Source organism: Molossus molossus, unplaced genomic scaffold (genome assembly GCF_014108415.1).
Source record: "Molossus molossus isolate mMolMol1 unplaced genomic scaffold, mMolMol1.p scaffold_m16_p_12, whole genome shotgun sequence".
NCBI classification, from domain to species: Eukaryota; Metazoa; Chordata; class Mammalia; order Chiroptera; family Molossidae; genus Molossus; species Molossus molossus.
Window position 1 is genome coordinate 56,858,262 of NW_023425347.1, and position 137,109 is coordinate 56,995,370.

Here is a 137,109-nt window from a genome sequence, read left to right on the forward strand (position 1 = left end):
ATGATTGAAACAACGCCCATTGGAAGTCTTAAAACCTTAACCACCAGTTTTACTTCCAAAATAAAGTAAACTGCCAAAAGTTCTGATAAAAGTGACAATTTATATTTTTAAGTAGTACAACTGAAATTTTCCTATAGCTGTAGACAAAGGAATTCTTACTCAGATAAGTAGAAGAGCACCAATAAATTTAAGGTAGCTTATGCAAGTTAGGCACTAATGAATGTCATCTTCTGTTTTGTCATGAAAAAAGATCTTTCTGCTGCTAAAGGAGACTGATTTAGATTATGAATAGCTGTAGTGATTTGCAAAAATGGCTCCAGAGAGATAGAATGAGACTCCATATACTCATGGCACTTGAGGTTTCTGCCCTTTTTGTTGAAAATTAATTTGTCCTGTGGGTTATTGGATTCTAGCTCAGCCAATGTATATTGCTCAGTCATCACAAATTTACTTAAAATTTAGTGTAGCTGAAGTTCATTCAACAAGACAAAAGTCTACAGTTGAAAGCTTCTAAAAATCTTTTTTAAAAACTGGCTAACAGTGTAATTGAAAGTGCTGGCGTCTAAGTGGATTCACATAATGTTTTGCAGGTATCAATATAGACTATATTACTATGTTAGAAATAGATTTTTCACTTGTTTCCCAAGAAAAAGCAGATCAAGAGGATTTATCATCCTTTGGTAAGAGGACATTTTGGTTGAACGTTCTACATTTCAAAAATATATAGAAAGCCCTACATTCAGATTAGATTCTGTAATACATACCATATATCCCATTCATTCACATCTTTTATTAATTTCGAAGCAAATATTTTTAAAAAGAAAACAGATTATACAACTCAGTAATTCCAAATCCCAAACACATCACACTAGGTAGAAATTAAAAGTACACAAATTCCATCTCCCTGTTTCAGCAACTCTTCCACGGGCAACTCACTTCCGACTTAGGAAGCTACCGCGTGGAGGCGGGAGGGTCCGGTACAGAAAGTCATGCTCCAGACACGACATCGGGATACAAACCACTTGCTTTTGACAAAAGGAGCACTCGCTTAGTGGCCATGCTCCTTTACCCAACAATGAGAGGAAAAGAAAAGAAAGCGTTCTTCAAAAGGGGCTATTGTAAGAAGATACAAAGAAGAAATTTTAAAAGAAGAATGAACAGCTAATTGTGAGAAACAGAGTAGTTCTTAGTTCATCCTTAAAGTGATTTTCCTTAATATGATCTGTAGTTTTTCATTTTCATACATTTAAATATGTATATTGAATACATGAAACACATTTAAATATGTGTGTTTGATAGTCTTTTCCCTTTGAAAATCTAGATGGATCTGGAAACTTATTTAACAGTTAAAATCACACCGGAGAAGCTCATCTGTGATTAGGGCCGCTGGGATAGCTCCTAATTAAATTGATACACAGGAGGCAACAAACATTATTTATTCATTTCATTTACAGTTGAAAGATTACTAGATAAATAAGACTGTTTTCTACTGAAATGTTATATGACAAAGTAATTAAGAGATAAACCTAAATGGTAAAAACATTAGAATATGTCATCTCATTAAGAAAAGAAAGCAAATACATCCGGGGTGACCCAAACCATCATTTTGGACTTTTTTGGGTAGAGGCTTTTGTTTTATTCCTTGCACTTAAGATCACAAAAGATAAAGTTCAAACCGAAGCGATCAGATCTTTGCTTGAAGAACAATCGCACACAATGAGATACAGCGTGCTAACCAAATCATGACACAATGGACTGGAAATTTTAGATTAATAAACCGCTTTCAGTGGAGAACTAAATAACTTTTACAGTTTTATCTATGGTTATTTGTTTCTCTGAAGATTTATGGGCCTCGCAACAGATATGCATCTTATCTTTCACTTTCCAGATTAAAGAGAGATGATTTTAAACAGGCTTCTGACTGGCATAATCTGGAATTGCAGATGATCTCAATTTTTTTTTTTTTTAATGCTAAAGAGAACTTGCAAGTCAAAGGAAAATGACTCTGCGCATGTCAGGTGCACAGGGGGGGAATCTGCATACAGCTAAACAAGGCTGATCTTCTATGACCAACACTGATCCCCTCGCCCTGCCCGGAACCAGCCAGGTGCAATCTATACATGCTTAAGCAGGAATTAAAACTCTTCATGCTGCTGCTGCTTTAATTGATTGATGCTAAAAGTTTAGAAAATAAAACCTAACCAGCTATATTACAAAGCGCCTTTAACCAAGCCTTCTCCTTTGAAAGCAGGATCCTCGATTGAAACTGGCAGACCACATTTTTAGGTTTCAAGCAGCTCTGTCATTCTACAAGGAATGTGTCTGCCACTTCACACGATAGCTTGAGCTGAGAGACATGTACTTTGAATCAGAGAATCAATAGAACACTTAATGGACAATTAGGAGAACAGCTGTAGGACTGTCAGAGACCCATCTGTACACAGCTCGAACAGCAAGCCTGGACAGGGCCCGGAAAACAAAGTACACTGCTCCAGGGCACTGGCCCCAGTACAAAACCTTCCTTTCATTTCTCATTTAATGTTAATATAGTGTTCTTTTTCATTACAAATTTTAACACGTGTAGAAAATTATGGAAATTGCTTAAGCCATTTGTCAACTTATATCATGTGAATTGATCAATAAATTTCACTACTTTGTTGTTAATGTAGATAAATTTTGGCATTTAATTAAGCTCCCGTGGAAATGTGGCCACTTTTAATTTCAGCAGATGCTGTCGTTCCATTTGTAATCCATAACTACAGGGGTAAATACAACCCAATCATGAATTATCACTAAATATTTATAGACAACGCAGCAATTCAGAAAATAGACACAAAAGATTTTTACAATGAGACTATTACTATGTGCAAAATCTGAAATAGGTGGCGATGAACTCTAATAGGAGCTGTGAACGGAATCTTAATATTGTAGCTCCACAGAAGAATTACATATGTATATTCTTCTCTCATGATCCTGCTTCCATAGACTGCGTCTCTATTAGGCAGAAATAATTTCAAATTCTTTTCACAGAATGGCTCCAAATGTTCAGATAGTTTCCTAAGTTTGTAGAAGCATATTAAAATGTATAAATTAAAACAATCCATTCATTTATATATTCCTTTTAGTTACATTGATTTGGATACAACTGGGAGGCTTCTCTTACTGGATAAGAGCAAAATCTAGTGATACTTATTTTACACACAGGAGTTAGATTTGGGCTGTGAGGTTGGTCAAGAGAACGCTGGGGTGGGGAAGGAGACAGACTGCCAGACAATGGGAGACGCAGAATGAACTTCTTCGGCGTCCTCCATATGGCCTGAGGGGCCCCAAGATGAAATCCTGCTCCTGAGAGCCAGAAGCCCGATAGCCCTAATCCTCCCCTGCTAGTCTGACATGATAAACTGCTGTATCTCATTTGAGAAGAAATAGGCTGCCTCTTGGTGATTCTGCGGGTACCTTCAGGGAAAAGGGATGTGAAATCACATTGCTGTCTTTACAGCGAAATCCACTCAAGAGCCCATTCCCACCACTGTGGGACTGCGGGCAGGAGGCTGTGGAGTCCCTGCGGGTTCAGCACAGAAGCAGCCCCGCGCTGTGTGTGGCGTCTTTGTGAGTGTTAAACAAATAAAGTTTAGGGAAATCAAAGCTGATCTCTCCCTCCCATTTTTGCAAGGTCTCCATGTCAAATTGGCCATCACTGCCGAGGCAGTTTGGCACTTTCTGTTGGTCAGAGATGACTCTCCAAATCCAGACTCTATTAGAGCAGCCAATGGGAAAACAGATTGGGTCTTCTTGCTGACCCGAATTACACATCTAGGTTTCCAGCCAGAATTCTCTCTGGCTCACCCTCACATGTTCATATTTCTTTTTATTTCAAAATTTAAATTTCCTGGGACAGGAGGCTTTATTTTTATATCCCTAAAAAAGTAGAAGGGGCTGAAAAATCTGCCTCAGCTCCAGTCCAGATCATTAGAAATCTTTTCATAATCTCTTAAATCTAGGATGTCACAAAGTCATTATTTTAGTATTTTCCCGAGTCATGTATGCCTGAGAATTTTTTTGTCTTTGGGGAAAACTGAGAAAAAATATAGGTTATTGCATGGGCTAAGGAAATACAGCATTTGTTGAATATTTGCTGTGAACATTTAGAAATTGAGATTCTAACAATTCGAGATTGCAGGGGATTGAACATGCACTACAAACTCGGTCACACACTTTTTTGCCATTGCTCCCATCAGTAAATGAGGTCTACCTATGCGTCTGGGCTGGTCTTAGGAGTTGTTTTGTCCAGTAGAATTTGGTGGGAGTTCCGGGGCAAATTCCCAGCTCCAGCCTTAAGAAGCCCTGGAAACTACTACTTTTGCGCTCTCTTTGGAGTTAGCTGCCTTGCTGCAAAAAAAAAAAAAAAAAGGCTTAGATTACATAATAATGCAAGTTCCCTTAGAGAGTGGTCTTGGAAGTGAAGAGACCACCCTGGATGTTCCAGCCCCAGGCAAACGCCCCCTGAGAGCACAGCCTGAGTGACTGACTGCCGCTTCACCACGTGGAGCAGAAGAACCGCATAGCTGAGCTCAATCAACACGCTGAATCATCAGGAGTAACAAGTCCTTGTGAGGTTAAGGCATGATGCTTTCAGGTAATATGTTACATGGCAATAGATAACAGGAACATATTTTTATCATAAAAATCTCCATTCTTTTTCTTCTCATATCCTACCCTCCTTTTAAGGTTATGCCAACTGGCAATCAAAACCGATTTTACCAGGCCTCTTGCAGGGGTCACCCAAAAACAATAGAACAAGAAGTCAAGATATAAACTGGGTGGGGGAGAAGTAGAATTATTTTTAAAAGGGAGCTCAGATGGATTACCTCTGTAATTCGTGTTCTATTTTCTCTCTTTAGTTCCACTAATTATCCCAAGTCTACATCCATGCTCGAATTGGACACCAAAGGAAAGGTATTTTCTATTGTGGGAACTCCATCCAATTCCAGGATTGTACTTTCTTTTCTTTTCTTTTTTTTCTTCTCTCTATTGATTTTAGAGAGAGAGGAAGGGAGAGAAAGAGAGATAGAAACATCAATGAGAGAGAACATCGATTGGCCCCCTCCTGCCTGTCCCCCACTGGGGATTTGGCCCACAACCTGGGCATGTGCCCAGACTGGAAATCAAACTGGCAACCTCTTGGTGCATGGGTCAATGCACAACCACTGAGCCACACTGGCCAGGCCTGGATTCTACTCTTAAAAGTCAATGGAATGACCCAATTTACTTAAATCTGAATAGATTTTAAAAGACATCAGTAGATGTTCTGCTACTTACACTAAAGTTGCCAAACATTAACCCCTTAAATTAAATTTTCTCTCAATTAAAAGAATAAACTAGACTGTAATCATAGCTGTGTCATGTGTGTAATTTGGGCAAGTCATTGTATCTTTTGGGGCCTCAGTTTCCTCATCTGTAAAAAGAAGACAATGGTGTATAATCTTTAAGGTCCCTTAAAACCCTGCCACCTTTCGGAGGTATATGTCATTTTTCAAGTGATGCCAGCTCACTCTTAATCCCTTATTGTGATCACATCAGTGTCCCCTGAAAAGTCCTTCTCTGTTGCCGAAGGCAGGAATGAATATATCCTTAATCTAATATTCTACCCCTGAATAATTGAGGTGATTGTGTAATTAACTTTCTCTCAGCAAGTGTAATCCTAATTTTTTTTACTCCATCATTTTATAAGAACAAAGAAGTATGACAATTTGTCTTTACCATGCAGGTCTCTAAATGGATACCCATTCTTCATAAAGTTCATAAGAAGTTGGTACATATTTAGCTTGTGGCAAAAATGAGAGAGGAACTGAGAGAGGGTAACAGCTTTAGCATGGAAAGTAAGAGCTTTGAAACTCACTGATTTCTGCATTATGTCTGACATCGTAAATGCTGGCACTGAAAATTCTGTTGTATTTTGGAAGGTCGTCATGAAACCTTGCTAACTTCTGGGTTTAGTAAGACATAGATATTAATGTGTCGTATAAGTCTAATTAAAAAACAAACAAGCGAGCCTGGCCAGTGTGGCTCAGTGGATTGAGCGTTGTCCTATGGACTAAGAGGTCCTGGTTCGATTCCTGGTCAGGGCACATGCCCGGGTTGCAGGCTCAATCCCCAGTAGGGGGCATACAGGAGGCAGCCAATTGATGTTTCTCTCTCACATCAATGTTTCTATCTCTCTTTCTCTTCCTCTCTCTTTAAGAACAAATCAATAAAAACATTTTAAAAAGCAAATATAGAAACTTAGCTCATTGCATTATTATAGTAAAATATGATAAATATTTGGTATGGTAAATATGGCAAAGTTAGCTTTCACTTATAATATTTAGGAAAGAAATAATATGGTTCATTAATTCCACAGACAATCCCCAAATTAAGTGGTTTCAATCATTTATGGAATCGAACAGATCCGCAGTAGAAGACCAGCTGGTCAGCCCTGGGCAATTTGATTAATCTCTCTGAGTCTCAAGTTTCTTCCCTGTGGAGCACAGATTTCTGTTTATGGCATAAAAGTTAGATGATGCAAATAACGTGCCTGGAATAGTAAGCACTCGGTGAATAGAAGGTAGAGTTAAATGCGAGCTCCATGAGAGCAGCAACCTTGCCTGTTTTGTTCACCTTGCTATCTCAGGTGCCTAGACAAGCTGTGGAAGTAACAGGGTATCACTCCGGCCAACGGCTCCGACTTCTTCCCGTGGCTTTGTTACATTGCTTATCAAGTCCAAATCACTGGGTTTGGGCTTTGTGGCCTTTAGCCTCCTCTGTTCATCACTAAGGAAGAATGAACCATTTTAAAAACAAAAGTCAGAGGGATAAACCCTACAGAGATCACTGCTCCCTGGTAAATTAAAAGTCACGAGCATAAACTAACAAGACCACAGCTCACATGGAATAGTAGAACCCCTGGTCACAAAACAGGGACTTTTGGAAGTTGTGCTAATTATCTTTACAAAGACCACTACTTTGGTGAGCTTCTGCTGTTGTGAAAGTTTTCTCACAGACAAACAAGTGAATGGGGTCCTGTAGAATTCCTGTGGTCATTGTCATTCAGTCTGGTAGAGGAGTGAAACAGGAAGTGGTTCCAGACAATTTGCCCCGGGTCCATCAGTGACCAAATCAAAATGAGAACTCACATTGTTTAATTTCCCTAATCCTTCTTCAATTATTGACGATACTTATTTGCTTCCTATATTGAGAGAGAATTTGGTTAGTGGTATGAAACCACCTTAGAAAACAGGGTATATAATGTGTGTTCTCAATCTTCCTTCAGAGAATTCAGGCTGAATTTGCAACACACCAGAATAAATCCTAAGAAGATCAATGATATGCCCCGGGGTCCTGCTGCCCGGATGGAGAATCAATTCTGGTTCACTTCCATATGAGCATTCTTTTAGTGTGGCAAACATTGGTTGAGATTGTTCCAACCTCAAATTGTACCAAATCTATGCTTCATCAATCATCTCCTGTGAATTGAGTCAGCTCATTGGGTCACTGTGTCTCTGTATGGCAAACACAAAACCATACAAAAAGGTGCACACCAAAACAAAACTACCTCAGTCCAAGCTGTCTGTAATTACAGAGTTCCCATGGTTCTTGGTAAAGCTAAAGCCAATGAAGATACAAGTATAAAACTTAAAAGCAGAAAAGAGAGTTTGGGAAATCTGCCTAAGAGGGGCCAAACCATAAATAAGAAACCTGAGATTAAATGTTCTGGGTCCCTGTTGCCTCACGGACTCGGCAAAACCACACTGGTACTTCCATCCTTGTCCACCCCACTCCCGTGGAAAGGGAGCTCGCCGGCAGCAGGACATGGGAGGGGACAGCATATGAGAAACATTACCACAGACGGAACTTGGGTATCTTGTTCTTTGTGTCCAGGGTTAGCTATACCAAATCATATAAAAGCTCTCAGATGAGTCTAAACCTTCACCTTCATATCAACTTGCAGCTTTTGATGAGATTTCAATAGAAGACCTATTCTATTTAAATATAAACAATGATAATATTTTTGGCATGTCTTTCCTTTGCATGCTAATGTTAAGAAAGTATCCTTCTTTATGCTGTGGAAGTCAGGTAACCCACCATCAAGGTCTATGTGTGTCTTGAGGAGAAGCTGACTGGAATCAGAAATGTGGGTTTGGTTCAATTTCCAGAGCATACCAATAACTTTAATGGATCACAGCAAGCCCAATCCTTGTTCTTCTTGAGAAGTTTGATGAGTGCATGTGCATAACATGTATATTCGAAGTATATTAATACAATTCTATCTCAACAGATTTAATTCTTAAATGCTACATATACTTGTTTAATCTCCCATTTTAAAAGTAGAAAAGGTTAGATTATAACATCAGGTTAGCTCTCTTTGAAGCAGGTAATAATTAAGTTGATTCACTGTTGCAATTACTGTCAAATCCCCCTTAATTACCAGAGATTTTATAGCAGCTTCATTATACGTCTGCTGTAATGCATTGTGGCCCTAAGGAGAAGTGTTGCAGGAAATTCTGCATAGCGTGGATAATTCTCACCTGCAGTTACAGCTTCCAGCAAAACTCCTGCACTAAATTTATCTTTTTTTGACATTTCTCCCTGTTACTCAAGCAGTTAAAAGAGGTAACATTACGGAAATACCTACCTAACTTTGAAAGTTAGAATTGATTTCTCCATAGATATGAAAAACAAAACAAAACAAAAAAAAAATAGATGAAGTGATAAATTAGCCTTCAATAATTCCTGAAAATTAAATTATATTTAATAATGAATTTAGATGATGGCATTCAAATAGATGTGAAATCGAAATCACAAATATAGCTCATATTTCTTGTGGATATTTCATATTCGATAAGACAAAAATTATTAGTGAGTCCCTAACAGAAAATCTTGACGAGGATAATCAACTGCTTTTTATTTACCAATGATTTTTCAACTAATTTCTGGGGAAAGTAATCATTTTTTTAAAAATCATTTTTAAGTTTTCCATATCATCGCTTGTTTTCACTGAAAAAAGATCTTGATAGATCAGAGCCTCTAAACTGAGTCAAGTTCAAAACAGACAACTGAATAATGTCTCTCACGGATCCCTTCTGAGCAAGGAATTGACTCCATAGAATCTATTAGATTGAGAAAGGGCTGCAGTGTCCGTGACACTATTGGCAGCTGTGCTAACAGTCAAGGGCCTGGCTTTGTACGGCAATACAGTTATTACATTTCTCCAGAGACCATGACTCATTAATCAAATATTCATACATCTCTGTAAATACACACTGAACACAGAATACCCTCAGAGCTGGGCATCCCGGGACAAGCGCCCTTTCATGGCAGAATCCTGAGGACAAGCGGTCATGTTGTGCATTTCTAATGCACTATGTACTCTTTAATACTCCGTCTCCTAAAAACAGAACACAAATGATCTTACTGATCGCAAGTGTTAGAAGGTTACAATTAAAATTATTCCACTATTGCTTCATACCATCTTTTTTTTAAAAAACGAGGACAGTGAATCAATTCTTCTGTTCTTTGTTTACCATCAAACAAGTAATTTTTTCCCAGGCGGATGAAGAAACCCAGGGCCATGCTCCTATTAATACAAGAATTTGTATTAGCATGAAAACAACAAATCACTACTTACACTAGGGAGGCCAAATAACTTAACATATTAGCAGACATGAACTTGCTATATTTTGCAAAGTCCTCGGTCTGTTTTATAGCACTGGGAGTTTCCCCCCTATTGTACAGCAACAAAGGGTCTTTCTCAATTGCAGTCTCTGGAAAATGGGGGTCTGAAGGCCAGGCATAGAAGAGAAAGCTCGAAATGTTGCCTCATGAGGCTGCTAAGATCAGACTCTTCACCCCAGTGGGGGCAGGATGTACTCTGCAGAGGGAAGAGAGAAAAGGAGCGTCTTACATAAACTTCCCATCTATCCAGAACTTTCCGAAACAAAGGGAACCTGATTCTCAACGCCAGTAAAACAGAAGTAAATCTGTGCCATCTCATCCCTTCTTCAGCCTCTCCAGCCTACCACCCAAACTGCCTGTGTCTTTAAGCCTGGCTTTCCAAAATGTGGCCACATTGTCACAGACGTCCCTTCCACGGTCTCCCTGCCTTCATCCCCACACAGCCCAGTCCTCCTCCACTCCAGGTGCTGTTAGAACCTTCAAGGCAACATGACGCAGGAAGGGCCTCAACAGGCTTTGGGGTCAGGAGAGGTTTAGATCCCAGATCTGCAAATTACCAACTGTGCTAACTCCACAAGTTATCTTACCATATCTGACCCTCAGTTTCTTCATCTGTAAGATGGAAACAATAAAAATACCTATTTCCCCAAGAGCTTTCATGAAGCTTAAACTAAATAATACGTATTTGTTAAATACTTAGTAAGTGCCCAATAAATAGCAGTTGTTGTCATTGGTATTATCATTGCAATCACTAATCCTCTCTCTCTTCACGTTGACTCAAACTTTTCCTTTTCCTGACAATACTAATTTTCTCCTAAACTCAATCAGCAAAGAGACCCCTTCCACTGGCCCCTCTGATTCGGAGGGATAGCTTTGCAAGCCCACTTCCACGTGCTGGCTTTATCGTTTTACACCCTGTCCTACTGATGCTCATACCATCTACTTCCAACACTCAAAATGCTGCAACTCCTAATGTCAGCCTGAACATCTGTCTTGCCTATCCTCCTCACAACCTTCAATCATGCTCTTTCCCCCACTTCCTCATTTTAAATCCTCTGGTGGTCTGGTAAGGTCTATAGGCCCATTCCCAGTAAAATATATTTAAATGTAAGTAAAATGCCTATGGTTACAAAGAGAACCATTATTTACATGTTTTTAAGTGTGTAATATATAGTAATCTATTTGCCTCTGTATGAGTACATTAATAAGTGCTAGCAGCAAGTTCCATAATTTCAAAGCAGTGTACATATTTTAAGATAACTGCATTAACTATGATATAAAAGTATATATGATTTCTATTAATGACAAAATCCTAGGTACTGCTGGTAGTACTATGTTGTTTGCATTATTTGTGGAAGGAAATACCTTGTTTCAGTTAGATATTAGTGAAAATAAAGATGTGATTTTTTTCGCATTCAAGTTCACGCACCCTTGAATTCTATTCATTGGTTCACCAGGGTAAGAAACCTCTCCATTAAATGACCATTCCTCAGTCCCATCTAAATTCACTAAGTTCATCCATAGACTCCATACAATTCCATACATCTATGTAAATCAGACTCTAAGGGTAGGGCTTGAGAAATCATCTTCCAATTTTAAATCTTCATATTTTAAAATGTTATCACTAAAGCCCAGTTCTTCTGACTCCGATGCCGTTTCTTCCGTCATAGCATCATTCCTCCTGTGTCTCTCTCCCAGGCTTCTATCTACCTAAAAGTATAAATTTCAGCCTGACACCCAGGCCTTCAGTAATAAATGACATACGTTTCATCCTTATTACTCATTCTTCTATCCACATTATTGCAGGGTGTTTATCATCACCCCCTTATTCAATGCCAGCGGTGCTCCCTAGCCAGTCGGGAGAACCACCAGAGCAAGCACGTGCACTTCCAAGACACCCTGCGGGGCAGCCCTCCACCCCTACCCCACTTTCGTTTGGAAAACATGTGCATGGACCCTGTCTCTGGGTCTCTGTACTATTTCCTTATTAGCCCAAATACTTCCCTCATCCCTGCCTACATATAAATTATACCGTACTTGTAGGATTCATCTCAAATGCCACCCCCTCCATGAAGACTACCCTAACCCCCATTAACAGATGGGAACTCTCTTTGGAAACAAAATAGAATTTTATTTTGTAGAACATATACTGGAGTAAGTTTTCTCTTCCCCTCCCAAGCACGACAGGGTGTGTATTTTTCCGCCCTTAAGTAAATTTCTCTGCTCACCGAGAGCGGTGTCAGTTTTTTATCTCAATGTATTTTATAGAGCCTTACAGACATTCAGTATTGAAATGGAATTAAGAGATTCTGGGGGGTTTGTTTCTTCCTTTTCTTTTCTAATTCTTGTTCTCTAATACCAGTTTAAAACAAAGCAAACATACCCTTAAAGTCTTTTCAAATCTTAAGACAGAGATGAATGAAATCTTGACAACAGTGTTAAAGGCTACCACTTACCGAATACTCACAATGTGCCCGGCATTTTTCTAAGTGTTTTTACATGTTTTCTCACTAAACCCTCACAATAGCTCAATGCGATGGTTGCAATTATCTGTATTTTATAGATGAGGTTAAGTGACTCTTTCAAAGCCATGTAACTAGTAAGTGCTCAAGTCACTGTCTGAACAGAGCCAGTCTGACTCTACATTCAGCCAGTGCATGAATGCCACCTCCGACGTGTAACAACGGAGCTTCACAGAGAAATACTGCTTTTTCTCTATATATAAAGACTCATATTTTTTTCCAAACTGGTCCTATTAAGTGACTATGTAAAGTCTTACTTTTGAAGTACTTGTTCTAGTTGATGCTATGGTACAATGTAATGTACTAATTTGATATGTTCTTATAGACTATGACCATTGCTGTAAGACCTATGGTTGGCATGTTTTATACCTTTCCACACGTTTCTTTGGTGTTTGGGACCAGTTTTACACTATATAAAAATTCAATAACACTTTATGTTTTAAAAATAAGGACGGACTGGCCCCGGATCAAGGCCAGCAGTGTGCTGAAGCTGCCGGTCTCACGCAGGCACCTAAAGAAATGTCCTCCTGCGGCCTGCTGGCTCTGCGGAACGTAGGAATGTAACTGTCAACTCACTAGAAAGAAATACCCCAAAATAAAAAAAATTTTTAATGAAAAATTTTGCAGAAATTGACAAGCTGAACCTAAAATTCATATTAAAATACAAGAGATTTGGAATTAGTCAAAATTATTTTGATAAAGAACAAAGTTGGATGACACACACTTCCTAATTTCAAAATTTACTGTAAATCTGTAGTAATCAAGATAGTGTGGTCCTGGCATAAGGATAGACATATAAATGGAATAGAATTGAGAGTCAGAAATAAAGCCTTACATTTATGGTCGATTGATTTTTGACAAGAAGGCCAAAACCATTCAATGTGGAAAAAAATCATCCTTTCAACAAGTGGTGATGGAGCAAATGGACATCCACAGGCAGAATAAGGAATTTGGACACCTATCCCAGACCATATGCAAAAAGTAAATCAAAACAAATTTTAAAAACCTGAAATGTAAGAGCTAAAATTATAAAATTCTTAGGAGGAAGTTTAGGTATAAATCTTGGAGACCTTGGATTAAGCAATGGCTTCTTAAATGTAATACCAAAACACAAGCAAACAAAGAAAAAATAGTAAGTAGGTAAATTGGACTTTATCAAAATTAAAACCATTTGTGTTTCAAAGGACACCATCAAGAAAGCAAAAAAGACAAACCACAGAATGGGAGAAAATGTCTGTGAATCATATAACTGATAAAGGTCTTGTATCCTGAACATGCAGAACTCTTACAACTCACTGATATAAAGACAAACAACCCAATTCAAAATGAGGGAAGCATTTGAATACATTTTTCTCCAGTGAAGATATACAAATAGCCAACAAGCACATGAAAAGATGTTCACCATCAGCTTTTCGGCCGGAACCTCCATCTTCCAGTAATTCGCCAAAATGACGAACACAAAGGGAAAGAGGAGAGGCACCCGCTATATGTTCTCTAGGCCTTTTAGAAAACATGGAGTTGTTCCTTTGGCTACGTACATGCGAATCTATAAGAAAGGTGATATTGTGGACATAAAGGGAATGGGCACTGTTCAAAAAGGAATGCCCCACAAATGTTACCATGGCAAAACTGGAAGAGTCTACAATGTCACCCAGCATGCAGTGGGCATTGTTGTGAACAAACAAGTCAAGGGCAAGATTCTTGCCAAGAGAATTAATGTGCGTATTGAGCATATTAAGCATTCTAAGAGCCGAGATAGCTTCCTGAAACGTGTGAAGGAAAATGATCAGAAAAAGAAGGAAGCCAAAGAGAAGGGGACCTGGGTTCAGCTGAAGCGTCAGCCTGCTCCACCCAGAGAAGCACATTTTGTGAGAACCAATGGAAAGGAGCCAGAGCTGCTGGAACCCATCCCCTATGAATTCATGGCATGATAAGTGTAAAAAGAAGGCCTCTGTACTGATGAAAAAATTTTCTCATAATTGAGCCGAAGTATGATGTCCCTTCCCCCAAAAAAATAATTAAAGAAAACTTGGTGTCCTAACAAAAAAAAAAAAAAAAAAAAAAAAAAAAAAAGAAAAGATGTTCACCATCATTAGTCAGTAGGAAAATGCAAATCAAAACCACAATAAGGTATCACTTTACACATACTAGATGGCTAAAATAAAAAAGACAACAGTAAGAGTTGGGGAGAAAGTAGAAAAGTGTCACCCTCATACATGGTTGGGATTGTAACATGGTGCAGCCATATGGAAAACAACAATTTGGCAGTTCCTTAAATGACTAAACACAGAGCTACCATATGACCAACAATTCCACTCCTAAGCATATACACAGGAGAAATGAAAACAATGTTTGTTACAGAATTATTCATAATAGCCAAAAAGTGAGAATAGCCCATGTGTCTAACAACTGATGACTAAACAATATGTGGTATGTCCATCTAATGGCATATTAGTCGATAAGAAAAAAGAATCAAGTGCTGGCAATACATGCTACAAATCTTGAAAACATTATGCTAAGTGAAAAGAATCAGACACAAAAGACCACATATTGTATGATTCCATTTATATGAAATATCTGGAATAGGACATTCCATGCAAACAAAAAGTAGATTAGTTAATAGGTATAGGGTCTTTTTTTTGGGGGGGGAGTAATGAAAATGTTCTCCAAACATTTGTGGTGATCATTGCTCATCTCTGTGAAAATATTTAAAAACCACTGAAACTGTGTACTACAAAAGGATAAATCACAACTCAATAATGCTTTTACTTAAAAAAACAAAAACAGATACCACCTCACACCCACTAGGATGGCTATAATAAAAAATACATTAGACATTCATATGTAATCTGATTTCCTTTAAATCACATTATAGAGTTGGGACTTTTGAACATCAGCTGACAAACACCTTGAGCTCTGAACTGATGCTGCCTGCCAGCCAATATCACAATCTTTGTTTAGCAGCTTATACACCATTGTATTTTACACTTCATTTCCCCTTATTTTGTAAACATGACAGGAAAATAAAAAAATAACAGTGCTAAAACTCATAAGAAATGTAGGTCTCATAAATTTATTTAATTGGTATAAAGATAGAAACAATCATTAGCCTCAAAGAAATGTTCACTGGACTTTAAGTCAATCAGTTGTATGTCTGACTACGAAAGAACAAAAATAAAGACGACTATGAAATATTAAAACTGTATCATCCAAGATCATGTCAAGTCTATATGATTTAAAATAATTTTATACTTTAAAACTTATTTTTATAATAATTTTATACACTCTGGGACATTGAAAACATGTATGGTTCAGTTCCTTCACATTCAAGTGTTCTGAGTATTTACAAGAATATATTGTGTACAAAAATAAGTCTCTTTAGGTACAGACATGGGCTGGTAGCCACAAAACTGGCCAAGCACAAGGGGTCAGGATTAGGAACCAGTCATAAGACACAGGAAAAACCACTATGTAAGTCAGAGGCTTCAGACAATGTCAATATATAAACCAAAATATGAAAGACTTCTTCATCAAAGTTAAATTTTAAAAATTAGAATAAAAATTCAACCTATCAAACATGCTTAGAGTAATGTGAACATGAACAAAAAATAGAAGGGAAGATAGGCAAGTAAAAATAATATGTTGAGCCCTGGCCGGTTTGGCTCAGCGGTTAGAGCGTCGGCCTGCGGTCCTGAGAGACCCGGGTTCGGTTCCCGCTAAGGGCATGTACCTCGGTTGCAGTTTGTCCCCGGCCCTGGTCGGTTGTGCGGGTGGCAGCCACTCGATGTGTTCCTTTCACATCGACGTTTCTCTCTCTCTCTCTGTTCCTCTCTCTCCCTCCCACTCTACCTGAACAAAAAACGGAAAAATGTCCTCGGGTGAGAATAAAAAATAATAATAATAATAATATGTTGATATAGCAGAAATGTGGGGTGGATTTTTTTCTACACTATTTAAAATATTTTGGAATTAGCCCTGGCCAGTTTGGCTCAGCGGTTAGAGCGTCGGCCTGCGGTCCAGAGAGACCTGGGTTCGGTTCCCACTAGGGGCACGTATCTCGGTTGCAATTTGTCCCTGGCCCTGGTTGGTCGTGTGGGTGGCAGCCACGCAATGTGTTCCTTTCACGTCAATGTTTCTCTCTCTCTCTTTCTCCTTCCCACTCTATCTGAACAAAAAATGGAAAATGTCTTCAGGTGAGGATAAAAAAATATATATATGTGTGTATATATATGTGTATATATATTTTTTTGGAATTAATTAAATATATATACACACATATATATATGTACGTATCTCCATTAAAACCCTCTGATTACTAACTAGAATGCTGACCATAGACACTCCTGACTTGTTCCATTATGTGATCATCCAAATCCCAGGACTTATATTGTCTCCTTAATTCCAGCTCCAATTCCCCATCTTAGATTCATCAGCTATAAATTAATACAAGTTAATTGATCAGAACAGTGCTAGGTAAATAGTAAGTAGCATGCAAACATTAGCCACAGGGATGCCACACTGCACAGCTCCAGGGAGGGACATTCACATTACATACACTAAAAATTGTGTTCCCTGGCTCTGCGCAACACAGTATCCACTGTCTAGTTAGTACCAGTCAGTATTTACTTTTTTCCAATGCCTACATCAAATTTTAAATCATCCCAGACTGCAAGCCTTTTTAGTTCATATATTTTTATCTGTGTCAGTTTACTAGGGTTATTTGCCTAGACACAGTCAAAACTTGTCAATAATTCTCTCATCCTTTTATCAGACACATATTGAATTTCTAATTTTCCTTTCTTTACCCTTTCTGCTTATAAAATAACTCATTAATTCCTAATTCTTTATATAATTTCTATTATAATAATTTATATTATCTTAGTATAAAATATAATATGTATTATATTTAAAGTTATCAATGTAACTTTCAATAATTTAAATGAAAAATAATTCTCTGCAGAATTCTTTTATGATTCACTCTTAGAAAACATCCAGTATCTGGACTGTTGTCTGAAAATAGGAAAAGACTGAGTTTCTAAATTTCTGCAGGAATTGATTAGAGGGTAGCACAGTAATTTTCTACCTAATAACAAACATGTATTCTCCACTTTTAACATAGTTTTCTTATTGGGAGAGAATAAGTGAAATTTTGTAGCTGTAGTTGTGAATGTTTTGGGCCATTGCTTGCCACCAATTGTTGAGGACTGTAAAAAGGAAAGGAAAATGCTAATTCAGAAATGTGTCTTCAATAGTGACTCTAAGTATAGTATTTTTCAACGTTTATAGGCAAGAAGAAAGTCTTTATACAACCTTGAAAACCACACAAAAATGCTTAAGATTTCTAAATTGATTGAAGATTCATACTATAAAATGATATAAAATTTATATATTAGAATCAATAGGATGTTTCCAATTTTTCCTGGTCTGATGTTTCACGTTTTCTTCTCAAGATATTTGGTCTAAAACCTCAATTGAGTAGAGTACTATTGAATTGGGGTTGACTGACAATACTGAGGCTATCATAAATATTACGTGATAAATATTCTCCTAAAATTTTTTAAAAGACATTTGCTCTTTTTATAGAAACTAATAATCCCTTACCCCTTCCAGGAAATTGTCTCTATTGATATATTCTGGATATCTTGCTTCTATTTTACTATTATTTTAAATTCTCAGTTTCCTCTTTATGTCAGTTTCAATATTTAATATTTTTAAATGTGTTTTCATTTTCTGTTCTTCTTGAGTCTTCCTGTTTTTGGAAAATCCTTTATGTTTTTATGGTTGTATAGTCAATAAGACTTAGATATACAATGTAAGCTACAAAGGTGATCTCTGATAAACCATGAAAATGGAACTTGGTCCTAGTAGCCAAGAAATTAGCAGATTAAAATAAAAGGAATGGTTTGGCAGAAATACAGTGCTTTTTGTCACTGAATAACAGAAAATAGAGATCTCTAAAAAAGTAGAGATTTCTGACCTAAAATTGAATACATTAAAATCATTTTTGCTGTTTTGTTCCTTTATTTCTTCTCAAAACAAGATAAAATTAACTTTTATACTTTTAGATATGTTTGCCCTTGGACAATGTTAAATCCTACAGTTAGCAGAACACAAAAGTAACCTAAAATTTTAATCCACTAAAGTTATCTTCTCACTAATACAGATTTAATGGGATTAGTTTAATGTAAAAACAGGGAAAAAAAAGATACTTCAGGGAAATTCTTTTGGACATACTTACACTATAAAGGATCTTTTCATGCCCTCATTCAGCAAATGATGAGTCTCAGGATTGCCTGCTGGTGGTTAATACATTGACAAAAGGGAATTCAAAGTGTCAAGTTTTAGGAAGAAGAGAGAAAAGAAACCTTCACCATCAAAAGTCACATCAAGCATTTAAAAAATTCATTTCTGAAATGTCAATGGCAAAATCTAGTAACTTAATATTGATGTCCAAAAGAAGGATCCTGCTATCCTAATTCTAACAGAACACCCATTTTAGAATCCTGTTCTTTTTGACTTTCCTTCATTCCAGGCCGAAAGAGATCATCCATAAGCTTTATTGACTGAGTTTACTGGCTGTCAGAATTTGAAATGAAATCTGTGTTCAAAACAAAGTCTGAATCCAGAATATACAGTACCCCTATTCTACTCAGAATGAGGTAGTTTTGTTGCTGCCCCTCCAGTAGACGATGACAACTTTTTGTCTGGTCCTCAGTTGAAGTTGAATTAACAGGCAAGATAAATCCATCAGCCTATCTCTCAACTTGCATGAAGGTATGCCTTCTTTCATACATTATTATTAAATACTTTTAATAATAATTTCTAATTCTAAACATGTATTCTCAGTTGTGCGGATGATTGTATGGTTAAGATTTGTTTTGTCTATACGATATTCTGAATATTTTCAATATAATTCAATGGAAAGGAAGTTTCTGCCTCCTCTCACCTCCACCCCATCCAGGTGTAATTTTATCTCATTCCAATCCTGTTTAAAAACAATCCCCAAATATGCCGAGAACAGAGTGTTATCGTATAACTTGAAGCTTTTACAGAGTTCTTGTAAGAGACACTTATAATTAGTTCTGATTCACTGGAAGGTATGGGTGCTCTTATTCCACATGCTTGCAGAATCTTGTGAATTCTGCAGGTGTACAGGAACAAACTGCAATAATTTAGATGAGAGGACCACAGTGTATAAAATCAGGCCTACCACTGGCTTCTTGTTACTATACTGCTTTGACCTTATAGAAAATTAGTACTGGACTTAATTTGTCCAAATCTTATCTAGGAAAAAGAAAAATTTTAGACCTCAGACTATTTATTTAAATTCAATAAACTATCCTCACTGGGAAATGCCAAACCTCATTTCTCTCATCAGGCATACTAACAATCTGCCCACCCTCTGTTTCCGTTTGCATGCAACTCAAACCTAACAAATAGGCTCTCTAATGGAAGAGATCCATGACTTTAAATGATACACAATTTCATGTCTTTGTAGTCACCTCTCCACACTGAAACATGGAAGCTTCATAAAATAAGTTAATATTTTGCTTTCAGAGCAACAATATTATTTGCCTTCATTATAAATAAAGAGAATTCATTGGAGACAATGATTTTGCAAATGAAAGGATTAAAATAATCCCATTAAAGCCAAGACAACGGCATTTTATATTCTCACATCTTTATTAAAATATTTTTTTATCCTGGCTCAATAACTTGTACTTTTATATCACAAATTTGCCTTTAAATAACACATATCACACTTAAGGCAGATTTACCTTATAGACAGCCTCAGCTTCTAAACACCACTACACTGATTTATACAAATAACAAAAATCACATAGAGGAGCATCTGTTGATATCTTTCTTGGTACTTTAGATTTCAAAACCGCATAGTAAATAGAGTTCCCATAAAATTTAATTTTTGAGATAAGAAATAAATACTATTCCTATCTTAAAATTGCCTTTATCTGATTTGATTGGATGCCATTATTGTTAGTAACATAACCTTAAAATTTGTGGAGAAAACCAATACTTTATATTCACTCCTCAGGAAAGCACAACAGCAAGAAAAATGAGAAGCCATTATAAAATCATACTGCTGTCACCTAAACTCACAATTCTGTTTATATAATTTTATACATATAACAGCTAACAATTACTATTTAACACATCAAGATACATCCAAAAGTATCCCTTGGTTGTATTACTATCAGGAGGCCAGGCAGCACGAAAGATTCATTCTCTGTTTTCTGGTCATTCGAATAAACTGAAGCTTCTGAGACTATCTGGTAATCCCAGCTGGGGGGCCTTATCACAAACCCTTCGGAAACGAGTGGCCTCAAGCAGAAGTCAAAGACTGGCAGGCTGGCAGGTCAGGTCGCATTAGAAGATCTTAGCAAAATAGTAATGCAGCCAGAAACACTTGTTATTTATTGGAAGTCAACACTCATTAAATCATTTCTCTCTCAGAAAAATATTTTAAAACTTGTACATTTTCAAATGTTCTTTTTTAAAAGAACATATAAAATTAAGATATTTGTGAAAATAAACCAGTTTAATGTACACTTATTTCTCTTCATTTTCCCCTTCAAAGAGTTCTCACCAAGCACAAATGTGCTTATCTTTTAAAGCAAGACAAACTCTTCTGTGCTAAATCTTTTTAATCTTTTCTTTTCATCCTCTGAGAAAACGTCTTCTTTGTTGGTTGTAGTAGATGTAAAGTCATAGTCTCTGGAATGACCATTTACAAAAGTAAACAAGGGATATTTCTCTTTAGAAGAAAATTTCAGCATCTGTAACAGAAAGTACAGAAGAATCCTTTATCCAACAGTACACAGTAGGACCATATGACAAAATCTAATGTTTCAGCCCTGAATCTCTCGTTAGCTTTTCTCATTTATATTTACTCCATGCTATCGCTTTAATGTTCTGGCTAAAAGACAAAATTGATCAGCATTGTATAGTTTATAGCTAAATACCTACTTCTCCATTAGGACTAGCCATCAAAAATTAAGTATCATCCTCCTAACCCCACCCCCAGTACGTCTTCTGGTCACATTAGTTTGAAGGCTTACTCTCAAGAGTTAATATTTATGTCTTTTCAGTAGTAGCAGACAATGAAACAAAATGGCATCATGGACTACAGTAAAATATTGTGCAAGGTTGCTTGGTACCAGTAAAAGCAGCATCAACTTGAGTCAGAAGGTCTATTCTAATCTCAGTTCTGCAACTCACCTTGATGTGATCTTTGACAAATCACTCCACCTGAGTATTATCTATAAAACAGGGCAGCAGGTATCCAATCTCCTTACCTCAGAGAATTGTTAAGATGACCAAAATCAATAATAATAAGTTATTTTTAAACATGAAGTTTGGTCTTTCTAAAGATCACTGTATTTGAAAAAATATTTCTGCAAAAGTCTAGTCAACATAAAAAACAGTAATCTTATACATAGTAGTAATCTACACTTTACACAGTATTACCTTCTAGAGTTATGTTAGACAATTCGGAAGTGAAAAGAGCAATGCCTAGAATTTTGTGAGGACAATAGCAACCTTTATAACCACTGTCCATTTGGTATTCATCAACAAGCCAACAACCCATTCTAAACTATTTTAAATCTTTCTGTTAAACAAGTTCTATTAAAACAAAGAAAAACAATTTTCATTAAAAAATAAATCCAGAGGACTTCCAGTCAAGATGGGGGCGTAGGTAAACACGTTATCACGTCCTCCCACAATCCCATCAAAGTTACAACTAAACTACAGAACAACCATCATTCATAACCGCCTGAAATCAAGCTGAATAGAAGTCCTACAACTACGGAATGAAAGCAGCAGCCACATCCAGACTGGTAGGAGGGGCGGCACGAGGGGCAGGGGTGGTGCGACGGGCTGGTCCCACACCCACGTGTGGCAGATAAAAATCAGGAAGATACCTCGGCTGGGAAGGTCCTTCCTGAGGACTGAGGAGTCCCCCGTCCCACACCAGGTGCCCCGCTCAGGGTTCCAGTGCCAGGAAGAGAATCCCCATAACTTCTGGCTGGAAAAACCAGCAGGAACTGAGGCTCAGGGAAGCTGACACGGCTGGAGCCCCAGGCAGCTCCTTAAAGGGCCCGCGCACGGACTTATCGGACTCTCTCCCTCTATGCTCCGAGGGGAGGCAGCTTGAGGGGCGCCAGAGACACACAGGGAAGAACTGAGCTGTTTGGCACTGGAGCGAGGGCTGGAGAGGGGGCTTTCTCCGGGACAAAGGTGCTGTCAGACGCCTTTGTTCCTTTGGTGAGCCCTTCCCGGGGGGCAGCAGACAGAAGCCATATCTGGGACTCCAGCAACCTGGCTCACACTGGTAGCCCCGCCCTGGTGACTTCCTGGGGCCCCGCCCCACCCCACCCAACTATCAGGCCCACCCAAGCTGTTGCCAGTTGCTTAACCATAGGATTGGCCTGTCTTGGATCCTGCTTCAGGTTTTTCCTAAATTCTTTCAAACAAGCAGCATCTGGTCTCAGCTAGCCCCATACTGCTTGTTAAGTAATACACTGAAACAAACACAGGAAGGCAGCCAAAATGAGGAGACAAAGAAACAGGTCCCAAATGAAAGAACAGAACAAAACCCCAAGAAAAGAACTAAGCGAAATGGAGATAAGCAACCTAACAGATGCTGAGTTCAAAATACTGCTTATAAGGATGCTCAATGAACTTAGTGAGAACCTCAGTAAACTTAGTGAGGGCCTCAAGAGCATAAAAAAGGACCAGTCAGAAATCATGGATGCAGTTAGAAGGAGGCATTAACTGAAATAAAGAATAATTTACACAGCTTCAATAACAGAGAACGTAAATCCAAGGAGCAAATCATCGATTTGGAATATAAGGAAGCAAAAAATGCCCAATCAGAACAGCAAAAAGAAAAAAGAATCCAAAAAATGAGGATAGTGTAAGGAGCCTCTGGGACAACTTCAAGCGTACCAACATTCACATCTTGGGGGTGCCGGAAGGAGAAGAGCGAGAACAAGAAATCGAAAACCTGTTTGAAATAATAATGGCAGAAAACTTTCCTAACTTGGTGAAGGAAACAGACATACAAGTCCAGGAAGCAGAGAGTCCCAAACAAGATGAACCCCAAGAGGCCCACACCAAGACACGTCATCATCAAAATGCAAAAGGTTCAAGACAAAGAGAGAATCTTAGAAGCAGCAAGAGAAAGGCAGCTAGTTACCTACAAGGGAGTTCCCATAAGGCTGTCAGCTGATTTCTCAAAAGAAACTTTGCAGGCCAGAAGGGAGTGGCAAGAAATATTCAGAGTGATGAAAAGCAAGAACCTACAACCAAGATTACTCTATCCTGCAAAGCTGTCATTTAGAATCGATGGCCATATAAAGACTTTCCCAGACAAGAAAACGTTAAAGGAGTTCATCACCACCAAACCGTTATTATATGAAATGATGAACAAACAAAATGGCAATGAATACATATCTATCAACAATGGAATCTACAAACAAAATGAACAGGTAGAACAGAAACATTCTCATAGATACAGAGAACATTTTGTTGGCTGCCAGTTGGGAGGGGGCTTGGGGGAATGGGTGAAAAAGTTGAAGAGATTAAAAAGTATAAATTCATTGCTAGACTGACAAACCTCAAAGGAAAAGGGGTTGGGGGGGGGAGAAATAAACCAAAGAACTTATATGTATAACCAATAGACACAGACAATAGTGTGGGAAAAGGTGGGAGGGGGGTGGGAGTAGGGAGGAGGGGGTCAATGAGGGAAAAATGTGGAACATCTGTAGTATATTTTATATTCAACAATAAAGATTAGAAAAAATAAATAAATAAATAAATAAATCCAAAATTTTGAATGAAGGATGTTTTGACAGAAACCAACTTTTCTATAGGTAACCCGGAACTATAAGAAAGATTTTGAAAAGTTTGTGTGAATTACAGAGAATGCTGGAAATAATACCAAGAGCCCTTATACAGGGTGAGGCAAAAGTAGGTTTACAGTTGTTCATATGAGAAAATAATACAACAACTAATAAATAATAATACAAGAATAAACTGTTTCACCTATTCACAACTGTAAACCTACTTTTGCCTCACTGTGTACATCATTCATCATGATCAATTATATAATTTGTTCTTAAAGGATAATTTCTGGGGAAAAACCAAAATCTATCAAATGTCAATATTCAACTGAAGGGTAATCAAATTCTTATATATTACATTTATAGATTCTCTTGAAACATGGCTAAAATAAATATGTATCCCTGGTCTACAGACAGAATCAATGTTAAACTAAAAATATTTCAATGAAAGAATATGAAATACATTTTAATAATATAGCAAAAGAAAAAATAATAATAATATAGCCAAAGATACAAGAAACAGATTTGATATCCAAAAGGCAAATCAAAGATTTCTGTTCTAGAAAGTCAAATATTTTATCACATTTTTCCTATGTACTAACTTGACAAGTTTCAGAATTTACAAAGAAAAAAGCTGAAGGACAGAAATTATGCAATTTCTTCCATCATAATGCTGGTAGTTGTAAGAACAGAAATAGACCAGGAGATGACCAATTGTCCCAGGCCAAAACCTTTTCCACTAGTCTCTGCCAGCACACAGATAAACGTATACCCAGTAAAGAGCAGTCTGTACCTGTGTGGTCTATATTCGCCACAGTGGAGCTACACTTAATGTAGGGGTTAGGTTCCAAAGTCAGCCCATAATATAAAAATCAAATATAGTCAAAATCCTTATAGTTAAAATTAGCTTCAAAAAGCCCTTAAATTGTTTAAAAGGGGTGTTCAGTACCATCTGCAAATGTGCAATAGGGTACATAGTAATGTATAGTATGTATATAATAAATAGTATACATGGAAAATTACATACCTGTTTTATTACAAGTTCATGTACTTGAGGTGAAGTAAGTTAAATGTGCACATGATGTTAACCCCACACTATCTCCTTACTACTCATTCTAAATTACTGTAAACCAACTTTTATCCGCCACTGTTCTGAAAATTCTCTTCTGGTCTACAACTAAAAAGGCATCTTATTAGTTCCTGTTCTCTTGATATTTCTACAGCAATCAACACTTCTGAATATTTCTTTCTTAAAATATTTACTTCCCATAATTTCTATAGTATTTCTTCACTTTCCTGTTTCTCCTATTTTCTGAAGTATTTCTTCTATTTCTCCTTCATTGACTCCACTTAATCCTACATTCCAAAATGTAGATATTAGTTAATTATTGATCCTTTATCGTCTCCATATATTTTATCTTCTCTCTTAAAAATATTATTTACTCTGCCCTAGCCAGTTTGGCTCAGAGGTTGGAGCACTGGCCCACAGACCAAAGAGTCACAGGTTCAATTCTGGTCAAGGGCACGTACCTCAGTTGTAGTTCAGTCCCCAGCCTTGGTTGGGGTCATGTGGGAGACAACCAATCAATGTGTGTCTTTCACATTTATGTTTTTCTCTCTCTCTCTTTCTGAAAATAAATGGGAAAAAAATAATATATATATTATATATAAAATATGTTATATATAAAAATATATATATTAAAAATTATATATACACACACAAACATACACACACCATTTACTCTGAATTTTAACCATTTCACTATTAGCCTTTATTAGCATCCATGTTTTACAGATAAGGGAACTGTAATATTGAGGGGTTAAGTGACTTGTGTAAGTTCATACAGCTAGAAAATGACAGCGCCAGGATTTAAGCATAAGCATTCTGGTTCTATCATAACCACTACAGTAAGTGGAGGCATGTTGCAAAATCAACTCAAACTGATCATACCAAAATAAAATGATTATTTCTTCCTTCCAAAATCAGCTACCTTCCAGTTTTCTCTATTCCTGTCATTGGTATCATAATTTATATTAATTAGGAATGGTTTTTGTTGCAAGTGACAAACAAAAACAAAATAAAAAACAACAAATAACGGCTTTGAGTAATGGGAATTGTTTTTATCACATAACGCAAGTCTGACATTGTACTTTAGTTAATTAATGTCAAACAGCTTCTACAATTCTCTTGGCCTTTCCCTCATGATCACAGAAGACTGCTGAAATGCCAGGTGTTGCGTAAGCATCCAATGCAGGGGGTGGGTGGGTGTAAGCAGAGCGACAGCATTGCAGCTATATCTACTATTCCATCAGAAGAGCAAAAGCATTCCCAAAGCTTCCAGCACACATCCACTTACATTTCGCTAGGCAAACTGTGTTTAAATACAAGGCAGACCAAGAAAACTGAGTATTCGGGTGGACACACTGTTACCCCAAATAAAATCAGGATTCTCTTAGCAAAACAGGGAGGTGGATATCAAACAGGTAACTAATGGTGCTTACACACCATTCAGAAAGAACCACGATAAAAGTGAAACAGGGCAATGTGGTAAGCAAGGGCTGAAAGGTTTCTGTAGGTCGTGGGCTCAGAAAGGCCAAGCTAAGACCTGAATGACAATGAGTCAGACATCAATGTTCTAAGACAGGAGCACTCCAGGCAACAAACTCCGCCAGTACAAAGGCCTAGGACGCCAGCACACGCAGCACACAGAGCATGCATCCTCCAAGAACAGAAAGAGGGCCAGGGGGGCTCAGGGCTGGAGGAAAAGAAAAAGAGTGGAAGACAAAAGCTATTTGACACAGGCCCTTGTCAGCTACATTAACAAGTGATTTAAGTTTCATTGTTTCCTTAAACAGTCTACCTCATAAGTTTCTACCATAAACATCTCATAACATTCTACCCTAGTGTTTCTGCTCATGATGCCTTTATCATCTAGCCATCCCTCTTACTAGCTTTTTGATGTAGAAACTCTATCAGTCCGTAAAGTTTCAGCCCAAGTCCCACTGGTAAGTATCCTGATCCACATTGAATACTCCATCTGCAAGCCCTATAGATTTGTCTAGTATAGGGTAAGGATTACAAACATGGACCACAGACCTTAGACAATCTCAGTCAAAACTTGGCTGATCTTTATAATTGTGTGACCCTGGACAAGTTACTTAACCAGACTGTCTCATTTTTTTTATTGCAAAATGTCAGTATTACAACATCCATTTGACAGAGTTGTTGTGAGGACTGATGGGTAATATACATAAATAATTACAAGATTGCCTGGGATCGTACGGTATTGGCCATTACCATTATTATTGCCATTATTATCATAATATTAGCCTTCTGGCATTAAATATACTCTTATACAGTCATTTTATTATCCATTTCATGTCTTCCCAACTAAATCATAAGCCTCTGAAGATTTTTTTTTTTTTTATCCTCACCTGAGGATATTTTTCCATTTTTTTTGTACAGATAGAATGGGAGGGAGAGAGAGTGAGAAACATCGACGTGAAGGGACACATCGAGTGGTTGCCACCCGCACGACCAACCAGGGCCGGGGACAAACTCAACCGAAGTACGTGCCCTTAGCGGGAACCGAACCCGGGTCTCCCCAGACCGCAGGCCGATGCTCTAACCGCTGAGCCAAACTGGCCAGGACAGGCCTCTGAAGATTTTTAAAGAAATCAGAGTTCCTATTATTAAATCCCAGAGGTTAAAAAAAAAAAAAAACTATAAAAAGATATATCATTCATATTTCACTTGGAAAATACAGAACTATAAGGAGGGAAAATATAATCATAAACATAATAAACCTGAAACTAAACTGTTTTGAAAAGACATTTTAGTAAAATAGTGAGGGGTATGGGAAATTGTGTACCACTGCAGAAAATGGGACTGTTTGCCCTAGAAGAGAAAGCAAACTTATTCTCTTACTTCATGGGACAAAGGAGTAAAAATTATATGTGTACTGATTCCAACTGAATATAAGAAATGCTTCTTTAACAATAAGGATCTGTCCAAAATGGAAAAGACTTCCATGGAAAATAACTAGTTCACTATCACCTGAAACAAAGATTAGATAGTCAACTGTCTAGACTACGGACTGATATATAAATGAGAGACTGTACAGAATAGTGCTTATAAGCACATGTTTTCAAGTTGAACTGTCTGAGATCTGAATCTCAGCACTACCGTTTATGAGTTGTGACCTTTGTGAAAGTTACTGAACCTCCGTAAGTGTGAGATTATCTGTAAAATGGAGTTACCTCTTTACCTCAGAAGGTTGTGTAGATTAAATGAGAACATGTATATAATGTGCTTAGTTAGCGCAGTGTGTGACATATAGCAAGGATTCAACAAATGTTGGCTTTGGATTGGAAGAAGCTCTAAGATCTCGTGGGTCTCTAAAATTCAATGGCTGCATTAGAAATTTTGTTCTATAGCTAGAGGACAACTGGCCATATTTATTTGCCAACTGGAAAATATTTTTCCCTGTGTTGATATTCATTCTATAATCAAGTGATTAATTTCCTAATATTCACATTTTTATTTGAGATGTTCTGGCCTTAAATACCAGCACTACTAGGTAATAAGTTGATCACTGAACAAGAGTATTTTATTTGATAATGATCTTTAGTCTGGGAACAAGTAAAAAGATGAGGAAGAAAAGGGGGCTTGAAATAAGACTAAAATAATCAACATCAGGCCCTTGACCAGACAGCAAAGCAGAGGACATACTCTAAATTCAGGGGCTGGGAGAGATATGTGCTGGAAGGATACCTATGAAAGGTAAGCAAGTCCACCTTGCAGAACTTGGAGAGAAATCATATATAAAGGCACAAAAACAGGGCGAGACACGAAACTGAGAGGGGAAGTGATGGACGCCTGCACATAGACTCCATCCCCAGGTCCTTTCTCACAACAGCGATCCCTCTTAGCCTCCCACCAGCCATCCCACACACAGGAAAATAAAGATTTATTCTTTGGGAAAAACAAATAAAGCTATAAACTCTAGTACAGCAGGCAGAATGATGACTACAGAAGCTGAGGAATTAAGTGACAGCCTGAAACACTAAACGGTAGGGACCTAGCATCCTTCACTTCCTGCCCCTGGAGCACCAGCAGGCAACATACATTCTACAGGCAGATGGCAAAACTTTTCTCCAAAAAAAAAATAAAACAACTAGAGAAAGGACAGTCACTTACTAACATATGCAGGTCACCCAATAAAAAGGCAGGCTCATCACCCAATTACCCTAGCATGAAGGTCACGAGGTAAAAAGCCATGCTCAAACACACAGAACTCCTCCCAGCTTGTCAGTGCTTCACAGAACCTCCACTCGGCCTTTTAGTCCCTTACCCAAATATAAACAGACACTGAGGATCACCAGTCACTTGGGGGAAAAGTATCTGGTGGAAAACCGGAAGATTAAAATAAAACAAAACAAAAAGAGATCATAATAAAACATAAACAGCAAAAGAAGGAGAACAAAACTTCAAAATTATTGTAATTAATTTCCTTGAGGAGAAAAGAAAACTGCATTAATATGCTAAAAAGATGCTAAAAAGGAATAATAGAAAAATAACTCCTAGAAATTTAAATATCATAATTGAAATTTAAGAATAGAAGACTTAGAAGATGAAATGATAAAGACATGGAAAACAGAAAAAAAAAGATAGGAAAATCAGAGGAACGATTCAAAAGGCCCAACAACTGTATAAGAGTTCCAGAAAGAAAATGAAGAAAACGAAGGAGAGAATATGTTTTTGTTTTGTTTTTAATTTCAAGAAATTTCCCACGCCCTGGCCGGTTTGGCTCAGCGGTTGGAGCGTCCGCCTGCGGTCTGGAGAGACCCAGGTTCGATTCCCGCTAAGGGCACGTACCTCGGTTGCAGTTTGTCCCCGGCCCTGGTTGGTCGTGCAGGTGGCAGCCACTCGATGTGTCCCTTTCACATCGATGTTTCCCTCTCTCTCTCTTCCTCTCTCTCCCTCCCATTCTATCTGTACAAAAAATGGAAAAAAGTCCTCAGGTGAGGATTAAAAAAAAAGAAATTTCCCAGAAAAGAAGGAAACAGGACAATTGATAAAAAAGAATGTAAACCAAGACACATAATAAAGTTTCAGAATACAAGCTACAAATAATAATAGCTAACACTTTATATAGTACCTACTATAAATCAGGCATTCATTTAGTAAATTGTTTAACCTTTATAATGATGTCACAGAAAGAGGGAGCCATTATTATTTTCATTTCATGAGAAAACATAGAGAGGTTAAGCAATGTGGCCAAAGGTACTCAGGAATGGGGTAGTGGTGCTAGGTTTCAAACTCAAAAACTTTTAGAAAAAAGTTTACATTTACATTTAGAGGAAAAGAACTGAGTGATGTCAAACTTCTCAATAGCCACACTGGATGCTAGAAGGAAGCAGAGCAATGTCTCCAAAGTTTGGGGTGGGGGTAGAGGGGAATTATTGTCACTCTAGAATTCTATACCAAATCAAATTATCAATGAATTAAAGATAGAATAGAGATGGTCAAACATGTAAGAATTCAAAAACCTTACTATCGCCCTGGCCGGTTTGGCTCAGCGGTTAGAGCGTCGGCCTGCGGTCTGGAGAGACCCGGGTTTGGTTCCCGCTAAGGGCATGTACTTCGGTTGCAGTTTGTCCCCGGCCCTGGTCGGTCGTGCGGGTGGCAGCCACTCGATGTGTCCCTTTCACGTCGATGTTTCTCTCTCTCTCTCTCTTCCTCTCTCACCCTCCCACTCTATCTGTACAAAAAATGGAAAAATGTCCTCAGGTGAGGATAAAAAAAAAAAAAAAAACCTTACTATCTAGGCATCCTTTTTTTAGGAAGATACTAGAATCTATACATCAGCAAAACAAGAAAATAAACTAAGGAAAGATTCAGAAGACACAGAGCCAATTCTGGGAAAGTACCATTAGGAAGTTCCAAATGAACAGCTCTGCATCAGGTCTAGAGAATAGTTACTACGGGAGGGAACAGAAAACTGAAAGAAGAAAGTCTCCAGAAAAGGAACGAAAGGAGAAAAAAATAATAGATTTTCTAACATTTGTACTTACAAAAAATTTGCTGCTAGGTATCTGACAGATATGAGTCAACATTTAGGGAAAAAAGCAATAGGTACAAAGCAAACCAAGGAAATGAAAACGGGGTGGAGGTTAAGGGGAATATTAACTCCAAGAAAACAAAGACAAGAAATAAAAAGAAATGTAATCACCCTAATCAGTGTGGCTCAGTTGGTTGGGTGTCATCCTATGCACTGAAAGGTCACCAGTTGGATTCCTGGTCAGGGCACATGTCCAGGTTGTGGATTCAGTCCCCAGTTAGGGTATGTGCCGGAGGCAACTGATCACTGTTTCTCTCTCTCTAAAGTCAATAAAAACATATTTTAAAAAGAGAAATGCAATCATAGCACACTATGTGACTAGTAAACAATATTATGGAGGCATAATAATGTGAACACTGAATAGTGATTTAATCAAAATCTGAGAGAGTATGGCTGGGAGAAGGAGAAACGGGGTGAAGGTGATACCATTGTATGAACCTAGTTATGAATAAATGGAAAGGACAAAGGGGAAGGCCAAATAGTATAGGCATGCCATTTGTGCAGCTTTGCCAGGAAGCTGCAGTTTAACACTCCCCAGGAAGCCACTGGTCCATTCCTCACGGATCGCTGGGGGAAGGGACTAGACAGGGGAAGAATAGACACATGCCCAGTAAAGTCTTGGTGACATGGGGAAGGTACACCAGGGAACAGGTCATCAACCAGAGTAGGCTCAGCCACTGCAAGCACAGGAAGATTTGAGATATTTAATCTCCTAAACAAAGGAGTTTGCTCTCTTGCTCGCTCTTGATTCCTGGCCTGCAGGGCTCTCATGCTCCTGCTCTCTTGCATTTCCACAGACGCACAGCCATGTGGACCCCACACAATGGACTAATGGGCTGCAAATAGCCTGATGCTACACCAGACCCAGCTCCACATGGAACAGAAACTTCAGACGCTAGTTTTGCTTCTAGCTCTACGGAATCACCAGCTGCACATCTTCCAGGACTGGATTAAGGGAAATGGGACTTTGGAAACACAGAGAAGTAATTCCATGAAAATAAAGCTTTCTACCACATTTAATTCTGCCATGGGGACCTCTGGAAATGCTTACTCCAGCGATACCCCAAGAACCCCACTCCCACTAGCAATAGAGAAAGACCATCCATGCATTTCTTCAATAATGAAAGGATATGAAAAGAGAGCTAAATCCTCAAGTACTATTAACAAGAAACTAATAGATAATGTCTAAAATGGATTATCAAGAAATGGTAGAATAAACACATTACTTAGAAATGTAGAGGTGAAAACCTAAATGGCTAGAAGAGGTAAAAATGACTCTCTCTGAGAAGGTACTCTGTGGAGTGGGGAGTAACATGGCAAGGGATTCCTGTTTTTCAGCATAAACCTTTTTTTGCAATTTCACTTTTAAAAATATGTGCATATTTTACATTGATTAAAATGAAAATAGTTTTTTGGTCCAGATACTGAGTTATATATTAAGTAAATGCACTATTATAAAACCTCAGCAATTTAAGAAAATTACAATAACAGGAATAGGTGAAAATACACTGGATCCGCTATAATTCAATTCACGGAGCTCCTTGATAATTTATAAGACAAATTTATAATAAAGTCTCTTTAATCCATGCTTCATTCAACAAATATTTATTGAACTTCCATAATGTGACAGGCAGCTCTAGGCACTGGAGACACAATAATAAACAAAACCAACAAATATCCCCGCCCTTGTTGAGATTACATTTCAGTGGAGTGGACAGGTAATAAATAAATTAAATAAGCATAACGACATATATATGACATAGCAGACTATATATATGTATGTGTGTGTGCAGGCGTGCACTTAAATAAATGTGCTAAAGAGAAAAATAACACATGGGGGGATAATAAGTGGGGGGCAGGGAAGGCCTAAGAAGGTGACACCTGAGTCAAGACCTGAGAGCAGCAAAGGAGGGGAGAGAACCGGGGTGTGCCTCAGGAAGAGACTGCGGGCCCAGGAGACAGGCAGAGGCCTCGCACAGAAGGTGCCTAGCATTTTGGAAGAGGCTAGCAACAACCCCAAGGAAGCTATGAGGGTAGATGAAGGGTGACAATGGTAGTGGTGAGAAGTTACCAAGTCCTAAACATATTCCAAAGGGCAGATTATAGGATTTGCTGCTGGATTGGAGATGAAGTGTGAGACTGAGCAAGGTATCCAAAATAACTCCAAGTTTTTAGACTGAGCACCCAGAAAAAACAAAATTGTATTTATAGAGTAAATAAATTCTTCTTATTTGGTTTACTTTAGTTTTGTAATTAACTTTTGTAACAAAATTTCTTTAAATAGATGTAAGATAAAACTGTAACCCTGTGTTCCTTTCTCATGTGGTAAAAAAATAAAACTATTTTTTAATGTTAGGATTTTAAAAGTAGATCTCAATTATATAGTTACATCTTACAACTTAAAAAATATTTAAGCAAATATTTTATAAATATAATTATTTAGAGGGTCATGATGAGATTAATCCTGCCACAAAGAGCAATGATAAGAAATGGATCGGGCCCAGCCAATGTGGCTCAGTGGACTGAGCGTCGTCCCATGGACTGGAAGGTCCCGGTTCTGTTCCTGGTCAGGGCACATGCCCAGGTTGTGGGGTCGATCCCCGGTGGGGGTGTGCAGGAGCCAGCCAATGTTTCTCTCTCACATCGATGTTTCTATCTCTCTGTCCCTCTCCCTTCCTCTCTCTCTAAAATCAATAATAAAGGGGAAAAATTTTTTTAAAAAGAACCTGGCAGATATCACCTAATCAAGTGATCAAAGTTAACATTTCCAATAAAAGAACAAATTGAAATCATGCGCCAACCACCACCTGACAGAGATACATGACCTGAAAAAACCATGAGGAAAAATCAGACAAACCCAAACTACAAAGTTCTCAAAAAGCATCTTATAAAAAACAATTAACAAAGAAAACATGAAAGCATCCTGTAATCTTGGAAAATATCAAAGTCATGTGAAAGTCAAGGAAAGATTAACTGTTTTAGACTAGAAGAGATTAAAGATACATAAATACAACAAATTCTGAAATGGATCCTTTTGCTATACAGAGTATTACTGGGACAATTAGCAAACAGAATAGTTTCTGATGATTACATGGTGATGATATACAGAGTCACCTTCCTGATTTTAACAGTTGTATTACAGTTAGGTAGGAAAATGTCTTTGTAAGAATTGCATACTCGCCCTGGCCGGTTTGGCTCAGCGGTTAGAGCGTCGGCCTGCGGTCCTGAGAGACCGGGGTTCGGTCCCCGCTGGGGGCGCGTACCTCGGTTGCAGTTTGTCCCCGGCCCTGGTCGGTTGTGCGGGTGGCAGCCACTCGATGTGTTCCTTTCACATCGATGTTTCTCTCTCTCTCTCTCTCTGTTCCTCTCTCTCCCTCCCTCTCTACCTGAACAAAAAATGGAAAAATGTCCTCGGGTGAGGATAAAAAAAAAAAAAAAAAAGAATTGCATACTCAATTGTTCAAGGGTGATGGGCATCAGCTTGGCAACATACTCTCAAAGGGATCAGGAAAAAGAAATATTTGTACTTTATTTACGACTTTTCAGTAAGGCTACAATTTAATTTTTTAAAATTTATCTTTATTGTTGAAAGTATTACAGATGTCTCTCCTTTATTCCTCCTATTGACCCCCTCCTCCATGCTCCCACACTATTTTAATTTTTTAATGAAGGCAAAATAAAGATGTATTCAAACAAACAAAAACTGAGAATTTATCACCAGCAAACAGTAATAAAAGAAATAGTTGCCCTGGCTGGTTTGGCTCAGCGGTTAGAGTGTCAGCCCGTGGACCAGAGAGACCCAGGTTCAGTTCCCACTAAGGGCATGTGCCTCGGTTGCAGTTTGTCCCTGGCCCCAGTTGGGGTCGTGTGGGTGGCAACCAGTCAATGTGTTTCTCTCACATCGATGTTTCTCTCTCTCTTCCTCCTTCTCTCCCTCCCGCTCTGTCTGAAGTTAAATGCAGGAATGTCTGCAGGTGAGGATAGAAAAATAAAAAAATAGTATAGAAAGATCTTCAGAGAGAAGCAAAATAATCCCAGAAGGAAACAGTACTATAGGAAAGAATGAAGAGCATCAGAAAGAGTAATATTGACTGTTTAAAACACAATGCTTTGTGGAATTTAAAATATATGTGGATTAAAATATATGACAACCAAGCATAAAAACAGACTTTAAGAAAAGAAATATTACTAGAGATAGAGGGTCATATAATTATAAAAGAATCAATTCAATAAGAAGACCCAACAATCCTAAATTTGTATGTAACTAATAACATAGCCTCAAAATATATAAAACAAAAAGAAAACTTAAAGGAGAAATGGACAAACCCACAATCACAATGGAAATTTTTATCATGTATTTTATCTACCATGCAGAAACCAAAAAAGAACATAAAAGATTTTAACATCATGATTTAACTAACTACTTAGAGACATGAGGGAGGCAGAGAAGGAAAGAGGGAAGGAAGAAGGAAGAAGACTGTTAATAAAAAGATAAGAGAAGAATTAAATAGAACTACTCCACACAGATGTTGACATCTGAAGATGAGGTAGAGGGACAGTGGTTGTTTTAGATGCACGCCCAGTAAACCTGACTTCATCATATTGATCTGACCTTCAAATTTCCCACCTCTCTCCATTCTACCTGACCATTTGCCTCCCTATCCACAGGGATTCCATGATTGACCATTTCAATGAAATCAAAGACACTCCTAAATATACTTGAAATTCTACTATCCCTGGTATACCAAACTCTATTGTTCACTTTATCTGCTTCCAACTCAAGGCTTTCAAGCATTCCTTCTTAAAGCAAGTCATGAAACTGTAAATGAAGTCCATTATATTAGGAGGACCCTCGCTATTTTCTTGCTGATTTCTTACTAGTTTGGGGTATGTTTAAACAGGGCAGGTTTCATGGACCAGTGAAGACTTTATAGGGACCTTAAGGAAAATGCAGTGAATGTACCTTATAAAATGATTTTGCATCCCAAAATTAAATTGTCTCCCCTATTTTTCTTTCCCATTTTTTTCTTTTGAGAAATTTTAGTTTTTATTATGCCTTATGTGTTTAAAGTCCATCTTATTCACTACAGCAGCAATTTTCAACCAGTGTGCCGCAAGAATTTTTAAAACATGCAATACCTGACTAATATTCAATCAGGGGCACTGACCTCTTTTTCCTTAGACTGTCAAAAAAAAAAAGACAGTAGCCAATACAACAATAGCCATCCGATGTGAATGAATCAAAAATTGTACTTTTTTGTGTGTGTGTCAGATCGATAGAAAATATATTTTTTGGTGTGCTGCAGAATTTTAGTAATCAGTTTGTATACCATGAAATGAAAAAGGTTGAAAATCACTGCAGTAGACTGTAAGTTCATGACGCCAGGAGTCATAACTCTCTTGTTCACCATTGCAAACCCAGCTCCAGTCACTCAACAAGTATTCTGAACACTTACTATGGACCAGCCTTGTTCTAGGTGCTCTGAGATACATTAATGCCCCAAACTGGCAAAACAGTCCTGTCCTGTGTAGTTTATATTTCACTGGGGAAGGCAGGTAATAATAAAGGTAATAGATAAGTAAATTGTGTAGTGTATTAGAAAGTAGTAAGTGCTAAGGAAAAAGACAAAGGAAGAGGAAATGGGGGGAGAAGAGTGCATTTTTAAACAAAGTGGTCTGATTAGGCCTCATTAGGAAGGAGACATCTAAACCAAGAATTAAAGGAGGTGAAGCATTTCTGTCTAGTGCAAAGGCTCTAAGAAAGGAGCCTGCCTATTAGGTTAGATGATCTGCAAGGAGGCCAACACGGCCAAAGCACAATGAGAAAGAGGCAAAACAGGAGATGAGACTCTGAGGCGAGGGAAGGGCACGGAGACACTATCATCTGGGGCCTTGGAGAGTAGGATAAGAACTTTTTTACTTTAAAATAAACTGGTAAGTCAATGCAGGTTTTTGAGGAGAGGAGTGGTATGATCCGACTTATGTTTTTAAAGGATTGTCCAGGCTGCTGAATTGAGAACAGGAGGGAGGGAGGGGCTTGGGAACTCATTAGGAGGCCATTGCAGTAAGGACTTTGGCTCAGACCAGGATAGTAGCAGTGGAAATATGAAAAGTGGTCAGCTTTGAGCTGTACTTTGGGATATTAGAGACAGAAAGTAAGGATAACTCCAAGGCTTTTGGCCTGAGCACACAGAAGGATGAATCTGCCCTCAAATGAGACCAAGAAAACTATTAGTGGAACAGGCTGAAAAGGAAAATCAGAAATTTTATTTTGGATATGCACATCACACACACAAGAGACGATAAGTAGCAGTTGGACATATATCATCTAAAATTTGAAAGGGAGGTTTGGGCTAATGATGGGATCTTGGTTTTAGTTGACTTACAATTGATATTTAAAGCTATACGACTAGCTGAGCTCATCAAGACAAAGAAGATATGAAAAAGAAAGACTGGGCCTTGGGGTACTCCAACATTAAGAGGTGTGGAAAAGAACAGGCAAAGAGGACTTGAGAAGGAACAACTGGTAAAGGATGAGGTGAACCGAAAGAGACTGGCTCCTGGAAGCCAAAGAAGGTGTTTGAAAGACACAGAGGGTGTGCAGCCATGTCAAATGCTCACGTTAGGATGAATAAGATGAAGACTAAGATACGGCCAACAGACTTAGCATTGTGAGGTCAAGTGACCCAGAAAATGAGTTTTGGCAGAGTGGTAGGGGTAAGAGCACTCAAATACTTGTTGACTAAATGAATGACCACACTAATGAACGATTCATTTTTCTCCTAGACACCCAGACACAAAACAGACTTGTCTTGGAGTTCTCTCTTTCACTTGCCCTGGAGTCCTCGTGGCTGCTTGGTCTTATTGATCCCATTTTCACACACTCCTTAAAAACAGTTCCTTCCTCTCCAGTCACATAGCTCTGTCCTCATCTAGGTCTTTGAAGAAGGCATTATAAATCAATGAAGAAAGGTTAGACTTTTTAATGAATGATGCTGAAACAATGTTGAAAAAAAAAGTATACCTACTTTAAGACATATACAAGTTCTAAATATAAAAGTAAGACTTTGGTAGAAATGTAGGAGAATAACATAGGTCATTGTTTATTAAAGATTTCTTTGACATAAAAGTTAAAACTCATAAAGAATAAAATTTACTAATTTGACTAAAATTAAAGATACCATTAACAAGTGAAAATAATAGTCTAGGAGAATATATATGTAACACACAAAGCCAACAAGGGATAATATTCAGAATTATAAATCTGATTTGATTTTCTTCAAATCAAATATCCCTAAAGAAAAATAAAGAAAATGAACAAGAAATTTACAAAAGAAGAACCAAATGGGTCAATAAACCTTGATAAGAAGTGCAGTCTCACTAGCAATCAGGAAAATACAAATTAAAACTATAAAGAGATTCTACTCATATCCATAAGCTTGGTTAAAACTTTAAAAGTCTGACAATATCAAGTGTTGAAAAGGATTTGAAGCATTGGAAATTCTACTTGGTATGATCACTCTGGAGAATATTTGACAATTCTAGCAAAACTGAAAATATGTATACCCTAAGACCTAAGACCCAAAGACCTAGCAATTCCACTCTAACACATCTAGCGTACCTAATATAATCCTAATTACAGTGCACAAAGAGCATGTATAAGAATATTCTTATACATATTGTTTGTAATTAGAAAATAAAATCAGCTAGATGACCATCAATGAAAGGAAGTTTAAGTTAAAAGGTAGTATATTGTAGAATGTACTACTCATTATTCTGCAGTTTAAATGAATAAACTAGACCAACATGTATAGAAACAGATAATCTCCAGGTCACCATTAAACAAAAACACTAATTGCAGTAGGGTATATACATTTTTATATAAATATATCATTGATGAAAAGTTTTATAACATCCCCAAAATATATACTGTTTGTGGTTATATATAAAGCACAAATATATTCAAATTTAGGATAGCTGTTACGACTGGGAAGAAAGGAAGGAAATAAGATTAGGGGTGGGTAACATTTCAATTATACATGTAATTTTTTTTCTTAAGCTCAGTGGTAGCACGTAGGCAGTATTATGTTATTCTCTGTATCTCAGTATGCTTGAAATTAACACAGTCAACATATGGCAAAGTGGGAACTTCTCCAGTATGGCATTCTAGACTCTCGAACAGTCCAACCTCCTTTTCTAGCCTCATCTTTCACTGTTTCCTCTGGCAGTGTTCTTCAAGTCTGGGACATTTATATACCTTTATTTTTGCTATGTATTTCATCTCTGTTATAATTAATATTTATTTCTCTTTCCATCATTTTTAAAGAGCCTTATAAAATCAATAATAAACATGAAATCACGTTTGACATTCCAGATGAATTTTTCCAATATGAATATAAATAAATATATACATACTAAAAAGTTTATCCTGGTATCAAAATATGTGTTCCAGAGCTCCCTAACTATAATCTACATCTATTCCCCTCCTGAACTATAAATGCTACTTGAGGGCAGAAGCCTATACTTTGTTCAAAAGCAGGGATTATGTCTTGGTCAATTTATGCTTTCAATATAGTAAGTTACTCAGATACTTGCTGAACTGAACTCTGCTAAACATAGAATTCATTTAACAATTTTTATAACATTTTAAAAATCATGTAGTTAAGGCTTTAAAATATTCATACAGCATCACAAATTAACTATTATAATCTAGGCTACCTAGTTTCATTTTCAAAATTAGAAAATTAAAAATACTTCCTATTTAGAAAAAATAATTTTAAGTTGTTTTCATTTTTAAAGAGGAAAAAAAACTGTTTTACTAAAAATGCCAAAATCAGTTTTTAGAAGAAAAGGAAAACTGCTTAACTTATAACCTTCCAAGCAAAAGTAAATAATCAAGTTATTAATTGACAAAGTGAGTTTTTGATACTGCTACAAAAAGCTATTAACTCAAGAATAATAGTATTATTAAAGCAAAGTTAATTGACTCTAGCAAAATTCTCACTACTTCCAAATGATATTTCAATATGGTTTCTCTTTGCCTCAATATTGTATATTACTCTGATGCATTAAGAACAATGATTTCTAAGTATTTTTCCAATGTAAAGAAACCTAATAACTATCAGTATTAAAAACAAAAAAATCTGTTGTTAATGAGAACGTATCAACATACAACTCATTTGTGAATCTTGTTTTTCAACTTGGCAATAATAATTTGGTTTGTTTCTAATCCAGAAGTAGACTGCTTTACTGATATAAATTGACTTATTTTAACTATGGTTGAAAATAAATTAACAGAAAAAAGAAATGGAACTTTTTAATGAAGTATGCTCATTAGTACCAATCTGTATTATAATATCGTCTGGATTTGTACATTTTAGCACATACATTATACTTTATTAATATAGGGAAATATCAAACTGAAATATAGGAATATTACTAATTTCAAGTAATGGAAGAGGGGAAAGTGTAGAATACGTATTTTGTTATGTGCACTTGGCCTTCCAGGTTGAACGGGAATGAAAAGATGACAACTGTGAGAAATGAAGAATAAGGAAAGGTTCTCACATATCTCATTTTCTCCTCTCCTCATTCATTTTTCTGTCATGGTTTTGTTAAATTTCCTCTTTTACATGGCAGGTCAAGTAAAGTAAACCTAGCTTATGTGAAACCTTTTAGTTAATGTTTTCATTTTGTTTTTACATTATAAAAATGAACTTCCAACCCACTATGTCCATTTTCCTTTTAAAATGAACTGTAGAGCAGTAAAAGGGTACTATCATATCTGAGCTCAAGTTAGGAATTCCCAAGTTATTCTAGTATTGGTTTTACTTACTCATAAAATGATAACCTATAGCTATTGATACTAATAAAGAGGTCTATCTAGTATGCTTACTTCCTCAATAAGTAATCTTCTTTTATTTTCTCAAGTACTACATATGACACTTCATGAGGCTCTATTAATGTTTAGCAGTACTGTACTCAAGGACCAGAAAAATGCAGAAGTTTAAAGGTAATGAGAAGGAGTTAAATAAACCTATTTCAAAGATCCTATAAGTTGAATACATCAGATTAGACAAGCTTATTGGAAGGTAGCAACACAGCTCATTCTGAGAAATCCAAAAATACCATTTCTCTTTTTAAAAAAACCAAAGAAGCACTTGGACTAACAAGAAATAATGCACAATTTGGCTTGATCAAATACTTCATTAATTTTTTTCTACCCCCTAAGGTATTGCCCTTTTAAAATCCTCTTCAAATAAAATATAACCTAATTGCTTGCACATATAACCTAATCCATTTGCAAAGGGATTTTTACTTCAACAGTGCCACCTAGTGGAGCAATCAACACTGTGGCCTCTTCACTAGGTTTCATTAGTATCAAAGGCTAGGAATCCCCAAATAGTTTTATTTTCTGGTTCAATATTCCTAATAACATTAACATTCTTGAGAGGTAATTTTACAAAGTATCATAATTTAAAAATTTTTGTCTTTTCACAGGTTATCTCAAATAAAAATTAGGTCATTTACAAATATTATAATATTTTAAATCAAAGTACCTTAGTGATTTCTTCAGAAGCTCGTTTGAAGTCCTGAACGTTTCGACAGTAAAATCCTATTGTACAGCTAGGATCCATCTTTCGAAAGGACATCTTTTTGGGAGAAGGGCAGTGGAATGTCTGTAATTTTAAAAGTTCTTTAGAATTAATTTACTTTAATCTGATGGACTTACGTACATATAAGAATATTACTAATTTAAAACTTGCTGTCTAGCTTGTCTCAAAACTTAAATATTCTTTGCAAATGTTGTTTTAGTCTATCCAATGCAAACAGTTCTCCTATTCTCCAAAACTTTAAAATATGACAACCAACACTGTGTACATTCAATTCACCAAATCTCCACCTTAAGTGACATTAGTGCCATTCTGCAAAAGAAAGATTGTCAAAGTGGTATGCATAACTAACACCTGCAGAGGGAAGAAAAATGTGCCACTGAAAAAGATATAGATAAGCTAATACAAGGTTTAGAATCTAGTTAGCCATTTCTATGAAAGTGCAATTAAATTTGTTTCATTAGTTTTTGGGGTTTTTTTTTTTTTTGTTTTTTTTCTAATGTTCAGAAGCCTTTTAATAAGGATATCATGACTTTTTCAACAAATACAGATTCATGTAAATGTTCCATTGTGGTGGGCACACAATGCAATACAGAGATATATCATAGAATTGTACACTTGAAACCCATATAATCTTATTAACCAATGTCACCCAATAAATTTAATTTTAAAAAATGTTCCAGTGATTAAAAAAAAAAAAGAGTTCAATTCAGAGTTTTAGCAATCGACACAATTAGTACGTAATTATATATATTCTTCCATCCCACTCTTCTACTTGGCTCTAAGTTCTTGGTTATTGCCATACAAGACCCAGGTGAAAACTGTCCGCTATGTTCTTGGCCTCCTTCTTACCAGTCCTCCTGTCCCTCTAGTTCACTTTTCTCAAGCAGTCACTGTGCCGCAGATGTCAATGGGCTGGGGAGGCTGCTCTAGACCCTCTACCCTTGCTAATGGGATGTGGCTATTAGTACAATCGGGACCTTGAGAGAATACAAAAGTAGGAAAGAGGTAGAATATAAAGCTAATCATTCCAATCTTCTTTTTCTTCACCACCACATTCTGGTACTTGGTTTTAAAGATTTAAAAAAGAAAAAAAAACTGCTTAAATGCTTTTGTCCTTAAAAATCACTAATGCCACCAAGTCTTTTTCTGTATATATTGAAAAAATGTTTATGGACAAAAGGAGGGCCATAAAAATATATATTCATGTTTATTTATATGTGCATAAATAAACTTTATAAGGATATACAAAAATTAACAAGCTTAAGGGAGAGGAAGAAAACTGGAAAGATGGGAGACAGGAGTGAAAATTCTTGGTTGTGTATTTTATATTTTTTATTTAAAGAACAAGCTCAATTAAGAAACAATCTATGCTGAATTTGAACTCAAAAATTAAAATTTCCCTACAGTTAAGGCCTAAAACTAAGGGATTTTTACCTTGAAACCGTATACGAAAGTGTGGGCATACATAGGCTTTCCTATTTGCTCTGTTCCTTGTGAGGCCATCAGAATCACTCTCCTCTCCCCTTCATCCTAGTGACCCGATCAGTGCCCACACTGTCACCAGAGGAGAGGCCAAAGGCATCCACTCAAGCTGTTTTATTTTCCTTAGGAATGGTTCAATCATATATAAGATTCAAGTACCATATCAAGGCAGTAAATACAGACCAAACAAATGTGTTTTCAAACTATGATTTTTACAAAATGCTTAGCTTACACTTACTTTAAATAGTGAGATCCAAACTAGCTAAACTGGAACATCCAGGGTACTAGTGAACACAAGTATTGTCTTAGTTGGACTTTTTCTAACATTGTTTCATGTGTTTTATTTATAAGGAGATATTAAAAACAGATCTGAAAAGGCATAGAAGAGCTAAGTAAGCTTGTAAGTTAACCATATACAGTAGTATACTGGTATGTGAGGCACAGAAAGTTCTAGGTCATATTTACAAAAAGTGATTTTACATACAAGGTATCTAAAAATAGTCATTTTCCCAACTCCAAAACCAATAATAAGCAAGATTTATTTTATTTATTTATTTACTTACTTACTTACTTATTGCTACTAGGGAATAAGGAAGAAGAATCAAAGTTCGTACAAGGTCCACAAAAATATTTTTTCACTCATGTATAAAGGTATCCTACATTATACTAAAGCATTGATTAAAGTTTTGTTTGTTTGTTTGATTGATTTTTTTTTATCCTCACCCAAGGACATTTTTCCATTTTTTTGTTCAGACAGAGTGGGAGGGAGAGAGAGGAAGAGAGAGAGAGAGAGAAACATCGACGTGAAAGGGACATATCGAGTGGCTACCACCCGCACAACCCAACCAGGGCCTGGGACAAACTATAACTGAGGTACGTGCCCTTAGCGGGAACCGAACCCAGGTCTCTCTGGACCGCAGGCTGACACTCTAACTACTGAGCCAAACCGGCCAGGGCTGATTAAAGTTTTTATGTAAGAACCAGTAAGACTGCCTGGCTTGTGTGGCTCAGTGGTTGAGCACAGATCCATACACCGAGAGGTCACCAGTTCGATTCCTGGTCAGGGCACATGCCCAGGTTGTGGGCCAAATCCCCAGTGCGGGGCATGCAGGAGGCAGCCAATCAATGTTCTCTCTCATCGATGTTTCTATCTCTCTCTCCCTCTCTCTCTAAAAAAATCAAAGAAGAAAAAAAAAAATCAATAAGACTAAACCAGAATAGACTTGGTGCTATTTCAGTGTTGCTTCAGTCATCATAGATAGTTAACACTAAATTGCTATTCATGGTTGTTTTGACATCTGCAAAAAACACTAATTATCCACAAAAACACTGACACAGATCTCTGATCAATGAAAACTGAAATTGCTATAGGGTGTTACTACATGAATACAAGGACTCTTATTACAGAGAGGCATTTTATATCAGTTAAACTTAAAATTATATTCTTTTGTTGACCCAAGAAGATCCTGAAGTCAAACCAACATTAATTTATAATTCAGAATTATTTCTGTTTATTGCAAAACAAGTTATATTTTAAAATATTTTCCCAAGTGGTATTACAAGGTTATGTTTATTTTGCAATAATTCTTTTAACTATGCACTTATTCCTTTTTTAATTTTTAAAATTCTGACAAAATTTAGGGAGCGTTCACCTGATACAATTCTGTGACAATGAAATGTTTCTGAAAAAAACTAGCCAAGGTGAGTCATTTCTTGTTTTATTTAATTTTTTAAATACACTATTTATTCATGCTTCAACAAGAGTTAGTAGGCATCTACTAAATGCCAGGCACTGTTCTAGGCTTATTATTTGGACAAGTGGTTTATATTACCTAAACATGTACAAACAATAATGAAACAAATGCTTTTAGGGGTAGCTATGCTATTTTGGTGATTTAGATGAAGCTTCCTCAGTTAACTAGAGAATACACGTACTAAAAAGCACCTCCCACTAACTACAGTCCACATGTGTAATTCCTACAGGATACATCTTTCACTGGTGAATTCACTTATCCACCTCTCTAATCATATCACATCATTCTAATAGCTAGGATTCTCTGAATTTACCTGGATAAATTAAAGCAGTCACCACTATATGAGCCTAAAACCTGAAACCTGAAGTTGTGGGCCCAGGAATTAGAACAGACTAACATGTGTACTAATAAGGCTTTTCTTACCTTAATAATAAAATGTTAAAATTAAGGTAATGTTACCTTAATAGCATAAGAGTTAGAACTGGTCATTCCAAAAGTATAACACGAAGCAATAGTCTGGGGTTTAGGAAATCTTAACTTACACACACGCACACGCACACGCACACGCACACACACATGCATGCACATGCACGTCCTCTCATCCCAACAGCTGACAGTGGAAGCCCACAGTTAAGCATACCCTGCTAAGGCCTATTAGAGTTCTCATTCCCTCTACTTTCAAGTTATCTTTTCATGACTTTTCCTTTAAGGTTGTTCATGCTGCATCTTTGAATCCCATTCTCTACACGAAAATGAGAGTATGAGTTTACACATTATGATATGCCCCAGCAGGAAACCATGAGATCTAGTCCTCAGTCCAAACCAAGGACTGCCCTGGCACATCCCCACAATCAAACTTGGGATCTAAATATGACCACTTACCTTCACTTTACAATGTTAAAACTAAATGAAGATTAAAAATCCAATTGTGTATAATAATATATTTTAGAAGAAAGTGTCACAAGAATTAAACATTAATATAAATATATATAATCAAAGTATTTGGAGCTACTGAAAAGTTCAACAAAAGACTCTAATTGCAGTGCATAGAATGGTGCCTTGTACATGGAAAAAGCTCGATAAATGATAGTTTAAAAAGAAAGAAGTAACTTGGTCAGATTTGGTCTCAAAATTTTAGAAGTTCAACTTGAACTATAGGAATTCCACACCACAAGAACAATAACAAAAATATATGATCTGCTAAATCTCTCCTTCAATCTCTTATATTCTGATATATTACTACTTTCTTAAATGTTCATAATCCTATTGAATTCAGGGCACTCCCTTATTTAACAATTATTTACCTAGAACTGAATTTAAAAATCCAAGATTTTAATTTTTCCATCTATTTACCAAAAGAAGTATTGATTAAAAAAAACAAAGTTGCTTTCAAAAATAAATTTAGCCCTGACCAGTTTTGCTCAGCGGTTAGAGCATCAGCCCACGGACCAATAAGACCTGGGTTTGATTCCGGCCAAGGGCACATTCCTGGGTTGCAGTTCATCCCCGGCCCTGCTCAGGGTCCCACAGGAGGCAACTAGTCGATGTGTCTCTCTCGCACTGATATTTCTCTCTCTCCTCTGTCTCTCTCTCTCTCTCTCCCTCTCTACTACTCTGTCTAAAGATAAATGGAGTCCTGGCCAGTTTTGCTCAGCGGTTAGAGCGTCAGCCTGCGGTCCAGAGAGACCCAGGTTCAGTTCCCGCTAAGGGTATATACTTCGGTTGCAGTTTGTCCCTGGCCCTGGTTGGGTTGTGCGGGTGGCAGCCACTCGATGTGTCCCTTTCACGTCGATGTTTCTCTCTCTTCCTTTCTCTCCCTCCCATTCTGTTTGAATAAAAAAATGGAAAAATGTCCTCGGGTGAGGATAAAATAAATAAATAAATAAATAAAGATAAATGGAAAAATATCCTTGAGGGAGAATAAAAAGATAAATAAAATAATTTTAATAATTGAGGCACAAAGGGTGGTTTAGAACATGCATATAATTTATGTATGTCATCAATCCACTGCAAAATTTCATAGCATATAGACACACAACCAACATAGCAAGGCAAGGATGGGTAATAAGATAGGGTCGTTAAAATATCTCCATTTGGAGCACATTAAGCTTTAAATATGATAAAAAGCAAAAAGTATGTCCGGCCAGTGTGGCTCAATGGTTGAGCCTCCATCCATGCACCAAGAGGTCTCCTGTTTGATTCCCAGTCAGGGCACATGCCCAGGTTGAGGACCAAATCCCCCAGTTGGGGGCATGCAGGAGGCGACCAATCGATGTTTTCTCTCATCGATGTTTCTATCTCTCCCTCTCTAAAATCAATAAAGGGGAAAAGAGTCTCTTAAAAAAAAAAAGCAAAATGTTATTTCTGTATATAGATGAACAACTTGCTATAATTCTTACATTATACTCTCATAGGGAAATAAATGTGCTATTCAAAAATATCTAAGATAGATCCCTGAGTTGAAAAAAATGAAAAATTGTCCAGAGGAATTACCCAGACAGGTTGAGATCCTCTAGCAGCATTTCAAAAATATAACACCTAAACCTAATTTCTTGGAGTCCCAATGTATAAGAAATAAATGCTTCTGTGCATTTAAGAAGCTACCTAATTTCACCAAATTTTACTTTAAAAAGTCTCTTAAAATCAGCCCGGCTGGTGTGCTCAGAGGATTGAGCGTCGGTCGGCCCATGGACTGGTCCTGGTTCGATTCCCAGAGAGGCCACATGCCTGGATTTTGGGCTCGATCCCCAGTGAGGGGTATGCAGGAGGCAGCCGATCCATGTTTCTCTCTCATGGATGTTTCTCTCTCTCTAAAAAATCAATACAAACATAGTTTTAAAAGTCTCTTAAAATCAATTCATCTTTTCCATTCTCACTACTATCACCCTACTTAAAGTTTTTATTGACTCACTTGTGAAGTGTTGCATCACTCTCCTAATAATGAGCTGCAACCTTTCTAACACTGATTGTGTAGACAGACCCAGGATGTTCATTCACTTGGCATCTTTGCAGAGTCTCTCAAAATATCAGAGGACTAGTCTCTCTCTACTGGCCAAAATATGAACACCAATAATCTTTTATTTATTCTTATTTATTTATTTACTTTTATCTTTATTGTTGAAAGTATTACAGATGTCCCCCCCTTTTCCCTCTTTGACCCCCTCTCTTCCCTGCTCCTACCCCACTCCTGCTTTCCTCAAACTATTGTCTGTGTCCATTGGTTGTGCATATATGTATATAAGTTCTTTGGTTTATCTCTTCCCAACCCTCCCAATCCCCTTCCCTCTCAGGTTTGTTAGTCTGTTCCCTACTTCCATGTATCTGGATCTAGTTTGATTGACAGCTTATTTTGCTCATGATATTCCATAAATAAGTGAGATCATGTGGTACTTGTCTTTCTCTGACTGGCTTATTTCACTCGGCAAAATACACCAATAATCTTTTAATTTGCCTATTTTAGATAATACTAGAACTTTATGAACAAATTTCTATCTGAATCTCAAGTATCTCCTTTGTTAAGGAGTCATACTGGCACACATACGTACACTAGAAATGTAACTTAGACACAGGAATCAGTGTCACAAGACCACAATGCAGCAGAAACAATTACCACATGCTTCATATAGCATAATTCTCAAGTGCCTCCCCCAGTATCAATTAGTCAACTAGAAATACTTATTAAGGTTTACATTCAAGATACTATGAAGGAAGACAGCAGAAAGCAAACCTGATCTTTGGCCTCAACATGCTTGGACTTTAGTTGAGGTAACAGTTTACAAAGGGTGCTAGAATGTTTTATAATGTATTTTTCTGAATCATATTTTAATCTTGAAGTTGATCCATTTTCGTAATCTTTTCATTAAATATTTTTAGGTAATACTATTAGCTAGCAAGCTATTACTAAAACAAAGTGCTGAGCCACATTTCTAACTTGTCAAGCCCTTGTGAATTAGTGATCCATGCCACTCAAATGATTATTTTAAAAGTTTATAAAAGCATCAACTGGGAAAACAAGATCCAAAACAATGTCATAATTACATGTCTCACCTATGCACTCTCAGATTTTCTGAATTAAAATACTGGATCATAAAATGGCCAACATAAAGGAAAAGAAGTTGTTATGAAATCAAAGCTAAAACAAAAATTTAAATCTAATTAAGCTCTTGAAAACTTAGAGGCTAAGATTTGCATATTAGACTTGCAGCAAAATAATTAGCAGTCTCCTTAAATCACCTTGTCATTCTAACCCTACTCTGTCATCTATTTTTCCCCCTTTTTCTTTCTTTCTTTGTTTTAAACATGCCTAACATTTTTATTCCTCAATACTGTTCAGTTGTACATCTACAAAATTACTTGGAGGCTTGCAGAATTATTTTGGTAGGGCTAGGGTGTCAAACAAGTTAGAGACAAAGATAAATGGAAAAGAAAGTATATCATAAATTAATATTCAGCATGAAATTATTTAACCTTTGACCATGGTGTGTGGGATATGGTTTTATAAATCAGTAAAATATTGATTATTAAGCTATAAGTGTAATACCATAAAAGCCTAGCTGCCTAGCACATCTCTAAATAATTAGAGTTTGCTTCATATGGTAAGAAAACAGCTCTTAATCCATAGTACCTCAAGAGAGAAATCCTTTATGCTGACATCTACAAAAGACTGGCAGTAATGAGGATCCATGTAAATCAAACTGTCATCTGCAAGGACAAAACAGAAGACAAGTAATTCAAAAAACACCTTATTATTACACTGCTTACAATCCAATTTCTATGTAGAATAGCTGAAAAAAAATCTGGGAGTAACAGCTTGCCAGACTGATATTCATTGACTGAAACATAGGTTTGCACAGGACAGATTAACTTTTGCATAATCAAATATGCTTGTATAAGCAGAATTTTTATAAAGTGATGAGATTGTCATTTAATTTTTGGTGATAAAATTACTTTCACAAACACACAATTATATTCTACAGTTTGCACATGAAAAATGTATTGCACTACTTTATTCTGACAGGAAGAACATATTGCTTGTCATTTTATCATCAACTAGCACCACTAAACCTGGTAAAAAGTAAATATGTAAATAGCAACTGCCAGAATGTGAAAGCAATGTCTTCTGAAGTTTAGTGAAACCAATAAATTATGCCTTGTTTATGCAATAACAGAAATTAAACATACATTTTGCAGAATCCAATTATGTTGTGGCTCAAATGACAAATGAGTGGCTATGGTAGGACTGATGAACTTATAAGGTACTCATTTTGCTCTGTTAATCATCCTGCTTCCAGATGATCCCACATTAACTTACCGACTTTTCAAAGAAAACAATGAGGGAATACACTTTACCAAATCACTAACCTTGAAATCCAGCAAAGTAATATGACTGTTTTGGTTTGCCACCAATAATTCCCACACAATATTCAAGGCTTAAAATACCCTGCCAAAAGAAATTAATTCAGATTTAGAGTCAAGAGACAAATGGTAATTATTTAAAGCAATCAAATTTGTATTTTCAATATTAGTAGTTCTCACATTTTTCACCACCAGTTTCATTTTTATTACATCTGTCCCCATGTTCTGAAATCATTCTACCAGACTATCTTCCTAAATCACTCAATGTTAACATGACTAAATCAATTATTCTGACCAGCATGTCACTCAGGAACATCAAGAAACTACTGCGTGCCAAATATAGAGACAATGTCACCACATAAAGACAATAAAATGTTCTGCCAAAGCCAAAACACCGAGACTTTCGTTGCTGGTACAGCCTTATTTTCATGAGAGTTTTTGAAAAGATAGAAATATCTCTTAGACCTTGTTACTGTTTTCATTGAACCTTGAATCTCAGAATCCCAAACTAAAAACCATTTTCTAATTAATGGTATTTACTTGACAGATTTATTTTTTTTATGCTACTTCATTTGGAATAAATATAAAGACTAGTGAAAACATTTTAATCCAAGGAAAATAATAATTACTATTGTATTTAAAGCTGATTTATTTTACTAATTATAAAATATCAGAGATACCGCAATAAATTATTTAGTATGCCCCTCAGCATCATTCTAAGCAGAACTCTATTTAAACTGGGCCAAATAATTTTCTATACCTTAAAAAAAAAAAAAAAAAAAAAAACCAGTGAGGTCAATTAAACACACGTCCAGTGGGATCAATTAATGTCTTGTCAATAGCTCCTGCATTAATTTTAGCATATATTATGTTAGAAAACACTAATAGTGATAAAGCATGTTATTTTTTTTTTTAAAGTATTAAACAACAGTAAACCTTTCCTTCTCGTAAATGAGAGGATGTTTTGAAATCTAGAAGATATAAAAATAAAGAATATATAAACAAATGCTTTTTCCCCTTTAACAAGTAATTAAAACATAGTGGTTTTTTTCCAGCTTAATTATTTTCTTAAAAATACGTGGTCGTTGAAATAAAAACACACACAGTAAAAATTTCCCCAAATTCCAACAGCCAGAGCTCATCATAATTAACATTTGGGGGGAAACCTTCCTGACATCTATATTACCTATATTCACACATAGATTTACAAATACAATTTGATATATGTGGCATCATACAATGCATACTGTTGCAACTCTTGTCATTCTATATATCATAAACAGTATTTCCTATCAATAAATATAGACCTACATTACATTTAATGACTATAAAATATTCTATTTTATGACGATAACAAAATGTGCTTTAAAACCCCCATTATGAATATTTAAATTGTTTTCAGGTTCTCAGTTATAAATAACCCTCTCGGTCTTGTGGAAATACAGAGGGTTTTTTTGGAAAGGAGAACTGTAACTGAAAAAGATGAAATAAAATAGTGAAGGCATACTAGGTTGAAATTTTAGCACTAACTAAAATATAAGTTAAGATGAAATTATATAAAAATACCTCACTTGACAATAATAGTTATTTATCATTAACAAGTTTACTGCTTTCCCCCTAAATAAAAATCCTAACACAATTAGGCAGTGTCTTACTTTACCTTGAGATAACCTGATCAACTGAAACACAACGCTTATGACTTAGGGGCCCATGAGGGAGTGAACATTCTAAGTCCCTCAAAGCCAAGAAAAATATACAGCAAGAATCATTACTGGTTCTCAGAAGGAGTCCAAGTAATGGAGGAAAGACTTTGGGTCTCTATTTCCCTTTACAACAGACTAGAGCAGACTCGGCAACAAACACTCAGAAGCAGACCAGGAGCTAGAATGCCAGTCCATATAGGAGGCTGTGTTTCTGGAAACTCAAACACTTCTCAGTTCCTAAAAAACCTCTTCACAGTTATCCCGAGGTGAGAATCTCCTGAGCTATGTCCACAAAGCGATAAATAAGACTGAAGTAATCAGTCAAAAAGTAAAGTCCTAATTTGTCTTGCTGAAGAAAGAGAACATATTAGATTTTCCTCATTCCAGGTCCCTTGAAAATAAACAAACTTCCTCTGGTAAGGGCTGATTAAGCACCACACCAAATTTCTTTCTCCTCCCAGAATGATAAAGGAGAAGGTACCACCTCTGAAATACTGTGGAATTACCTTGATTAATAAATTTGAAAAACATAACTGAAAGGTGAATTTTAGAGAGCATAATGTACAATGGTTTGGCAGGAAAAAATACAACTGCTGATGAAGGAGGAAGAGAGGAGGGGAGATGGAGGATGTGGGGTGGGTAGAGTTGGAGGTGGAAGAGGAGGAGGAGGAGGAGGAGGACAAAAGAGGAGAGGAAATGGAAGATAAATTTTCTTTGAGGTCGATTAGACAGTTTTTACACTTCTAAGTGAATGCCTCTTTATGTGCTTTCATTTTGGCTTTTGACCCAACCACATACCCCCACCCCCACCCCACCAAGCATAACACCTATCATATAATCTACTTCAGTCAGCCATTTCAGCCATTTTAACCTGATAATTGAAAAAATTAAAATGTTCAAATAGTCACTGCTCTCTCATTTTAATGTACTACAGTATAAATTAATTTAGCAAAAGCAAAAAAAAAGGTTACATTCTGAAAATTCCGTATTTTAAGTAATATGAAAAACAACCAAAAGTTCTAGTCTCTATTACCAATTTGCTATCTGAACTTGAACATATCACATAACTTCTGTCATTCTTGTTTTATAAAGGCAATCCAGTTCCTAGCTATTGTGAGGGCAAAATGAGATAAATCTGTATTGAATGTGTTATACAAAAATGAGAGTTAACGAACATTTGTTGAGCAACTCCTGTATGCTAACCAGGGTTCGTTTCACCACAGTTCAGGCGCCAGTGAATCTCAGGAGCATTAGGCAGACCCACCCCGATAGATACTATAAATACCACCAAAGAGCAAAGCCCTCAGCCAGATATAACATCTGCAGCCCACTGCACCAGCAATGGGGTTTTGATGAAAGGAGTCAGTTTCAAAATTGGCTCCGTTTCTAATCTTTTCAAGGTAGCAGAAAAAGGGGAGGAGATCCAGTTCACATTTGGTTAGAACCTACTGAGACATGACAAGATGCCCCAAGTCTCAAAACCCTCAATGGACTCTCCAGATGAAATGGTTCATAACTTCACACGTTCTACCGAAAGCTCCACTAAAAGTTTAGAAATCAAAACCCCATTTCTATCTAAAGGATTCATATGTTATCAATATATTATATTATTGGTATTATTAGTAACAAATGTACCTACAAAATGTTAGTAACTATTAGGAAAAGCCAATAAACCAGCTAGAAGATTTGTATATATCATATAATGAAAAGAACTACTCTAGACTTTTAGAATAAATACAGTTTGGCCTGAGGATATATTTTCCACCATATAGATAGGGACCACAATATGGGATTAATGCTTCATCGGGGGGGAAAAACTGTTACTGAATCATAAAACACAAATCTAGACTTTATTTCAAGATTACTATATCCCATAACACTCCATTCAAAATGAATTTCCATCTCTGCCCTTGATCAAAAGAAACATTTTATAAAAACTATGAAAATAATATAAATACTATAATATTAACCATAAACTAAGTATTTCAAAAATTAAAAGTTTTATGACAACTGAATACCTTGGTGTTCAAAACAAGATAACATAATTAGGTTCTTTAAGGGAAAAAAACTGTTTCTGAAACAGAACAGATTCATAACTGATTGATACGAAGAAAACAAAGTTAGAACCTCCCCCCATACTGTCTTCATCATTTCTGTCTATATAAAAAATCATCCTAACTTCTTATTGACCTCATGGTGACACAGGAAACAAATTAACAGATGATGTGGCCATAAGAGTAAAGTCAGTTTTTTCCAATAATTATTCAACATAGTTTAATGTGGGTTTTAATGTGGGTACATACTTTAAAAAATTATAAATAACGATAATAGGAACTGTAGACATATTACAGATTATGACTTTTGCTGCATCTGTGTCTCCTTGATTAGTTACACAAATCAAAAGGCTTTTCATTTTGTCATAGAACACTGCACTCTTCAAATCACAACTGATCTTGTAACACGGAAATTTATAATTCCTAATGTCAGCCCTGGCTGGTGTGGCTAAGTTGGTTGGGAATCATCCCATGCACCAAAAGGTTGCTGGTTCGATTCCCGGTTAGGGCACATGCCCAGGTTTCGGCTCGATTCCCGATAGGGGGCATGCACGAGGCAGCCAACCAATGTTTCATTCTCACATCAATGTTTCTCTTTCTCTCTCCCTCTCCCTTCCTCTCTCAAAAAGTCTTTAATGTCAAACTTTATAATCTACAACGATAAAATTACCATCAACCACTTAATAAAAAAAATATTACAAATCTGTATTTTTCATATGAGCTAGCATTGCCTTAAAAAAAATGAGCTCTCATCTCCTACCTTTATAAACTCTAGGTAGTCGGTATTGGTTCTTTCTCCACCAAGTCTAACAGGTACTAGAATAATAACAGCTTTGTCATCTGTATTATCAGAGGCCATGGATGTACACTGTTTATCAATCACATCTGAACTGTAAACTGAAAGAAAAAAAAACATAATAAATATGTATTAAGTGTTTTCAGAAACATTTTTATCCTAATATCCCCACATTGACCACTCGTTGGATCTCTCTCATCACTATCAAGGTCTCAATGAGCTAAAAATACCTACCTCATTTATGCAGTTAATAGATACTTATTGAGTAGCTACTATATAGCACTGGGGCTTCAGGAGTGAGCACAACAAAGAAAAACCCTGTCTTCAGAGAGCATACACTCTAATATAAGGAAATGGGCAATAAATAAATAAAATGTATGTCAGATGGTGATGGGTGCTTCAAGGAAAAACAAAGGGAGAAAGATGATAGGAAATGCTGGGGGCAGGGACAATTTAAAATCAGATGGTAGGCATGGTCCTATGAGAAACTAATATTTAAGTCAAGACTTCAAGTAAGAAACCGAGTAATGCCGACACCTGGGAGAAGAACATTCTAGGTCAAAGATCACCGCGTGCAAATGCCTCAGGGCAGAAGCACAGCTAGTATATTGCAGGAATAAGATGCCAATGCCTGAAGGGAAATGAGCAAAGCGTACAGGAGCAGAAATAAGGTAAGGAGATGAAGTTACAGGTTAGGAGAGAGTGAAAGACAGATTGAGTGAACTCCTAAACGCCATTGTGAAAACTTCAGCTTTTACTTTAAGTGAGATGGGAAGCCATTGAAGAGTTTTTTTAGGAAAGGAATGTCCTGCTCTGACTTACACTTCACCAGTTTGGTTCATGTGTTGACAACAGACTGTAGGGGCAAGAGGTGAAGCAGAGAAAGGTTAGAAAACCATTGCGGGGCCCTGGCCGGTTTGGCTCAGCGGTTAGAGCATCGGCCTGCGGTCTGGAGAGACCCGGGTTTGGTTCCCGCTAAGAGCATGTACCTCGGTTGCAGTTGGTCGTGCGGGTGGCAGCCACTCGATGTGTCCCTTTCACGTCGATGTTTCTCTCTCTCTCTCTTCCTCTCTCTCCCTCCCACTCTATCTGTGCAAAAAAATGGAAAAATGTCCTCGGGTGAGGATAAAAAAAAAAAAAAAAGAAAACCATTGCGGGGATTCAGCGATGGATGACAACGGCTTGAACAAAGGCAGTAATTATGAAGACAGGGAATTATGAAGACAGGATGGTCATGTGGAGGTGGTGAGAATGATCAGTTTGAGGATAAAGAACTCCATAATATGTTAAATGTAAGGTGTGAGAAGCCAAAAGAAAAGAGTCATGAGAGATTTGAAGGGTTTTGCTATAAGCAAGCAGAGTAAGAGCTGCCATTTACAAAGACAGAGGAGACTGTAGGAGGGACAAATATAACAGGGAGGATCGGTAACTCAGTTTTAGACATACTAAGATTGCGATGTCTATTAGACATCCAAACAGAGAGGATGCATAGGCAGTTATGGAAATAAAAGCCTGTTCTGGGGAGAGGCCCAGGATGGACCTATAAATTTGGGGTACTGACAGCATACAGATGGTACCATAAAGCCATGAGGCTGGGACGAAGTCTAATGGCTGAGCACCACACAAACAATTTCAGAGATCAGGGAGACATGGAAACACCAGCAAAGGAGACTGGAGGCATGGACAAGGAGTTAGAGGGAATCTGAGTAGTGTTCTGGAAACTAAGTGAACAAAAAGTTTCAAAGAAAAGGAGGAAGTGGTGGGCTGTATCAGCTGCTACTGACAGACTGTGTGATGTGAGGACTGGGAAGTGACCACTGGATTTAGCAAGTTCAAATTATTGATAAGGGCAGTTTTAGTGAAATGAGGGGTGGAATGATTCAAGAGAAAATGAGAGAATTTGGTGGAAACAAATACAGACAAAACTTTATTTTGTTTTGTTCAACATAAAATAGTTTTACTCAAAATTTGCTTTACACTCACACACCGTCAGTTTACCCAAACTCTTCTGCTCTTCCAGTTAACTGATTAACGAATTCTGTCTCTTGTGCCCCAGTTCTTCCCTTTAAATTCCAAATTTAAACTATGAGCTATCAGATTCTCTGTACACAGGCTTCCCCTTTTCCCACAGGCAGTCCAAACCAGTGGTTTTCAACCTTTTTCATCTCATGGCACACGTAAACTAATTACTAAAAGTCTGTGGTACATAAAAAAAAAATATATATATATATATATATATATATATATATATATATATATATAATGCTGATCTGACTTAAAAAAATAGGTATAATTTTAATTAATTGACACAGAACAGCTATTATTATGTTGGCTGTTGTCATTTTTTATTTGACAATCGAAGGAAAAAGAGATCAGTGCCCTCTTTTAGGCTAAAATAGTCAGGTATTACATGTTTTAAAAAGTCTTGCGGCACGTGGGTTGAAAATCACTGGTCTAAACCAAAGCTACAAAAATGCCACAATAGTTATTTCCATTTGTTTCAATTCTATCTCTCACTTTCTCTAAACTACTCAGTAGTGGTTTCTGATGACAGACCTTTAAATTCTTTCACTTTTCTAAGGCAGTGTACACATGACCATCTCCTATCTTTGACTTCTCTGAACTAATACAGATGCCAATCAAATAAAGTTTCCCTTCAGAGAAATTTACTCCCTCCAGAAACAAATACTGCCAAAATTAAGACAAAGTAATAATATTTCCAATGGCATGTAAAACAATTTCTCCCTTATCAAATGCCTCTTACACTTCTTCATTCAGCACACACTTATTGAGGGCCTCCTATTTACTGAGGTGTTCTATGCTAGGGGGGTATGATAGCAAATAAGATCCCGATTTCAGAGTGTCTAGTTTAATCATTTTGGTGTTTTCCCACTACTTCTAACATATGTAAGGACCTTGAAATAGTCCAATTCCATAACAGGCTCACTCCAGCAGATTCCCAACCAAATGCTTCTGATGCTTTTCCCCTCCCCCTGCTACCTTAACAATCATTGATCTACAGGGAGAAACGTAATCATGAGGTGATATTGCTAGTGATTTCAAGTGCAACATTTAATGGAGGTATTTCTGAAATGTTACAGAACACAGAAAAATAAACTAATTCTGCCTGATGGGAGTAGGGAATGGCTTTACCAAAGGTGCAAACCTTGAGAGTGTTCTTAAAAAATAAGTTAAGAGCAAACAAGAGACATTTTAATAATAAGGGGCATTCTAAGCAGAGGCAATAGGTGCAAAGGCATGAAAAAACATAATAACAGTATGTGCAAGGAATGGCCTGAAGGCTGATAGTACTTTAGTGTATTAACATGGAAGGCAGTGATGCTGGAAATGCAGGTCGGAACAAATGATAAAGGACATCAGGAGCTTTATGTGCTAAAATGACAAGGCTAGAGTTAACTGACAGTCACAGGTTTTTAAATTAAGGGTCTTGATCAGTTTCTGTTGATCAGGTAGATCAAAAAGAGAAGAGAGAGACAAAGAAATCAAGTTCAAGTCCAGCCCAGCCAGTGTGGCTCAGTGGCTGAGCATCAACCCATGCACCAAGAGGTCACCGGTTCGATTCCTGGTCAGGGCACATGCCCAGGTTGTGGGCCACATCCCCAGAGTGGGGCATGCAAGAGGCAGCCAATCGATGTTCTCTCTCAACGATGTTTTTACCACTCTCTCCTTTTCCCTTTCTCTCTCTCTAAAATCAATAAAGAAAAAAATTAAAAAAAAAAAAAGAGGAGGAGGAAATGAATGGAGAATGGAACCTTTAAATATACTAATGACAGCAGAGGCAAGGGGGAATTAATAGAATCTGGCTTCACCTAATTCCTAACCCTATAATTTATCAATATAAATTAATAATATAATTTAATATAAACTAATATAAACTCTTCCTTTAGGATTCTTAAACATATGTGTTAAAGATTTTAAGAACTACTTCAAATTAAACAAATCACTATGTCATAAGGAACTTTGTGTTGTTTAATTAACAATATGTAACGCTTAAAGACCAAGGCTGACTGTTAGCAATACGAGCACAAAAGGCAAATTCATAAATTTACTTAATGATTAATTACTTAAGCATATCCTTTGGTTTAATTATCACTCTTAGCTAATTTGTAAAACTTCCTATGTGAAAAATAAATATGGGACCTACAAAAATCACACTCATCTGAAAATTAACAATTTTCATTTTCATATTGCTATCAGCCTTTCTTAAAAAATATAATTAATTGCCCTGGCCTAGTAGTTCAGTTGGTTAGAGTGTTGTCCCACTAAGCCAAGGTTGTGGGTTCTATTCCTGGTCAGGGCACACACAAGAAGCAACCAATTAATGCGTAAATAAGTGGAACAACAAATCGATGTTGATGTTTCTCTCTCACTCTTTCTGTCTCTACCTCTCTTCTTCTCTCTAAAAATAAATAAATAAATTTTAAAAATTAATCTTAACAAGATCAAACAAAATGCATGCATATTTGGTTACCATTCCTTCCACATTATAAACACTAGTTAATTATCAGGGTAACCTTTATAAAATAAAACATTTTGTAAATACCTTTATATTAAATATGATTGAAGTATATTTAACTTTCCCAAAACATTAACATATTTTATCCTGTTAACAGCATTTCTTTAAAAAGTAAACTTAACAGCATGAGGTGGCTTATTTAAAGGCATTTTTTTTTCTTTACTGAATTTAGAGAGAGATGAAGGGAGAGGGAGAGAGAGATAGAAACATCGATGAGAGAGAACATGACTGGCCGCTTCCTGCATGTCCCCCACTGGGGATCTAGCCCACAACCTGGGCATGTGCCCTGACCAGGAATCAAACCAGCAAACCTCTTGGTGCATGGGTCAATGCTCAACCACTGAACCACACCAACCAGGCTTTAAAAGTGTTTTTATTTTATTAGGAAATTAAATTTTATTATGGATAAAACTGTATTAGGGATAAATATTTTATCCCTAACAAAGTTTCACATTACTATAAATATTGGTCATTAAGCAGAAGACCCAAAACAATAAAACAAGGCAAAATTCTGGACAATAGCTGCATCATTATCACATGTACTGAAGCACTACTGCAAAACATATCCAGATGAAGAATTTTCCGTCCTTGAAACATACTCACCAGTGAAATGGTACCTGGCACACATGCAGCCCGAGGATAAACCTATGTTAAACTTTCCCATTTGGCTTTTTTTTAAGTAGTCATTTTAAATATTGGAAATTTCTTTAATAGGTTATTTTAATATTGCAACTAAGAAGTTATAGTTTATTAAGGGATATTTAATAAGTAGGCACTTATACAGGAAGAAAAATGTGTAAAACATGGTCCCTACCTTCATAATCATTTAGAATATAATTGGGATAAGCTAAACACATATGAAAAAGTCTGACCAAATGAGCAAATGAAATTTAAATTCTATACATCCTTACCTGTACAATCTTGTGCAACATAAACAGTTATTCCTTGTAAATCAGGGTGTCTTGCTTCTTCAACTGCTTTTCTAAGAAATAACAAGTATCATTCTTTAAAATCCTAACTATGATTTCCAGTTGATAACTAAAGATTTAATTTAAAGGAAAGACAGCCATTATTTTCCTGATACAGTTAGCCCTCATTTATCGTGGTTAATCAGTTCCAGACTCTACTATGCGATAAATGAATTTCCGCGAAGTAGGGTTCTTTATTTATACAGTCATCCCTCATCACATTGCACGTCGACTTTCGTGGCTTCACTCCATCGTGGTTACCATTTAACCGATAGTGTCTGCTTTCAAAACTATGGTTTGAATGGTATCCAAAATCAGATCAATTTTTTTCATTGTTGAATATTATACCAACTTACTCAAAGGACATTAAACATTTGCTAACTAATGGTATTACAATGTGCTTCAAGGTTTGCTTCATTTTAACTTACTGACTAGAAGTGAATTACTGTTCGGTTGTCCTCTGGTACATTTACGAAAGTCTTTTTTCTTTTCTTTAAACAATAGCATGACATTTTTCCCTTCATTCAAAAACCTGTATGACCTGAAAAATGAATTTCCTAATTTCAAGTCTTAGAATTCCATATGTAAAACTGCAAATTAAAAAAAATATTTCTAAATGAGTATAATGTTCTCAAAGGTACACAATATTTTTTTTAAATCACAATATCTTGTAAAAGGAAATAATACAAGTTGTAGAAATATAAATATTTTTAGTTAGCTGTATGTACCCTTATAATTTTTAACTGAACATGCCTTATTGTGTGTGTTTGTATGTGTTAACAGAGAAGAAGGATCAACAAACTATGGCTCACAGGCCAAGTATGACCTGTGGACTGTTCTTTTGGTAAGAATGGTTTTTATAGTTTAAAGACGTGCTTTGGAAAAAAAACAAAAAACAAGAGCCCAGATGATGTGGCTCAGTGGTTGAGTGTCAACCTGTGAGAGGTCACCGGTTCGATTCCTGGTCAGGGCACATGCCTAGGTTGTGGGCCAAATTCCCAGTTGGGGCATGCAGGAGGCAGTCAATCTATGTTCTCTCTCATCGATGTTTCTCTCTCTCTCTCCCCTCTCCCTTCCTCTCTCTCTAAAAACAATAAAGAAAAAAAAAAATTAAAAAGAAAACAAGAAAGAAAAAATAAATAAAAGAAAAGTGGGCAATAGAGCCCTTATAAGGCCTGCAAAGACTAAAATATTTACTATCAGGACTTTTATAGAAAAAGTTTTCTGATCCCTGGGATATAGAACATAACATCTTGAAGACTAGAAATTATGTTTTTATGATTATGCTTTTATTAATGTCATACCAAGATGGACTTGATAATACTGACAACAATCTACTTAATAAAATTATGTAAATTATTTTTCAATTGTAAGTATCATGCCTATAAAATATACGAGCAACTTAATATAGTATGCAAAAACTTGGTAATAATTTCAAATTTATGTATTATTCTAAATGAAATAAATTTACTATAACATATTATACTTGGATGATATATTAATACATCAGTCTATACTAATAATGGAATATATAAGAAATACCTTTTTTTTTTTTTATCTTAAGTAGTATCCAAATAAATGGCACACTAAAATAGTGAAATTTGGCTTTCAACATTTCTGACTGTCACAGACTCTTTACTTTTACTATGATATAATTATAATATAGTCCCATATATTCACACTTCATAAGAATTTGATTTGTGCAAAGAAATGCTGAAAACATCAGTTTTCATTCTTGACATTTCATTAGACTATCAGTACATTACAAACCCCAGGTTATACTATTTTTTTCAAAAAACTGTAATGTTATGCATGTTCCAAAGTTGAAAGAGTTGTTCAATACTACCTTATCGAACAATTCAATAAGGTAGTCTAATGAAAACCTGGTTAGAAAGAAACTTAAGACATCTATACCTGTGAATAAAAGAAGAAAACTTTGTCAGTAGATAAATTAAATGTAACAAGAGTTGCAAAATGTTGCAAATAAAAGCTCCTTTATGAATATTCTCACAGACTTTAAAAGTTCCAATTACATTTATACACTGTAAAAATGAATATCTCTGAGCCTGAGGACCTCTGTCATAAGATGAAAGATTGTAAAACATTTTACCTTAAAATGTGAGCAACCACAGCTGGTCCATACCAATCTCCAGCTTTTTTCCCAGACTTTTTTCCATATTCTATTAGCTGATGCAAGCCAAAGAGAGCCAAGGGGGAATCGCCAAACCAAGAGATGATTTTCCTGTGATAAATTTCATTTCGTATTTCGTGATCATCAGAGTACCTCCCAATTGTTTCCTTCAGAGAAATTGTTGGGGTTTTGAGTTCTCTTTCGCCTGACAGCGATGCTTCAAATGATGCAGTAAATTTTTTTACAGTGTGGGAAGTCCATGATTCAGAGTCTGAATTTTCAATGTTCAAAGCATCAGGCCAGGTCCAAGCTATAGCAGTTCCAAAGCAAGGTGTTCAGATCTTTTAAATAGTTAGACTTTAACAATTCTACTAAAATAAGTATGTAACATTTAAATTCATATGGGTTACTAAACTAAAATAGTAAACTCAGATAGAGGCAAATTTATAGAGACAGAAAGTAAATTAATTGCATATAGAACAGAATGTGTTGGGAGTAAATACTAATGGGCATGAGGTTTCTTTTGGGGATGATAAAATTGTCCTAAAATTAGATTATGGTGACAGTTGCAGAACTCTGTAAATATACTAAAAACCACTGAATTGTTCACTTTAAATGAGTGCGTTTATGATATGTAGATTATACCTCAATAAAGCTGCTTGAAAAAGCAGATATGAGCAGAGGAAATATGTCAATGTATCAATAATGTTTACTTGTGAGTGGTAATGTTATTCTCCGGACTCTTCTATAGTTTCTGTAATTTCTAAAATTGAACTATATTATATAAAAACAAGGGAAAACTCCCCAAAATGAAAGACAGAGAGAGAGAAAGAGAGAGAAATAGCAAACTCAGGCACACATAGACAATTCTTGATAGGCTTTTTTTTTCTTTTCTTTGACAGCGCTAGACTAGAATAAAGACTTTTATATTCCATTACCAGTACTGCTTTGTCAGACATCCAGTCTTGACCACCCAAAGGCACAATAAACATATTCACTAACATTCAGAGAATTAATGAGAGAGTAACTTCAGAATGCAAATTTTGTTTTGATTATGTTAAAATGGAAGTCTGACCACAGAAATGTTTTTAAAATTTCAGTATGTTTTTTTCTCATACAGTCTTTTAAGAATAACATAATCATTGTTTAAGGTATAATATCAATTCTATAGTAAATGAAAAGTTATAATAAATGAAGTCATTAAAATTCAGAGATCTCAAAAAGTTAACTATTCCACAACTTCACTATTTTTAATAAAAAGACTGTCCCCAAACATAGATGCAATTTCAAGTTAACAAAATGGGTCATAGATTCAGAGACCTAGTCAAGACTATGAAAAATATTCCAATTCTTGCCCCTGATTTCACAATACTACAAATGAATCATCCCAGAGTTTTAAAATTCTTCTTCCTTGCATTATCCACTCTTGAAAAAATATTCTCCATCTGATCTCATCAGTAATACCTATAAAAACATTACTAAATATTTGCCATGCATTCAGAAAAACTAACACAAAAAATGACACCACTTAGTCATCAGATAGGATAGCCTAAAATGGTAAATAGAATCCTCCTACAAATGTACACATATGAAAAAAGAACTAATAGAAATGGTAAGGAAGGTGGCACACTAGAAAGAAAAGATATATGTAAGTTAGGTATCAAGGACATTTTCGAGGGTCTAAAAGACTACGAACATCTTACTAAGAATATGCCTAATCAGCTTAACTGATTACAATCATATTTATAAAGATAAAAATAATTTTAAAGCATTACTGATACAGAGAGAGAAAATAAAGAAAGCAGGGTAAAATTTGTTACAATTTAAATAAGGTAAATATATTAACTATCTGCTCAAAGTCACTGCTAATGAATGCAGGACTTACTGAACTGGAGATAATCCAGAGAGTTCAATCGAAAATAAATAATAACCACACCAAAAAAAGGCTACTAAATATTGAACTTAATTCACGGTTGTAGCCAAGAATAATAAGTAGGTTTACCCTGTATTTTTAAAAGGGGAATCATGAAAGTTTATGTATAAGTCATACCTCACCCAATTCAATAAAGTTGCAATACATTAGATTAGTTTTAACTTTAGAAGACATAAGAAAGTCAAGAAATTAACCTCAGGGAACTTTATGTGGTTTGAAAGCTGGAGTTCAATCAAAAAAACAAAAACAAAAAAAAACCAGAGCTTTGATTTACCTCTACCAAGAAAGTGCAGTATGAGTCCTTGAGCCAATAGCATCTGGCCAGTTCGTAATGTACAGCCCCAACCACAGTCTGTTGTCAAAGATGAGCCTTCTATTTGGGGAAATTCTTCCCTGTAGGTAAGCCATATTCTTGAAATAAAATCTTTACGAAATTCTTCCACATTTCCCGAAATCACATGATCTTCTATTGTACATCCTGATCTTGCAGGTAACAGTTTATTTTCATCTATAAAATAAAAATATAAATATATGCTAAGAGATATCAATAATGGTATTATATTCCATTACTGTCCATATGATATAGAATATGTCACGATTTTTCTAATCCTTTTTACTATTTAAATGAAGATAAATCTTATTCAGCCTAATCAGACTGTTATGAAAATCAAATGAGAATGAATGCTGAATGTTCTGTACACTTTAGCACTAATAGAAGGTATGATCAGTAATACTGTTAATAACAATATCCTATAGTCCAAATATAATCAACCCTTTTATGAGGGGATAATATAAAAACATCTTTTCTTTTTGCCTCATTTGGTTCAGGATATAGATATTAGTGCTCTCTAAAATGAGATCTGCAATAAAAATATCATAATTGTCAATATGTAAAAATGTGTTTGAACTAGTTCTTAAAATCAAATAAAATGTGCACCCTGTATTCACTATCATGAATATTTAACTCAAATTATAAAATCAAAACCAAGATAAAGAGTAAAAATATAAAATTCTTAAATATATACTTACCCATTTATGTGAAAATATAATTTTTTTAAATTGTTGCAATCCACGTATATCAGTTTTAAAGACCTTTTCATATTGATTACTTCTAATATAATTTCTATGTGAAAACAATGGTCACTGTTTTCCCAATAATTTATAAAACACTAATGCTAAAAATGAACTAACATTCCTTGATTACCTCCAGAGACAGGGTCTTAATAATCTTTATAGCCTCAGCATGCCTCGCACAAGTAGATCCTAATCAATATTGGTTGGTTTGGGCAGGTGGACAGTGGGTAGATAAATCTGCCTACAACTAACTCTCACTTCCAAGGAGTTCAATTTCTGATACCCTTCAAGAGGATGCTCAAGCAGTTTTATCATGCTTTTATTCCTCATCCTTCCAGCACCTATACCTCTTCAAGCCCATTTTGAAAAAATTATAATCACTCAAACATTTTGTGTGTGTGTCTGTGTGTGTATCCAGCTTAATGAAGCTACATTGCAGCATATAATTTCAATAATAAAAAAAAGAATGAATGCCAAGCCCCATTATCAATGAGTATGTCATAATGTTGGAGGTTAAAGTTAATTAAAAATAAAATGCCTGAAAATTGAACATGGCACTAAAATATGTCCAAAATTTCCACTTTCAAGACATTTAAATTTGTTTAAAACTTGATACAACAGTGTCTAACTCTCATACCTAATCCTGTGGCTTGTCATATAGTTCCTAATCTCCTACTTAGAAGTAGTTAGTTACCTCCATATCCTCTTAAGATCTAGACTCCTCACCCTGGCCAATTTGGCTCAGCGGTTAGAGCATCGGCCCGCAAACCAATGAGTCGTGGGTTCGATTCCAGCCAAGGGCATGTACCCCAGTTGCAATTTGTTCCCGGCCCTGATTGGGGTCGTGCGGGAGGCAGCTACTCGATGTGTCTCTTTCACGTCAATGTTTCTCTTCCTCTCTCTCCCTCCTACTCTATCTGAACAAAAATGGAAAAATGTGCTCGGGTGAGGATAAAAAAAAAAAGATCTGGACTCCTCTTAATACGGACTCTAAATATTATAGGAAAACTGCTAGTACTAAATGAACTTTGTCATCCTGTTGACTCTGCACTATAACACTGCCCCTACTACTCTACTATCTGACTAACTTTCCTTTGTCACAACCCTAATTTTATCTACAGTCATGCACCACCTAACAGGAGTATGTTCTTAGAAATGCATTGCTAGGTGTTTTTGTAGGTGTGTGAACATCATAGAGTGCACTTACACAGACCTCGATGATACAGCCCACTACATACCTAGGCTAAATGGTATATAGCCTTTTGCACCTTGGCTACAGTTACTGTACAAAACTACACACAAGGTTATATCAAGCACAGGAGAAAATGATGCAATCATGAGATGCAGAAAACACAAGATATGAAGCTTCTGGAAGCCTAACATGGCATAGTCTTCCAGCAAAGTTTTTATAAGTAGAAAGAGTACACTCTAAAATAACAATAAAAGTATAATACAGAAAATATATAAACCAGTAACATAGTTGTTTATCATTATCAAGTATTACATACAGTACATAACTATATGGGCTATACTTTAATACAACTGGCCACACAGCAGGTTTGCTTACACGAGCATCAGCACATACACATGAGTAATGCACAGCATGGCACCATTACATGGCTGTGATGTCACTACACCATAGGAATTTTTCAGCTCCATTATAATCTTATGGGACCACCATGTATATGTGATCCATTGCTGACTGAAACATCATTATGCAGGTCATAACTGTATAATGTTTTTTAAACCCTCCAGATTTCAAGTATACTAGAGGAGAAGGAATATATATTTTCATTTTATTTATTGATTTGAGAGAGAGACATCGATCTGTTGTTCCACTTATTTATGTATTCACCGGCTGTATCCTATGTGTGCCCTGACCAGAGATGGAACCCGCAGCCTTGGAGTACCAGGACGACGCTCTAACCAACTGAGCTCCCAGGCCAGGGCCGAGGAGAAGGAATATGTTTATCTTGTGCTCCTCTGAATCTTCAGCACCTACCACCAAGTTCAGTCCATAGATGTGCAATAAACATTTTTCAGATGAACGTAAGATAAATGGAACCAAAGGAGGAAGGTGTTTTTTTTATTTTCCTTCATTCCAATCACTGCCACTACCTTTAGATGAACCCTCACTTCTTTTCTAGATGAATACAGAGTGTCTTAATTGGTCTTGTTGTTTTTCTAAATCTGCCTTATAGTCCAGCGTGACCTCACTACAAACCATCTGATACTAACTCCTCAAATTCACATTATTCATTTGGTCTATGTTTTCAATAAAGAAAAAAAAAATTTTTTTTAAGTCAGATAGATCTAGCTTTGAGTCCCAGGTTTAAGCACTTTCCAACACTGTAAACTCAGATAACTGGACTCTGTTTAAAGTCAGACAGATCCCTTTAAAGTTAGACCTAGTTTTGAATCTCAGGTTTAAGCACTTTCCAACACTGTAACCCCAGACAATTGGACTAAGCCTTTGTTTTCTCATCTGCCTGAGCTCATTTCCTAGCTGAGAGGGAAGAGTTTGGTCCTAATTTTACCAATGAGGAAGTGGAGGGATAATGTGTCCCTGTGACTCATTTCAGACACACTATCATATAGTTCTTTACTGAGAGTAGGACCAGAGCACCAGGGTTGCTATAGTCAAGATGCAGGTAAAAGCTAACACCTTCTGGGAGCCTGACAAGTCGATTCCCGAAGCTGGTGAGCAACATCTGCAGCACAACAGCAACCCACAGACGCCTGAAGGTAGGGAGGCGGAGGGTGCCATCCACTCTCAGGTGAACCTCTGGACTTTGCTGTCTCCTGGGTCCCCCGGGAGGGTGCTACCTCCTTGGGCTCCTTCTTTCCTAGAGCTGGCTTTCCCAGGGCTGGACACCAGGGACCAATGCTGCTATGCCTGCACTCCCACTCCTTATTCTTTCCCTGTCGTGTCTAGCCAGTTTCTCTCTCTCTTTACTACCTGAAAGTCCAGTTCTTTCCCCTATTTTAAATTTTCAAACCTACCTTAGACCCTCCAGTCCTCAACCATTCCCGTTTATAGCTCTATTTAATGTCTCACAAAACTTTATGAAGACTTTTGGGTATATTTTTCTCCTTTCTCAATGAAAACTTGAATACTCCATCATTGGAGTATTTATTTTAACTATCCAGTCTTACCTATCCAGGTGGTACCTAAGTGAAGGAACCAAGCAAGGGCGAGATACCCTTGCTCCCACCTGTTAAAGTAGTTGACACTCGGGACAATTCACATGAAAACAATTTAGGGTTTGTTATTTAAATTCAAAATAGAGACTGATGTAGGAGACTGACGTAGGAGAGTCTATCTGGTGTCAAGTGAGCTGCTTTCAGCTTCCTGGACAGAAACCTCCTCATTCCTTCCCACAGCAGTTTGAACAGAAGGGGGAAAATTCTGGGAGAGAAAACAAAATAACTGCACGATGTGAACGGACTGCCAGCGCTGCAGGAACAGTTTTTTGTTTGCCTGCTTGTTTTCTACCCAGAGGAGAACCCGTGGAGTTCTGATTACTTTAAAATTTCTACTTTCACGCAAATATGTTTTCAGTCTTACTTCAGTGACTTAACAGACTTCCTCTCTACGTTGCCTGTTCTAAGAGAGGTGTTGTGGTTCATGGGCCTGTTGGTCAAAAGTTTTAAAAAAGAAAAGTAAACAAATTAGACTTTAATTTGTAATAAAAAGTTTGGGGCGTTAAGATACCAGATCCTGCACAAGAATGTTTGTCTCCATGACTCCCTCTCCCTCTTTTCCCTTCCTGTCAATAGAGTCCTGCTCAACTTGAAGCATGTTGAGGTCAAAGTTCTAAAGTTCAAATGGTTGGGGTGTTGGGGGAAGAAAGGGGAAGAGAGTGGGAGGAGAGAGGAAAAAGGAAATGTTTGATTAAAATAATTCTGGGTAACAACATGGCTAATGAAGACTGTGTCCTTTGAAGTACAAAACGTTCTATCATAAAGATGTTAAAGCCCCGTTTATCCTTTTGTTTCATTTAAATGCTAGAGATTATTTTATTATTTCATAGAGGAAATGTTTTATAGCTCTTATTCTATTTAAACTTTAGTTAAGCTCTTAATTTCATTAAAAGTTAAATTAATTAATCCTGTGGATTCACCCAGATGGAACGAGGCTTTGTAACTGGGAAGTACTTTTTTTTTCAGAATATTCAAATATTGTGAAAAAATGAACAAATTATGTGAATTAATTGTGCCTTTAAACAAAAAGCAAATAATTATTTGTAAAAACTTCTGCTCTGTTTGGTCCTGTATGATAAGCCTCTGAGTGATTTTACAAACCAGTTAGTAGATGGGTAATGTTAGTAGAAAATAGTGTTTGAAACGAAAACGGGACTTTAAAATAAATCTTTTAAGATTTACAGCTCCCTTCCATGTGTATCTCATTTGACTCTTCTAACTGCAAGGCCCACGTACACTCTCCCTCTACTGCGGATGAGGAAACCGAGACTGAGAGATGGGAAATGACTGTGTAACGGCTGCTGAACAGAAGGGGCTGACGTGCAGGTGCCAGATGTGCCAAATTCAGTTCTTGTGATGCTTCAAAAACTCTTTAGAATGTAGCTTATATTTTATAATTTCTCCATAAAGTGGGTCTATCTTTACTTCAGTTTTGATTATTTCCATTCAAAATTACTGTACACAACTCAGAAGTAACACCTACCTCTCAATCCTGTGTCTATAAATTCACTCTAATGAATAAGAATAAAAGTAGAAGTCATGAAATAGAATGAATTTACCAGGTAAACAAGTTGATATATGTTAAAGAGTTTGTTCTGATGACTTTAATTGAAGCACAGAATGCCCTGGACAGAGGAACTTTGGGGGAAGCTGGCAGGAAAGCAGGTAAAGTAACCAGGATTAAGCATAGGACTATGATTAAAAAGTGTTAAATCAGCCCTGGCCGGTTTGGCTCAGCAGTTAGAGCATCGGCCCACGGACCAGAATCCCTGGTTCGGTTCCTCTAAGGGCACGTACCTCGGTTGCAGGTTGTCCCCAGCCCCCGTTGGGGTCATGTGTGACAACCACTCAATATGTCTCTCTCACATCAATGGTTCTCTCTCGCTTCCTCCCTCTCTCCCTCCACTCTATCTGAAGATAGATGTCCTTGGGTGAGGATAAAAAAAAAAGTGTTAAATCAAATAGTTAATAGAGTTTGTGAGTAGAGAATTCTCCTTTTTATGTTCGAAATGATAGTAAAACTTTCATTTCAATTTGTTTTTTTGGGTTTTTTTAATTCTTTTTTTCTTTATTGATTTTAGAGAGAGAGAAAGTGAGAGGGAGAGAGAGACAGAAACATTGATGAGAGAGAACACTGACTGCCCACCTCCTGCATGCCCTCCACTGGGGATCGGGCCCACAACCTGGGCATGTGTCCTGACCAGGAATCGAACCAGAAACCTCTTGGTGCATGGATCGATGTTCATCCACTGAGCCACACTGGCCGGACTCAATTTGTTTTTAATTTTGGGGAGACAGTCAAAGAATTGATACAAGAAACCTCAATTTCAGCATTTGATTTTTTTTTTTTTTTTGCATTCATCTTCAAGTAGAGCAGGAGGGAGAGAGGGAGGGAAAAAGACAGAGAGAAACATGGAGGTAAGAGAGACATATTGACTGGTTGCCACTCACACAACCCCAACCAGGCCAGGGGCAAACTGCAACCCAGGTACATGCCCTTAGCGGGAACTGAACCGGGGTCTCTCTGGTCCTTGGGCCAACGCTCTAACCGCTGAGCTAAACCGGCCAGGGCCAGCATTTGATTATTATCAAGTTTCCACAGAAACAAGATCCTAACACTGAAATATAAAGTACAAGCACAATGAAAGTTTGCTTTTAATGTCTTTATTTCAGATAGTTTTATATCAGTTACCTTGAAACTAAGATATACGTACCTAGCCCTGGCCAGTTTTCTCAGTGGTTAGAGCGTCAGCCTGCAGACGAGAGAAACCCGGTTTGGTTCTCCAGCTGGGGTCGTGTGGTTGGCAACTAGTCGATGTGTCTCTCTCACATCGATGTTTCTCTCCCTCTCTTCCTCCCTTTCTCTCTCCCACTCTATCTGAAGATAAATACAAAAAAAGTCCTTGGGTGAGGATAAAAAATAAATAAATAAAATGAAACTGTACACAATCCCACTATGATGCTTTACTCTAAGGACACATAAAAACGGATGCATTATACCTCCCCAAGGAATTCAGATGGTATACTCTCTTATAACGTAATTAGGATGTCATTTCATAGTTAAAGTATTTTAACATTAAATATTTGTATCCCAAATTAAAGTTGCCATTGGTTTTTCACTGGACATTACAACTCTTCTTTTAAACTTTTGTGGTTCTCGTGTCTTTAATTTGGAATTACTACTCTAAGCTCTGAAAGTAATGCTGATCTTAGATGACAAATCAAAAGGTGTCATTAGAGGTGAAGGGATCAGCTAAAGAACATGTATGCATAACCCCTGTACATAGACAATAGTGAGGTGAGGGCCAAGGGAGGGGTGGGCGGGGAATAAGTGGAGGCAGGCAAAGGGGTGGGGGGGATGGAGATACCTACAACAGTGTCAACAATAAAAAATTTAAATTAAAAAAAAGATATTAGATAAAATCTTAGAAGATAGGAAAATTGGGAGGACCTTAACTAATCTTGGGTACACTGAAGCAGGTGCTCACTGGGCACCATTCCAGAGGCAGGACAAACAGTGATATACAAGACACAGCCCCACCCTAGCTCAGAAGGAGCCCCGGGGCAGACATGTGAACAATCAAGAAAATCGGGTTGGCTGAAGACCGTCTCTCCTCAAGTGACATGACGCTGAGCGTCCTAAAATGAGAGGGAGCCCTGCGAGGACAGGGTGGGAGGCTCCCACGCAAAGCCCTCGGATGAAAGCATGCTGAGTGCAGGCCAAGGGCAGCAGGACACGGGGGAGGGGGGGTGCAGCAGAGTGAGAGGGAGCCCTGCGAGGACAGGGTGGGAGGCTCCCACGCAGAGGCTCGGATGAAAGCATGCTGAGTGCAGGCCAAGGGCAGCGGGACACGGGGGGCTGCAGCAGAGTGAGAGGGAGCCCTGCGAGGACAGGGTGGGAGGCTCCCACGCAGAGGCTCGGATGAAAGCATGCTGAGTGCAGGCCAAGGGCAGCGGGACACGGGCGGGGGCTGCAGCAGAGTGAGAGGGAGCCCTGTGAGGACAGGGTGGGAGGCTCCCACGCAGGATGAAAGCATGCTGAGTGCAGGCCAAGGGCAGGGGGACACGGGGGTGGGGGGGCTGCAGCAGAGTGAGAGGGATGCCCGGAGGAATATGGTGGATTAAGACCTTGTAAGCCTAGGGGTCTTGACAAAAATAAATGAATTTTAGTCTAGTTGTAAGGGGAACCCACTGGAGGGTTATATGCAGGGAAATGATGTTAATTCGAGAGAGAGAGAAGCTACTGCGTGAGAATAGGGTAGAAGCAGGGAGACCAGGTAGAAGGCTGGTATAGCAGTACAGGTGAGAGTCACCAGTGGCTTGAACAGAAAAACAATAAGGTCCTAAAACAGGCCAACTTAAAGAAATTAAGTAAATCTAAATGGAGTAACAAAGATATGAATGGACAAGTCACAGAAAAAGAAATGCAGATTACCTCAAAACATCTTTACACATAAGCGAAATGCAAATAAAACTATACTGTAATTTCTCTCCTATCAGAAGATCCATAAAGCTGACACTTAATTCTTTGGTAAGGCTGCAAAGAAACAGTTACCTTCCTACATTGCTGATGGAAATGCAAAATGGTTCGACCCCATGAAGGGAACCTTGTCTTAATCTCACAACAATGCAGATTCATTAATTAAGAAATCCTACTTTGAGAAATTTACCCCACAAATATAAAACCACATATTCACAAAGTTTTTGTTGTGTTATTTTTCAGAGAAAAGCAATAGAAATGCCTGATGTAAAAGATTTACCAGTAAAAGACTGGTAAAATGAACTGGTACATCCACACAGTAGAGAACTATACAGCTATAAAAAAGAAGTAAGGTATTACTTTACAACTATGTGGTGCTCTCCAGGATAAATTACATTTTTTAAAGAAGGTGAAGATGGCCCTGGCAGGTTTGGCTCAGTAGTTAGAGTGTTGGCCTGCGGACCAAAGAATCCCGGGTTCGATTCCAGTCAAGGGCGCGGACCTCAGTTGCAGTTCCGGTCCCCAGGCCCTGGTCGGGGTTGTGCAGGAGACAACCAATGGATGTGTCTCTCTCACACTGATATTTCTCTCTGTTTCTCTCTCTCTCCCGCCCTCCCTCCCTTCCACTCTATCTGAATATAAATGGAAAAATGGCCTCCGGTGAGGATTTTTTAAAAAGGAGAGGATGTACAGTGTTCCACATGACAGAAGCAGGAGAAATTTGTGTTTGTTTTTGTTTTTTTAATCGCACTGGGAGAACTTCTTGCTAATTCTGGACTATTATAGTATCCCTTTACCTTTAGTGGGTAGCCAAAGCACATATTTACCTAAGATGATATTTGGGAATAGGTAGTAAGTGGACATTTCATACCATTTCCAGTACAATGCTAAGTGTTCACATTTTGCTTTTGAGTTAGTTTGTGAAAGCTTTCCTTTGTCTTTTGTGTGTGTGCTTTATATATAATATAAATATTGCTCTTGCATTTCATTTGATCCTGAAAATGTTTTGAATTAGGCAATATAGGAATTATTTCTGTCTTACATGTGAGAAGACAGGTTATAAGTGGTATAAATTGAGTTCGAGTTTTGAAAAAATGAAACTTAATAGAGCAGAAATGTAAAGTCCAGATACCTGGCATATAGAAATAGAATTTATACAATGATGCATCATCATGTGATCAGCTTTGAGGATACTATCTTTTTCTTACATCCTTTGTTTAGAATATTAAAGTAATTAAATTATAGGGTTAAAACAGTAACATCGCATTATGTGAAATGAAACTCAAGTAAATTGCCACTCAGAAATGTTTTTAAAAGTCCAAGATAGCCCTAGCCAGTTTGACTCAGCAGTCAGAGCCTCAGCCTGAGGACTGAAGGGTCATGGGTTTGATTCTCAGTCAAGGGCACGTGCCTGGGTTACAGGTTTGATCCCACACCCCAGTCAGGGTCATGCAAGAGGCAACCAATCACTATGTCTCTCTCACATCAATGTTTCTCTCTCTCTCCCTCTTTTCCTCCCTTCTATTCTCTCTAAAAAAAAAATCAATGAAAAAATATCTTCTGGTGGAGATTAACAAAAAAGTCCAAGACACTGAGCAAAGTACTTTTTAGAAATAAAGTGCACTTTACTACATAAAATGTCATATCTCAGTCACAGTCACTAAAACATGGATTAAGGAGTAAAACAAGGCAAGACTGGCAACCGAGGTAGGAGCAGCTACAGAAGTGGTTTGGAAGCCAGAGTTAGGACTCTCAGAGGCTACAAGTGCAGAGGGAGGTTCAGGAGATGGGGACACAGGAATGTGCTTAGTGACGTCTGGGGAGGCGGCCAGTTCAAGGCCATTGGGTAGCAATTACCTGACTGGGGTGGAAAGTGTGGACTCACAGATACAATCTTTAGTGTATGTGGACTTTACATTTTGTGTTATGGGCTATAAAACTACTATAATGTACAGTGGAAACAGTGTATGGTATAGGGATGGTAGAGCAGTTCAGTAAATGCAGGAAGCCTTAAGGAAACAGGGGCCAGCAGTTGGCCCAGAAACTGCTGACATTTCCATTTAATTGGAATATGTTGAAATCAATCTTTCTGAAATATGCTGCATAAATCCATTCTATAAAAGAGTGATGCCGTATTTGTCATTTGCAAAAAGTACAAGTTATAGATAAAATTATTGTAAACTATAAGCAGAAAATATTTTATGAAAGCTTCATGCAAGTTGAGAACATTAGGTTTCTAGTGGGTACAATACATACAGTATATAAAAATGATAGGCAACTCACCAAAGTGGAAAGAGCACTGTTAACTATGGTCAAACTCTGCCATCGAAGAAATTCAAATTACCGACACTGTGAGGTCCCTGATTCACATCACCAGAAAACTTTTTTTCAAGTATCCAAGGCTGGGGTAGGAGTTAAAACTGGTACGATTGGTAGCATTATACACTAATATACTCCCATTTTTTTAGAAAGCAATTTAGTATCATGTACTGAGCCATGAAAATGATCTAACCTTTTGGTTTAGTCATCTTGTTTTGAAGATCTTTCCTAAGGAGATTTTTAAAATTGTTTAAAAAAAGAAAACACTATATACATAAAGATTTCCTTTACAGTATTATAAAAGTAGAACTTCATAAGTACCTAAACCCCAAAAGGGGAGTGGCTAAGTGAGGTATAAAAATAACTTTTGATGGGACATTAAACAGTAAATATGCTACAATGGGGTAGAGCTCACTTGTCAGTAACAAAATAAGATATAAGCTGTATACTGATTAGAGCTTTCTTTACAAAAATAAAAGAACCCTGGCTGGTTTGGCTCAGCAGTTAAGGGTTGGCCCGCGGACCAGAGAGTCCCGGGTTTGATTCTAGTCAAGGGCATGTAACTCGGTTGCACTTCGTCCCCAGTTGGGGTCGTGCGGGAGGCAGCCAGTCGATGTGTCTCTCTCACATTGATGTTTGTTTCTCTCTCTCTCTCTTTCCCCGTCCCTCCTTCACTCATTCCCACTCTATCTGAAGATAAATGGAAAAATATCCTCGAGTGAAGATTAACAAAAAAAAACGGTGAAAAAAAGCAACTCATACTAATGGTTGTAAGTTTATGGGTAATTTTCAAACAAAGCACTATTTTTGCTCTTACAATTTTTTGTTAATTATATTTGTTGAAGGATGAAGTACAAGAATTAAGAGTGGATAATAAGAAGATAAATCTCTGGATGAAAAAAGAGAGCCCTCAAAGACCTGGAAAAGCTGGTGAGAAAAGTTCTACAGAATATGAACGACCCTACTTGGGATGAGACAGACCTCTAATAAATGTCCTTGGTTCTTTCTCAAAGTCCAGCTATGAGACCAAGCTGGGAGCCCCAGGACCCCAGCCAGTGTCACAACTGTCTTGTAAATACCCCTTTTGAATGCATATCCATGACTGTTACACCTGGGCTGACACTTATGCTAGAACTCCCCACTAACCTTTCTCGTCCCGTGAACCAGAGCCGTGTTAATGCATGCATGGAAAGCAGAGACGAAGGTGTCCAAATGGCTTTGGTAGATGCCTGACTGTTCCCCACCACTGCAGTCTCCACAGTGCTCTAAAATACTTCCCACTTTGGTATGCCTAACTAGTTTAACCTTATTTATGGCTGCAAAGATACTTTAATGCTATTTGAAAGTCTTCAGTTAAAGCAGTACTGCAGTCACCATGTGTGGAGATTCTGAGTGCAGCACTGTGACTGACTGAGGGAGTCTGGGCCTCAGCCATGAATCCAAGGAAATCCCACATGTGTCACTGTGTCGAGTTACAAGTGCACCCTCTTGTCTGATTTGTGTCAACACTGTGATCATCACAGAGTATTCACTGCACTTGGAGAGATCATACAGACTTTCATAATGTAGGCTAGTTTGATAACTTGACAAAGTGCACAGTTTTGTCCTCCCCCTAAAAAAGAAAGCTTCACTAGAACCTGTAAATAAAACGTGTTATTTGTTACACATCACTGCCGATGGTGAAGATGAACTGAGGAGATGCTGTGAGCTGATGTGGATGGGTAGGATTACTTTGTCAGGCCAACAGAAAGCCTGAGCTCTATGTTACGGTCAGGGTGCAACAAGCATTACTGCAGTGCTCACTGGAAAGAGAAGAAAACAATATGCATCTTAAATCCCACCTAACTAAGTAGTTTAAATGTGGATCCATTTTCTCCCTGTATCCAAGCTGCAGAGCAGATGGAGGAGGAAGCCGGGCCTAGCCCTGGCTCCGCTGACCTCTGGGCCAGGGGCCTGAGAAGCCTCAGCAGCCCCTGGGCAGCAAGCTCAGCCTTGGAGCCCGGCTTGTCTCTCGGCCCGTAGAGACAGGATCACAATGTAGCAGGGCCGGTGCTTTCCATTTCCCTCTTCTAAAGAGGTCAGTTTTTTGGGGGGGGGGTTTCTGGGGGGTTTTTGTTTTGTTTTTTTTATCCTCACCTGAAAACATTTTTGCATTTATCTTCAGATAGAGGGGGAGGGACAGACACACTGACTGGCTGCCACTCACAGGACCAAAACCAGGGCCGGGGACAAACTGCAACCGAGGTATGTGCCCTTAGCAGGAACCAAACCCGGGACTCTGTGGTCCGCAAGTTGACGCTCTAACCGCTGAGCCAAACTGGTCAGGGCTAAAGAGGTCAGTTTTAAAGTAAGATAACTTTTTCATAGCATGTGTTACGTCTTTAAAAAGCAAAATCACAACACTTTGCATTACAGGCTTCTCAGAAATACTTATTTTGCATCAAATATGACCTTCTGTGATTTGCCAAGTGACCTTTTAATTGCATTGGAATCTTTGATGCCTATGAACTAGGCAACTTTGGGACTCAGTGGTGTTCTGGCTGTTCATGGTTCTTGTTCCATACCCTTGCTAATCAGTCCCTAAACCTGCCCATCTCCCACAGGAGGGCAGTCACCTGAGCCAGCCCCCTCCTGGCTACAAGCTCACTAGGTGTGTCTGGGGCCCAGTGTTAACCTATCCACACTTGATATTTTAAGTAGAATTGTAACTGTCTATACTTAGCATTTGCTCATTAGTGCTTGGACTAAGAAAGAGGTATTTTTTTGTAAGCCATATTTTTACAACGGTATTTTTTTTTATCCTCACCCAAGGACATTTTTCCATTTTTGTTCAGATAGAGTGGGAAGGGAGAGAGAGGAAGAGAAAGAGAGAAACACTGACGTGTAAGGGACACATCAAGTGGCTACCTCCCGCACACCCCCAACCAAGGCCGGGACGAATCGCAACCGAGGTACGTGCCCTTGATCGGAATCAAACCCGCGACTCATTAATCCGCAGGCCGACGCTCTAACTGCTGAGCCAAACCGGCCAGGGCTACAGTGGTATTTTTTTGATGATGCATAAGATGTTGCAGTAAAAAAAATTTGAGTGCACTAAAGTTTGCTCTCTTAAGCATATTTTATCTCAGGAAAAACATTCATCATCTGATCTCTCCACCACTAACAATTAAAGCAGGTTCTGTCAGAGACCCATTGGGATGCCAACAACAACACACAGTCATTTTCGAAATTATACCATCTTGAATTTTTGGTTGAGCACAACTGTAAACCTACTTTTGCTCACCCTCATAAAATACATGAATATTTCTGATTATTGGCTACTGGCAATTTTTCAATGTTATATGTTTTAAAAGCATCAAGTACATTTTATCCCTCTCCATCTTTTGTGTATTAGTGGGGGATACTGATGGGAAAGTGTGACAGAATGATAAAAATGATTTTATATTAGTATGAGGAAGTAAGGCCCATCAAAATTAGTTTTAAAAATACAACAAAACCAAACATTTTAGCCCTAGCCGGTTTGGCTCAGCGGTTAGAGCATCAGCCTGCGGTCCACAGAGACCGGGGTTCGGTTCCCGCTAAGGGCATGTACCTTGGCTGCAGTTTGTCCCCGGCCCTGGTTGGGTCGTGTGGGTGGCAGCCACTCAATGTGTCCCTTTCACATCGATGTTTCTCTCTCTTCCTCTCTCTCCTTCCCGCTCTATCTGAGTAAAAAATGGAAAAATGTCCTCGGGTGAGGATAAAAAAAAAAATTTTAAAAAAACCAAACATATTAAAAGTGTTGAGCCCTGGCCAGTTTGGCTCAACGGTTAGAGCGTCCGCCTGCGGTCCTGAGAGACCCGGGTTCGGTGCCCACTAAGGGCACGTACCTCGGTTGCAGTTTGTCCCCGGCCCTGGTTGGTCGTGCGGGTGGCAGCCACTCGATGTGTTCCTTTCACATCGATGTTTCTCTCTCTCTCTCTGTTCCTCTCTCTCCCTCCCATTCTACCTGAACAAAAAATGGAAAAATGTTCTCGGGTAAGGATAAAAAAAAAAGTGTTGAGCCCTTGCCCTGGCCGGTTTTACTCAGTGGTTAGAGCGTTGGCCCATGGACCAAAGAGTCCTGGGTTTGACTCCCGCTAACAGCACGTACCTCGGTTGCAGTTTGTCCCCGGCCCCAGTTGGGGTCGTGTGGGTGGCAGCCACTCGATGTGTCTCTCACATCAATGTTTCTCTCTCTCTCTTCCTCTCCTCTCCCTCCCACTCTTTCTGAAGATACATGCAAAAATGTCCTCTGGTGAGGATAAAAAAAAAAAGTGTTGAGCCCTGGCTGGTGTGGCTCAGTTGGTTGGGCACCACCCCATGCACTGAAAGGTTGCCAGTTCAATTCCCAGTCAGGGCACATGGCTGGGTTGTGGACTCAATCCCTAGTAGGGGGCGCACAGGAGGCAGCTGATTGATGTTAGCTCTCACATTGACGTTTCTCTTTCCCTCTCCCTTCTTCTCTAAAAAAAAAAAATCAATAAAAAATTTTTGTTGGTATTCTGTGATCTTCAAAAATGCTATTATTTCTTTCAACTACTTACAGTGACTGGGATTAGTTATTGGACTTATTTAAGGAAGAGAATTGTCCTAAAATAGTTTAGGCTATTTCAATATTTGATTACTGCTGTATTGTTGGGTTCTACAAGTCAATGAATATTTCAAAAATAAATGGATACTTCGCCCTGGCCGGTTTTGCTCAGCGGTTAGAGCGTCAGCCTGCGGTCCAGAAAAGCCCGGGTTTAGTTCCCGATAAGGGCGCGTACCCTGGTTGTAGTTTGTCCCTGGCCCTGAATGGATCGTGCGAGTGGCAACCACTCGATGTGTCCCTTTTACGTCGATGTTTCTCTCTCTCTCTCTTCCTCTCTCTCCATCCCACTCTATCTGAACAAAAAATGGAAAAATGTCCTCTGGTGAGGATAAAAAAAAAATTTTTTTTTAAATAAAATAAATGGATACTTCTAAAGTGTGTTAAAGACAGTTTAGCTCTAGAAAAATGATTTTCAACCTTTTTCTTCTCATGGCACACATAAACTAATTCTGCAGTACACTAAAAAATATACTTTTTGCAGATCTGACAAAAACACAGGTATATTTTTATTGATTTATAAAATTAATAATAATAGTATGTATCTACCTTTTTTCTCCAAAGTGATTTTTTTTAAAAAATCAGGTGCCTGTACTTGTATATAAGGATTTCTGATACCAAGAATTAACCAATCAGATACAACCTTATTATTATTTTTTTTCATCCTCACCAGAGGACATTTTTGCATTTATCTTCAGAGAGAGCGGGATACAGAGAGATGGGGGAAGAGAGAGAGAGAAACATCCATGTGACAGAGACAGATCAACTGGTTGCCACCTGCACAACCCCAACCGGCGTGGGGACAAACTGCAACTGAGGTCTGTATCCTTAGCGGGAACCAATCCTGGGACTCTCTGGTCTGCAGGCCGATGCTCTAATGGCTGAGCCAAACCAGCTACGGCACAACCTTATTATTATAGGACGTGACCAATAAGATGTAACTCTATGAGTTACATGTAACTCTATTACACTCTATTATATGACCTATATAATTATAGTTTAAGACTGGGCATTCACACCAGACAGCCACTGTTGTATTGGGTGTTATAATATTTTATTTCATAATATAAGGGAAAAGAGCTCAGTGCCCTTGACTAAATAGTCAGGTATTGCATGTTTTTAAAATTATTGCATCATACTGGTTGAAAATTGCTGCTCTAGAGGGTCTCAAAACGTTCACTGTCACTGCTCTAATACCACTGCAGATCAATTTGAATTTGTTTCTGTAGTAAGATTTACCTTCCAGTTGTAACTGATTTTAAGTAATTTGTCAAACACTCATTGAATTCCTAATTTGTCCCAGATTCTGTGCTCAGCAACTGGAGATAGGAGAAAAGCAAGAGTCCTCCCTTCCCTGGAGAAGCTCATTTTTTATGAGGGGCATACCCTGTAAGCAACTGATACCATGTAACAAGTGGCAACTCAGTTATGTGACTGCAGAAAGGGAGAAGTTCTATAGTGTGGCTGTTGGCAAAGGTATCCTGGAGGTAAATTGGGGGGTGCTATGGGGAGAAGCAGCATGAGGGAGACAGGGTGGTGATGAGTGTTAAATAACTAAGAGAATAAAATTGGCAACATATAGAAGTGAATAAAAAGTATTCTCTGAGATTCTCCCTTGAGTAATATAATGATAATCTTACTTAAACATGAAGTGAGAGTTAATGTGTTAAAGTTGTTTTACCTGTTTTTTTGTTTTTGGATACAAGAGAATCTTATAACAAAACTTTTGTTCTCCAGGTGAGGATACTGAGGCCCAGAGAGACCTTTGCCCCTCCAGCTTGTTAGTGAATGAGCAGCCCAGCACATACACCTCTGACATGAATACATTTGTTTTGTCACACTGTCTCCTGAACAAATATTTATTATTGGCTTTCATTTACTGCAATAAAATGCTCTTCCTTCAATATTATATAATGTGCATTACATTTTATTATAGTAAATGAATAGTAGAAATAGAAAATCAGCTGCTTTTTATTACTTAAGAAAATAAAACACTAAAACCATATTCTAAACTTTTTACATCATTATATAGATTATTTATAATAGATGTCTGCCAGGTTTGATTATAGGTACTATATCAAGGGCAGCATTTTATAACCCATTTCTCAAACCTCATCTGTGAAAGTTAGAGTATCTAATGGGTTTACTATAGAGCTGCACATGATATCACACTCAAGCAGTTCATGGAGCATAAGAAAAATTATAATGCTTAATCGATTGACGTTTTAACTAAGGAAAAACCACACTTTTATAGGTTTAACTTACTGTGACATTTTCTTCTATTTCCCTTCCCCTTCATGTATCTCCTGAGAGTCTTACTAAAAAGTACAGCTCATGCTCAACAATATTTCTAGATGACAGCACAGCCAGCCAGCCTAATCTCAGAACTACAGTCCAATGGTGAATACAACTAGGTTGCTAAAGGATGAGTGACAGACCCCCTTATGTTAAAGGCATTCTAGCCATATGTAATTTCAGTCATTTGATTGTCCTTTTCAGTGATCAGGTAAAGAAACGGATGTCCATTATATATTAATTTCAAGGACCTAAATATGAATTTTTTATTTCCATTTTAATCTTAGAATGGGTGGATTAAGGGAAAGCCAGTTAGCAAATAAGAAATTCCAGAAAAAGTAATTTATCTTTATTTGCTGGATTCCTGTTGTTAAAACATTGCTGAACATAATGAAAAGGAGAGGTGCTTTTTACTGGATGTTTCTAGGGGGTAAAAAAGTATGTCTTTATGAGAGATAGGCCTAAAGCAATGCATACTACTTTGGAAGTTACTAAAGGAAGAAGTAACAGCTGTTCCCTACTTGTATTAGAATATATCTGCATTTAAATTTAATTGGATTTTGTCAGATTTTCTCCATTGTACATTTTTTCCTGCATTATTTTTGTATGAGAATTCACTTCCCTTCCTATCCCCCAAAGAGGGGGAAAATGCATCACACCAGTCTTATTCAACAAGTTTTCAAGCTAATTTATTTGTGGATAAAAATTTTTGAACTCAGGTTTTACTTTCATAGATACATTAAATTTAATTATATATATATATACAGGGGTAGGAAAAAGTAGATTTACAGTTGTATGCAAAAGTTTATTCTTGTATTATTATTTATTCATTATTGTATGATTTTTCATACGAACAACAGTAAATCTACTTTTGCCCCACCCTGTAGGTATATTTGCAGACCCAGATATAGAGAGAAGAGAGTGGAAAACATGCCTAACTGGTATTGCTCAGTGGTTGAGCATTGACCCACACACCAAGAGGTCACCAGTTTGATTCCTGGCCAGGACACATGGCCAGGTGGTGTGCCCAATCCCCAGTGGGGGCATGCAGGAGGCAACCAATCAATGTTCTCCTCATCGATATTTCTATCTCTCTCTCTTTTCCTCTCTCTCTAAAATCAATAAAGAAAAAAAATAAAAAATAAAAAACTTTAAAAAAAAAGAGGGTGGAAAACAGAAAAAATATTTTAAGACAACATGACTACAAAATTTCAAACTTGATGAAAACTATAAAGCAACATGTCCAAGAAGTTCAACAAAACCCAAGCACAAGAAACGTGAATAAAACTACACTAATGCACATCATAATCAAATTGTTCCAAACCAGTGATAAAAAAAAATCTTAAAAGCAGTCAAGAAAAAAAGAATATTATGTACAAAGAAAAATAAGGGTGACATCAGATTTTTCACTGGAAACAAAACAAGCAAGAATATAGTGAGGCAGCATCTTCAAAACTACCAAAAGAAAAAAAACATCAACCCAGAATTCTATAGCCAGCAAAAATATCTTTCAAGCCCTGGCCAGTTTGGCTCAGCGGTTAGAGCGTCGGCCTGCGGTCTGGAGAGACCCGGGTTCGGTTCCCGCTAAGGGCACGTACTTCGGTTGCAGTTTGTCCCCGGCCCTGGTTGGTCGTGCGGTTGGCAGCCACTCGATGTGTCCCTTCACATCGATGTTTCTCTCTCTCTCTCCCTCCCACTCTATCTGTACAAAAAATGGAAAAATATCCTCGGGTGAGGATAAAAAAATATATATATATCTTTCAAAACTGAATGTAAAATAAAGACTTTTTTAGAGACAAAAAAAGCTGGAAAAATACATCAGCAGCACACCTACACTATAAGAAATATTAAAGGAAGTCCTTCTAGCAGAAGCAAAATAATATCACATAGAAATGTGGATTCACACAAAGAAATAAAGAACACAAGAAATGATAATTACATAATTTTTTTCTTATTACTTAAATATCTTCAAAGGATTATTTGACTGTTTAAACAAAAATGATAGCAATGTACTGTGGGGTGTATAGCATACAAATAACTAAAGTAGACAACACCAATAGTATAAAGACTGGGGTGGGAGGAAATGAAGTATACTACTTATACTATATAAGGTTATTATACTATATGTTAACTAGTATAATATCACGTAAAGGTAAACTGTGATAAGTTAAAGATGTATACTAAAACCTTAAAGTAACCACTAAAATAACACAATAAAAAGTTATAGCTAATACAGGGGTAGGCAAAAGTAGATTTATAGTCATATGCAAAAGTTGGTAAAGAGATAAAATGTAATAAAAAAAAAATACTCAAGCTGAAAGAAGGCAGAAAAAGAAAAAAAGAGTAGGTGTAACAAACAAATCAATAGTGAGATGATAGATTTAAACTTAACCACATTAACAATCACATTAAATGTGAATAGTCTAAACAACTTAAATCAAAAGGCTGAGATTGTCAGAGTGGATAAAAATAGCAAGATCCAACTATCTGCTTTCTACAAAAAACACACACACACACACACACACACTTTAAATATAAAGACACAAATAATGAAGTGTAAAAAAAAAAAAAAATGGAAAAACAGCCCAGCTGGTGTGGGTTAAGCATCAACCCATGGACCAAAAGGCTGCTAGTTTGATTCCCGGTCAAGGTACATGCCCAGATGACAAGCTCGAACCCCAGTAGGGGGTGTGCAGGAGACAGTCAATAGATGTTTCTCTCTCATTGATGTTTCTCTCTCTCTCTCTCCCTCTCCCTTCATCTCTCTCTAAAAAAAAATCAATAAAACATTTTTTTAATGGAAAAACATATACCACGTAACCCTAAGCAGAAGGAAACTGAATACCACTAATATCAGACAAAGTAGATTTAAGACCAAAGAATATCACAATTTGTTATAATTACAAAGGCATGTATTCATTAATAGACCATAACAATTCTAAATGTTTACGCACCCAATAACAGAGCTACAAAATCAATGAAGCAAAAACTGGTAGAATTGCAAGGAGAAACAGACAAATCCACAATCATAGTCTGAGATTTCAATCTCTCTCTCACAATAATTGGTAAAATAAGTGGAATAAGAGCAAGGATAGAGAAGACTTGAACAGAACATTAACCAACTTGACCTAATAATCCTTATGTAACACTTAACAACAGAATACATATTCTTTTCAAGCATGAAAAGAACATTTACCAAGTTACACCATTTTTAGACCATAAAACAAGTGTCAGTAACTTCAAAGATATAAAAGTATTTTCTCTGACTACAATAGAATTAAATTAAAAATCAATACTAGAACAAGATCTGGGAACTGTCCACATTTTTGGAAATTAAGTAATACACCTCTAAATACCTCATTTCTTCCTGCAAGTCGTTTTTCAGTAAATGTCAAAAGTCATATTTCAAAAAATTCCAAATGCTGAAATCTCGGTTCCACAACACTTGTGCATAATCTTGGCAAGGTCCTGAAAACAGCAGACATGGGGTACAGCACAGGAACCACGAGCACATACAGTAAGATCCCTTGATATATTTCATGCCCTTCCTAGTATCCTACAAAAAGCTCCATCCCTGGGCTGGTTTCAGGTCAGAAAAAGTTTTTAATATATTCTAGCCTCTGTGCTACCCTCTCTACTTATCAAGAAGTTTTTGCCTTTTTACCATGTACTATTTCTGTTCCTAGGCTAGACTGATTGTCTATGCATGCTCTTCAGCCACAAAATTAGGAAGAGCCTTATCCCTGTTCAATTTATGTCTGGTCCCTAAATAGAACTGATATACTAGAAGTAACTCCAAATTACACTTTTTCCTTAATGACCTCGGGACCATCATGTTTGAATTATCTAAAAGAAAATCCTAGCCAGATTAGGGGGGTGGTATCTGTGAGAAAATGAGGCTTACTTAAAATAAGATAAAATCCTTAATTGTTTCTCTCACAGATACCTATCCTGTAAAAAAAAACTTTTTAGATTTGTTATGTGGTCAAGATAATACTAACTGGGAAGACCATTTGGATTTATATAGTACAAACACTGACATAATGTACAGCATGATACCTTACATTGGGAAATAAAATTGCATAACATAAGGAGAAGAGTTTGTAGTTCAGGAAAGGTAGCAAGATAAACTTAAAAGTTAGCAAATCTGATGACTAAGAAATAGTATCTCATTTTAATTTGCACTCTCTTTATTAGTAAGGTGAGCATTTTTTTATGTTTGATTAGCCTTCAAGCTTCTACTTAAAAAGTACCTTGTTCATTCTCATTCTCTTGGCTCATTTGTTCTCTGGTTGTTCATATTTTACATGATCATTTGTAGTTCTTTAGTATTTTGGAGACTAATCTCTTGTCTAAGATATAGCTGGAGAGGTGATAGATGGATAGATAGATCCTCATGTATGGAGGTGGGGGGACCTGTAGGGGTAGAGAATGAGAGAGAGCATTGCAAATATCTTCTCTCTCTGACTTGCCTTCAAACTTTATTCATGGTGTCTTTTGTCATGTAGGTATTTTAAATTATTATTTGGTCAAATTGATTAATATTTTCCTACGTAGGCTGTGTTTCTATGTTTTATATAAAAAATTTCTCTCTACCCCAATATCATAACCACTAACTCTGTGAAACAATACAATTTGGCTTTGGTGCATAACACAGAGCCACACTCAGTAAATGTAAGCTAGCTGCTGTTTGTTTCACTTTTCTATCCTTATCACGCTGGTGAAACCGTTCTGTCAAAAGAGCATTTCACACTCACAAATCCTAGACTCTTCTCAGGCTATTTCCTGCTCAACCTCTTTTGAGGATTAGGCACTTTGTACAACCTTTTCTTCCTAAAAAGCTCTTTCCTGCCCGGCCGGTGTGGCTCAGTGGTTGAGCGTCAACCCATGCACCAAGAGGTCACTGGTTCAATTCCCAGTCAGGGCACATGCCCAGGTTGTGGGCCCGATCCCCAGTTGGGGGCACGCAGGAGGCGGCCAATCAATATTCTCTGTCATTGATGTTTCTATCTCTCTCTCTTTCTCCCTTCCTTTCTCTAAAATCAATAAAGAAAAATAAATAAATACATAAAAAAAATAAAATAAAATAAAAGCTCTTTCCTTTGTTCTCTATGTTAATATACTGTTGTGGGTTTTATCCTATAAATTGCCTAATCCTCAGCTTCATTCACTAATTCACCAGCACATCCTTAAAGACAGACATTCTCTACCTATACTTTCCACTGGCCTCAAATGTCACCTCTTTGCAAATAACTGACAAATCAATTCTGAACAGCCTATTTCAATTTCTGAACAGCTTTCTTCAAACACTACATATCCCCCAAAAACTCATGCTTCCTCTAGGATACATGTGGTTATTAACATTACCCATCATCCAAGATAGTAGTCTTTAAATCTGTCTCTTCTCTGCCTCTCATGACCCAAAATCCAATCATCTGTCAGATGTTGTTGATTCTACTTTAAAATATCTTACACCCATCCTCTCCTTTCCATTTCCACTGCTGCCCTATATCAGACTCGCCATAGCTCACCTGTTAACTGACTTCCAATCATTCCTCTACATTGCTATCAGTTATTTTCCTGAAACACAGCCTATATTTAGTTATGATTATCATGTGCTTCTTTTGGGCAAGATCAATGTCCTAGACAGCATGTACCTGACACATGATCACTGAAAATAATTAAATGAAACTTGGAATTTTGTTGCTCACTAATCTAGAGTAATAGTAATCATTGTAGTAAGGAAGCCAGCTGGGTAACCCACCCTCATTTCTCTGAAAACTTGCTTGAACCAAAAATGCTATGACATTTAGAAATCTAAAGCTAGCCTCAAGATTTCTGCTCATTCTCCACAGCTTTAACTTTCATAGTCCTCCCTGCTTCTAGCTCCTGCTATGATATGAGCTTTTTCATTCCAAATGACAAGTCCATCCCCTTTCCAAAAGAACTCCTCTTAACTTAAGCATTTCATGAGCTTAACTGACTTTAATGAAGATCAAGGTATGTCTACAAGAAAACTTCTCCATGGGCTTGCAGCTCACACCTTTCTACCTCTCTCCCCCTTCTCACTCCCTACTCCCTCATTCTTCGCCTTCCCTATATCCCCACTCCAAGTCTAAATCAAGTCTTCTATTTGTCTCACTCATATCTCCTATATCATTTACTTTTTGTCTCTAGACAAAAAATATTTCTTCCCAAAAACATATATTGCTATCCTTAAAAAGAATTCTAAGAAATTTTTCTCAAATTCCTTATATCATAAATAATATCATTTAGAATGCGTACATATACCAGGCACATCACTAAACACATATGACATAAATAACATCACTTGGGGAGATTAAACGATTTGCCTAAAGTAACAACTAATAAGCAAAAAGAACAAAAATTCAAATCCACATGTCTGACCCCAAAGTCCATACTCTCCTCTGCCGTAAACAAATAACCTAACCCTTTAGCATATCATTCAAGATGCTCCTTTCATCTTCATCAGAATTCTCTCCCACCAACACTATACTAGACATCTGTCTCCTGAATATACTCTCTAGTATTTCACTGCTATTGCTTTCGTTATCATTCTAGTTACCTAAACAGCTTCCCTTCTTTACCCTTCAATTTTCCACTCATCCTTTAAGATGATCATATATTTTTATATATGATCATATTGCCTCAAGGAGTTAATACATTTAAATTACTTAAAATACCACCTGGCACATCATATATACTCAATAAATGTTAGCTGTTATTATTATAAGCCATTTATAATACTGTAGAAAAGTGCTGATAAATAACATACAAAAAATGAATAAAAGTCTTGATAATCACAAATTATATTCTCAATATTCTCTCCCTCTCACTCTCTCACACACACAAGCAAAACACATATGCTTGTACACACAACACCAGGCAAAGATGTATACTAGAAAGAATGCCAGTATTAAAATGAGACATAGATTGCCCTGGCCAGTTTGGCTCAGCGGCTAGAGCACTGGCCTGCGGACCAGAGTCCCAGGTTTGGTTCCCACTAGGGGCACATACCAAAAAAATAAAAATAAATAATAAATAAATAAATAAAATGAGACATAGATGAATAAATAAAAATGTAGAAAAGATATGATATACATACACAATGGAATATTATTCAGCCACGAAAAAGAGAGAAATCTTGCCATTTGCGACGACATGGATGGACCTAAAGGAATTATGCTAAGTGAAATAAGTCAGACAGAGAAAGACAAATACCGCATTTCACTTACATGTGGAATCTTAAAAAAAAAAAAAAAAAACAACACTAACAAACAAAACAAAATAGAAACAGACTCATAGATACAGAGAATAAACTAATGGTTGCCACGGGGGAGGGGTGCAGAGGGATGGGAGAAAAGGGAGAAGGGAATAAGAGATACAAACCTCCAGTTAGAAAAAAATGTTATGGGGATGTATTGTACAACATAGAAAAAAGTCAACCTTATTGTAATAACTTCATATAATGACAAATGGTTATAAGACTTATCATGGTGACCACATTATAAGGAATGTCAAATCACTATATATTTTACATCTGAAACTAATATAATATTGTATGTCAACTTATTTTAATTAAAAATAAGTGAAATATGTCTTGATTTAAATTTCAGCTCTGCCATTGAATACCTGTGTGACTCTGAACAAATTATTTCACTTCTCCAAGCTCCTATTTTCACACTCGGAACACTGGGGACACTTTAATCTACCCTATAGGATTGCTATGAAAATTAAAGACATTTCCCAAAGAGCTTGACATGATGCCTGACACATAATAGGCTATCCATAAGTGGCATAAATTATTAAAAGAAAATATATGATCATTATTGAAAGGATGAGTTCATGTACATCTTCAGAAACCAGTAATTTCAGAAATTGGAACATTCTTAACAAGTGGAAAATTTATCATTTTTAGGTTAACTAAGACACTGCTTTCAAGTTATCAGAGAACTTGATAAAGAATATTAAGCTACTGTGTTGGCTGGTGTGGGCCAGTGGTTACAGCGTTGACCATGCACCAAAGAGTCACAGGTTCAATTCCCAGTCAAGGGCACATACCTGGGTTGCAGGTTTCATCCCCGGCCTCATCTGGGGCATACGTGGAAGGAAACCGATTGATGTGTCTCTTTCACATTGATGCTTCTCTCTTCCCCTCCCCCTACCCCCTCCCTTTCACTCTTTCTAAAAATCAATGAAGGAAAATCCTCTGGGGAGGATTAACAACAACCAAAAAAAAAGAGTATTAAGCTATCAATTCAAATAATATTTACTTAGCGCTCATAAGTCCAACACTATGAGGAATATAACAAAAGATGGCATGATCCTCATTCTCAAGTAGTTCACAAGAAATCCACACCATATGACAGTATATTATGTCTTATATAAAATACAGATTCCTAAAAGAAATATACCAAAACATAGACATAAAGTAGAATAGTGGTTGCTAGGAACGGAGGGTGAGAGAGGAATGAGTTATTGTTTAATGGGTATAGAGTTTCAGTTGCATAAGATGAAGAGTTCTGGAGATGAATGGTCGTAATGGTATCACAAATTTAAAATTGTATTAATACCACCAAACTTAAAAATAATTAAGATAGTAAATTTTATGTTATGTGTATTTTACCACAATTTTTAAAAATGGGAGTAAAAAAACAAAAGAAATGTGCCAAAAGTAGATTAATCTAGAAATAAAATAGTGAAAATATTTACACAATGAATTTCTACAAAGATTTTTAAATGGGTTACAAATCTAGCACTTACCTTCACATTTAAAATGATAACACTTCCCAAGCAATAATACAGGGGAATTTCTACTAAAATATGTCTTTGTTTTCAACACCCAACCTAAAGGAGAAAAGAGAAGGTTTGTTTGCAATAAAGGATTACACACTAAAAGTCTAGCAACATTTTCTTTTAATTAATTTTAAATCATCAATTCTCAATTATGGATGTGCTATTTTGCAAGAGTAGCAAAATATTTGGACAATGAACTGAAAATAGAAGTCATTTATGCTACTTTCAAATATAGTTAAGTATTTTAACCATATTCTCTCCACTTAAAGAACATGAAACCGTCCTGGCCAGTTTGGCTCAGAGGTTAGAATGTCAGCCTGCGGTCCAGAGAGACCCGGGTTCGGTTCCCCCTAAGGGCATGTATCTCGGTTGCAGTTTGTCCCTAGCTCTGGTTGGGTCATGTGGGTGGCAACCATTCGATGTGTCCATTTCATGTCGATGTTTCTCTCTCTCTTTCCCTCTTCCTCTCTCGCCCTCCCATTCTATCTAAACAAAAAACGAAAAAATGTCCTCAGGTGAGGATAAAAAAATAAAAAAAGAACATGAAACCAAAAAAGAATTTTAATTTACTTTCAAACAGGTGACAATGTTCTTATGGTACAACTTTTTTTAATCCTCACCAGAGGATATGTTTTTATTGATTTTAGAGAGAGAGGGAGAGGGAAAGAGAGAAAATATTCACAAATCATATATTTGCTAAGGGATTTTTTATCTAGAGTATAGAAAGAATGCTTATGATTCAATAATAAAAGGACAACTCAATTAAAATGCACAAAAGATTTGAATAGACATTTCTCCAAAGAATATATATATGTAAATGGCCAATAAGTACATGACAAGATGCTTAATATCATTGTACACCACAAATGCAAATCAAACTTACAGTGAGGTACTTCACAACCACTATTTATGGGTCTAACACAAAAAAAGACAGTAACAAGTGTTGGTGAGAACACGGAGTACCCTCAAACATTAAGGGTGGGAATGTAACATGGTGCAGTCACTTTGGAAAACGATTTGGCAGTTTCTCAAAAAGTTGAACTTAGAGTTAACATATAATTCAGCAATTTTATTTCTAATAGAAAACATATGTTCACACAAAAACTTGTACACATGGTCATAGCAGCATTATTCATATTAGCCAAAAAGTAGCAACAACCTAAATGTCCGTCAACTGATGAATGGGTAAAGAACAAATGGTCTAGTCATACAATGAAATATTATTCAACCATATAAAGGAATGAAGTACTGATAATATACATGCTATAGCATGGGTGAACTTTGAAAACATTATGTTAAGTGAAAAGAGTCATACACAAAAGGCCACATGTATGATTTCATTTACATGAAATGTCCATAACAGAGAAATCCACAGAGACAGAAAATAGACTGGAGTAGCTGCTAATAGGCAGGGGGTTGTTTTTTGGGGTAATAAAAATGTTCTGGAATTAGATAGTGGTGATGGTTGCACAACCTTGTAAATATACTAAAAACCACTGACTCATATACTTTAAAAGGGTGCATTTTATAGTATACAAATATCTCAACTTTAAAAATTAATGTTGATAATTTTCAATATGCACTGTCATGTTGTTATCAAGTTACAAGCGTCTAAATAGCTACCTAGCCATAACTTCCAGTGAACCAGGAGTCAACTGCCAATGTGTTTTACCTAAATTTGCAATATCAAGGAATTTTACTACATTTTATCATTTTTATTTTATGGATATAAATTTCATCCTGTTGAAACTGGTTCTGCTGAATATTTCTTCATTTCTGAAGGCTTCTTCATCTCCTATTTGTTTGTAGTCTGAAATGAGTTTCAAAACTATAATATGATCGGTTGCCAGATAGTGAAAGGGTTGGGGCTGGGTGGAAAAAGTGAAGGGAGTGAGAAGTACACATTGGTAGTTACAGAATAGCCATGGGATGTAAAATACAGCATAGAGAATATAGTCAATAATATTGTAAACTATGTATGGTACTAGACTTATTGGGGGGATCGCTTCGTAAGTTATATAAACATCTAGACACTATGCTATACACCTGAAACTAATATAATACTGAAAGTCAATTGTAACTGAAAAAAATTGAATAAAAAGGGATAAACTAAAAAAAAATCTTAAAAACACCATGTGATCTTTATTGGATTTGTTTGTAAACCAAGAGTAACTAGGTTAAAAGTAAGGGTCTAAAATCTTAGGTATCAGTGCATGAACTTTATACTGTCTACTGTGTGTGCTCAGAGGTCTATTTTGCTTGCTCCCTGGTTCATACATGAGGTTGCCTGAAATTAAGACTAAAAGCGGAAGTATAACCCAGCTGGTGTGGCTCAGTGGTTGAGCGTCGACCCATGCACCAAGAGGTCACTGGTTCAATTCCCAGTCAGGGTACATGCCCAGGTTGTGGGCCTGATCCCCAGTGGGGGGCATGCAGGAGGCGGCCAATCGATATTCTCTCTCATCCATGTTTCTCTCTCTCTCTCCCTCTCCCTTCCTCTCTCTCTAAAAATCAATAAAGAAAAAAAATATATTTTTAATAAATAAATAAAAATAAAAGCAGAGGTATCACCATAAATGGAATAAATTCTTTTTTGGAATATTAAAAAAAATGACCCACATAGTATGTTTGAGTTTCTAAGCATTGTTTATGATGATATCTGGCTCTTTTTCAGGAGTTATTCTTATCTACACTTCTTACAGAAATATTTCATTCAACAAGATCCTCAAGCAATTGTCAATGACTTAATAAGAAAGATGACACATATCTTGAAATATGTCTTTGAGTGTATAAAATTTTTAAATCACAATACTTACTATATTTCATGTTGTTCCAAGCAGATATAAATTTAGTTTTTAGCTTGTCAACTTCTTCTGTTCCTGTGGCCTCCATATTCAAATTCTAAAGAAAAAGCCATCACTTGATTGCATTCTTCTATGGAGTTTAATCTTTTGTACTAACTAAAAGAAAAAAAATTAAAAAAAAAACAAGTAATAAGTACATATTATATGGTACATTACCTGTTAAAGTTATTTAAGTGATTAAATTTGAACTTGAAATGTGCAAATCAATTTCTCATTTTACAGAATGAACTATAATATATTCAGTAAATAAATTAAGAAACATTTAATACCAAATATACAATACAAATTATCACACAAAACTAGACAAAATCTCCCCCAGTACTCACAATTAAAAAACAATAAGTTAACTTAGTAACACAGCTCAGTTCAGCTTTGGTGCTTGTGAGAGTATTCAAGATTTGTTTTGTTTGTAATTAGAGGAGGTGATTTGAAATCTTATAAAACATGATGACTATCTTCAGAATGGAGGCTTCCATTCATATTGATTGTTACTACTTTTATATAAAGCCTAAGAGTTTTTTAATATTTTTTCCTTTATTGATTTTACAGAAAGAGAAAGGGAGAGGGAGAGACAGATAGAAACATCTATGAGAGAGAACACTGACTGGCCACCTCCTGCATGCCTCCCACCGGAATCAGGCCCACAACCTAGGCATGTGCCCTGACCGGGAATTGAACCAGTGACCTCTTGGTGCATGGATCGATGCTCAACCGCTGAGCCACACCAGCCAGACTTACTTTTTAAATTAAGGCATTTCCTACAATTACTTCCTATATTAATACTGTAGCACTTAAAAAAAAATAAATGGCTTGCCCTGGCCAGTTTGGCTCAGCGGTTAGAGCGTCGGCCTGCGGTCCGGAGAGACCCGGGTTCGGTTCCCGCTAAGGGCGTGTACCTCGGTTGCAGTTTGTCCCCAGCCCTGGTTGGTCGTGCGGGTGGCGGCCACTCAATGTGTCCCTTCACGTCGATGTTTCTCTCTCTCTCTCCCTTCCTCTCTCTCCCTCCCGCTCTATCTGTACAAAAAATAGAAAAAATATCCTCAGGTGAGGATTAAAAAAAATAATAAATAAATGGCTTAAATTTAAAACAGAAAATGTTTCTTTACTTTAAAATAAGAATAAATATAGTTCATAAGTGTTTGTTTTATAACTCGAGGGAAAATAGAGATGTGTGATATAATCTGAAAGAAGAGAAAATTATTACTGAAAATGCTTGAGCTTATTTGCAATAATTCACAGATAGTTTACTTTTCAAGAAAAGAATGCTACACAGAGCATTACCCTTTTAGGGTTATAAATATCTACTCAAAAGTACTGATGCATTCATTTCTTTAACAATACACATTCCATTTTATAATATGTATTAAAAGCTACTAACTACATATCATGGTTCAGGCAGGAAAAACAGAGTCCATTGGAAGAATTTAAAAAGCCAATGTGACTAAGAGCACAGAAAGTCCAAAAAAGTGGCCCAAGATGTGGCTAGACAGGGGCCAGAGCACATAGGGCCTTGTAGAGTGTGTTAAGAATTTTGTTCTGTATCCTAGCAACTGGTCTCAAATAGAAATACCAGAATCAGAGTCTGTGAGTTTGTTTCACTCCAATAACAGCAGAGAACAGACTGAAACAGGACAAGAATAGATGGTGAGAGTATACTACTGCTGCACAAGAGCTTGGGTCGGAGCAGTGGAGATGGAGAGATACATGAGATATATGAGAAAATGTTTCAAAAATTCACTAAGTCTTGGTGATAAAATGAATGTGGAAGGTGAGAAACAGGGATATGTCAAAGACAAACTCAGCCAGGTTCCTGGCTTGTAAAACTAAATAGATGGTGCCAATCACTGAAACAGGGAACATTAGGAGAGGAGCAGGTTGGAGGGAGAGCATGAATTTGATTTATGTGGAGCGTGAGATGTCTCTGAGAGAAACAGTAGAGAATCATTATTTATTTAATCATTTGATAAATTATTGCCAGGCACTATTCTAGGCAATGCAGATACAGCCTAGAACAAAGGCAGTGAAATATAGCAGGTCCTTGAATAAAGTCATTTCGTTTGTCAATCAGTTATAATGTTGACAAGATGCCATAGGAAATTAACTCACCCATATCAATTAACCTATAGGGAAATTGGTTTAATTATGTTATTTCACTTAAAGTTGCAGAACCTATCAACAATATGAAATGAGGGCCACTGTATTTCTGTCACGGAGCTTACTTTCTAGATACATTCTAGAGGACAACTAAGCATTTGAATTATATAGTTCTGGAGCTCAAGGGTGAGGTCTAGGATAGAGCTATAAATTTAAGGATTGCTGATGTACAAATGAGAATTAGAGCTACAAACATGTTCCTTCAGGTCTTTGTCTTGTTCATGTTTGCACCCCCAGCCTTGAGGATGACAGTCAGGACCCTTCATGAAATGACATCTGCCCACTTAGCTTCCTCTCTTGCCACTCCCTCACATGCACCATATACTGAAGGCATTTTTAATACTAACATTAAAGCTTCGTAAACTTGACTTGATGTCTGATACCTCCGTGCCTTAACATGTGTTGTTCCCTCTACCTAGAATGCCTTCCTGCTCACCCTCATTTTTTATTTTTTAAGATTTTTTAAAATTGATTTTTAGAGAGAAGAAGGGAGAGGGGGAGAGAGAAACATTGACATAAAAGCAAAACATCAATTGGCTGCCTCCTGCACATCACCTACCAGGAATCGAGCCCAAAACCTGGGTGTGTGCCCTGACCAGGAATCAAACTGGCAACCTTTCAGTGCACAAGGTAACACCCATTCAACTGAGCCACACCAATCACCGCTCACTCTCATTTTTTGACTACCTTATTATCATGATTTTCTAAGACCCAGCTTAAGTTTCACTTCCTCTGGTAAGTTTGGCAAAGTTTCCACTCTCTTCCAAACCTCAAACTAAGACAGATGCCCCTCCTGTAACCTCTCATAGAACCCTTCCGCTATCACAGCACTCATCCCACTGTATTGTAATTACTTGTTTCTTACCTGTCCCTTACACTGGACTAGCGATTTTCAACCTTTTCCATTTCATGGCACACATAAACTAATTAAATTCTGTGGCACACACGATACACCACCAAACGCTGACAAGTTTGTGGAACAATATACTTGCTTTCATTGCTGGTAGAAATTATTTTTAATTTTAGGTACAGCTACTTTGGAAGACAGTTTGACAGTTTCTTACAAAAGTAAATATACTTTTATAATATGATCCAGCAATTGCACGGTTGGTATTTCCCCAAATGAAATTAAAAAGTGTATCTACACAAAAACCTGCATACAGATGCTGACAGCAGTTTTATTCATAACTGCCAAACCTGGAAACACTCAGATGTCTTTCAGTAAGTGAGCGGATAAACTGTGGCATGTCCAGACATTGGAATATTACTCAGCACTAAAAAGAAATGAGTTATCTAGCCATGAAAAGATATCAAGAAAAAACAAGTGCATATTTCTAAGTGAAAGAAGCCAATTTTAAAAAGCTACATACTGTATGATTATTAACTGTGTGACATTCTGGAAAAGGCATTATTATGGAAACAGTAAAATGATCAGTGTTTGACAAGGTTTGAGGAGTGGTTGGGAAAGAGGATGAGGAGGCAGAACCCAGAGAATTTTAAGAATAATGAAACTGCCCTGGCCAGTTTGGCTCAGCGGTTAGAGCATCCGCCTGCGGTCCTGAGAGACCCAGGTTCGGTTCCCGCTAAGGGCGCGTACCTTGGTTGCAGTTTGTCCCTGACCCTGGTCGGTTGTGCGGGTGGCAGCCACTCGATGTGTCCCTTTCACATCGATGTTTCTCTCTCTCTCTGTTCCTCTCTCTCCCTCCCACTCTACCTGAACAAAAAAAAAAAATGGAAAAATGTCCTCGGGTGAGGATTAAAAAAAAAAAGAATAATGAAACTGCCCTGGCTCAGCGGTTAGAGCATTGGCCCACAGACCAAAGATTCCCAGGTTAGGTTCCCACTAAGGGCATGTACCTTGGTTGCAGTTTGTCCCCGGCCCTGGTTGGGTCGTGCAGGTGGCAGCCACTCGATGTGTTCCTTTCATGTCGATGTTTCTCTCTCTCTCCCTCTTCCTCTCTCTCCCTCCCGCTCTATCTGAATAAAAAAAAAGAAAGAAAGAAAAAATGTCCTCAGGTAAGGATTAAAAAAACAACAACATATAGCATCAAAAGTGAACCTTAATGTAAACTATGGACTTTCGGTGAGAATGATGTGTAAATGTAGTGTCACGGATTGCAATAAATGAACTATCTGTTGACAGTAATAAGACAGTGGAGGAAGAAGTTGTGTGTGTTGAAAGGCAAGAAGTATATGGGAACTCTATATACTTTCTCTCAATTTTGCTGTGAACCTAAAATTGCTCTAAAAAATAAAGTTTATTAATTATTTTTCAAAAGAGGCATCCAGAGCATAGAGTGAGAAAAAAGAACAGCATAAATATGATTTATGTGTCTGTATGCATATGTATTTTGTATCACACACATATACGTGCATAAAACAATGTCTAAAAGCACATGTTAAAAGTGGAATCTCTAAGAGATGAAATATCATTTTTACTTTCTTTTTTAAATACTTTATTAAATTGTTTACACTGAGCCTCTTTTAAAATAAAATTATTTAAAATAAGTTACTCAAATGAAAAATTTAATACACAAAATTACAAATATGTCCAGGTTATACTAAATTCTAACAGAACGACTAAAACAGCTTGACTAAGAAATCTGCTGAGAAACATTCTATTACAAAATTCCTAAACAGCCTATAAGAAAGATAAAAGTGCTGACACAAAGTGATTTCTTCCTTTTAAGATAAACAACTTTATTCTTGTGGTTCTTAAAGACATTGGATTCAGCTATTTAGTCATGCAGAAAACTTGAACTTCCTCAATGTAACTCCCCAGGGCAGCTTTGGCTAAATAAAATGACTTGGCGGATATCCCTTAATTCATGTTGTTTCTCCTTAAAGTAAGTGTGGTGAGTTTGGAAAGGAAAAAAAGTATAAATTAATTGTTGAGCCCATTCAGTCCATTAAAATATTTTCTTCATATTCGTATGAGATAAGCCAAAAAAAAGGCAAGACGAACAGTACTTTTAGTTTAACTACAAATGAGCAAAAAACACAAATGAAGACACCACAATGAACTTTAAGAGTAGTATGCTCATTGCAAAATTCTAAATTATTCTGACCTATAATTTCCCTTTCCAAAAGCTTTCCTGATTTTTTTAAAAATAAAAAACAAATTAAAATCACTGTCTTTCAAGTATAAAGTGACAATTTACTCATTATCCCATATATTTCAGTCTCCTATGGTACCTGGCTTGACTACCCCAGTAATCAAATTCATATGCCAAAATTCTTGTTTATTTTATGTAGTGTTGTCAGAACTTAGTCTGGAAAATCACCAAAATAACATTCTTCACAATTTTCAAGTACTTTTTAATGGGTTTATGGTTTATTTCTTAAAACTTCAGGAAAATTCATAACTTTTTTTAAGTAAACTTTATTTACTAATGCATACTACAACAAATCTTTCCACCCACCATTTCCATATTTCTGTTCCTATTTACACTGTGACAAATCCATTTTTAATTAAAAGTTAATAGCATTAAAAAGGAGAAAACATTTATTTTATCTCAGTAAACTTAAGCTACCAGATGAGGTTATTATTTTATTGTTAATGATGTGAAAACCAGAGCGAAGACTAAGCAGAGTTCTTTTGGAAGGCAGAGGTACAACATTTGATATGAAAATCATTGCTTGAGATCCAGATTTCATTTTATCTTTTTTTTTTATATAACCCATTTTTTTTTTTTTTTTTTTTATTTTGGAGAGAGTGGGAGAGAGGGAGGGACAGGGAAAAAAAGAAACATCAATGTGAAAAAGACACATCCATTGGTTGCCTCCCACATGACCCCGACCAGTGCCAGGGATCGAACCTGCAACCCAGGTACATACCCTTGACTGGAATTGAACCCACCACCCTTTGGTCCACAGACCAACACTCTAACTGCTGAGCCAAACTGCCAGGGCCCCAGATGTCATTTTTAGAGAGTCATTTTTCTAAACATAACCACACATTAAGACAGTCAATAAATTATAAACTGATAAATGTAAAAGGGTACTCAAATCAATGTCCTTGAAGGGCAGATGAAGGTCGTCAGCATCCCTCACATGGCAATAGAGAGAATATTTTATCCACTGAGGATTTAAAGCCAGAATTTTAGAGACTGGTTCTACAGAACATCTATCACATAGTATGACCAATAAAAACACCGCAGTATTTGTGTATGCTTGAACATCTTACCCAAATAATATTCTGCAGCAAGATAAAATATAGTTACTGATTTAGAATTTTTGATGTGCTTTTAGATATACAATCAAACAAAATGAACTGTGAGATCTGCTCTAAATTTTTCATCTACTGCAACCTTTTCTACCTGCTTGTATTTTTAGTAACAAATACCAACCCCCTAACTGACCTTACGTGTCTCTCAATATGTTGATCTGTCATCTCTGTTCTCTTATTTCTTCTCCCCATCTCAGTTCTTTGTTTATAGAAACATCAATTATTGTATACATTTTTACTCCCCTTCTTTACCTATATTTGCCAATTCTCTATCCTGATGCACTGAACTCTGTGTTCAGTTTATAAACCCAGCATGCTTATCTTTTTAAGTGGCAAATAAGAAGAAAAGGAGAACAACATTGTAATATTTATTTGGACTGTCCCCTTTCAGAGCTAAGGATTAGGCAAAGTAGATGACAGTAAGAAATAAAGACAGCCCTGGCCGGTTTGGCTCGGTGGTTAGAGCGTCGACCTGCGGTCCTGAGAGACCCGGGTTCGGTTCCCGCTAAGGGCATGTGCCTCGGTTGCAGTTTGTCCCCGGCCCTGGTTGGTCGTGCGGGTGGCAGCCACTCGATGTGTTCCTTTCACATCGATGTTTCTCTCTCTCTCTCTCTGTTCCTCTCTCTCCCTCCCACTCTACCTGAACAAAAAAATGGAAAAATGTCCTCGGGTGAGGATAAAAAAAAAAAAAAAAAAAAGAAATAAAGACAAAAAGACGGAGAAAAGGAACAACATAAAGGCAGGACACACATATTAAGAAACTTGATTTTAAAAGAAGAATATGGGGGCCCAAGTCCTTCTTATGGAGCTCCCCCCACCAAAATAAATAAAAGACAAACAAAGAGTTGATTCAAAAAGATTAATAAGGTAGTTTTGCCTCAAGGATACATCCTATAAACATTGTAAGGACTCCTCAGGATCACATCCTCTAGTTAAAAACACTCAGTGCACAGCTAATTATAATGATGACATAAATAAAATGTACTGTTTATGTGTTCCTCTCTTAAACTGAAAAAGTGAAAACATCTATGGAAGACATTCATTTACCCTCACACATGACTTGGATCAAGTTCCAACAGGCAACTCTGCACTTGTGCAGCACTGAGCATTATGTTCATGGACTGTGAAGTCGTCATCATAACCAACCTAAATGGGATATAAAGAGTTTAAATGACTTCAACCATTTACTTGAAGACTACAGTAAGAATTTTTAATGATACCTGAGCTATCTTAAGCAGTTCTAGTCTTAAGTATCACCTCTAAGAGAAACATATTTACTATAGTTTGATAAACAAATTTTAATTGTCAGGACCTTAGTAACCTCTGATGAGTCCAAGGTAACTATGAATGTTTGCAGCCTCCATATTTTTTTTAATTAATTAATTTATTTTTGTTACAGATGGTTCTCCTTTTTCCCCCACTGATTCCCCCCTCCCCATCCCTCCCCGTCCTGTCCCCAGCTTTGTTGTCCATGTCCTTTGTTCATGCACACATGCATCTAATTTCTGTGGTTTCTCTCTCCCCCACCACCCCCTCTGCAGCCTCCATATTTTACAATGCAACTTTGAAAACTGTTAAATATGCAGTCTACATATAAAAAGTAACATACTGAGTCAAATCACTTAATCAACGAAATAAACTTAACCTCTACAAGAATTAAAATACATCAATCTCAGAACTGAAAGGGAACTTACAAAGCAGCGAGTAACTAGTAAATAGCAATATTAGCAATAGTTTTTTGCCCTTTTTCCACACAATCTATTAGTAAATACTCCTGACCTACAGGGCTTGGGCTGGCTGAGGGGCAATTAAAGAAAATGTGTAAATTTGAAAGACTGAAAAAAATCACTTCCATCCCCAGGAATCTGATCTGCTCTCTGGTTGGGATACACTAACCATTAATCAGGTCCCACCATCCACACAGTAGTGAGATCTCCTTTACAACACCCTTGACTACTCACTCACCCAGACTCGGCGTGAACACTTCTAGAACAGGGAGCTCAGTACTTAATGAACTTTATTACTGAGCTGAAAATACAGCTATAAGTTTACAAGCCTGATAATGTTTTTAACTATTTTTCTCTACTAACATAACTGTTCTAGAGTACCCATATATCTACATGACACTGTTAATTTTAAACAACACTTGCTTGAAAGACATGGAACCAAAGTCTGTATCCTTTAATTTCCATTAACTGGTTCTGGTTGTGTCCTCTGAAACTAATCCCTATTCTGTTTGATGGCCTATCATATTTAAAGACATACCTCCTACTCCTCTCCACTTTCATTGTCTCTCTTGCACATTAAATAGTCACGATTCCTTCACTCATGAGTGGTAATGAGGGCCTCAATCAGGGGGTTGAGAAATAAGGGGACATAGCCCAGGCCGGTTTGGCTCAGCGGTAGAGCATCAGCCCGCAGATCAATGAGTCACGGGTTTGATTCTGGTCACAGCACGTACCTCAGTTGCAGTTCGTCCCCAGCCCTGGTCTGGTCATGCAGGAGGCAACCAGTTGATGTGTCCCTCTCACGTCGACATTTCTCTCTCTCTCCCTCCCAATCTGTCTGAAGGTATATAGAAAAATATTCTTGGGTGAGGATTAAAAAAAAGAAAAAGACAGAAGGGGATATAAGCAACAAGCTGAGACGGCAGAACTAGCAATATCATATAAGTATGTGAATGTTTATATGCCCACATACAGAGATTTCAGGTCTGATATCTAGGAGGATAATGACACCATTAACAGAAACAGGGAACCCAAGAGGAGTAGGTTAAGAAGAAGATGGGGAATCCAGTTTGAGACACAGTGATTATGAGGTTTGTAACCAGTAAATATGGAGACACTCTTTTTTTAAGTCGCATTCCTTTAATTACTTTTGCGGAGAAAAAGGTACATCCATATTATTAAAACTAGTAATTACATGCCATTTAAATATAAAATATCACATTTATTTATTCATCAAGTATTTGATGGTTACTTCTGTAAGACACTATGAGAGATACAATGAACCATTGAAATCAGTTCCTGTCTTTATTAACCTTATATTCTAATGAGCAAGTTGTTTATAACTAACCAGAACTCAAGACTATTTATGGTTATGTCTCACAGTAGAAATAAAAAGTGTTATAATTTGTAAGAGAAATATTTTCTCCTTTCCAATAAAAATATTTACACATGAAAAACGTGTGAATATATGTGTTACAGGGTAACACACAGTCATAACTGGTATTCTTCAAATACAAAGAACAATGCTTGAATTGTATCATCAGTCAAAAGAAAAGCATTGTTTAAAATGTTCACAATCACAACTGTTTTGGCTTTAAAATGGCATTGTTTGATAGCATTTTTCTAATCGTTTCTAATTTTACATAATATTCTATCCATGTGAAAATACAAAGATAAGTTTAAAGCCTTACAAAAATAAAAGCTGCATATTCTCTATCTGATATAACTGTTCTGGAGTTCCTTATAACTATATACTATATAATAAAGTTTTAAAACATTATGTCTACTTTACAGATAACTGATTTTATCAAAAGAGTTTATTAAAAAGTAGTAGGAACTTAACTATATTTTATTTTATTTATATTATTAAATTTATAGGGGTGACATTGGTTAATAAGATCATGTAGGTTTCAAGTGCATGTTTCTATGATACATGATCTGTATATTGCACTGTGTGCCCACCATCCCCAGTCAAATATCTTCCATCACCATCTATTTGGCCCCCTTTAGTCTTTACTACTCTCCCCATCCCCTTCCCTCTGGAAACTACCATACTATCATATGTATCTATGAGTTTCAGTTTTATATCCCACATACGAATGAAATCATACGGTTCTTAGCTTTTTCTGACTGACTTATTTCGCTTAGTATAATATTCTCAAAGAATAATTTGAAATTGGTAACATAATCACACAGAAAAAAATCAAATAACTTTGAACACCTACTTTTACTATACATGTTTAGTGGAATATAGTCTAAGGACATAAAATGGCAAAGAAATCTTTATGTGGTAAATCTGTTATTGAAAGGAGTATCAGTATAGTCATTCCAAAACTATCTTATGTATGTTGTAGGACAGATTAGATGAGTAAATAAGAATACAGTACATAATACATACAATATATAACATACAAAATGTTTGTTAATTTATTGTTTATGTTTTCGATAAGGTTTCTAATCAACAGTAACCTATAAGTGGTTAAATTTTGGGAGTCAAAAGTTGCATGCACATTTTCAACTGCATGGGGTTAAATTTTGGGAGTCAAAAGTTGCATGCACATTTTCAACTGCATGGGGTTCAGCACCCCTAAGTCCTGCATTGTTCAAGGGTTAATTGTATAGTCAATGCTGAAATCTTGGTTTCTAAGTATCATTTCCCACTAAAACGAACCAGGACCCCATGGTAAAATGGGTGATTCTAGGTCTCAAGCAAAGTAAGCTTGGGATACCTTATTGCACAAAAAAGTAAAAATGTGCCCAAACACCAATGTGGACATATACAAGGGCCATAGAACAAGCTTGAAGGGACTAACCAAATTTGAGGTAACTTAAGCATCAATAAGAATAACAACAGGTAATACATTGGATAAATTTTTTAAAAGGAATCCTTGGGTACATAGTAATGTTAAAATAAAAGGAGAGAGCCTGGCCGGTTGAGCATCAACCCATGCACCAAGAGGTCACCGGTTCGATTCCCAGTCAGGGCACATACCCAAGCTGTGGGCCCAATTCCCAGTAGGGGGCATGCAGGAGGCGGCCAATCGATGTTCTCTCTCATCAATGTTTCTATCTCTCTCCCCCTCTCCCTTCCTCTCTAAAATCAGTAAAGGAAAAAAATTAAAATAAAAGGAGAGAGGAAAAATAGCTCTTCTTTAGAGAAGATAGCCAACAAACGTAGGATGATTGAGAGAACTGCAAAACCACTATTTGGAGACCACCAATACAATGCTTGATTCAGACAAGGATCATCAACAGCTACTAAAACCACAATACAAAAAACAAATTGTTGGAAAGCAAAATATTCAATGATCTCAAATTTTACCCCCACAAATTAATAAGTACAAAAGGGAAAAGATATTTTTTGAATATACAAATCTGTCTAACCCAAGTGACCAAACTTAACATCACAATAATAAGACAAAATGTCATTATATTACTCCTGATGTGATAATGGAAAGTTTACAACATCTCCTATGTAATTAATAGTCTTGAAAAAAGCTATTTAACCTGAAACTGTGAAGAAACAATCAGACAAATTCACTTGTAAGGCATTCTACAAAACAAGTGGCCTGTCTTGAAAGACCAAAAAGAAAAAAAGGAAGAAAGGAAGAGAAAGGTAGATTGTTCTAGATAAAAGAGAGACATGACAAGTAAATACAATTCATAATCTCGATTGGATTCAACTTTTAAAAAAAAAAAAAAAGCTATAAGGACATTACTGAACATGTGAGGAAATTTGAATTTTTGATATGGTCTGTACATTAAATAATATCATCACATCAAAGCTGAATTATTTGGGTATGTTAATGACATAGTTATACAGTTGAATGTCCTAGTTCATAGGAGATGCACAATGAAGTATTTAGGAGTAAAGTGTCATGATGTCTCCACCTTACTTTCTTTTTTTTTTTTTTATCCTCACCTGAGGACACTTTTCGATATTTTGTTCAGATAGAGTGGGAGGGAGAGAGAGGAAGAGAGAGAGAGAGAGAAACATCGACGCGAAAGGGACACATCGAGTGGCCGCCACCCGCACGACCTGACCAGGGCCGGGGACAAACTGCAGCTGAAGTACATGCCCTTAGAGGGAACCGAACCCGGGTCTCTGTAGACCACAGGCCAACCCTCTAACCACTGAGCCAAACCGGCCAGGGCTCCACCTTACTTTCAAATGGTTCAGCAAGAAGAAAAAGTGTGTGTGGGGGTGGGTGGGGGTGGTGTGCATGTGTGTATTTAGAGAGAGAAAGCCAATGAGGCATAATGTTAACTACTAGTGAATCTGAGGCATATACACAGTACTGTACTACTCTTTATACTTTTTATAGGTCTGAAACTTTCAAATAAACACAAGTTGAGGGGAAAAGGTAGGGTGGAAATTAAGTTGACTTCAGAGCAGCTGGTCAGATGCTATAAAGTCTAACTACTTCTTCACCCTATCCATAAGAGCAAAAAGCAAATACAAAGTTCAGAAAGGTTGGTTAAAAATAAAAGTAATGTGCCCGGCCAGTGTGGCTCAGTTATTGAGCATCCACCCATACACCAAGAGGTCGCCAGTTCGATTCTCAGTCAAGGCACATTCCTGGGTTGCACGCTCAATCCCCATTTTGGGTGTGCAGGAGGCAACCAATCAATGTGTCTTTCTCATTGTTATTTCTATCTCTCTCTCCCTCTCCCTTCCCCTCTTTCTAAAAACCAATAAAAACATATTTAAATAAATAAAATCTCATCTTCCCTAGTTAATCTCTTTTCAACTTTAATATTCTAAAACACATAAATCTAATGCATACTGGCTATATTTTCTGCTTCTTTTTTTTTTTTTTTTGGTATGTGCCCCTAGCAGGAACCGAATCCGGGACCTTCTGGTCCGCAGGCCGACACTCCAACCGCTGAGCCAAACCAGCCAGGGCTATTTTCTGCTTCTTAAAGGCAAGGTTTACATTTCATACATTCTGTTAGAGTGTAAGCTCCCTAAGAGTAGGCCTTTTATCCATTTTGTTCACTGTTATATCTCCAGCAACTCGAAGAGTATCTGGTACATAATAGCTGCTCAGCAAATATTTATTGAATTAATGCCCTTTATATATTCCAGAGTAGAGAACAAATCTTTACAGCTGTGTGAGCCAATCTTTACAGTGTGGAAAGAAAAGAACTAGACTAAATAACATAAAATCTTTGAGCTTCAGTTTCTTCCTCTGCTAAATGCAAATAATATTCAATAGCTCACTGAATTAATATAACAATTAAATGCAACAATGCTTTAATAGCATCTAGTACAGACCTGAGGACACATTCAATGTTTTGATGATTTTGTGTTAATAGTTAAATAATAAAAAGTATCCAATAAATTAATAAAATATCAGGAAAAATATAAAAAGTTTAGGCAACATCGAGCCTCTTATCAGTTATCTAATAAAGAATCCCATGAGTGAATTAATTATGAAATATTTACATTTAGCCCCAAATAGCATGGCTGAAAATATTTCTGATTAATTAGAAATAATCCCAATTTGACAGGGTGCAAGTATTAATATTTATATTTTATTGACACATAAAGATTATACTTGACTATTAAAGAGAAGTTATAATTTTATTACTATAATTTCTATAGTATAAGACTCAGAATAGAAAAGCTGCAAACTTCTTTATGTCACACAGTCCCCAAAAGTCCAAGAACTACAATAATTTGCCTACAAAACATCAGTAAATAGTATACAATGCTGTTTTACCAGATCTATCAAAATATACAGAAATACCTCATAAACAATTACAACAAATAAAGTTTTCAATATATTTGCATTCATTTTATAGAAAAAGAACATCAGTTAAATGTTTTTTTTTTAACTTTTCACTAAATCATACAATTCCATATATTGGCTACTTTTCAACTTTAAGCTGTTCCCAAAATTTTACAATGAACTGATAATTAGTTCAGCATAGCATCATATTTCTGGACTGATTATAAACTAACTCTTCCTTGTTCAGGGAAGTTTTATTAATGTGTAAATTGGACCATACACAAACTTTACCTTTCAAAGCTTTTCCAATCCCTCTGGGTACTTTTCAATGATTCATAATGTAATTACAAATCACAAGCAACCAAGGAGGAAAGAGTATTCCCTTGGGTCTAACTGCTATTAACAGAAAAATCATTCCAAAAATTCCACGGAGGACCTATGCTCCAGGTAGGCAAAGAAAAAAAAAATCCCATCTAAGTAATTTGGATATAAAGAGATGTATAGTTATGCATTCTCCTCTAACTTATAGGGTAGCAATGAACTCCTTGTGGGAAAATAACCAATACAAAACAAAAACGTAAGCCAAAGAAACCTTAAAAAATATAAACTCGAAAAGCAGAGAGACATGCTGATTGACTACTGAGGTCTTTCGTATTCACCTGTCATCATAAGATGTATTTTAGTCTCCAACCTAAAAAGGCCTTACTTACATGTGATGTGGATGGAGGTGGAAGAGTTGAGGGTGAAGCGAGAACCAAATAAAGTGTCTGAAAGTTAGTCTGGATGCAAAAGCATTAAGATATTCAGACGTGTGTTAAGGTCTGAAACAATAACAAAGGCCAAACATGGGGAAAAGAGTTAGGAATGAGAAGGTTGCGATCTCGGGAATCTGATTTTTGGGGAGGCTTTCCCCCTCTTTCTTTACCCTATTCCATGGAGGAGAAGTGGGCGAGAAGTTAAATGGATGCGATAGCGCAGGGGACAAGAGGTCGCGCCTGGAACTCCCTGAGAAAGCCCAAGGAGAGGGGGAACAGCTATCCACGGGAAGGCTTACGGTTTGTTAGCTCTGAAGCCCAGAAAGGGCAAGAAGTCAGAAGACTAATGACACTAAAAGGAGATGAGAGAAGAGCCCAAACCCTCACAGGGCCCCAACTATTGGCCACAGGGTCTCCACCAAAGGCAGCCCCCCCCGAACCCCCCATAAACCCGGTCGTTTGGGGAACAAGACACTAATTCCCAACCTTCTGCGTACTCCCCTAGCCTCAAGCCGACGCCCTCACCGAAACAGAACGGGAGAAGTGTGAAAACTGTGCAGGAACCACCGACCCGGGAGACGGTCCAGCTCAGTCTGGCGCAAGCCGACTCAAACACAGCCCGCACGCACGCAGACGCGCCGACCTCAGCGCCGCGGCCCGGGCGGCCCCAGCGCGCCGGCCACCGTAGCCAGAGGAACGCCTCCCACTCAAACCCAATAGGTCAGCCACTTCCGGGGTCCTAGCTTCCTTCCATTGGCGGCAGCAATAACAGCGGCCGACGAACTTCTGCTCCGCCGATTTCGTCCGTCCCTTTGTTCCCGGCATCCGGCACCCCAGCCAGTGAAGTCACTACTCGGCAAGCGTAGAACCAAGGGAAAGGGTCTGTCGAAAGCGCTGTCTCTAACAAACGACATTCTGCCTGCCGTGAGTTCCTGTTGAACAACTGGACTTCAACTCCCAGCATGCCATGCAACAACACTCCCTGTCTGTTGCGGGAACTACAAGATCCGGTATGCACTGCGCCCCTCATTCTTCACTGTGTCCCGGACATCCGCAGATCCCAAATGCGATGTTACAGGACTCCTTAAATCCCTGAGACTAATGTAGACCTTCCTACCACGGCCCGCTTTGGTAAAAATGGCAGTATTCCCCCCTTCACCTATGGTGAAGGTATTCTAAACGAAGCTATGGTTGGGACTCTACGTAAATACTTTTTTTTAAATGTCAAGGGATATGTGCACTCATTTTCCACATTCAGATTATTTTCAAGGATTGAAACATGTCAATCTGCAAAGGCTTTTTATGAAATGAAAATTTTATGCTCACTCAAAGGGGTGTTGAGAGAAATACTAAATTATTGCAAAGTGTAATCCTATGTCATGTTGTATCACTGCAAAATTGTGTTGGAACAAGAACTACCAGATATGCTCCTGAATAGCATGGACAATTGTAATAAAAGTTAGAAGTAAGAAAGTAATAGGAAGTACTGTGTGACTATGAAACCATATGGGAAGGAAACCTTTCAGAATGCAGAGTTTAAAAGTTCAAAATTAAATTTGTAATATTTTTCCATTTTTAATGTGTTAAATGGTTTGAATTGTCTTTTTTTTTTTATTCTCACTGAAACAGGTAACTAGAACATCTGTTTTCTATTATGTGGTAGGGCAACCAAGTAACCAATCACTCAAAGGATGTGGCAAAATCACAAATGTAACATTTATTAAAGTGAGCAAACAAAATTACTGTTTTCTTGCCTGATTAGATAGCATGTGGTTCTGAGGCAGGATAGTAAGAAGCCAGGGAAATTCCTTGACAAGTGGAATAAGGGAAACTGAGACAAAATAATTAGACAAGGCCAAACAATTTGAGCAATTTACAGCCACGTAATAAATCACAAGGTTTTATATTCCCCAACCCAGGACACTTAGGAACAAATGGTTTTACACATTCCAGACTGTCCTGGGGCAGACTGACCTCGGTCTCAGTACCCCTTCAATAGCATTCTTTAAAAATGAAAACTAAAACTAACCAGCCCAGCCAGTATGGCTCAGTGGTTGAGCATCAACCCATGGACCAAGAGGTTGCCAGTTCAATTCCAGATCAGGGCACATGCCCCAGTTTCAGGCTTGATCCCCAGTGGGGGTTTGCAGGTGATTCCCTGAGGCACAACTTTCAGGCCCACCCAAGCTGTTTCCAGTGGCTTTACCATAGGACTGGCCTGTCTTGGCCCCTGCTTCAGATTTTCCTAAATTCTCTTAAGCCCCATACCTCTTGTTAAGTGGCCCCAGGCCTAGCACTAGAAGCAGCCAACCTTGGTTCACAACTTGGCTTTGCCTGGACACCTCCAGGCCCAGCACAAGATTTGGAGATCGTTTTGTAGCTTATTCCTGGTGGCCCCAGGTAGAACACAGGCAATGGCTGACCTTGCCCCAGAGCCAGCACACCCCGTGGACAGCCTCAGACCATGTTGAAGCACCACCACCCAAACACCTCCACAGTGACACACTCAAGGAGTGGATTCAGTGGGTTCCAGAATCTGAAGTAAGTCTTGCTCTGTGTGGTGGGCCCCTACACAGCTGATCCTCCAAGATATTCAGAGGTCAGTGGTTAATGGGTACAGCTAGTCCTTGAAGCTGATCAGCCTGAGTAAATCCCTCCCATTGATGTGTCAACAACAATCAAGACTCAATTACAACAGAAGGGTATACAGTCCACATGAGGTGTGCACCTGGAGGGCATAGCTAAAGTGATCAGGGAGGCTGTGCCACTGGACCCTACAGGACACCAACTACAAAAGGCCACCCTACAAAGTTTAGGAGACATAGCAACTCTACCTAATACATAGAAACACAGGGAGGCAGCCGAAATGAGGAGACAAAGGTACATGTCCCAAATGAAAGAACAGAATAAAACTCTAGGAAAAGAACTAAATGAAATGGAGATACGCAATCTAACAGAGGCAGAGTTCAAAACACTGGTTATAAGGGTGCTCAGTAAACTTAGTGAGGACCTCAAGGGCATAAAAAAGGACCAGTCATAAATGAAGGATGTACTAACTGAAATAAAGAATAATTTACAGGAATCAATAGTAGAGTAAGTAAAGACAAGAAGCAAACCATCGATTTGGAATATAAGGAAGCAAAAAAAAAAAAAAATCAGAACAGCAAAAAGAAAAAGGAATCTAAAAAATTGAGAATAGTGTAAGGAGCCTCTGAGACAACTTCAAATGTACCAACATTCGCATGATGGGGGCACCAGAAGAAGAAGAGAGAGAGCAAGAAATTGAAAACCTATTTGAAAAAATAACTTGGTGAAGGAAACAGACATACAAGTCCAGGAAGCACAGAGTCCCAAATAGGATGAACCCAAAGAGACCCGCACCAAAACACATTATAATCAAAATGCAAAAGGTTAAAGACAAAGATAGAATCTTAAAAGCAGCAATAGTAAAGCAGTTAGTTACCTACGAGGGAGCTCCCATAAAGACTGTCAGCCGATTTCTCAAAAGAAACTTTGCAGGCCAGAAGGGAGTGGCAAGAAATATTCAAAGTGACTAAAAGCAAGGACCCACAACCAAAACTACTCTATCCTGCAAAGCTATCATTTAGAATCAATGAACATATAGTTTCCCAGACACAAAAAAGCTAAAGGAGTTCATCACCACCAAACTAATATTATATGAAATGTTGAAGGGTCTTCTTAGAGGAGGAGGGGAGGGGGCGAAGGGGAAGAAGGAGGAGGAGGGGAGGGGGAGGGAGAGGAGGAGGAGATTGAAGGAGAAGAAGAAGAAGGAGGAGAAGGCAGAGAAGGAGAAGAGGGGGGAAGAAGAAGGAGGAGGAGGAGGAGAAAAATGAATAATAAATACATATCTATCAACAGTTGCATCTACAAACAAAATGTACAAGCAAAACAGAAACAGACTCATAGATACAGATAACTTTTTAGAAGGGAGGGTGGTTGAGGGTGAAAAAGGTGCGGGATTAAGAAGTACAAATTGGTTGTTAGACTGATGAACCTTACGGGGTAGGGATTGGGAAGAGATAAACCAAAGAATTTATATGCATATATTTATAACCAGTGGACACAGACAATAGTGTGTGGAAGGCAGAAGGGAGATGGGAGTGGGGAGGGGGAGGTCAATGGGGGGAAAAAGAGGAGATGTCTGTAATACTTTCAACAATAAAGATAAGTTTTTAAAAATTAAAAATAAAACTAACCAGAAAATAACCCTGGACCCTTTACACAGACATTTTGATGAATCAACTTATTGAAGAACACACCTGAAAAGCTAATAAATATTCCCTAAGACCTCCCCTAGGATCCCAGCCAGCCAAAGAGAGATAAAAAAAAAAAAAGCCCCAAGACAAAGGAGTCATGGGGCACTCTCCCAAGAGCATGTCCATGCCTTGTATCTTTGCTGCTTTTCTCCTAAATGCTAGGGACCCACAAGACTTGCATCCAGAAGAGCAATGGGCATCAGCAGCTCAACCTGGGCTAACTCCTTAAACCTGTCTCCAAGGTCCCCTTTTCTCTGACTTTTCCTCTCCTGTTGCTTCTCCTACCTTAAGCCCTTAAGCAGCCCCTTTGTTTCATTGTCCCTAGCTTTAATAAACATACTCTCTAAAGTCACCTGGACTTGCTTGTGAAATCTTTCCTACATGAAATCAGAACCCACACTACCAGTGGGCCCATAGTCAGACCTGCCCCGGGCCTAGACCCTATCTGGTAACAGTTCCATATTTTAAAACACAGAACTCTGTTTTGATTTCTTAGAACAGATAGCATGCATCTAACAAGCAAAAAGGTGGATACCTTTTTGTTAAGACTTGGATTACAAGAATAAATATGTTTTATTTTTGATAGTGTGCATTAATAAGCCATGAGAAACAACCCTTGGATTCTCAAAATAAACTACATGGTAATTATACAAAATAAAAATGTGTATATACCACAAACATTGGTTTTCTATGGATTTATAGCAAAACAAATTTTAATTGGTTAGAAAACAAATTAGAATAGTTTCCATTTTTACTACTTCACAGAGAAGTCACAGAGGGAAATTATGTTCTGTAACACTGACATGGCATCAGCTACCATACAAAATGCCTTCCAACTCTAGTGTGCTAAATTATGCAGCACTATCAAGTAAATATTTAAAATCTATGATCATGGAAAACATTCTGCTGCTTTTCATACTCATGCACCAAAACAATAACACAGAAAGAGAAAACATTTCCTTTGGAATGATTCAGAAGTAATGATAAACTATAATTAGGTTATCTGCTATTCATAGGTGTTTGTAGTAAATAAACACATAATTGCATCCACTTATTAGGGATGTTATTAAGGAAGCTTTAAAAATATGCTAAATATTTGATACCCATATTTCTAAAGCAGTTTTAGTGATCAATTGGGTAAATGAATGTGGAAGAGAGTTTAAAGAATACATAATTTATGTAACAGAATTTAGGTTTTTAAAAGATTCTTGCAGCTGCAGTGCTTAGCAATATTCTCTCCTCTAAATGGGTCTTTGAATTTCCAATTCAGCCGATTGCCAACCACACAAGAGTTAAAATTGAGCAAGATGTTTATTTCAGTTCAACAAATTAGAGGCAAAGCACGCTGCCTAGGCACTACAGTCTGTTTCTGAAGCACAAATAGTTTTTTTAATATATTTTTATTGATTTTTTTTTTTTTTTTTTTTTTTTTAGATAGGAAGGAAGAGGGAGAGAGAGGTAGAAACACTGATGAGAGAGAAACATCGATTGGCTGCCTCCTACACACTCCATACTGAGGATCAAGACCACAACCTGGGCATGTGCCCTGACCTGGAATCAAACCAGGGACCAAAAAAAATGGTAAGAGTTACTGAGATAATAGAATCAAGAGGAGATAGGAGAAAGAGAAGGAATCAAAGGAGATTCCCAGGTTTCTGTTTTTCAACTTTCCACGTGTTAAGTTAGGAAAGCTTTGGAGTCGTCAGATAGCTATGCCCAGGAGGCAATTAGATTTGGAGCTTGAAAGGAAGATTTGAGGTGAGCCATTTAGCATAGAGAGTCACCAGCCAGATGACAGTTGAAACCATGGGCATGGATAAGATTGTCAACTAGGTGGATGGGAATCTGAGCTAGTAACCAGCTAGCCAACATGTGACAGAGAAAAGGTAAGGTGAAGAATGATATATGCAAATATCATGAAATCCTTTAAGGAACAGTATTTTAAAACTACATCAAAGGACTACTGAATTATATAGCACTAAATAATGAGGAGAGAGCTGAACTCATCTGTGGACTGTGGATGTGGTGTTCATTAATAAATGAGACCAAAAAGACAACAAAAGCATAAATTCAAGGAGGTTGCATGGGGACAGAATCTTCAGAGAAGAGTCAGCATTCCTTAAGACCAAGAAGTGAAGCAAGCATTCTGTGAGAATTCGGATGTAGCAAACAAGGACATCAGAGAAGGAATGGAAATACTGAAGAGAGAAAAGTAGTGGGAGACTGAGTCATGGGAAAAGAAGCACAGGTAAAAACACCAAAAAAGGTGGTGATGAAGGATGACGGGAATGTGAGATAGTATTCACTAGCCTCAAGGTTTCAAAACAGAAATCCTACGTAAATCTGGCTCACTCTAACCCGTGAGTGTAGCTTTCAGTCATCTTGACAGCAGAGACTGTAACTGACTTGCTCACAACACTCACACCTTCCTGTATAATGGAAGGCACCCTCCTCCTTCCTCCTCCTCAATGCCATGAGCTTCAGAGGAGGGATACTTTCCCAAGCCCTACAGAGCATAAAATAAGATTTGCCTGAAGTTTAGACTGTAAATCAAACATTGTGGCCCACTTTCTTGGGGTAGGCATGAACATGTGATGTAATTCAGGCAATAAGGTGTACAGGGAAATCTGCTGGGGCACTTCTGGGAAAAGTTTTCTCCTGAGTAAAAAACAGTACATGCTGCACAGCCATGGCGTAGCAGCGTTATTCACAACAGCTAAAAGGTGGAAGCAGCCTGTGTCATCAACAGATGAAGTGATAATCAAAATATGGTGTATGGACACAATGGATATTATTCAGCCTTTAAAAAATAAGATATTCTGTCACATGTTACAACATGGGTGAATCTTGAGGACATTATTCTAGTGAAATAAGTCAATCACCAAAAGACAAATACTATGATTCTACTTACATGAGGTACTAGAGTAGTCACATTCGCAGAGAAGACAGTAGAATAATGGTTGCCAGGGGCTGGGGGCAGGGGTGGGGGGTATGGGGAGTTATTATTTAATGGGTACAGAGCTTCAGTTTTGTTAGGTGAAATGAGTTCTGGAGATGGATGGTGGTAATTGTTGCACAACAATGTGAATATATTTAATGCTAATAAACTGTACAATTAAAATGGTTAAAATAACCCTGGCCAGTTTGGCTCAGCGGTTAGAGCGTCGGCCTGCAGACCGGAGAGTCCCGGGTTCAGTTCCCGCTAAGGGCATGTACCTTGGTTGCAGTTTGTCCCCAGCCCTGGTTGGGGTTGTGTGGGTGGCAACCACTCAATGTGTCTCTCTCACATCGATGTTTCTCTCTCTCTTCCTCCATCTCTCCCTCCCGCTCTATCTGGACATAAATGCAAAAATGTCTTCAAGTGAGGATAAAATAAATAAAATAGTTAAAATAGAAAATTTTATGTTATGTATCAAGAGGTTCGATTCCAGGTCAGGGCAAATGCCCAGGTTGTGGGCCCGATACCCAGTGGGGGGCATGTGGGAGGTGGCCAATCAATGTTCTTTCTCATCAATGTTTCTATCTCTCTCTCCCTCTTTTTCCTCTCTCAAAAATCAATAAAGAAAAAAAAAATGGAGAAAAAAGCAGTGCATGCCAAGCAAAACTATTCAATGGCAAAAGAATAGTCTTTTCAACATGCAAAAGACTAAAGTTGGATTCCTACCTCATACCATATCCAAAAAGTAACTAAATATGGGTCAAAGGTTTAAATATAAAAGTTAAAATGATAAAAGTTCGAAGAAACCATACAAGTCAAGCTCCATGACCAGGATTTGGCAATGGCTTCTCAGATATGATACCAAAAACATAAGCAAAAAAGAAAACAGATAAATTGGACTTCATCAAAATTAAAAACTTTCCTGCATCAAAGGACACAATGAAGAAAGTGAAAAAACAATCCACAGAATGGGAAAAAATATTTGTAAATTATATATCTGAAAAGGGTCTAGTATTCAGAATATATAAAGAACTATCAGTTTCCAGCGGTGATGACCTCCCCACAACAATATGCCTCTCACTAAGGATCTCCTTCATCCCTCTCCAGAAGAGAAGAGAAAACACAAGAAGCACCTGGTGCAGAGCCCCAAATCCTACTTCATGGATGTGAAATGCCCAGGGTGCTATAAAATCACCACCGTCTTTAGCCACGCACAAATGGTAGTTTTGTGTGTTGGTTGTTCCACTGTTCTCTGTCAGCCAACAGGAGGAAATGCAAGGCTTACAGAAGGATGTTCCTTCAGAAGGAAGCAGCACTAAACGCACCTCGAATCAAGATGAGTGGGGAACCATCCCAATAAACACATTTTGAATTTAAAAAAAAGACGAAGAACTTTCAGATCAATAACAAAAAGACAACAATCCAATTGAAAGATGCGCAAAGGACTTGAATAGACATTTCTCCAGAGGTTATATACAGCTGGTCAACAAGTATATGAGTAGATGCTTAACATCACTAATCATATTTTTATGATAAATAAAATATATTTTTAGGTTTAGACCTAGATTTTATACACTTTAAAGTAATATATAATGTTTAAAGTTGCAAAATGTTTCTCAGCCATTGTATTAGTTATGTATTTTGTATAACAAACTACCCATCTCTTTGTGGTTTAAAAACATTTATTATCGTACAGTTTTTGTGGGTTAGAAACCTGGGCATGACATAATTGTGTCCTCTGCTTCCTGGTCTCTGACAAGACTGCAGACACGGTGTTGGCCATGCTGTTTAAAGGCATGACTGGGGAAGAACGTGCTTTCAAGTTCAATCAGCGGTTGTCGGCACGTTCCAGTTCTTTGCGGTTGTTGGACTGAGGGCCTTAGTTCCTCGCTGGCCGTTGGCCACAGCCACTCTCCGTTCTTTGCCACATGGGCCTCTTCAACAATAGCAGCCTGTTTCATCAGAGCATGTGAGCCAAGAAAGCAATAGAGAAAGTCGGCTAGCAAGCAGGAAGTCATAGTCTTAAAACCCAATCATGAAATTAGCATCCCACTACCTTTGCTGCATTCCACTTATTAGAAACAATTCACTAAGTCTAGCTCCCACTCAAGGGGAGATGATTACACAAGGGCACACATGCAAGGAGGTGGGAATCACTGGAGGCCGTTTTAGAAATACCTACCTCAAAAACAAAAAAAGAAAGAAATACCTACCTCAGTCACCACATACAATAGCTGCAAATACCATGCTAATTCATGAGTACCTTTTGTTAATATTTTTTGTGTATATCTTTCCCTAAATACATACGTTTAACATGGTGTATACATATATAATATATTTTACAGCAAACATAACAAAATATTATAGCTTAATTATTTTGATTTGGTAATTTGCTTTGAACTTTTTCCAGTTGATAACTCTGCTTCTTTCATTGACGGCATTGTATACCATTAACATTTTTTATAACTTACTCAGTCATTCCCCTGTATAAACTAAGTTGTTTCCAAATTTTTTATTTAATAAATATTACTGTACTGCATCTTTTGTATGTATATTGTATCTATTTAGTGAACCTACTAAAACACTGAATTGTACACTTCAGAAGAGTGAATTTAATAATATGTAAATTATATCTCAATTTTAAAAAATGTGTGTAAAGGAACAGATTTGGTGATGGAGGATAAAATGCGTTCTCTTTGAATATACTAATATCTCAAGTTTTAGGTACCTCCAGGATATCCCAGTTAGATACTCCAAGCAGGCATTTGGAATTACTTCACTACAGTTCCGGAGATAGACCAAAAGTGATGAGTGTTTTGAAACCATGAGAAATGTGAGATCAGGCAGGGAAATTGAACAGTTAAACAGAATAGATCCTTAACATACATATCAAGCTCTCTGGGTATGGCATCTGCACACTCCTCCAGGCTGATCTCTCATCACTCTGTGTCTCGGATTTCCCTTTCAATACTGAATTCTATTTATTAAGTGTCCAACATGAGGTGGGGGGTGGGGATGAGTAAGCAGACATAGCCCCTGACTTCAGGAAGCCTGAGTCTAGAAAAGTGAACAAGCAATTATATTTTAGTGTGGTTGATGCTGTGACAAGGAGAGCACGCTGAGATACTTGTTCCCGCCTTTCTTCATTAGGCTGAGCTAAGTGCCTTTCAAGTGTGGTCTCAGAGCACCCTTTGCATATGTTAATTAACCTACCACATTCTTTATACTAAAATTGATCTATGTTTGCATTTTCATTCTAACTGTAACTTTCTCAAATTTGCCTTAGGATCTCTATAAGCCATAACAACAGTGATTACATATTATGAATTGAGTAGATTTTTAAAAAAATCTAATTATGATTAAGAATATAGACACTGCAGCCCTGGCCAGTTTGGCTCAGCAGTTAGAGCGTCAGCCCGCGGACCAGAGAGTCTTGGGTTCGGTTCCCCCTAAGGGCACGTACCTCGGTTGCAGTTAGTCCCCTGCCCCGGTTGGGGTTGTGCGGGTGGCAACCAGTTGATGTGTCTCGCTCACATAGTTGTTTCTCTCTCTCTCTTCCTCCCTCTCTCCGTCTCCCTCTATCTGAAGATAAATGCAAAAATATCCTCGGGTGAGGATAAAAAAAAAGAATATAGACACTGCAGTCAAATTACTTGAGTTTGAATCCAAGTTCAAATATTTAATTAGCTGCTTGACTTTGGGGCAAAATATCTAATGGGCCACTGGACATATATTGTGTGCTCTTGTTATGTCATCATCATTCCTAGTGTAATAGCCAATTTGGCTAAATTTCAAAGAACAACTCCTAAACATGGTTATCTGTGTTTCAAAATATCTTCTTTCATACAAAGTATAGAAAGTAAATTGGTCAGATTAAATTTACCCTGAAAGTTGATCACAGTACTGCTTTGGAAATATATTTGGCATGGAAACCAACTGAACAAAACATATTTCAATAATCTGCCAGTAGATGGCTCTCTTAATTTGCTATTTTATCTTCAGTTCAGCTTTGTGCTTTTAAGCATTGGGTCACACGATCAAAAAAAACAAAACAAAGAAAGGGTAGAAATGTCACTCCAAGACTTATCTAATTCATTCATCTATCTTCTGGTAGGATTTACAATCAACAGTTGTAAATTAATTTGCAGAGGTACCTCTGCAGTGGATAGTTAAGGTGGGGGACAGTGATGTTTTGTTTGTTTAATTAATAAAACATAAGGGAACACTTTTGGAAATGTTATTGGAGCCTAGAATTTTGATGATGTTTATCTGTTATGATAGGTGGATGAACATAATTTATTTCTTAAATTTTCCTTGGAAAATTAACTTCCAATTTTTCTTTCTGTCTCGTTTCTTTATTATAACTTTAGACCTGTCTAATTCTTTCTTTGTTTTTTCTCTGCATTACAAAGCTAAGTAATGATTTATAAAAGCCTATCTTTGCCCTGGTTGGTTTAGCTCAGCGGTTAGAACATCGGCCTGTGGACCAGAGAGTCCTGGGTTTGGTTCCCACTAAGGGTATGTACCTTGGTTGCAGTTTGTCCCCAGCCCTGGTTGGGGTTATGTGGGTGGTGGCCAGTTGATGTGTCTCTTTCACATCGATGTTTCTCTCTCTCTCTTCTTCCCCTCACCCTCCCGCTCTATCTGAAGATAAATGCAAAAATGTCCTTGGGTGAGGATAAAAAAAAGAAAGCCTATCTTTTGTTTAATGCAGCAATTAGTTGTTCAAGACCTTTGTATTCCCACACCATTTTACCTTTATTTTATCATGCTATGATGTTTTTATTTATTTATTTATTTATTAGCTTTACTCTTAGTTCCTCAAATGCTTTGAGGATAAAGCTCTACTTTATAATCCAAGATATATGCTATTTACAGATATATCCAGATATTCTCTAAACTTTATAACCTGTAGAGTTTACAGCCCTATCACTGTTTCTGCAAAGTTCCAGAATTATTTCCTCAGATGATGTCTCTAAACTCCTAAACATGCCTGTGCTCCACAGTTCCATTCCGTGCGTGCGAGGCCAGCCCGGAGGGGAGGGACGCCAGTCTTCACTGTTTTCACAGAAAACCTACTTGTGCTCAAGCACTTGATGAAGATCTGCAGAGTCCTAGGAGAGTCCACAGGGCCGGATGATGGGTCTTTCTTAATTGAAACATTCTTGTGATTTTACTTTATATTTACCTGTTTCTATTTCTTTCCTATCTATCCAGGATAAAAATAAATAAATAAAACTCAACCATTTTCTTCAGATCTGCCAAGAGTCAGACTTTCTCAAGTTCCCCAGACTCCTCAACTGATCCCATGTCTAGCTCCAAAGCTGGGATGACCTTTCAGATATGTTTTGAATCAAGGCAAGAGCTTAGGTCTTGGTGTCCTTAATTGATCAGTCTTTGGATGCAAGCTGCTCCCAAGGAGGAGGCATAAACTTGAGGGAGTGCCTCCTGTTGTCTAAGGGCAATTCCCAGACGGAGACGGAGATCTTGAGATCTGGCAGCATTTATATCCCTGGATCCTACGGTCCCTGAAACCAGCCTAACTTCTAACCTTTCTGTAATTTGGTCATGTGCTCCACAAAAGGAGGGGTCCCAAGTGCCAGGCACATGATCGACGCTCCAAAAATAATTGTTGAGATAGAGATTTCATTTGGGGCAAAAATGGAGTTACAGGGGACACATTTACCCTGCCTTCTGAAACAGTTAGAAAAGCAGACAAATTATGTGAAGAAAATGGTTTTTAGACATTGGACATCAGACAGAACAGAACGATGTGATTCCTGAGAGAAAAAAAAAACAAACTGAGTAAGTCCTATTATTACTCCATTTTACTGTCTGGAGAGTTTCCATACTGTATTGCAAAGCAGGGAACCAGGAAGAGCCTCATGATCTCTCTGAATTGAGAAGATGGAGCGGGAGGTGGGGGTGGGGTCCTGGGAGGAAAAGCAGCTAGAGTTCTCAGGGCAATGTCAGAGAGGAGACTGCTGCACATAGAGAGTGCTCTGGAGATCACAGAGGGTCCTCGTTATTATTTAGCTGAGTACTGATCAGAGTATGTAAAAGAGTAACTATCTGAGGTGAGAACTGTAAAAAAAAACAAGCATATCTTTGAGCATATCTATGTTCCAACCTGGGAAATAAACACGTTTTTATAGTTTCAAAAAAACAAAAGCTCTAATCACTTTTTAAAATTCTTGAATGAATGTGAGTCAATAAATTCTCCCTTTTTTCTTAAGCTAGTTCTGGTTGGGTTTATGTTGCTTGCAACCAAAGAATTTTAACTGCCCTCGTCAAGTAGCTCAGTTGGTTAAAGTATTGTCCTGATACACCAAGGTTGAAGGATTGGTCCCTGGTTAGGGCACATATAAGAATCAAGTAAAAGCCCTGGCCGGTTTGGCTTAGTGGTTAGAGCAGACCAAAGAGTCTAGGGTTCAATTCCAGTCAAGGGCATATTCCTGGATTGCAGTTGGATCCCTGGCCCTGGTCAAGGTGGTGCAAGAGGCAACCAATTGATGTGTCTCTTTCACATCGATGTTTCTCTCTCTCCCTCCTTCCCTCCCACTCTATCTGAAAATCAATGGAAAAAATATATATTCTTAGGTGAGGATTAAAAGAAAAAGAATCAACTAATGAATGTATAAATAAGTGGAACAACAAATCTCTGTTTCTCTCTCTCTCTCGCTTTCTCTGAAAGAAAGCGAGAGAGAGAGAGAGAGAGAGAGAGAGAGAGAGAAAGAAAGAAAGAAAGAAAGAAAGAAAGAATACACCTTACAATTCTACTTTCAGAGTTTATCTTCAGGGATAGACAAAGGATTTCAAAGATTTTTATTATAAGATTGTTTATCTTTTTAATGCTTGTAAGTGTAAAAATTCAGAAACAAACCAAATAAAGATTTCTATGCAAATTTTGATAAATGAATATAATAAAATACTATGTAATAACTAACATGGTATTTTATTTTCTCATTCGACATAGAAATATGTTTATGATATATTGATGCATTATAAAACAGAATGTATAGCTTTTTATTATACATATATATGTATAATATGTATATATATGCATATGAAAGATATATCTTAAAATTTTAATAATCCTTATCTCTGGCCAGTAGAGTTTCAGGTAGTTTTTATTCTTTTTTTTTAAGTATCTGTATTTTCGGATTATTCCACAGCAAATTTGTTTCAACTTCTTTTTTGACCTTAGTTGACCTCTGGTTTCTGGTTTTGATCTAAAATTTATTCTAATTTTCAGTTTATTTGAACAGAGATTGACATACTTTCAGTTAGTTGAATAATTAAGTCATTTCCTATCCAGATTACAAATCCCTCCTATTTATTTGCCCAAACCCTGTTTCAGAGCTGTAATTGCAGTTTTACAACATAACAACTGTGCTCACTGTACACACACTTCAGGAACAATAAAAATCATTAAGTACATGGTTATTCTCTTACTAATATCCTCAGGAAGAGATGTTATATAGTAGAAGTTTTATGTTTGATAAAATGGGACCAGAGAAGTTTTAAACTTTACCAAAACACAGTGAAGTAGCTCAGTTATTAGAGCTTAGAAATGTTTGCCAGTGCTCGGATGATCTAATGCTTTGGCAAATATTGAAAGTGACCTATGTCCCTAGGGGGATGCACATTACACTTAATGATTCGATGTCCCAGATTTTCCAGAAAGGACCTGATTTCTTTCTTTTTTCTTGTGTTTTCATAACAAAGGTCATTCCTTTATTGGATTTTAACTTTTATGTCTCTGGAAGATTTTCCCTGTAAATTAATTCATGCATTTCAATAAAAGATCTTTGCTAGATTACAAATCCCAATGTTTAATTTAGAAAAACAATCACCAAAGCATCAAGGTTGGAACAATTGATCCTCAAGTAGGATAATGTGGCATTGATGAGTCTGGCAGGATCAGGGAGAGGTATGAATGGGGTGAATGAATATTAAAAATCTAATTTGAGGCATACACTTGGAAACTACCACATTGAATTTGCACCATCATTATTTTTGACCTTGAATTCTAGTCCCAGATATAAAGCTAACTAGCTATATGAAGGAGGTTCAATCAGTCAATATTTTGTCACTTTCCATACCTTTATCACTCAAATAGAATTTTAAAAAATGATTGATCAGCTCTGGTGAGTTTGGCTCAGCAGTTAGAGCGTCAGCCTGCGGTCCAGAGAGACCCGGGTTCGGTTCCCACTAAGGGCATGTACCTCGGTTGCAGTTTGTCCCCAGCCTTGGTTGGTCGTGCAGGTGGCAGCCACTCGATGTGTCCTTTTCACATTGATGTTTCTCTCTCTCTTTCTCTCTCCCTCCCACTCTATCTGAACAAAAGATGGAAAAATGTCCTTGGGTGAGGGTAAAAAGAAAAAAAAAAAAAGATTGATCAGCCTTGCTGGGTTTTTTTGAGAATCAAATGAAATATTGAGTGTACAGGTTATTTTTAAAGCCCTGTTTGTTTTTGCCAAGGAGTTCTTTTTTAACATCTTACTGTGAAAGTTAAAAAAATAAAACACAGAAAAGTTGTACTGCTCTGATTGAAGAGGATATGAAGGGCAGAAGCCCTTCATACAGATTTGGTGTTACCCTTGCTTCTTCCCATGTTTATTAGAAAAAAATAGAACAATTCAAAACAAAGAATAAAAATCCCAAATAATTCCCCACATAGAGAACTGTTCATGGACTGTATTTTTCCAGACCCTAAAGAATATCTTCAAACAAACTTGATCAGGTGACTGGTTGAACAGAATGAAATCTCTTCCCCACTGTCCATGGGGCTGGGATAAGTGAGGTTCTGGGCCAAGGGCAAAGTGAGGAAGGCAGATTTCATCCTCCAATCCGGGAAGCAATGGAACCCACAGCCGGAAAGAGGAGACGAAGGCCAGAAGCTGCTGGCTAGTGAATCTGACTGAGAAGCCAGACTGAAAGAGACCTAGAGAGCTCTGGGTAACAGCTAGAAAAGGACTACACTCCGCTTGTTTTTGTAATCCAGTGTCTATAAATTCTTGGTTCAATCAGACTAGTATAAAGATTCAAGATTATCAACATCATTAAACTTAGATTGTAGACATTTTGTTAGGCTTATAAACCTGCATTCTGAATTTTTGATTAAAGGTTTAGTTGCTATAAAAATGTTATTTTGAATATATTTTGAATTTATAAGGACAAAAGAGAGATAATTTGTTGTACATTTTTTCATTTCATTTCATTTAATATTTCATCAAATATTGTAATTATAAATTAAAGTACTAAGTATTTGTTGGTAAATAATGTGTATATTTCATTTCAATGAATATACTACGTGAATGAAGTTGAAATAAATGCTTTAAAATTTTTAAAATGAGTAAGAAGCCCTGGCCGGTTTTGCTCAGCAGTTAGAGCATCGGCCTGCGGTCCGGAGAGACCTGGATTTGGTTCCTGCCAAGGGCACGTACCTCGGTTGCAGTTTGTCCCCGGCCCTGGCTGGGTCGTGTGGCCACTCGATGTGTCCCTTTCACATCGATGTTTCTCTCTCTCTCTCTTCCTCTCTCCCCCTCCCACTCTGTCTGAACAAAAAAAAAAAAAAGGAAAAATGTCCTCAGGTGAGGATAAAAAAAAATAAATAAATAAAAATGAGTAAGAATTAGGGTGAATATTTCCCGATACCCCTTGCCTTCTCCTAGTTTTTTTTTTATCTCCAGAGTAAGACAAGAAATATAACTTGAAAGAAATATACTAAGGCCCAAATAAATAAAGGTTTTTCAATAACAGTTGTTTAAAAACATTACGATTGCCCTGGCAGGTTTGGCTCAGTGGTTAGAGCGTCGGCCTGCGGTCCCGAGACCCGGGTTCAGTTCCTGCTAAGGGCACGTACCTCAGTTGCAGTTTGTCCCCGGCCCTGGTTGGGTTGTCCGGGTGGCAACTACTCAATGTGTCCCTTTCACGTTGATGTTTCTTTCTCTCTCTCTCTCCCTCCCACTCTATCTGAACAAAGTATCAAAAAATGTCCTCGGGTGAGGATAAAAAAAAAAAATTACAATTATTTGGTCTATAAAGAGATATTAAAATATTAAAACCAGATATGATTCTGATGGTTGGGTCAAAACATTCATCTAGAAACTTCCAACCCATGCATGCAAATGTGCAAAACCTTTCAGAGACATTTGATTACTGTTCTGCCTCTTTTATTATCGTTCTGCATATCTTTAGCCACTCTTTTTTTTTTAAAATCCTCACCCGAGGACATTTTTCCATTTTTTGTTGAGATAGAGTGGGAGGGGGAGAGAGAGAGAGAGAGAGGGAGAGAGAGAGAGAGAAACATCGACATGAAAGGGACACATTGAGAGGCTGCCACCCACACGACTCAACCAGGGCCAGAGACAAACCTGCCACCCACACGACCCAACCAGGGCCAGAGACAAACCGCAACCGAGGTACATGCCCTTAGCGGGAACCGAACCCTGGTCTCTCTGGACCGCAGGCCGAGGCTCCAACCGCTGAGCCAAACTGGCCAGGGCTCTTTAGCCAAGGACTCAAGGACATCCTTCCCGACCCATCCAGACTGGGCTGACTGCTCTTCTATGTGCTCTAAGCCCTTCTGTGTATACTTCTATCATTTATACTTAATCTCCTGGTATTGAAATTATCTGTTTATAATCGTTTTGTTTGGCTGACCCATAAGCTTCTGTATGAAAACCCTCCACAAGCCCCAGATGAGATTGAGTTCCCCTGTTTTAAGCATTCATAATTCCCCATAGTTTTCTTTTATAACACTTAAGGATGTGGTTATTTTTGTAACAGGGATAATAATCACCACTCTCCAGTACTACATAAATAATCATTAGGGCTGAAGCTTTCCCTTACATGCCACTATCACTTTCCTTACTGCATTCCCTTTACTCAAAAGATTATTTGGTTAAAAAAAAATTGGGTGTTTTTTGCTCCTTTATTAAAACAATAGTTTATCTTTGTACAGATTCAAAAGTCAAAATATAATGAGACTTACAGTTTTTAAGAAGCAACATTTTTTTTCTATTACATTAACTTGATATTCTTCTGGTACTTGCCTCCATTTTTCTAAATAACATCCTTATATTTTTCCTATTTCAAAATCTCTGTTTCATATCATTTGGCTTCCTGCTGTGGAGGATGGAGACTATACTGTTTTACAACACTGCCTTGCCCACACCCCATCACACACACATTCACATACGTTCTTTTCCTCCTCCATTTCTCCCTTTATAACTACATTATCCATAATTTTTGACTAACATGACCATGCAGTACACAGTGATGACACTTTCTTTCTTGCATAATTTTTTGTTTCTCCTGGAATTAATCGTCTTTATTGCTTGCTTCGTTTTCTATATAACTAATTTATCCCCAGTCTTCCAGAATTATAAACTTCCCTCTCATAATGTCCAAATACATCTGATTGTTTTTATTTTTATTTATTTTATGGCAACATCCCGGTGGAGCCCTCTGTTCCCTTGCGCCAACACCGACACCTGTTCTCTGGAAATGCTGTACAGGTATCTTGCTGGAGTCTCCATGCTATCCTCAGGAGTCCCTTCGCCCTCTGCTGGATCCCATGTTTTCTGAATTCTGTATCTTTCTTCCCTGTTTTGCATCCTTGCTTTATGGAGCACATACTCCAGCAACTCCTGAGAAAGGGTACATGTTAAGTACACTCTTTAAAAGCTCGAACATCCAGCCCTGGCCGGTTTGGCTCAGCGGTTAGAGCGTCGACCTGCGGTCCTGAGAGACCCGGGTTCGGTTCCCGCTAGGGGCATGTACCTCGGTTGCAGTTTGTCCCCGGCCCTGGTTGGTTGTGCGGGTGGCAGCCACTCGATGTGTTCCTTTCACATCGATGTTTCTCTCTCTCTCTCTCTGTTCCTCTCTCTCCCTCCCACTCTACCTGAAAAAAAAAATGGAAAAATGTCCTCGGGTGAGGATAAAAAAACATAAATAAATAAAATAAATAAATAAATAAAAGCTCGAACATCTGAAAATGTCTTTATTCTAGCTTCACACTTGAATGAAAGTTTGGCTGAATAAAGAAGTCTAGGGTTGGCACAGCCAGTGTGGCTCCGTGGCTTGAGCATTGTCCCAATCCATGTTTCAGTCTCTCTCTCCCTCTCCCTAAAAAGAAAAAAAAAAATCAATGAAAACATATTTAAAAATAAAAGAAATCTAGGTTGAAACATTTTTAGATTTCTGAAGACATTGCTCCATTGTCTTCTGCATGAGCATTGCTGGAAGAGTCAGTTCCTTCCTAATTCAAGCTCTTTGTGGCCTCTTTTTTTCTCTTTGGAAATGTTTAGGAACTTCTTCTTTTTTTATTTTCTTTATTAATTTTAGAGAGAGAGCAAAGGAGAGGGAACGAGAGATAGAAACATTGATGAGAGAGAACATTGTTTGGCCACCTCCTGCATGCCCCCCACTGGGGATCAGGCCCACAACCTGGGCATGTGCCCTGACGGAGAATCAAACCAGCGACCTCTTGGTTCATGGGTCGATGCTCAACCACTGAGCCACACCAGCCAGGCAGGAACTTCCTTTTATCCCAGTAAATAAAACTTCCCATATGGTGCTTTGGTGTGGGTCTTTCTAAGCCTATTGTGCTAGTATTAAGTGGACTCTTTTACTCTGGAAAGTCATGTCTTTCCATTGTGGAACGTTTTGTGAATTATTCCTTTGCTAATCTCCTCCCCCTGTTTTCCTCATTCTTTCTTTCTGAAACATTATTTAGATGCTGAACTGTCTTTAATGTTCTTAGGTTTCCTATTTTCCATCTCTTTTATATTTTCATTTCTAGTGTTTGTTTCTCTTTCTTTAGAGATTTTCCTGCAATTCCTGAGCTTTCAGGGATTTCACAGCATGGATCATCTTGTTATTACGGATGGTCTTCAACTTACAATGTTTTAACTTATGATTTTTCGACTTCACAATGGTGTGGAAGTGATACACATTTAGTAGAAACTATACTTTGAATTTTGAATTTTGACATTTTCCGGGGCTCGCGGTATGATACCCTCGCTCCTGATGCTGGGCAGGGCAGTGAGGAGACTTGGCCCCCGTGTAGGCTAATGTCAGTGTTCTGAGCACATTTAAGGTAAGTGAGGCTAAGCTATGATGTTCGGTAGGTTAGGTTTTTCGACTTACAATATTTTCAATTTACAGTGAGTTTATCGGGACGTAAACTCATCGTGAGTCAAGAAGCATCTTCAACTTTCCCATCTGTACATTCATTTTTGAGCTTTCTCTACGCTAGCATAGTTCTCACTTATTCTTCTGCTTCAAATTTTAGGTTGCTTTCTCTCCCATCCTCTTGGTCCTTCTTGGTTTACACTTTTTTGGGGTCACTTTACCGGGATTTCAGGAAAAACCCATGGTAAATGCTTGTGTTCAATCCATCACGTATAATCAGGATCTTTGTTTATTTCCCACTATAACGGTCATACTTCTCAAGGCAACGTGGATGCTTCTTAGCGACAGGGAAAAGATCAAGTACAAGAGAGTGGAGAAAAGAAAAAGTGCAAATATTAATATTTCAAGATATTATTTTATAACATTTCCAGTGGTGCTGAAGTCGGGTCATATTAGTTCACAAAAATTGATGGATTTATTCTCAGGAATTTTGTGAGCAAGTTGCTAAACAACCATTATTAAAAATTAAATTAAATTTAGTTTACCACTTACAATGAAATAAATTGTTAAATCCTCGAAATTCATCACTTCCTCATTATTTTAGTGAAATATTATATACTAATGTGCTATATATCTCTTTCCAACTCCATGTTTAGTGAAATCATATTAGTAGCTTAAAAGTGGCCATAGTATTTGTAACACAGGAATTTTAAAAAGCTACAAATAACAGATTGATACTTTCTTTTTTGGTCTAGGCTTAAGCAAATCATGGAGAAAAATATTAATAATGCCAATTAAACTAAAAAATCTGTTGTATCTGCAGCAGTTTATGTGTGAATAGTACAAAAAATTGAGCATATATGCTTCCAGTATTTGAAAACTATTATCTCAGTCATCCATGAAATCACTCAGTCATTGACAAAAAAGTGAATTTCTGATATTCTTCTTTTTTGTTTCATTTCCCTCTTACTCTTTAACTTAAATAAAAATATCAACCAACAGTCAGATCAGAACCACATTTACTTGCCAGTTGGAACCATAGGTTGGCCATGGATGCAAAAATTCAGCAAAAATCAACACCATCCTTCTGTGAGAATCAATAGGCTATTACAATTCTACAATAAAAAATATATTAATATTTATAAATTGTGAGGTACACGTCCTTTCTATTAGTAAAATTTAATACATACATACCTTTTTTTATTTACACTTTGGAGAGCTCGTTCTTTAACATTTATCACTGTCTTTAACTTTTCCTGTACTGTAAATTCCATGAGGACAGGAACTGTTTTTGTTTGATTCCCCAGGCCTCGCACAGTTTCTATTATCTGTAGGTATTCCACAAACACTGAGTAAGTTCAGGAAAGCGCAGGTACCCTGCCTCATTCATTTTTATATCCTAGAACTAGCACAGTGCCTGGCGCAAATTAAGTCTCGAAAAATCACATTCGCTGTCCTGAATTGAACTTGAGTCATAGTCCCCTAATTCTGAAAACAATCCCATGATAATCAAACACATCAAGAAAAAGAGTGAGATGGATTGTTTTTTCAGGCACAAGACTTGTTTTCATAGTTGCTTTGTGAGTTAAATCACTTGCCGCAGAAAGTCCAGGGTAGAAGCCAGATCTCCTGATTCTTAAAACAGTGCCCTATTCATCAGATTCCCCATTTCTCAGGGGCACTACTATTTTTTTAACACTAAATTTGGACAGCAGAACTGGTTTCTTGCTTTGTGGCTACAAGATTTTTTTTTTTCCAATCCTTACCTGAGGACATTTTTTTTCTATTTATCTTCAGATAGAGTGGGAGGGAGGGAGGAAGAGAAAGAGAGGGAGCAAGATAGAGAAACACCAACGTGAGAGAGACACATCAACTGGTTGCCTCCCGCATGACCCTGACCAGGGCCGGGGACAAACCGCAACCGAGGTACATGCCCTTGACTAAAATTGAACCCGCAACTCATTGGTCCATGGGCCGATGCTCTAACCATTGGGAACACTGGCCAGGACCATGATTTCACTTAAGATAAATGACAATAGCCCTGCCAGTGTGGCTCAGTGGTTGAGCATCAACCCATGCACTGAGAGGTCACCGGTTCAATTCCCGGTCAGGACATGTGCCCAGGCCTGATCTCCAGAGGCGGGTATGCAGGAGGTGGCCAGTCGATGTTCTCTCTCATTGATGTTTCTATCTCTATGTCCCTCTTCCTCTCTCTCTCTAATATCAATAAGTAAAAAAATAAATTTAAAAAAAGATAAATGACAATAAATAGTCAGAAGGAATTAAATAATGATGTCTATCATTCAATGAGCCCACACTATGCTCCCTATAAAACCAACCATGCTTTAAATCCAGTAGCTTGGTTTCTCTCAACAATGCTCTAAGGTAGGAATTTCCTTATATTACAAATGAAGGTACTGAGATTTAGAGAGGTTTATGAACTTGCCTAAAGCTCAGAAATGCTAGGTAATAATACTGGGATTCCAAACAGTTCTAACTTAGGACAAATTCCTATGTATTTATTCTTTTTTAATCCTCACTCGAGGATATGTTTGTTTTTTAGTGATTTTAGAGAGAAAGAGTGAAATATTCATCGGTTGCCTCCAGAACATGCCCCAACCTGGGAGTATGGGATGACACTCCAACTGTCTGAGCCACCCAGCTAGTGCTATCTTATTTTTATTTTTATTTTTTCAATTCTCACCCAAGGATATTTTTGCCGAGGACATTTTTGCATTTATCTTCAGATAGAGCGGGATGGAGAGAGGGATGAAGAGATAAAGAGAAACATCGACGTGAGAGAGACACATTGAGTGAATGCCACCCACAGGACCTCAACTGAGGTGGGGACAAACTGCAACCACGGTACATGCCCTTAGCGGGAACTGAATCCGAGACTCTCTGGTCCACCGGCTGACGCTCTAACTGCTGAGCCAAACCGGCCAGTGCAGCTAGGGCTATTTTAATCAGACAATATATATATATTTTTTTAATGTTTTATTGATTTTCTTAGAGATAGAGATAGAAACATCATGTGAGGAGAGAAGCATCAATAGGCTACCTCCTGCACGCCCCCTACTGGGGATCAAGCCCAGGCATGTGCCCTGACCGAGAGTCAAACCTGGACCTCTCAGTCCGTGGGACGATGCTCAATCCACAGAGCCACACTGGCCAGGCGGGACAATGTTACTTAAACATCAGCTGTTCATACACCATTGTTCATGTACTATTTTCAGGATTTGGTCATATTTGCATGCTGATTATATTATCATTTACTTCATATTTATCTTGGACTTTTTTGTTATTATTCATCCTAATCTGAAATAATAATATCCATGAAATAATGGGTTTATATGTTATCTTCTTCTAATACATATTAAGGTGAATGCATAATTATTAAAATGAAACTAGCCTGCTTACCAACTAAATGACCTTAGGTACTATCAGAAATACACCTACTTTCCCGAGGCAAGCATTGCTTCTTGCAATGCTGCAGATCTAACTTGTACTGGGGTGGGAGAAAGAGTGATGGTCATATTTTTTGGTTTGTCTTCCATTTCCACCCAGAAATAAAAGAAAATAAGTCAATCTATTTTGCTTAGGGGGAGCCTTACTAATAATTCCTGAGCAAATTCCCACTGCACAAAACAAGGAGGTTTAAACCTTCCAGAGTCACTGAAACCTTCCAAGCAAATTAATTAGAATAAAACTTGGCAAAAATTATTAAATGCCACCAGTATTAGACAATTGAAGGTTTCTGAAGCAAGGACAGAATTCAAGAAAAATAAAACTAATTTGTTGGAAAGCACCTACAGTGAGAGTCACACAGGATGAAAAATGTAAGAAAAGCTTCCTGGCATTTATGCTGCCCAGCTGGAGTTGATAAAATCATTTCTATTCTTTCCTGTAAGTATGTTGGAGGAGGAAGTAGTTGGATTGTCTTTCTTGGCTTTTGAGTGGGAAGCATAATACAGCATTGTCAGAGATAATGGCAAAAGAAAAAAAAATTTGTATGAACTGCTGAAAAACTAAATTCATATCTCTATGACAGAGTCCAGATTTGGCTAAGCAGATAATTTAGAATGTTGCTCAATGCATTTCAAAGGGAAAAAATTAAAAGAATATAAAAAATCATTAACAGCCAAGACCATAGTGGTGAATAATATAGATTGCAGAGCTTGTGAAATATAGTTTGCATTAGGTTCAGTTTTAATATATCTTCTATATGGTGCCTACAAGTCCCTCCACAGTATGATTTCTACCACTTAATCAGTCCTCACCTTACCTCAAACACTTTTAGGTCCTGTGCCCTATACCAAATTAAGCCCAGGCTCAGGGTCACTGGCACCAGGATTTCACTTACATTTGGACTTTAGGTAGACCAAAACTTACAAATCTTAGTACTGCCGATGTTTTATTTCTTAAAAAGAAAAATCCCCTGCAGAATTTAGAGCTAGGAGGAGTACTGTTTTTCTTAAGGAAACAGAATCTTTCACAATAATGAGAACTCCCTGATCGAGTGTGTGTCTTCATCTTGCCCTGACTGATCATGTGGCTAGCAACCTGAAAGACAAATCAAATGACTTCCAGATGCTGCAGAATCATAACAAAAGGATGGGAGATAATTTTTCCTCCCTGTGGGGGCCGGGGTTGGGGCTGTTTGTGGGGGAAGGGATGGGATCCAGGCCTACCTGTGTTCTGTTTGGTAAGGTCTACATCTAGTTAAGAGAATGTTGTTTTTGAAATCTAGGTTCTCAGAAACATGTTGGATTGATGTAAAGCAGAAGAGTTTCAGGTTTTAAGAGAGGGGGGCTGGAGCACAGAGGGGTTCTCCAGAGTAGGCAGCTGTGGCATTCTGCACTCAGCTTCCTTACAATGGCTTGGAAGTCATAGAAATTTTGATGGGCAGTGGCTTTGTGTGTACCTGGGACTGAGCACTAAGCTGTAACTTTCTATTGTGAATGTCTCGGTTGACGATATGGCACAGAAGGAGTTGATACTATGGCAGAAGTAGCCACCTTTGACCAGACTATATAGATTGGGACAATATGGGTTTCAGCAGCAAATTAATGGATTGAGGACTCTCTACACACCTATCTCACATCAGTTTCCTTAATGATGTAAGAACGAGGTAGAGCCTTATAAAAATAACCATGATTGGAACTACCGACCCTGATAGGTGAGAGCACAAAGGATTTCATTTAATCAAGAAAATATCGAAATGTGGTATTTCCTACACCTTAGTTTTATTAGTTATCTATTGCTGTGTAATAATATTACCACAAACTGAGTGGCTTAAAGCATTCTTCATTTATTACCTCATAGTTTCTCTGGGTCATGAATCTGGTCATAGCTTAGCTCAGTTCTCTGCTTCAGGATCTCTCACAAGGCTGTGATTAGCAGTCAGCCAGAACTGGGCTCCCATCTGAGGTTCGACTGGAGAAGGATCTTCTTCCAAGTTCACATCATTGTTGGCACCATTCAGTTCCTTGCCGGTTGTTGGACTGAGGGCCTCAATGCCCCCCACTGCTATCCTCAGTTCCTTGCCGCATGAAGCTTTCCATATGGTGACTTACTTCATCAAAGCACTCAAGTGAGAGACTCAGTAGAGAATCTAGAAAGGTCAGTTACAATCTTAATAATGCATGAGAAGCTGATACAAGAAAAAGCCCTCTGTCCTCTACCTACTTGCCTAAAAGCAGTTGTAAATTTGTAAAAGTATTTTCCCTCCCCTCTCTATCAAGAAGGACAAAAATTAATTACCCTGTAGACAACTCTAGACCCTTGTTAGCCCAGAGGCACCAGAGGAATCTACATGACAAACTTTACTAACTAGCCCTTATCTTCCATGAGTTCCCCATATATTGGCCTTCCCACAATTTGCCACCCTGGGAATTCAAAGTCCTTTCCCTTTGTCTTGTCACTTCTCTGAAAATATATTGTTCTTTTGTTGAAATGCTATATAAGCCCAAATTCTAACCACCCCTTTGAGTTACTCATCTCTGAGTGCTCCCATGTATAAGCATGATGCACATGTTATAAACTTCTGCTTGTTGTTGTTGTTGTTGTTCTTGTTAATCTGTCTTTTGTCAGACTTTTTTTATAGAGCCTCAGCCAAAGAACCAAAGATGAATAAAGGGAAAAATATAATTTTTTTCCTTCCCTACATTACTAAGTAAATACTTTGGAATGGATGAGATATCATTCCCCCTTTTCTGATGAGGAAAGAGGTATGGGAGAAGTTAAGTAACTTAACAAAAGTGATGTTATTAGTTTGTAACAGAACTATTATTTGTACCCAGGTCTGTCTAATCTTAAGCCTGTGCCCTTAGCTCCTATTGTCTTCTTCATTAAAAAAAATAATAAGTCTGGCTGTTGTGGCTCAGTGGTTGAGCATCGACCCATGCACCAAGAGGTCACCAGTTCAATTCCCAGTCAGGACACATGCCCAGGTTGTGGGCCCAATCCCCAGTGGGGGGCATGCAGAAGGTGGCCAATCCATGTTCTCTCGCATCGATGTTTCTGTCTCTCCCTCTCTCTTCCTCTCTCTCTAAAATCAATAAAGGAAAAAAAATGTTTTTAAATAATAATAATAACAATAGTAATAATAATCAGTTCCTATCTTCTTAATAATAGATAATATTTTGCTGGAGTATGAATACTGTTTTCCTCAGCTACCAAAATAATCCATTCAAGTAGTTTCCTGGAAAATATTTTGACTTTGTAGAAGCTCATCCTTGCTGCTATCCCACTTTATTTTCTGCTTCTCTGTTTTTCCTCTGGGGACCTTCTCTGGCATTTTTCTCTGAGGCATATTCTGGGTCAGGGAAGTCTTTCCAGTGCCCCTCAACTGCCTCTGTCTACCCATGAGATCCAACACACATCAATTTGTATCCAACACACATCAACTTCTCTGCCTCCAAGGGTGCAGTCTTCTCCCTGGCCACAAAATGTAATTACTATTTTCTTTTCCCTTTCTTCCCACAGAGTTTCTTTCTGGTCTGCATAAGTGGCCCTTCCCACCTCTGAATATTCAAATTACTATGTAATTTAGAGAAAACTCCCTGCCCCTCTAAAAACTTCCTTTCCTAGTGGCAGACCTCTGACTGCTATATTCACATTTTACTATAGATAGTTATCACTGTTTGAGGTCTCACAGCTGACTCCATTGACTCAAGACAACACATTAAAGCCAAGATTCTGGCCTACAAAAGATTTCCTCAATAGCCTAATATGAAGCAAAGACAATCATACCCAGGCCTTTAGTCCAGGCTGCAAGAGCTCAGGGAAGCTAATTGTTTGGTGATTTCCTGTACTTGAGGAACAAATGCTTCCTTTTCCAACAATAGACTCAATAAAGACTCAGTCAATGCAATGAGATTAGGGACTTGAAGAGCAGCCTGTGTTCAGATAACACTGAGTGGTAATTTAGACTATGATGTTTGCAGGATCACATAAGGGAACTACAGGCCCTCCCAGTGTGAGAATTCTTGATTATAGTTCTGAGTATTCCTGGAGGGACTGTGGTCCTCCTGTCAATGACCCCTTGATTTTTTTGCACCCCATGGAGTTCAGAGCCTCTTTCTTACAAAGGAGAAAAAGGTGGGTTTGGATAGTATGCAAGCTTGGGCTACCAAGGAGGCCAAACGCCTAGAAGAGCCTTCATAAATTGAACCTTGACTAACCAAATAGCTTTTCCTTTTGTCTTATCCCGACAAAGATGCTTTCCTTGACCAAAAAGTTAGACTCCTTTAAGCCCTCTTCTTAAGTAGGCCTTGACCTTGGACTTCAGTGTCTATTCTATCTTGGTCAGCCCGAATTGCCCAGTTTTAGCGAGAATCATCTAAATCAGTTTAAAGAGAATCTCCTACCCTTAATATCTGGTCAAATTCTTCATCTGCCACCATCTCCCAGGTGATACCTGATCACCCTGGCCTACA

General features: G+C 37.6%; 3 protein-coding genes and 1 non-coding gene across 9 annotated transcripts; 3 read left to right on the top strand and 1 right to left on the bottom strand.

Annotated features, from left to right (window-relative positions):
- The first annotated feature begins 12,689 nt into the window (after positions 1–12,689).
- LOC118627409 lies at positions 12,690–12,824 on the top strand. The gene has a single exon (XR_004959154.1). It is a non-coding gene; the product is annotated as a small nucleolar RNA SNORA2/SNORA34 family (small nucleolar RNA).
- Positions 12,825–13,645: 821 nt separating this feature from the next.
- Positions 13,646–14,240, top strand: LOC118626497 (60S ribosomal protein L21). The gene has a single exon (XM_036256270.1). It carries the CDS (start codon positions 13,682–13,684, stop codon positions 14,162–14,164), a length of 483 nt encoding a protein of 160 aa, XP_036112163.1. The 5' UTR covers positions 13,646–13,681; the 3' UTR covers positions 14,165–14,240.
- A 5,655-nt stretch (positions 14,241–19,895) lies between these two features.
- ATG4C (autophagy related 4C cysteine peptidase) lies at positions 19,896–109,468 on the bottom strand. Of its 6 annotated transcripts, none has more exons than XM_036256646.1 (12): positions 109,337–109,451; positions 101,642–101,740; positions 94,165–94,308; positions 91,316–91,399; positions 64,825–65,058; positions 62,597–62,927; positions 60,430–60,500; positions 54,946–55,082; positions 50,435–50,513; positions 49,698–49,774; positions 41,781–41,900; positions 20,649–21,028 (listed from the first exon to the last, which is right to left on the bottom strand). In XM_036256646.1, the coding sequence occupies exons 3-12, from the start codon at positions 94,238–94,240 to the stop codon at positions 20,861–20,863; spliced, it is 1,377 nt and encodes a 458-aa protein (XP_036112539.1). In that variant the 5' UTR covers positions 94,241–94,308; positions 101,642–101,740; positions 109,337–109,451; the 3' UTR covers positions 20,649–20,860. The 6 variants fall into 6 exon arrangements, with proteins under 6 accessions (XP_036112544.1, XP_036112542.1, XP_036112539.1 ...); XM_036256648.1 differs by lacking the exon at positions 109,337–109,451 and adding an exon at positions 109,298–109,316; XM_036256647.1 differs by lacking the exon at positions 109,337–109,451 and adding an exon at positions 108,767–108,866.
- Positions 109,469–117,096: 7,628 nt separating this feature from the next.
- On the top strand, positions 117,097–117,403 carry LOC118626853 (40S ribosomal protein S27-like). Its single transcript, XM_036256857.1, has one exon. The coding sequence runs from the start codon at positions 117,097–117,099 to the stop codon at positions 117,343–117,345; it is 249 nt and encodes an 82-aa protein (XP_036112750.1). The 3' UTR covers positions 117,346–117,403.
- The last annotated feature ends 19,706 nt before the right edge of the window (positions 117,404–137,109 follow it).

Coding starts and splice junctions, on each gene's coding strand:
- ATG4C (XM_036256649.1), bottom strand. CDS start 94,240: ATGGAGGCCACAGGAACAGAAGAAGTTGACAAGCTAAAAACTAAATTT. Junction 55,083..60,429: donor TGTTGCACAAGATTGTACAG/GTAAGGATGTAT, acceptor TTTTTCTTTCAG/TTTACAGTTCAGATGTGATT. Junction 21,029..41,780: donor CTTCTGAAGAAATCACTAAG/GTACTTTGATTT, acceptor TTTCTGTTACAG/ATGCTGAAATTTTCTTCTAA.
- LOC118626497 (XM_036256270.1), top strand. CDS start 13,682: ATGACGAACACAAAGGGAAAGAGGAGAGGCACCCGCTATATGTTCTCT.
- LOC118626853 (XM_036256857.1), top strand. CDS start 117,097: ATGCCTCTCACTAAGGATCTCCTTCATCCCTCTCCAGAAGAGAAGAGA.